Source organism: Centruroides vittatus, unplaced genomic scaffold (genome assembly GCF_030686945.1).
Source record: "Centruroides vittatus isolate TY-2023 unplaced genomic scaffold, ASM3068694v2 contig_5, whole genome shotgun sequence".
Taxonomy (NCBI): domain Eukaryota; kingdom Metazoa; phylum Arthropoda; class Arachnida; order Scorpiones; family Buthidae; genus Centruroides; species Centruroides vittatus.
Genome location: NW_027122286.1, coordinates 282,641 through 426,819, shown reverse-complemented (window position 1 = coordinate 426,819; position 144,179 = coordinate 282,641). Strand labels below are relative to the sequence as shown.

The 144,179-nt window shown below is 30.8% G+C and overlaps 7 protein-coding genes and 1 pseudogene across 9 annotated transcripts in view; 5 read left to right on the top strand and 3 right to left on the bottom strand.

The window, feature by feature from the left end:
* Nucleotides 1-3,582, top strand: part of LOC136978189 (ATP-binding cassette sub-family G member 8-like) — a 5,194-nt gene extending 1,612 nt beyond the window's left edge. The window contains exons 4-9 of the mRNA XM_067273838.1: nt 1-79; nt 143-259; nt 371-554; nt 2,391-2,599; nt 2,673-2,749; nt 2,821-3,582. The exon at nt 1-79 is cut by the window's left edge and continues 74 nt beyond it. Coding sequence (XP_067129939.1) covers nt 1-79; nt 143-259; nt 371-554; nt 2,391-2,599; nt 2,673-2,749; nt 2,821-3,429 — 1,275 coding nt within the window. The 3' untranslated portion in view covers nt 3,430-3,582. The remainder of the gene's footprint in view (nt 80-142; nt 260-370; nt 555-2,390; nt 2,600-2,672; nt 2,750-2,820) is intronic.
* Nucleotides 3,583-3,637: 55 nt separating this feature from the next.
* LOC136978190 (uncharacterized) lies at nt 3,638-16,301 on the bottom strand. Its single transcript, XM_067273839.1, has 2 exons — nt 15,892-16,301; nt 3,638-4,327 (listed from the first exon to the last, which is right to left on the bottom strand). Exons 1-2 carry the CDS (start codon nt 16,207-16,209, stop codon nt 3,893-3,895), a joined length of 753 nt encoding a protein of 250 aa, XP_067129940.1. The 5' UTR covers nt 16,210-16,301; the 3' UTR covers nt 3,638-3,892.
* A 28,969-nt stretch (nt 16,302-45,270) lies between these two features.
* On the top strand, nt 45,271-45,957 carry LOC136978152 (uncharacterized). The gene has a single exon (XM_067273805.1). It carries the CDS (start codon nt 45,271-45,273, stop codon nt 45,955-45,957), a length of 687 nt encoding a protein of 228 aa, XP_067129906.1.
* A 19,298-nt stretch (nt 45,958-65,255) lies between these two features.
* LOC136978151 (BTB/POZ domain-containing protein 2-like) lies at nt 65,256-66,968 on the top strand. Its single transcript, XM_067273804.1, has 2 exons — nt 65,256-65,564; nt 65,894-66,968. The coding sequence occupies exons 1-2, from the start codon at nt 65,362-65,364 to the stop codon at nt 66,966-66,968; spliced, it is 1,278 nt and encodes a 425-aa protein (XP_067129905.1). The 5' UTR covers nt 65,256-65,361.
* A 1,008-nt stretch (nt 66,969-67,976) lies between these two features.
* Atg101 (autophagy-related protein 101) lies at nt 67,977-88,836 on the top strand. The gene is made up of 7 exons (XM_067273837.1): nt 67,977-68,091; nt 73,800-73,877; nt 73,959-74,042; nt 74,174-74,272; nt 88,175-88,289; nt 88,356-88,522; nt 88,603-88,836. The coding sequence occupies exons 1-7, from the start codon at nt 68,062-68,064 to the stop codon at nt 88,684-88,686; spliced, it is 657 nt and encodes a 218-aa protein (XP_067129938.1). The 5' UTR covers nt 67,977-68,061; the 3' UTR covers nt 88,687-88,836.
* A 4,340-nt stretch (nt 88,837-93,176) lies between these two features.
* On the bottom strand, nt 93,177-122,868 carry LOC136978187 (polyamine-modulated factor 1-binding protein 1-like). Of its 3 annotated transcripts, XM_067273835.1 has the most exons (12): nt 122,662-122,868; nt 122,468-122,576; nt 109,204-109,319; nt 99,168-99,220; nt 99,024-99,087; nt 98,868-98,947; nt 95,546-95,602; nt 95,376-95,457; nt 94,988-95,112; nt 94,791-94,851; nt 94,630-94,722; nt 93,177-94,563 (listed from the first exon to the last, which is right to left on the bottom strand). In XM_067273835.1, the coding sequence occupies exons 2-12, from the start codon at nt 122,494-122,496 to the stop codon at nt 94,292-94,294; spliced, it is 1,032 nt and encodes a 343-aa protein (XP_067129936.1). In that variant the 5' UTR covers nt 122,497-122,576; nt 122,662-122,868; the 3' UTR covers nt 93,177-94,291. The 3 variants fall into 3 exon arrangements, with proteins under 3 accessions (XP_067129936.1, XP_067129935.1, XP_067129937.1); XM_067273834.1 differs by having other exon boundaries at nt 122,468-122,868; XM_067273836.1 differs by having other exon boundaries at nt 93,177-94,560; nt 122,468-122,868.
* A 1,927-nt stretch (nt 122,869-124,795) lies between these two features.
* LOC136978141 (uncharacterized) lies at nt 124,796-125,957 on the top strand. Its single transcript, XM_067273796.1, has one exon. The coding sequence runs from the start codon at nt 124,796-124,798 to the stop codon at nt 125,543-125,545; it is 750 nt and encodes a 249-aa protein (XP_067129897.1). The 3' UTR covers nt 125,546-125,957.
* Nucleotides 125,958-132,080: 6,123 nt separating this feature from the next.
* On the bottom strand, nt 132,081-134,360 carry LOC136978140 (nucleosome assembly protein 1-like 1 pseudogene; annotated as a pseudogene).
* Between the last annotated feature and the right edge of the window lie 9,819 nt (nt 134,361-144,179).

The window sequence follows — 144,179 nt, the reverse complement described above, 5'->3', positions numbered from 1 at the left end:
CAATGGGCAGCAAGAGGTCGAATAGTCATCCTCACAATTCATATACCAACTTATGAAATTTTTACAATGATTTCAAGAGGTAAATAAAGTCCGATCTATATTTAAATTTAAATAAAATTGTATTAAAAATAAATTTTTCCAGTTGCCCTAATATCGACTGGAAGAATGTTATATTTTGGAAAGAGGAAAGATATGCTTCCATACTTTGCCTATATAGATTTTCCTTGTCCTGCATTCAAAAATCCATCGGATTATTATTGTGAGTAATTTTTATTGTTTTGTGGAAAAAAAAAGAAAAAATTAGTAGACCATAGCAAAGCCACCATTTAATTATAATTTAATTTTTACACATTATTATGTTTTATTTTAGTGGACTTGGTAACATTAGACAATTTATCCGCTGAGGCATTGCTAGAATCCAGTCAAAGAGTAGAAAACTTGGTAGAAATATTTAGAAGACGTCAAGATGTATTATCTGATCCTGGTCCTCCTGGATTACCTCCTCCAACAGTTAAAAAAGTAAACATTATATCTCAGATACTCGCTTTGTGGATGTAAGTGATTCTTTGGTATTTTATATTTATTTTTAAATAATACAGTAATTCAAGATCTAGCTAAACAAAAGTGCAAAAGATCTAAGTATACATAGCACTGCAAACTTTTAATCAAATTTGATAGAACTCGCTCAACTTAATGGTAAATAATAAAAATATACATACCTGTAGCTTAACATAAAGAATTGTGTGTATACTGTACAATGTCAACTATATAATTTTTTTTTCTATTATGGTTTTCTAGTATATTAAATTTTCCACTATTGCTCTTAGTATAAAGAATTTTTAAGTTTACAAAATTTTAATAACATAGTACGATACATATTGAGACAAATTCCTTAGTAGGAAAATTGTTGCCTTGAAACGCTTTTCCCTTTTTTTTAACATCCCACAAACAATATTTTTTTCGTTTTAACAAAAACAGAGAAAACTCCCATCCTTATATAACGCATGTAAGATTTATTATTGAATCGACATGTAGAAAATTGTTTTCAGTTTTAAAAATTTCTAGGTCGTGTACGTTGGAAAATGCTTGCTTCTGCCTTGAAATACTATAATTCAGTTTTTCTTGTATAAAACAGTGCATTATTCTGTACTAAATATAATTCTGTCTGATTGTTTCTATCATTTCAACAGAATTTAAAGACTGAAATGAGTCATACACACTGGAGGCTTCAGTAACCTTTTACAAGGCTTCTGCACTATTGTTGACCTCTTGATACTAGATTCACTGTTTGGAATATTCATCTGAAAAGTAATGGGACGTAATATTTTGAAACATTGTTCATATTCAGTGTTTTAAAGTACAGGATGCTTGTGCATTTCAAGGTACAAGTACACTTGCAAAGAAAAGCAAATTTGATGTCTGTAATTAATGTTAGAGTAGGATGTAATGTATTCAAGTGTCTATCTACTCTGTGATCTAATACAATTTTTTTCACTCTGACAATATCTGTTCTGAAGAAACTTAAATATCTACAGCAGAATTTGCTAACAATAAAAACACGATCACAATAGCATCTACAAAATACTGGCTACTCGCCTAAAAATGTGATTACACATAACCACTTGTGATAATGTCACCAGATGTTTTCAGTGATTCCCTATAAATGCCAAAAGGAACATTTTCATAATTAATACTTCAAGATACAACAGCTTCTACGATGTACTCTTAGTACCCATAGAGCAGAGTCAAAAAGTACAATGTACTCCAAACAAATTTTAACGAGAAATATTTAAATTGTCGTACCGTACTATTTTATATTTGTTAATTACATATGTCAAGTAGATTTATAAGCTATACGGGAATATTATTGAATACTTGTCTTATCAATAAATTTTCTCAGTACAACATCAACTTAATTTTTCATTGACATATTTACTTGGTTAGGTACGTAGTTCCCAAATAAGCGGAAATAATCATTATGATAAATGAAAGATAAAATGTACCATAATTTCATATTTTGCGTAATACAAGGAAGGAAATAAATGTCGAAATGTGATAAATATTGCACGTTTCTAATTTATAATTTGCTCTAAATGTTGTTCATTTTACTCTAGATAGTTAATAGTCCATTAAAATAGAGAAATTACTATTTAATTTTGTTTAATAAATTAGTTTTATCTATCTGAAAGACTGTCGTTTCCATGATATATATTCAGATAGGTAAAAATAACCCATAAACCGCTAAAGCCATTAATTTGAAAATTCAAAATGTAAATATGCAAGATAAAATTTTCTTCTTTAAGACTTAATACAGTACATTTCTTACATTAACTTGTGTAATAATAAATAAAAATTATTTTATAAGAAGACAATTTTTTCTATTATTTCAGACGAGTGCTAATTTACATGTTTCCATTCAACGTCATTTATTTCTGTCGGGATGTGTTCTTGGCTGCACTTATGTCAGTTTTGATTGGAGCTATTTATTGGAATATAAGAGCTGGTAAAGAACAAGCTGATGTCAGTGATAGATTTGGTTTTTATTATGTCATGATGGCATTATCTATTTGGCCTCTTATTCTTAATTGTACCACAGATAGTACGTATTTATAAACAAATATAAGAATTTTTAATTGTAAATTATACTAATGTTTAATCACTTACTCTTTCAGTATGGGAAGAAAAATTAGCAATAGGGAGAGACATCAAGGAAGGACTTTATGGGAAATTTACTTACGTTTTATGCAAGGTATATTTGTCTACTTTTTAAAATTTGTTTTATGAAAGGCAATCTAAATCATGGTTTTTCTTTTTATTTAGCTCACTTACAGCTTACCAGTAACGGCAATTGTATTCACAGCTTATTGTGTACCAGCATATTCGATGGCAGGCCTTCAGACTACTTCAAGAGTACATGCATTCACTGTTTACATAGCATACATGTTGTTTTACCTATTTACCATTCGTATGCTAGCGATAGCATTAAGTTGGGCTTGTTCTTCTCGCCACATAGCTGTAATTTGGACTGGTATCATCATGATGCCAATATTAACTACTGCAGGTTACACTGTCCATTTTGACGATTTATCAGTGATCGTTTCGTGGTTGCAATGGTTGTCTCCAGCAAGATGGATGATGGAAAATTTATTAAGTTGGGAATTTAACAAAGGTTCCAACAATAACGATTTTGATCCTAAATATATATGCAGTTATAATCCTGTCATTAAACAAAATACAATACTTGCAAGGGCAGAATGCGGTATCGTAACTGATCATCAAGCATTGAGTTTTTATAAATATTTAAGTGATTGGCCACTTTATCAACCCATTATTATAACAGTAGCTTTTCACGTAATATTCCTACTTATAGGATTATTTGCATTTCTTCTAACGAAGCAAACTAGGAAGAAACGATTTCCTGTTATGTAGGAATATCAGCGTGAAGATCGATGTGTGCCAAAGTTTGCTGTAAGACCTTGTTGGACAACATACGTGTAATTAACATCACTACTTTATGAATATCGTTTGTGTATTTTAGTATAAAAAGCTAACTTAATTCTGTAAATAAATCTTTTTTATATACATAAAAAGTTATGCCATTGTGATATGTACTTAACATTGACTTTTATGTACCAAATTTTTAAGACACTGAAAATTTATTTCTTTACGATTTTTATACACACATTACCTAATATAATTGGCGGAATGACTAGGTAAAATTACAGTAAATACTGACTGCCACACTTGTGTGACATCCAAAAGTTGCCTTTTTAATAAACATTCCTTATATTTAAACTCCTTGATAATTCCATCTTTCACAGATGCCAAGGAATTTTAGCGTCAAAGTCTCTCTCAACTCAAGAAAATTAAGACACTCGCATACTAAAAAAAATTATACAAAAATTTCGTGATCCGAATCAGAATGACAACCCTGTAATTGTACACCAGAATCGTACGAATCAATATCATCTAATGTATAAATGTGGTGAACACTTCTACGTCGAGGAGGTGCTCCTTTACTTCCGGTGCGACATCTCATACATACATTGTAATCAGTTTCGGGGTTGGTGTGACGTCGTATACCACCAGGGGTACCAAATGATATCATAGACTGCGACTGACTAGAACACGAAGATAAAGTCGACGTTGGTGACATTGTGTGGTCTGTATCCGAAAGAGATTCCCAACTGGGGCTGTGGCTTGTATCTGGCTCTTCGTTCAAACACGTGATCATCACTGAATTGTGCTTCTCCCTTAGTTCTGCTATCGAATCGTGAAGTGTTAACAGTTGACGAAATAAATCATTATCTTGAGATACCAAAGAAGTCTGAAATATAAAAATATACATATATATAAATTTAGAATTCCAAGTCTATAAATACAGATATTTTTCTTTTAATTTATGGAAATAAAACTTAAATTTATTCTTCGTACTCCATTAATACGCTATTGTTTTAGGACTAAACTAAAATTAAATTTTTCAAACACCTGAAATTTATCAATAATAATTAAAATTTATACATTAAATATAATTAAAACGCTAAAATGTATCAGAACATATTACCTTTACCATCATTTATTAATGCATAGTATTGATAAGAGATGGCGCCACAAAATTATCTAACCGTTATAACACAGCATAATGTTTGCTTGAATTTTAAGAAAAAAATTCTAATATATTCGCCATTATTTTATTTGATGTAAATGTATTTAAAATTTTCTATTTTACAAAAGAACGTTTCCAAAAAATAAATTCGATACTTCTTAAAACTTCGAAAAATATAAAAACTAGAATAAATTTTTATATATAATTTGTTTAAATATTTTACTTACATATATATGTGTGTGTGTATATATATATATATATATATACAAGGGCGTCGCCAGCCAATGGGCCAGGGGGGACAAGATGATATAAATTAATAGAGGATATGAATTGTATGTAGGTAAAATAAAAACGATTCATAAATTTTAAGAAGATTATTTTAATTAAAACATAATCATCTTGGGTTTTTCGCGCGGGAATTATAAATCGGGCAATAAATGACTTAGCATTTAAATAATTTTTTTCGCATGTCTAGGGAGGGGCAACTGCCCCTCTGCCCCCCCTCTGGCGACGCCCTTGTATATATATATACTTTATAAATATCAATTTTAAAATAATAATAATAATGGTAATAAAAATATTTTTTAGAGAAACTTTCCATTCACTAACACCGTTAATGATTTTATGTCACATTAATATCATGAATGATAAATAGATGGCGCCATGCATTTCATAAAGATAATAATAGTTGTTATCTGGCGCCATCTAGCGGAAATACTCTAAATTTATACGAAATTTGTTATTTTCGCACCATAAATTGTAGCTATAATTTAAATAAATTTTCTGAGCTTATACTCTGCTTCATTGAGCTGTAAAAATATCTCAGGGGTGTCAAATTTCCGTGGGTGAGAAGTATATTCTCACGGTTTCCCAAATGTATGGATTTACAGTGAAGGTTCATTAAGCCAAATAGAACTAAAATGAAAACTTCTAACAATTCTATCGACCGTGAAGTAATAGGTGAATAACCGAATGATGATCTTACTACAAACCTCGTGGTTAATATATTTGCAAATACTCTTGTAAGAGTTTCTTTACAACTAATATTAAACTGAAGCTGAAGTTTACAGTTTAATATAACACTAAACTGAAACTGAAAACTAATATAAAGCATTTTTCCAAAATTCTCTGCTTCAAGAAATATATTTCTGTAAAGTTATTATCATTAGCACACCGTGTGATTTGTTAGATACTGTAAAACAATACATCTAGAGCTTGTGATAAGATTGCTGTTTAATTTTATTTAAATTTTATCTTAATAAATTTTTAAATAAGGATTTAAGTAATTAAGAAATAAAAATAATTATAAAGATGTAAGATATAAATAATTATATAAGATGGAAATTCAAGTAGCCTGAAATTATCTGTATATATTTAGCCCATAATTAGTGACAGATTAACATATCTGAAGATCCTAAAGACCAAGTAATTTCAGTTTTCTTGAATTTCCATCCTTATAATTGCTTCTATTTGAAAGTTTTTGAACTCGAGAACACAAAGCAAGGGCTTCTTTTGTGTACAAGATAATAATTTACTGGCTCTAACTCTTTTTCCAAAGTCCCTATAAACTATAGACAAAACTAGCTCTTCTTAATGAGTTTAGGACCCGAGAAAAGCTTAATTTGGTCATGATAATAAGCGAGTATCATATTAAGCTTTTAACAGGAATAGAAAGAATATCTTTGCTTGATATAAAAAGTGTTAATCAATAGAAAAAGTGTCCTCGATTTATCTATATAAAAGCAAGCCATTTAACACGAAAAAAAAGATAAAAGATGTAACTAAAGAGAAGGAAAATACATGAAATTTTAGCCTTTAATTAAGATCATACATTTTTTCATCAGTATTTTAAGACTCACTTAACACAAACGTGAGTAAATCAAACTAATTTTTGCGGATTCTGACACTTTAAGTGCCTCCTCCTCATCTATATAATAAATGCTACATCAATTATATTGTCGAAATACATTAAGTTCAAGTATTCTTTGAGGTAATACAAAGAAGTTCACTAATGACTCTCTCTATTAACGGGTGATGTCATAGGAAGCGAGTGTCGGAGAGAAAAACCAGTCATGTGATTCAGAGGTTAGAGGTCTAAGTCATATCCCGTATCCTGTCAAGGCCTCTTAACAGGAATAGTCTGATAAAACAGATCTATTATTTTGAGAAATTTAATAGATGTGATAGTAATTTTTACGTATTTCCTGTGAGAGAAAGTAGTTTTTTTCCTTCTTTTAAATTATATAGAAGTGGTTTCATTTACGTTTTATATATTATTATAGTTAATGCCTATTATTTTGTATTAATAACTAATGCTTAATAATTCTTAGAAGGCATAATAATTTAAAAAATTCTACGTTTTCCTTATTCTTATTTTGTTACGTAACTCGTTTATGCAAGTCGTAAGACAGGATAAAAGAATTTTAATTAAAAATGTAGAAGTTTTTGTTTAAAAACTTAACAATGTCTGCTCTTCTGGCCAGTTCATTGCTTAAATTTTAAGCATTTATTACTTTATAAACAAGCGTGAACACTTGGACGTACACAGTAAATGCAAAAGTTGTTACTTGATACTTGTTATTTCGTAATAAATGACAAGTACCATTGAGTTTATTATTATATAATATAAGTTGTTTTTATAAATAAATATATGTAAATATATATTTGTTTAAAATAGAAATGTTTACTTCTATACTAACATTTTTTATGTGTCATTCGCGTGTTATAAAGGAAAAATTTAATTATAGAAGGTTAAAAATAGACAAAAATATAACACTAATTACGCTTTTTTTATCATTATTAACACTTAATTAATGAAAAATAATAATAATAAACAATAACTTTTGTATTCACTTTTTACGTCCGTGTTTTTTTTTTCTTTTTTCCTCCCTATTAAATATCTCACAGAGTACTGTAATAGACTTATAATATCGAATCTCCTTCCATTTATACTACCTAAATACCAAATTTTACCTATCTAGACAAGTAAACTCTTAAATTTAACTATTAAATTCAACTGTTTTTTAATAGAAGTTAGCTGAAAATTTAATTTAATTTAAGGCTCTGCAAGTCCTAATATGTAAAAGACCCTTTCGTAATGATATAGTTAGGGCCTCACATCTTTAAATTTATCCTCGTAGGCTGAGGTATTAAGTTGTTACTTGTTTATTTCGTATGTAAATCTCTTCCTGTCAAAATTACTATTAACAGGTTTAATTTCTATATCAAATAGGAATTTAAAACTTAGAAATTAAATTTTCTGTTTAATTATTATATAGAAACTCTCACTAATAGAAAGTATTGAATAGTTAGATGCTAAAATCTGATTACAATTCATTTATCTCCGAATCACTCATCCGAAATTTCTATCTATAAAGATGTTATTAATATAAGAATGTATCATTCGGAGTGCGAGAATCTATTAATAAACCAATTAATAAGAAGCGAGTAACAGGATCCTTGTTAAAACATAATTTGGTCTCCTATTGAGATCTGATCTACCAAGGGTCAAAGACCTTCTCAAAAAGTTGTAATATAAATATAAAAATTGCCATTTATTATACAGAATAAAAAAAAACAATTATATATATATATAAGTTTAGTAAATTTTATTTTATTGAATAATTAATCAATTGTTCAGTTTTAAAGATTAAAAAAGTATCAGATAAATGCAAAAAAGTGAGTTGATAAATTCTAGATTCATCTTTGAAAATTTTATTAAAAATTTGCAATAAAAACATCAAATTATGATTTATTATAAGACGTTAATAAATGCAGTTTTATTTTATTTAAGTATTTAGCTTAAAAGATTAAAACAAAACCAGAAAAATGTATGGAACAGGGCTGCATTTGCACGCTAAACCATATTGTAACTTAGTGCTTCGCGTTATGTCTATAACCCAGGGCATAGGGCCTCACGCAAGTTATCATTATTCAGTAGAGGGGAAGGGCCTGTTTCCTGTTATAGCTCAAGACCACAAGTGTAAGTCCAGGCCTGCAAGGAAGAGTTCATAAATTACACTTTTCTAGATCCTGATTTGAAGATTTTATTTTAAAAATATTTAAATTACAATTAAATTTTTGTAAAATATAACGTACAAGTTCATAAATTCCGTTATATTCTAAAACTTCCGCAACTAAATGCTAGAATTCATTTGAATTCAAATCACGCTTCGTTTAATTGCACGCTTATTCTCTTACTAAAGAAACAAAAAAAACTTTTTGTTTTTTCTTTTTTTGTTTAACTGCTCGTAGAAAGGCTGTAAATTTGTATAAACTTTTTTTTTCTGATTTCCCTATATAAAGTAAAAGATAAAAATTGAAAATTACATATATACATATTTAAAAAGAAAATGTACATTTAAAACAACATCATTTATCCTCAAGGGATAATAACAATGGCCTCGTCGTCTTTAAAGCGTGAAGGTCGACTTCTTGGACCGTCACGTCACGATCCAGTTGACAAAGATTAGTCTCCATCTCGACATCTGCATAGTCACTTATTTACATAGCAAAGGGTTTATTTAGAAAATCGAGAGTTTAAACAATGTTATTCAATCTACTATAAATCATTTCTAAACTGTGCGCGGCATTCTTTTAAGAACTAATTTTGAAGAAGCATCACCTATCATTCCCAGGACCCATGCTGTAGTTAAAATGAGTTCAAATACTCTTTTTCTTTTATTTATAAATTGATGTGTCCTTGGATGATCCCTACCATTATTCTGGTATAGGATGTCACAATAATTTTTCTATTTGTCTGCAGAGGAAATGACAAAATGGCGGAAGTGATGCAAATTGAACACTATTACCCTGTTTCTACGCCCCAGAGAGTAATATGGAGCAAAATATGTATTATGTATTTCACTGATAAAATTCAATTGAAGTTAATTATATCTTCAAACTGTAATTTTCTATGAACTTGTAGCAATCAATCACTCGCTTTTTCCCCCTAAGTTAATGATTGTGGTTCGAGCTAAATAACATACAAATATGCCAAAAATGCAAATTAATTCGACTTCTTATCACTATTTTTAGCTTTCTTTTTGAAAGAATGCTAAAAATAATAAAAATATTTTAATTGCTAGTGGGGACACATTGCTACAAAATAGAGCTTTCAACAATAATAAATCACTTCTTTCAGAGTTCTCGTTCTACCCGTTGAAAATTGCCTTCCTTTTTAATTAATCATGCAATTTCTCAACGCTCTAAAACAGCATTTTTCAATAATAACAAGCTAATTCCTTGATTTTTTATTTAATAACTTTAATAAAATTATATCTAAAATCGAATCTACTTATAATTTATTACTTTTTTATTGAAAATTTTCACGTTTTACCTTTCCAATTTTTATTTCTGTTTCCTTAGCCTATATTATTGCATTTTATTACACTGAAATGAACTAAATCCAATTAATTATATATAACTTATATAATTTTTTCGATCTCATTTTATATATATAATGCCTTCGAATAAGGAAAAATGACGATCCCATAAATCTGACCTTCAGTTTACTTATTTCAAAAATGTTAGTGACTCCTCCCATTTTCACTTCCTCCTAACCTTGATTTCATTTTTAGTTTTCTTCAAATCTCTATTCGCCCTTCATTCGTTAAGAATTTTGATGAGAATAACGGTATCCATTATGTCAGTAACATATAAAAGAATTACGAAATAATTAAACTAGTATGGTAATAACATGCAAGAAAACTCTTTTTTATTTCAAAGAAGAGACTTTTTTCTTTATTATTTTCTTGAAAATTCATCTGTTAAATGCTTCAGAGCAGCAAATTTAACTGTTCATTTGCTCGCGAATGTTTCACAGCAATACACTTAGCTGTTTCTTACTCTTTGGTGGTTCAAGCTGTAACTATTTGTGATATTCTTAGGTGCTTCACTCCAATAAGTTTAGCTGTTCGTGCAGTTATTTTATCGCGAGATAGTTCAACTGTTCATCTCTTAAATACTTCACTGCAACGAGTTCAGCTGCTCATCGTTCAAGTGCTTCGCCGCAATAAATTGAGCTACTTATATATTTCATATCAATAGTTTCATTATTGTGAAGCACGTAAGAGTAATTTGAATAGTTGAATCTAGTAGCTCAAGTTTTCATGACGTTGCTCTGAACAACTTTTTTTTTTTCTTTACTGACAGATTAACTGTTTAAGCCGCACTCGGATCTGATAAAACAGATCCTGAAGAAATGAGTTCCCATTAACGAGGTTCTACTGTAATATATTATAATGCTGCTAGAAAGCGGAACTTCTGTCATGTGCTTTAAGTATGAATACACCTTTGTTATACAAGTTCAAGATGTTCAAGATATATAGAAGTTAAATAATGTTCTTCTTAATATGGCACCAGCTAATGAATATTCTGTGAGTAATATAAATCTCTTTAAAATATAACCCGGATACGTTGATCAATTATTAGCAAACATTTATGACCTTTCACCTTCAATATTACATCAGCTTTTTTTTTCTCTCTAGCATCATTTAACAGTAAAAATATGAGGAAAAATATTCTTTTTAAATGAATATATCTTTGTGTCATTACTCTTGGTTCAATGCTCCTATTTAAACTTTTCACGAACGATATTTAAATTTAAAGCAAGTACAATGCAGTGTCAAGCACATATTTTCTTGTACAAAGATTTGAATAAGCTTTTTTCAAATGCATTCATTTATTTTTGAACCTCAAAAAAAAAAGAAAGAAAACGAAAAAAAAAAACTGGATTTATAACATTCTTTCAATGGTAAATATACAATAATTTAAATTTAATGGTGATTTTTAATAAAATTCCGTATCGTAGCATGAAATTTTGATTCTTTAAAGAGAATTTTGCTAATAGCTTCATGCACTATATTCTAATGATAGAAAATTATAGAGTACAGCTATGTAACATTATCGAAGGCCGATATATCAATTAATATAGTGGCAAAATATATACAAACGTTCGCGGTATTTATTCTATATACATCTTTCATTATTATTATTTTTTTTTTTTTTAATTTTTCAATATTGTAATTGGAAATTTTAAGTACCACTTTACTCATTTGTAACGTTACAAGCTGTTGAATAAATTCCAATATTAAAATAGTTCACTAAATAGGTACGGTTGTAAGTAGATTATTAAGCTTTTCCGAAACATTAATAACGTAATTAGATACAGAAATATTTTAAAAATGCAAATATTATGCAAATTACGGGTTGAGGAGAATGCCAACGGTTGCGGAACACGAGAAATAACCGTTATTTGTAAAGCATTCGTTATAACGATGCGATTCAAAACTTCAAAAAAAATAAAAAAATAAAAAATTCTTTTCTTTTTTAATGTGGACTTCCCAAAATCTCTTGTAAAAACACTTCACGATATTCTATTATAATTTAAATTTTTCGCGAGAAATACTTAATGAGTTATTGTGACCTTTAAAAACCACCCACTTAGACACGCAAATGCCTGAGAAACTAAGTAGAGTAGGCTATCTACTTATCAAATAAATGAACTTAAAAATACATACTCTAGTAAACTAATTATATAAAGAAAGATTTTTGATATTCGAGATGAAGAATCTTCACCGGAAAGACAAAAATGGATGACATTCTTAGACGGGAACAATAAGTAACATCACGCAAATGTGATCATTGTATTCGTCATGCATCAAATGACAAGGTCATCAAGTGTCGAACGATCAAAAAAATAAAATTACAATTGGTCCTGTGCATTGTTTCTAGTCAAAGGGGAACGTTAGTAGTGACCTTGCTTGAAACCTTATACCGAATGTAACCTTCAATTCAATTGAAAGTCTTTTTTTATATTCTTCTAATTAGATCGTAATGTTTTAAAGTTTATTAATTTAAACTGAAAATAAATAATAATACAAGAATATTAGTCGAAGAAACATTACGATAAGAAAAAATAAGTAGCATTTACTTTTAACCTTACCTTTGTAAAGGTAAACTTGTAAAGTCGCCTAGCAGATGGGACGACAGGATGTCATAAATAAAAAAAAGGGAGCCGACAATGATCCATAAAAACACAAATTATGTTGCGTTAAATAAAGCAAAATACTCATTAAGTTCAGGATAACTTTACTGTAGATTAATCAATCAAAGTTTCCATATAAGAATTAAGTTGAATTTTTTCGAATAAAGAATATGATCTAGGTTAATAAATCATAAATTAAAGAGTTAATTAATTTTACTCGTAGGCTAGAATCATATTTTTATGTTCCTTTTCACGGATGCTTAAACAAGTACAGAGTCGATTTGTCCATAACAAGATCATAAACTTTAGGATTGGGCAATGGCATTCAATAACAGACATGTCAATGCACAAGAAGTAATTTCGTAAGTCGTAATTAAAACAATAAGTATTATATTTTTAAGAGGCAGAATTTCTCAATCTGTAAGTAAAATCTGACGATATATAAAAGCCTTAAATAAACAATGGATTCCTCAAAATAAATAAAGAATTTCCTGTTGAACAATAAGAAAAGAAAACAGGACGTTCAACAATTCTTTCCTCAAACTTACTGATGAGGTACATCAACACAATGCTGCATTCTTCGACGTAATAAATCATACAATTCAACTGACACAAAAATTTATTGTGACAATCTTGTTTATCAAGCTTCAGTAGCGGTTATAATTTTTACATTTTTTTTCTATTATTATTATTTTTTTTTATTTCCTTTCACCAAAAATACAATTTTTTAAAAAATTCCTCAAAAGAGAGGAAGAATTTTCAAATTGTTATGATTCATAAAAGCTTCAAATAAATTAAATTTTGTATTGTTTACTTTAAAAAGCACAATAAACAATTCATTTTTATAAAGTAGGTTTTAATTATTTTAACCGTTCCAATTAAATCATCTTCCTTAAAGCATAATCAAACGCTATATTCGTGTTTTTTATGGTCTCTCTTTCATAAATTTCTAAAAATAATGAAATTTTAAATATATTTTATTGCGCTACTTATTAAATTTCATTGAAAATATTCTCTGCAATTATATAAAAATTCACTATAAAATATATTTCTTACAAATACATTTTTCTCTAATATATTCGCAAAAAAAAAAATATGAGTAATGTTTTCTCGAAACAATGAAATAAATATATTTTTTCGTGGTATTTATTATTTTGCACAATCTACTACTACAATTGAACTGGTTCAAAGGTTTTAATGAAATTTATTGATGATAATCTAGCCGATATCATAAAATTACTTGCAAGCCTAAGAGATTTATTTCACGTATATCTAGCAAAAACGAAAACTGCAGAAAGGAGACTTAATTCGATATAAATCTATCCATATGATAAAAGCTTTTATACAGTTCTATACAGTCACTTAAACTATATAATTCACGATTGAACTCGAGCGAAATGTATACTAGATAGAATGGCGATGAGTAGATACGGCATTATGGACGCTTTCAATACAGTTAAAGTATAGAAAAACTATTTTAAATATTTATTTTTCTGGCCAGTTACCGTCTAAGCTTGTAAGAATATTAAAAGAAATTTCCCTTATTTTAGCTATTGTAAGTTGAATTTTCAATTAATGTACGCCTAGGCGCCAGTAAGTTAACAAGAAAAACTATAAATAATTACAAAATAAATATTATCGGATAAAAATGTTATTGTTGTATAACGATCTTGTCGCAGATAACACAGAATAAATAAATGTAAAAATAAATAATAATATTGATGTTAAAGAATCATCGTGTGAAAAATAAATAAGAAAGAAAAAAGTAATCGGTGGCAAGGTTCCTAGAAAGAAAGTACTCCTTAGGATAATAGATCAGTGAAATAGTAAAGTATAAAATTTACTTATGTTTTCCTTTATTTATCAACCAATTAGAGCGTATCTTCAGAATGACCCGAAACTCCTACGCGAACTGGTCGTGTTGTAAATGGACAACGAAAGTAGTTCAATCGTCTTTTTCTATGTAATTTCGTCCCTTCCTTCTTCGTGAAGTATGCCCACATAATCATCGTTACCGTACCAATTACACATTTCGTGTGACGACTACACCCAAGTAAGGGTTTTCCATGTGAAGGACGAACATCATAGAAAATTCTTATCACAGGAAAGAAAAAAAAAATAACGTAATTAGTTTTCCTTCATAATTATGCAGTCATCAACAAAACAAATGGAACGCGTACAAAGTAATGTATGGCACCATTAAAATGGGCTCTCAGGATGTCGCACGACTCTCTGAGAAAATGTTTTCTAACATATTTCAAAAAATCACGTGATGTGTCGAGTTAGAAAGTGTGTCACATAGAAAACCTGTTCAGTCACTGGGGGTGGTCCCCACACCCGAACTACTGACTCTTCCGGTTTTTGTTAGGTTAAAACAAATATCCGGTATGATGTGACCAGGTAAAAACAAATTTCCTGCTGAAATTTGATTAAGTACTGTACATCTTTACAAAATAGAAATATAATAAAAGAGATAACATTACATTCTCCCTACTCCAACGAACGAGAAAACAATTCGAAATGTATAATCTTAAGAATCTTTTTTTTTCCACTCTTCCATTCTTTAAGGACACGGACCATGGTTGACTGTCCATTCTGCTTTTTTAGAAGGTTTTATCAGTTCAATCACCTTGGGACAGACACTTTTGACAATTGTTCGATAGTTTTAACTAGTTAGGAGATATCTGAAGAGTATATTATACACTTAAAATGAAAAAAATGTCCATCATTAGATAGTTGAAAGTAAAATTATACTCGTGTGCATATCAAGAATGACAGTTTATGAAGAACGTGTAAAATGTACTGTGCATTACTCAAAGAGATTTCTATAGAGTCAATTTGAATTAAAACTTTTCACTACAGGAATAAAATTTTTGTCTGAATTTGATTCGTGTTCTACCAAATTAAAACTGGAACAATTAAGAATTTCTCGTAAATAATTGATAAAAATTGAATCGAATCACATTTATTCAAATAATTCCTGAATTCTTTAATAGGTTAACCTATTCACCTTTCTACGCATTTTAACGTGTTTGTGTAGTAATTTAGATTAGAAACAGATCCTGATTTCTACAGAAAATTCAAAGTATCCTTTTAAGGATTCCAGTACACGGCAAGGCCCCAATGCCCTATAATTCAAACCACGAGTTCAGATACCGGTCTAGCAATTTATTTTCATCTGCAATGAATTATAAATAGCGTAGAAATAAAAATTCCAAATGAATATAAGTAATAATATACACGTTTCCCGATTAATTCCTGATATTTATTATTTAAAAATACTTCAGGTAGTACTTACAATTTCTTGTCTAAGACATTTCATAGCTAAATCCAAACTACATCTTTCGTTATAAGAGTCTAAACATTCTTTTCCATCTACGTCTAACTGTTCCACACTTTCGGTGATATCCGGCGTGGAAGATGTCTTCTTAGGTGTAACAATTTTATCATTTTCTTCTACAGTACACATACTCCATCTCCTTTTCATAATTTCCGTTCTTTCTAATCTACGGAGATAAAATTCCCGACAACGTCTAGCAACTGTACATCTTGCAGCATTGTGACGAGTTAAACTAACAGTTTCTTCACCCATTTCTATAGAGTCAGACATATCCATTCATCAGTTCTAGAATATCTACTGAGTGATGCTTTCTTACTTGGCAACAGTAAGTTAGTTGCAACACGTTTTACCACTTCAAACAACAGCTCGCGAGTGACGACTTGTCTAACGTCACTGTACTATCTCCCCTGTATTGACATGCGCACTATCGGGTGTAGAAAGCTTGTTACGGGAACATTTTCCATTCGTATTCGTTTTATTGTCGAATATTAAAAGATAACCCGAATATTTTTTCATATAATTTCATCATTTTCGATAGTTCAATGCCTTCTTGACATCTTTTTTACTTTCTTTATTCACTTAAATGAGAAAAACAAAAGGTAACAGATGGTTATCAACTTCTATTGTAGAAAGCGAATCGCAGTGAATAGGCATTAATGCCTTTGCCTTTATTATTTTCATTATATTATCTTTTATTAAATTATAAACGTAAAATAAGAATTAAAATGAAACCGTTGCGTTAATTAAGAAGGCAATCCTTTGAAAGGAATCCATATCAGTGCATAACTCTATTAAATACTTATAATTCTACGTTTTAGATATGAAAAAAATCGAAGCCAAATGGCGCATATTAACTTTAAAAACTGTTTCCCTGCCATCTGGAACCTTCAAATTGTTCTAAATCATCTTTTTTTAAGGTATAAATGGCTCTAATGGATAGTTTTTTAGAACCATTAGAAAAAAAAATATCATTAGGGGACAGTATAACTTTAGCAGACTTTATCAGCAACTCTATTTAAAATTTCGCCTTTAGCAAAATTTATATCATTATAAAAATATATATTTTTTTAATAAGTATATTAATGAGAAATTAAATTTTGTAATTATAAGTTTAACATACTTCATTATGAAAGTAAATAAAATGTTAAATTATATTTAAGAATTGAGAACAGTAAGGATAATTAAAAAGCAAAATTAAATTAAATAATTGTTTTTTTTTAATTTCAAATTAATGATTACATAATTTTAAAAAATAATAATTAAAGTTATTCAGATATTTTATTTTCATTCTTAAAAAACAGGTAATGCATTCCTGAATTTATTAAATTCGTGATGTATCTACTACTACATAAGATTGATGATTATCAAATAATTTTTTTTAACTAAATGGCATTTAAGATTGTTAAATTTTGGTGATACCAGAAAAAAATATATATATATTTTTACAGTAATAAAATATATTTTTACCATTTAAAAATACAATTAATTAGATATATATATAATTAATTAATTTGCATATATGTGCCAATTTTATTGCATAATTTCAATTACCCGACTTTAAAATACAAAATATATGGTATAATAATACAGAAATAGAAATATCAAATTTATTTTTTAAATTAAAGTTAAAATTTTAAGCATAAGCTACTGAAGCTTTTGTTTAGGACCTCGTACTTTTAGGAGGCTCACATACATGCTCGAAGTTGGTTCCGTATTTAGAATCTAGTAATAATTAGGATCTTGCACAGTATCAAATATGAGTTTTACATTACATAAAATTATATAAAAGGGACCTCTTGAGTCTCTGCTTGCTCAGAACCTCACGCATTTAGAAACCTTGATATTTGATCGATATTCAGAATGTAGTAGGCCTACTAGCTATGTAATTACATCCTGTACAATATCTTGTATGAGTATTGTGTAATATGGAATTTATATTATATAAAAAGGGACTGGTAAAATCCGCACTCAAAAAGCCTCGCACAACTTAAACCCACCATTGTACGTATGTATATAAGAGGTTAAATGCATTAATTTCTGTCCTTATAACCATTAAAAAAAGAATTTCTAGCTTTATATTAACTCATGACTCATTACAAAGTTTAATTACTTCTACATTCAAGAACTACTATAGTAACAATCGCATATCATGCTTGACGTCCTTTACCAGAAAAAAGTCCTGTTTGTAAGAAATTAGTTACTAAAATAGAATATAATAATTGAGTTGTAATTACTTAGCAAAAAAGTTACATGTACAGTATATATATTTGATATCCTTAACTAACATTTTATAAATGAATTATAAATAATACTAATAAATTAAACTTAATCAGTAATTTAGTATATAATGAGATACTCCCATAGCAACTAATGCAGTTAAACTGACAGGCAAGATGACGGTATTTCTATCGTTTTAGTTATAGATAACGATGTTTAACACTTATCAACTGTTATTCGTGTATTTCTCACATTTTAATAAAGTAAAACTAAATATAAAAGTATCAAAATTAAGGAAATGTAAATTAGTCTAGTGCATTTATATAGGCTAAATAATTGTCATTTAACAGATTTAAAATGATATTCACTGCAAACAAAAGTAGTTATAGAAATAAAACTAACATAAATTAATAAAGGATTGAATATATAAAATGTCTTTCACCATTTATTACACATTTTTTAATTGAAAACTTAATTAAATAGCAATTTTAACAAGTTTGTTTAATTTTTAAATTAATTTATCTTTATTTTATTTTATTATTTTTAAATTCAGAGTGGCCAAAAGTCAGTCAAACAAAATATGGACTAATAATTGCCATCTTATTCAAATATTTAATATTTTTATCAGTCGTGTGAAAGAAAAACACGTTGTTATATTTGGTTTACAATTCTTATTCAAACAAAGCATGCTGTTAACTGATTTTTGACTCTCCGTATTTACCATATTTTATTTATTTAAATGATTTTAATTTTAATTTTAGTTAGGAATATCAAACAATTAGACTAATTATATTAACAAATAAAGTTTAAATCTGCAGCGATTCTTATACTCTTCTTTATCTGTGAATTTAAAATATATTTTCCCCTGTAATATAAATTTTATTACATATATATATATTACAAAATAAAATTTTTAACCTTTTCACACTTTTATTCAGGTTTTTACAAATTAGAGATCGCGATCTACCGGTTGAGAACATCGACTCAGTATATAAATGATATTTTCACCGAAAAGAAAAGAAACTGGAAGCAGGTAGAAAAACAAATTTAATTGTTGATAAGTGCACTCGTGTAGTAATGTAGTTTCAATCAAAATTTTTCTTTATTTATATATACAGCAGCATTTTCTACTCTGCATTCATAAGCAAACACGAACAGCTCTTCAACCTCAGTTATTAGATGATAGCGTAACTTATTAAAAATGTATCTATAGAATTTTTAAGATACTTCATTAGATAATTATCATACTTTTTGTAATTTAGTAAATAACAATTTAATAAAAAATTAAATGCCAGCTATTATAAATGCATACGTGACCTTCGAAAAGGTCGCGTATGTTGAATATTTTAGATTTTATCTAATTACTTAGTAATGTAATTGCCGTAATATTAAATATTTAATAACAGAGAATGTAAAGTACATATAAAAATTTAATTTCTTTTGTATAGCTCTTTCCAACTTTAAATTAATTGAAAATTAAAACTCTTCATTCGCCAACTTCCATGTTGTTCTACTCCATGTTACGAAGCACTCAATCTCATTTAAAAAAATAAAAAATAAAATACTTTCTCATTAATAGGACATTTCTAATCCTTTCATTAAATTTATTTACTATGTTTTTTCCCCATTAAAACTTTGTATATTTTTATCAACTTAAAACTTTAATTTAGGCTAATTATCTTAAGATTTTAATTTAGGTTCATTCGATTTTCGTTCCGCTAACAGGGCACGAAGAGGATAACTGATAAAAAATTATGGAAAGTTTATATTAAATATGTTAAAAATAGAGCTTAAAAATATTATTTTTAAATAAAAATTATAGAAAAAGTTAATTAAATATTTCAAACTTAATTGCTGTTAAATTCTCGTGTTATAATTTCTCACATATTTAACAAATTAAAAACATAATACGCCACTTGTATCCAATTTAACACACATTCTGATGTTTTTAAAAAGGAATTTTCAAGGAAAATTTTATTCGATAATTAAAGTATAGTTTAAAAGGATTCATTAAAGAGTACAAACGTTAATAATGTATTTAAAGCAAGGTATAATTAACAGGAAATATTTAAATTTTCATTACACAGTCGAACTTTCAATAACGGCCACCTCCTAACAATGAACACCGCCATTTTTTTCGGAAACTTTTCCTTTTGAATTGCGTGCAAAATAACTTCTAAACAACGGCCATTTCTTACGTTCTCGTCAGTGTCCGTTGTTCAGAGGTTTGACTGTATACAGATTTTTGAAGAGCGACTAAAAAAACTCCTAAGTTAAGAAGCACTCTTTTAAATTTAAGTATTCAAGTAATTATTTGAATATGTAATCAACATATATGTATTTATTCATTAATGAATAACGATCTGTTAGTTAAGAAATATAGGCTACTACAAAATATAACATATATCGGGTACGAACCCACGTTTTAAGAATAGGCTATTAAATTATTGGTCGTATTATTAAGATGTGAGTATCTAATTTTAATTGTTTGTTTTATTTGTTTTCAATGAGACTCTTGATTTTTAAAAGAATAATTTAAAATCGGTTAACTCTTAATTTTAAAAGGATGATTTAGCTTCTAATGCAATTCAACTTTCAATTCAAGAATAAAACGTTAATTAACAATTAGAGCATTTATCAAATAACAAAGTTGAGGGTTCGGTTCCTAAACGAATCCAATTTATGTTTTCGTTTCTTTTATAAATATAGTGTCTGTACTGTACATTAACATTAATATCGTAAATAATATTTAAATAAATAGAAATAGTTGCGTAATGTTTTAATTAATAAAAAAAACACATAATAATAATTATTATTTTAAAATATTTTCATTAAAATATATTAGCATACAATTATAAATCCAGGAGAGAATTCAATTTAAACAGTATTTTATTATCCTAGAATGGCATAACTTAACCCAAACAATATGTGATTTAGTGGGAGGTAAACGGTGACAATGACATCAACAGGACATAATCCTGTTTCTACATTCGATTTCCTGTCTTTCCATCCTGTCATTTTTTATTTATATTTTTTCACCGAAATTAATTCCCCTGAGTCATACGCCTAACTTCTACAATTCAACTGCAGATTATTTATCAAATTTTTCAACGTCATATTACCGTGAATTCAATTCTGAACAGGCTCTTATATGAATATATTATCTATAAATTTGCTGTAAATTTATCCTTATCTTTACATTCGCACGATACTTACCTAAAGATAAAATCGATAACAATTTTATGTATAACTCTATTTTGTTTTCCGTTTATTTAACAGAGGAAGTTCATTCGTTCTTTCAAAATAAATTATTTAAACAAATATTTAATTTAATTTATTATTTTCCTAATTATTTAACCTGTTAAATTATTAAAAGTTTTGTTTATTATCCCAAATTTCTTATATTTATAGCATTGATACACTGTGCTAAATTTTCCTATATAATCATTAAGGAGTATGTTATAGATTTAATATTGTGGAGAAATTTATCTAATTTTTAAAATATAATCAACGAAAACAAAATTAATCTCGTCTCTTGATTAATTCCTAGAATTTATCTATCAATAATATTGATAAGTGAATTCCATCTCAGGGCAGATAAATCAAGAATTAAGAGAAAAAAAATATTTTAAATTGAATTATTAATTTAAAAATGTAGGATATAGTATAATACCCTTATATGCGGTAATATAAAGTGTTAATTATATACACTGTATATTTTATTACTATTTGTTTTACGATACTCAAGACCCTTTCGTATAATATAGAGTACGTATGACACAGTACTGTATAAGGTATATGATCCTGGCTGTGTACCAGATTCAGAGTATTAGACCAAGTCCAACTGTTGACAAGTAGATATGTGCTTAACAAAGTCCCTAAAAGCGCGAGACACTATAAAAACATGACCTTTCAAGGCCGCTTTTATAAGTTTATATAGCGCAAAGTCTATATCACACGATACTAGATATTGTATAAAGTCTAAGATCCTAACTAGTACTAGATTCTAAATAATGAATCATTATTGAGCATATATTTGTATGTATCTGAAGTCTTAAAGGCACATTGTTTAGGTTTGAAAATTGCTACTGTTCTTACAAAACTACAAGTAAATATTTAATAATTTAAAGACTAATTCTAAGCATTAGACTATAGGAATAAGTAGAAAAATATATTTTCCTGGTTTATCTAATGACGAATTGTTTCAAAAGTGGAATTCCTAATGAAAAAGTCGTGAATTTTATAAATGAAATGTTCTTGTTTTGTAGCATTATTATTGTCATTTTCACTTTTTTTGTACGTTAAAAAGTGGTAATCATTTGATGAAAGACATGAATTTAATTTTACTTATATAATAATTATAATTCAATTTTATTTGCTTCATTATTCTCAAAAGTCATTTTAAATTTTCTAATGAACACTTTAAAAAGTCATGAAAAAGTCATGGTAATAAAGAATTAATTATTTAAGGGAGAATGAATTTTTTAATTAATATCAAATTATTTATATTTTTAAACCTAAAACATTAAATTTTTACGATATTGTACAGGAAGATAAATATACATTAACTTCATAATTTGTTGCACTATTTTACAGCAACACTTTAAAAAATTAATTTCTGGGTGTTAATTTGTTTAAGATCACGAAATAATTACTACAGAAATGTAAAATTTTATGATTAATTATAATAAAGTAAAAATTTATAATATATTCAAAACACGCAGAAAGAACGTGCAAATTAAAATGAATTTCGACACGTTTTATTAAAACAAATATTATCAATTTTAAGTGGAAAATATGTTAAAATCATTTAATTTTTTATTTAAAATTATTTTTAAAAATAAAAATAACAATTTCTATTCTAATTTCTATTGTAAAATAAATAAATAAATAAATATTTTCCCTTTATTTTCAAAAGAGGGTTTTTTTTCTTTTCCTTTTACGTGAAATTTAAATCACGGTCTACAACTCGAAATTACCTTTAAACAAATAAATTATCGTTATAAAAATATTAACTTCGATACAATAGAAAGGTGCAATGTTCACGATCTGTCCCCCTTTACAAGAAACTATTAAAATTAGATCTATTAAACAAACGAAAACATGTAGGTCAATGTCTTAAAAGTAGTATTTCAGTTAAAGAGAAAGTAAATTTTATTATTTAAAATAAATTTAATTATTTTTAAAAGTTTAATTTGATTTAAATTGATATATTTTATTGTACTTTAAAGTGGCTTAACAACTGTAGTAAATAGTTTGTAAAGTAATTGTATTGAAGTCTTTTGAAAGCAACCATATTTTACGAAGATTTCAGCACACAACGTTTCAAAACGTTAAAGATTTTGTGAAAAATCAACTGTGCGAAGGACTAATAAGCAACTGTGCGAAAGACTACAAAGCAACTGTGCGAACACTACAAAGCAATTGTGCTAACGACTACAAAGCAACTGTGCGAAAGACTACAAAGCAACTGTGCGAACACTACAAAGCAATTGTTCTAAAGACTAGAAAACAACTGTAAGAGAGACTAAAAAGCAATTGTGATAAAGACTACAAAGCAATTGCATTATTGACTTTGTAAATACAATTATCCTAAAGACTTCATACAGCAACTGTATTCCCAAGCCTGTAAACAACGTAAATAATACAATTTTATAAATAAAATTATATTTTTTACACACTTTTAAAAACTATTTTAATGAAATTGAGTTTTTATCGTATGAAAAAGATGATTAAAGTAGGTAGCAAATGGTCAGTGAACTGGCACTGACCGGAAAAAGTATCTATCAAAACTTGAATTCATTAGTTCGTTATAGAAGAACAAGTCTTAGTTTTTTCTTCTTTTTTAATTTTTTTCCTTTTAATTTTTATTGTGACTTTGAACGTTGAAAGATCAGCAAAATACCTTTTGAAAATGATTTTTGTACTGTTAATAATCTTATTTAATATAGATAATTATTTATTTGATAACATAACGAAACTGCTAACTTTAACGTATTAAATCTTTCTCAAATTATTGGTTTAAACGATAAAATATCTATGTCAATATTAAAAATTTGCGTTAGATTATTTGCATGAAGGTCGCTTTTCTTGTAGCTTTATCTAGCTTTTGCTTTTTATGTAGCTTTTTCTTTGAAATTATTAAAATGGATGAAAGTAGACCATCTTATAGGAACCGAACTCACGCTTTTTACGTATTTTATATCCTCTAACTGATACTGAACTACTAGATGTAATCATTGTAAGTTTTAAAAATCCACAATTTTCAACTAAAAACGTGGATTCGGTTCCCAGATGCCCAGTTATTGGCCTGAATTTATATACCAAAAATGGTGAATTAATAATCACCATTTTTGGTGTATAAATTAGACAAAGAATGTAACCGACGCAGATAATTGTGTTTGGGCAGCTGAGAACTGAACCCACGTCCTTCAATTTTATGTTAAAAGGTGTAGATTACCAAAATTTAGAGTAAATGTATCTTATTATTCTGTTTATAAGAGCTCATATTGGGAACATTAGACAAGCGTGGGTTTAGTTCCTGTATAATATCCTAATTCTTTTTTTCTATTCATTTTTTGTTTAAATTTTTATTAAATTATTCGATTATTTATACATTATCTATATAGTACATACACTTTAATATCATTATATATATATGTGTGTGTGTATAGTTTAAAATTTTTATATAATTTAGTATAAATTTCTGTGTGAAGGTGCTACATTAAGTTTTAGATACAGCATGACCCAAAAGTCATTTGACTGTAATTTGTTTCAGTTGTGAACATGAATCATAACTTTTATAAAAATTGTTTTATAATGATTAAATCACTGTTGTGGTTAACTTATATCAATAAATTTATATCAATAATTTTTTATATTCAATCGTATGCTGATACTATACAATTCATTATCGTAAGTTTAGAAAAATAATTAATTTGTGATATCAATTTTATATAATTCTGATGTCGACAATGTAAAAATGTTTACACTTCTCCATAAAATGGCTTTATAAGATATTTAAAATTCAATTGTTGTATATGTTAAATACCTGTTTTGATAATAAGTAAATATACAATTAATTTATTTTTCAAAGCTATTTTAAAAAAAAAAAACTAAATGATGAAACTTTAAACTGATGCAATCAGGATAATAAAGGTTCTTCTGAATCACATAAATACTTGAATTACACATCTAGATAAACTTGACGTCCTTGTCTATTCGAAAACATTTGTCTGTACGTTTGACCTTAAAATATTTTTCATTTCCAAAACTGGAAATGGAATTATGTAGCTTTATAAATTTTATTTTATTTCTTAAAAAATTTATTTTCAATTTCACAATTTATTATTTATTCTTGTTTATTTATATGAGAATATGTTTATGTATACAGTGAAGCAAACTCATCTTATATATCTGGCCTTATATTTTTACTATAGCTTGTCTGGAGCAAAATAAATATATTCAAATTTTGTTATCTCGGACAAAAAGAGGCTAACAAAATTTATTCTTTTGCATAAAAACGCAATGTATAAGTGATATAAATTAACGTTTCTTTTGATAAATTTGTTTTATTAATTTTATGGCTTTCGGGAGGGGTGAGCTTACATTCGTCACATTTTATTCCTCTCAGACCTTGTTTATATGACCCGTAAATTTATTACAGAAATATTAAAATATAAAATACATAAATTAGAAAAAAATTTATATTCTATCTATTAAATAATGTATAAATATTAATTATTAATCAGTTAAAATATGATTATGTAAGCACTTCGCCTGTTAAGCCATCGTCCATCTTTATTTCCCAGATTTACTTACAGATAATTTTTAATTAAAAATTAAAAATTATCTGTAAGTAAACTACATATTTTATATAAATCCTATTGTAAATTAATGTTTATGGAGTCTTCTTTCTTTTCAAATGATATCAATTTTAATATAAGGTCTTTAATATTTACTGTACAACAATAATTGAGATAGTATAAAAGTATAAACGATGTTCACCAAATTAATTATAAAATAATAAAAATAAAAAGTTTATACAAGAAAATTTAAATGTTATTTATGAAAAAAAGTTAATAAATATCCCGTAAATTCAAGTAAAATTGTACTGTACATCAAAAAGTTTTAAAGATGAAACTACATTTTAACACCAATTTTGGAGCCAAAGTATCTAGTAATTTGCATTGTTTTTAAATTAAGAAAAATTCGGCTATTAATTTACAGCTTAAAAAATTTTACATAAGGGATGGCCGGCCCAAACGTCAGGTAATTCTCACTTTGCAAGCAATTTAATAATTTGAGAAAGTATGTCAAAGAATTGTAACTTGTGCATTGAAAAAGAAAGATCTCATTTTGAACAATTCCTGAAAAGTTTGTAAGCAATAAAGCATTTAAGTAGGACAAAAACTTTATATTTAATTTCTAATTTTTAAATTTAACTGACTTTGTATTTAAGCATTCATTATGAGTATTATAAGTTTTAGTATTCATTCATTAGTACCAGTTTATTTTACTTAAATTTCTTCTGTAAGTCCTTCGATGTTTGGTTTCTTTTCGAGCAATTCACTATTGACACACTATTTAGCTCACAACTTTGTTAATTAAAAATAAAAAGGATTTTAAGATAAATATTTGTAATTATAATTCTAGATATTTATGACATTAAATGTTCGACTTCTTTCCGGTATTATAGCAATTATTCAGTCATGTTTAATAATAAAATAGGAGAGAAACTGGTTTTAGTTGATGGTCACATATCCTACGCAAAAATGTAAATTATTTTATCAAAAATTTATTATAATTAGCTAAATATTATTTAATATAAAAATTATTTATTTATTTCGTATTTAATTTGAGTTTTTAATATCTTGTTAATAAATAAAGATACAAAATATTTATTTATTTTTCTCTAACCTTAATTAATGAACTTCTTGTACAATTAAGTTTATTATAAATAAATTAATGAATGTAAAATAATGACCCGTTTTATTCTTGAAAATTAAAAGTAGGTTTTTAAGGAAAAAAAAGCGAATTAAACGAAAACTATAAACAGGTTTCTTATGATAGAGGAAAGAGGAAATTTTTGTATAAACTCAGATCTTGATATGAAAAATGCCATCTTCTCATTTTCTGGATATAATTAGAAATTATCTGTAAGTAAATTAAATATTTTATATAATTTATATTTATAATTTTTTTTCCTTATAGTGAAATAATATAAAAGTTATTATCAGGCCAGCTGTATGTAGAACAATAATGGGTGTTTAATTGTAGCACAATGCAGTTTCAGATGTAGGCAATCTAGGTTTTTGTCTAGGGTCTCATTCTGTACAAAACTAAGGATGTACTCTACCTTTAGGTTGTCTAAAGGCGAGGCTTTAGACGCCCTAGTATACAGGCTATCTTTATATCCTTGTCGATGCTTGGTCTTGTTTCAGTATTGAGAATCAGTAGGTCTACAAGCTAGGACCCTTGGAACTCGATGAATATCAAATATCTTGTGATAGGAGCTATACATTTATTAACTTATATGAAAGGAGCATTGAAAGCGTACTTATTCCTAGGAGTCGCGCTTTCAGGATTCTCGTGAAGAAAAAAAACAAAAATATGCTTATCAATATTCAGTCTTGATACAGTATTTAGAATAAATATTAGCCAGGACCTTGTACAATATGAAGTATTGTGTGAAACGGAATTTATTTTATATAAACTTCTATAAAAGAAGCCTTGCAAGTTGACACTTGCCTAGAGCCACTCACAACCTTCATTGAGATTTTCACCGAATTAATTATAAAATTTAAGTATTTTCATATAAGATTGTTATTATTTATAAAGAAAAATTCAAAAAGTATATAAAATTTTAATAATTTTTCTATAAAACTAGATATAATTTACTAACATTAAGAGTCAGAATTGCTATCACTTTGAAAGGGAAAAGATTTAGTTTCAAGGAAACATTCAAGGTTAAAATGTTTTATTATACTTAAGTACAATGGAGATAGTGTAACTTTCTAATAATATATTTAATTTTATTATTTATTTAATAAACTTGCTAGACTTTTCTCCTTGATAGGAACACAAAACATAAATAAAAAGTTGACAGTAAAGCGTTTCTAATATAAACAACAAAAATATACAAAGGACAATATATCAAATTATATTTACACACTAATCTTGCAATCTGTTTGGGCGTAAATTTTTATATATGTTAAATGAATATGTTTATATGATAATTAATGAATCTTCATGAATGAATCTTCATAATTCATTCACGAAAAATCTATGAATAATATTTTATATAAGAATTTATTCTTTTGTAAAGAGTTACAAAATAAATTTAAATAATTACATCATTAAGCTTTTATTTTTCGAAGCTTTTTAAACCTATGTATAGCTTTATAAGAGCTACACATATCTCTATATAATGCTTAAGAGGGGTAAAATAGGGGCTAAAACAATCAAGAATAAGAAATCCCAACTCCAAAATCCATAAAAAATATATGAATAAAATTATTAAAAGAAATAGAAACAAACAACTTATCATATTTTATCAATTTATTTTACAAAGTCTAAATTTTGGGGCCTCTCTGTGTCAGTGTCCTGGTCAAATGGTCCTATTAGTATACTTTCTCTTACTATTTATTAGTAAGAATTCTTACTAACAAATAGTATTACTATAATCATGTAAGATTACAGTTCATATCTCATGTAATTCACTATAATAAATTTAATGATCTGTGATCAGAATTCTCCCAAGAAATCATTTAATCTTACCAATACTTTATTTAAAGAATTTCTATATTTATCATCTGATTTAAAAGGAAACATACTGACTTCATTTATAAGTTCCTTTCTTGTACTCTATATAAGTTTCATAAATAAAATTAAAATAATTTTAAGTTAGATATTATGTAAATTAATAAACTTAATTAAATTTTCTTGGTTTATTTAAGTTTTATAGGCTTTATCTTTAATGAGAAGTTTTTTTTAAAATTTAAATTATATCTGTATATTTCTGTATGATTATATAATTATTTTAATATCAATCAATCAATACTTTATTGACGCAGGATATAAAGCTCCTATCTGCGGTACAACAAGGAAAAAGATTAAATAAAATTAAACGATAACGCAGTTTAAATAATTATCAATTAAGTGATTCGATCTGCCACAAAATTAATTCACGTCTACAAAATTTGCTTTACCATAATTTAAGTATACAAAGTAAGTATTGTAACAATTATTTGCAGGAAGACAAATCACCATGGTACACAACAGAATTTGCTTCTTGACAGGTCTCTCGTGTAGTTTGATATAAAGGAATTAATTTATTTTTCTAACGGAAATTAAACTCGTTCAATCCAATTTGAAGCATAATATATACAGCTTCGTAATGTAATTTGAAGTGATATAAATAATTTGAATTATAAAGAATAGATGAGTGAAAAGTCGAATTATCTATTTTCTCCAGGTTTTGCTGTAAACAGTGTTGAATTATAAGTTAATATACGGCTAGTAAAAGTTAATAAGGTGCACATGGGTAAGACTAAATCAGACGACATTACTATTGAAGACAAATCAGAAAACCAATAAAACCGTAATTAGTTTTCTGGATCATCCTTTGAAGAATTTCGAATTTAAAAGACCAGGAACCTAAATTAAATGAATGATAAACTTTTTATAGAGTAATTTTTAAGAGAAATTGCATAACTCAAATCTGGCATAACCAGGGATCGAAGGTCTAATGATTTTATGTTCAAACATAATAACTGGAAAAGACGAAAAATTATATTTAAGTTGCTAGTTTTTAAAGGTGAAAAGAAATAATTCAAATCTCTATTTCCCCGAGTAGCACGAAAAATGACCTGTTTAGTGAGGGATAAATGACATATACTATCAAATAAAATTCCCAAGTATTTATATTGTTCAACTTGTTCATTATTCAGGAACCATGTATCAGATTTTCGACGCAGGATACATTTGTTAATATTAATATGGAGATTACTTTCTAAACAAAGATAAAAAAAGGGATTAATTTTGCTTAGCAAATCGATTTGAGCATTGAATAAAATGACAATATCATCCGCATAGGCCAAATGAGAGATTTCGTAAGCACCAATTTGAATATTAATTAAAGGAAGTCTGTAAATCACTGATGTAGAAAATGAATATATGAGGACTAAGTGGATCACCTTAAGATAGTCCACCAAAGTTTTCAACAGTATAGAAACATTTGATATCCTGTCTAACAGCCATCTTAAACCCTGGAAATAAAGAGTAAATAATTCGAATGAATTTGGATGAAAGGTTAAAGTTGATGAATTTTGTTAACGGAATCAAATGCTCTAGAAAGACCTGCAAACAAATTTAAAAAATCGAGATTTCAATTTTAAAAGAGTATGTTTAATCAAACCAAATAACGAAAAAAATAGAATTAACTGTACTGTAAATTCAAACTTTTGAAAACCTGGCAAATCTCGCTTTACCATTTAGTCCAACAGCCTATTTTTGAGAAAATTCACAGAATATCTCCTTGCAATAATAACGCGACAGGCTTATAATTGTTAGGGTCATCACGAGCCCTTTTTATAAATCATACTATGTAAGATGTTATTTAAACCTCCAGGAATTCACTCTGTGAAAAGTATTATATTAAAACAATTACGTAGTATATATTTAGCTACAGTAGCAGCTAAATATATACTACATAAATTCAGTTATTATATTATCGTGACTTGGAGCTGTATTATTTTCCATTTGAGATAAAGCCTTTAAAGTGAAAGCTGTATCAAACAATTGTTCTCACAATTGTAGTTTAAATGTAAAGGATTAAAGACAGATTCCGACTTTAGCTGCTTTAAAAAAATCTGACAAAACTTCCAAAGGTATTGGGTAATTATTTTAATATTATACTATACTGATACCATTTCATGTTATATTGTTATCTATATAAATTTAATACAAAAAAAATTAATAACTAAAATAATTAATTAATTTTAATATAAAATTTAAATATAAATTATTTATACTTTAATATAAATATTTTTTTATTTAAATTTACTTTTAAAATAGTTACAAAAGTTTACTTTTAAAATAACAAACTTTTGTTTAAAAATTCTTTAAAATAAAAATATTTTTAATATTTTAAAATATTTAATAAAGTCTCATTTTTAAATATTTTTTCAGGTATTTTGTAACAATTTTAAAGGATTTTATTCTTTAGAATTTTTAAACAAAAGTTTGTTTTTAAAATAGTAAAATTTTGTTTAAAAATTCTTATGACTTACAACTTTAAATAATTTTTTTTAAATACAAATATAAAATAAAAAGCTATTTTGAAAAAATTTAAATAATAAAAACTTTAAGTAGAATTTGAAAATAAAAGAAACTTTTTTAAAAAAAATTACATGAACTTTATTTCATGTACATGAAATTGTGTTCATGTAGTTAAACTTTATATTTCATGTAATGAAATATAAAGTTTAAACAGCATGATGTTACATTTTTAAAATAAAATTTTAAAGAAACTATGAAGTTTATACATTAAAAAAGTGATTTATTGATAACAATATCAGATAAAATTATTATTATTAATATATTTTATGTAAATAAATCAATTTTGAAATTTAAAGTGGCTTGTAACGAATTCCTCAGTTATAATAACTAGTAATTTTATTCAGTTAAAACAATATTTTCTACTTTACACAGAAATGATTTATGTATATAATGTAAATGTATTATTATTTTAAATTGTGATAAATAATACTCTAGAATTATATCATTCATTCAATTGTAACGATGGAAATGCCCTATTTAATAAACAAAAATGATATTTAATGATATAATGGCATAATTTTACTTCTTTCCTATTTAAATCTCATAAATATAAATCATTTGAAAACTTGATCTTCTACTGATCTTATTATTTACAAAATTTTAAATATGAGTATCATTTATTACAGGATCTATTGGGTTTAAGTTTAAATATATCACTTGCTTCTTGATTTACAAAAATAAATAAAAACATATCAATTTAAATTTTGAAAATGTGTTTTTTAAAAATATTTCAAAAGAAAACAATTTATTAAGTAATATGTAATGTAAAATTACACTTAGAAAATTGTAAAATAAAACTAAAATTAGAAGTTTTGTAATTAGAATTGTTAGAAATATAAAAAAGCTATGATTAGAAATACTGAAACTAGAAGTAAATTTGTAATTAGAAATACAATAAAATAATTTATAATGTAAAATTTTTCCTTGAAAATTATAAAGTAAAACTCTTATTATAGGGTTTGCTTAACTCGTTTTCATAAACATTATTTCTGTTTAAAAATTGAAAAAAAAAAAACTTTGTTTTCTAATAAAAGATACAGATCAAATGCAATAAGTTTTGTTTCAGATTGCAATATCAGCACTGATTAATAACAATAGCAAAGTCGCAGCTGCTATGTTTTCTTTATCAGTTGTGGTCAGTCTACAGATACTAAGAAATTTTTGAGTGCCAAAGAAAAGAATACAGGCCACACTCAATTGGAGAAGATTGGTTTTAATACAAAGAAATTTAGTGGATATTGTATTCTATATCCATTTAAGTTCCGATTGTTACTAATGAAATTAGATGATCTTCATAAGAGTAAAATCAAATGCAATTTTTCGGTAATCAAGAACGACACAATGGTATTATTGGCCTCAGACACGTTATACATGTGAGAATCGCGACCTGCAATTCTTTTTAGCTTTATATTTTCGTCTACATATTTTATTGTCTTACAAAATATTTTGTATATCCAGTTCTGGTGTTCAATCATAGAATATTTTCAAAAATGTTTTTACATTTTTAAATACAATAAATGAAAATGGTCCGACCGCTCTTTGTGTTTACAGATAAGCACTGGGGGTTTTTTTTTTAAATTTTCTATGTATATAATAATGATGACTTTTAAATATATTAAATAAATTCAATTAATAAAAGTATATGTTTTTCTTATTATAAAAGATACAAATACATATTTACGTTATTGTTTTGCTATAAATGTAGACTGATAGATTATGAAAAAATTAACAGAATTAGAAAGTTGAACACATCATAAAAACAATAAAACCGAAATAATGAGGAAAAATACATTGCTAATATTAGAGATATGTTTAAAAAATAGCTAAATTATCCGAAATGAAAATATGGATTTTTATATAAGAAAATGAATGATGATAATCGACCAATTTGTATGATTTGTAGTGAAACTTTAGCGAACCAAAGCTTAAAACCTGAATAGCTTTTTTAACTTCACCGGATTCAAGCTCTTGAAGACATTTGGAATAAATCATGCAGTATATGTCTGGCCAACTGTCTCAAAAATTGAACCTCTATTTACGAGCTCTCCGATAAAATGCAAGACCATAGAAAATGACTGAATTAAGTAATTTTTTAAAATTATTTTTGTTAGTTATTTTTTAAAAGAAAAGATTAGAAATTGAATGTTAAATAAAAATAAATGTTATCAAATAAATTCTTTTGTATAGTCTATAGGTTCAATGTTAGGGTAGCAAAAATTGTTAATGTTTAATGGAGTCGCTGGTAAAAAGTCTGTGAACTATTGTTCTGGAATATCGCAATACTACTAGAATTTAGCTTTAACATTCTTGAATGTTACAGAGTTGCTTCTACATATTTTATTAATATGAATGTTCTAAAATTTATAGAAGCAATTCTGTACATTTTGTAAATGTTATAGATTCTAAAACGTTATAATTTTTAGAATAAAATAAAACACAATTATAACACTTCTAACTGCAAAATCATTTAAAAATTATGGAAAAACAGTGAAAAATTCTAAAACAATTTTCAAGAGTAATAAAGTCAAACTTTCTTTAAAATGTTACACATTTTAATTGCAAGTTTATTTTAAAATTAAAGAAAAAAATGTTATAAAATTCTAGAAAGGACGACTTTTTCTATAATATTACAACATTTCTAAATGTAGATTACTTCAATGAATCCATAAATAGATTATACGGTGATGCGTAGGAGGATATGGAATATTTTTAGGTTATCGCTCGAGTTAATAAAATTGAAAAGTGGGAAAATGATTTATTATACTTGCAAATTTATAAAAATGAGAGCAATGATCTATTAACAAACAGACAAAACTTGTATTCGAGTACATAAAAGTACCATTTATTAATACTAAATCAGAACGCGAGGAAAGAGATAAGAAAATAATAAAATTATTTCCGTTAAAAAAAAATACTCCACCCACTTAATCTTATAAGTCAAAGATGTAACTTAAAAGTAGAATTGTTTCTATTGGGCATTGGTGTCAAGGATAACAAAATGAGGGTGGTGCATATAAACTGAGTGAGAAGTAATGAGTAAAGATATGACCCATATAAAACCAGAAGCAAATGTATTCCTAGTATAATTCTATTAGTCTAAGTATTTCTAGTGGTCAATTTGATCTAGTATAATTATAATACTCTTACATTTATCCAATAAAAAGTTTTGGATGATTATTTGGATTTAATAATGGAGCAACTTGTATAAATTGATTGTTTTCTGGTGCCGCATTCATAAATGTTTGTATACTTAATCTACAAAATACGTTTAAATAACTGATATTCATAAATCATTCTGAAACCTGTTACCTGTTTTTAAGTGAAGTTTCCGCAATTTTTTGAAATGACTAAACCTATATTTGCTAATGCTGTTAGTTCTAGTTTTTTTTTTACAAGTCGTATAGTAAAAATACACGTGAATTGGGAAATATATTACAATAAAGTACATGATATAACCTAAAACTATTATTATTTTATTGTCTGATATAAAAACTATTGTGCTGGCAACTACAGCATATAAACTGCGAAAATATAAGGAAAAGTATTCATTTCTCATAACACAACTTTCGCCATACTGTTTCTAATACAGTAGCGCATTATGGCTTCTTGAGGCCCGATCAAATTTGAATTAGGAGACTCCATATACCGCGTTGACTTCAGACATTTATCTCCAGAGAAAGTTTTTAGAAGAAATATTTTCTTATAAAAGATTGGTTAGGGACCACCACCAACAGACATTGCTCTTTTTGCCCATAGAATAACGCAATATTATCAGGCTTACGAATGTGTCATTTATGAGATGCAATAAATAGGAAATAAACATCAAATAAAGAAGATAAAATATATTTAAAGTAATTTTAATTGTTTAGAAAATTTTTCTATTATTTTAAAACGGAAAATAAATGAGCGCTACACGAAAATGCAACGAGATGAGACAAAAATGCGGAATAAAAATGATAATAATCTCCTTTACTGGTATTGCATTGTTTTGAAAATTAATACGTCTCCTTCTAAGAGTATAACGAATCTTTTATATTAAAATAGTTATATTTTTCTTTATAATAAACGAATATAGTTGAACGAAACATGATCACGAATATAGTTGAAAGCATATAAAATCGTGTGTTCAGGACAAATCAAAATAAAACCCGTTCTATAGTCTTTTGCGGCAGCTTGTATAAATCGAAATTTTTTACATTAAATTTTCACTAAAAAATATTTTTTCCTTCATGTAATGAAAGAAATAATTACGGAATTCAATATTTAATTATCGTTTCAATGAAGCAATGATGCGAACGACAAGAAAAAAGTTGCCGATCATCATCTAAAGAGAGAAGAATTTAATTTAAAATTTATTTTTTTGTTAATTTTTGTTTTATTTTAGAACTTTTAAATTTGCTCTTAAGGAATTCTATTAAATGGTGAAATGATTTTTCAACAAAGAATTAGTTAAAGAAAATGTAAATCATCATCCGTATAACGTTATCTATATTGAGAAGTTATTCATCTATGTTAGTTACACATCACTTTATTACGGAAGTGCACGGCTCATATGTCCTTTAGTACTATGCAACATCTTTTATTGCACTTTTTTTGACTATTTCAGGATACTGTGACGAAATTTCATACGTCACGAAGATTATCTACGCTCTGTTACAAGCATGAACCTTTAAGGGTTGATGGTTTGTAGTTTGTTACTAATTAAGAAACAATTTTATTACTTCGACCCTATGAAATCAAAATAAATTTTATAATTGTGAGAAAATAAATGTCATTTTTTTGTAAAGCATACTTTAAATTTCTAGTTCAGTATTTTTATGAACGATGAAATTTTGTAATTGAGTTTCATTTATGCATATGATCACGTCATGGGGAGAGTGGTCATTTTTCTTAAAAGAACTTAATTTAAATATTAAAATTTAACATAAATTTCTTATAAATTAAATCAATATTTCTTAATTAGTAAGCTACAATGCAATACCTATAAAAGTTGCGCGTGGCCTTCCACAGAGAAACAGATGAAGGCCCTTGATAAAGGCCCACCCTTTCTTTAACAAGGATAGGTGTGCCCGGGATCGAAATTTGTCGGATTCATTATTCTAATTTTTGAGTTGAGATTGAGAACAATATTTCATTCTACTAATTAGTTTAAAAATTTTGACTTCTAGAAAGATATGAAATTATGTTAAATTAATTCTAAACCCGAATGTATGTTTAGAAATTTCTTAAGTATTTTATAAATTTTGCTATTTATAGTAAGTACTGAATACAATGAAATAAAATAGTATCTAACAAATTTTTTTTTCTGTAAATCTTATAAAATTAAACTGAAATTCTTTGGAAAGACTTTACTTATAACAAGGGTCTTAACAGAGAGGGTCCTCCAATGGCTAAATGGATAAACCATTGGTTTCGCGCCTCACAAGCAGGCTGCCACGAAGAGCTTCCCTGGTTTTATTCATGCGTCTAACATCTAAATAGCAGCCAGTTTTACAGCACTTCTCTTGACAAATCGTCTAAGTGTTGCATGACTATATTCAATTAATCCAATCCAATTCTAGAATCTCTTGAACCCTCCATCAAGTTTAAGGAATTCCATAGAACCTCTAGAGGTTTTATGTCAAGAATTCCTTAAACTTGATAGAAAAAATTATAAGGTATATCTTTATTTTCACTAATTTATAACAAAAATTTAATATTTCCTTCAAAAAATGAACTTAAGTGACTTAATTACAGTACTATTATCAGTACCTGTGTCTATCATTAACAGAAATCATAGATATTTTCATATCGCATTACAGTTATATATTTACAATTGACATTACGTATTACAATGTTAAAAAGTTGGTTTATAATGTTTTGATAATTGTATTTAAATAGGATTCGTTTTCTTTGTAATTCTACGCATTTTATTTTAGGCATTTACAAACGTTATTTTGTAAGAAAGGGTCAAAAGAAAAGATTAATAATGTTTGACTTATAAGGTAAATCTAGTTTAGAAACGAAAGATATCAAATTATCATATGCAGTGCCTGAAGAGGTCAGATGAAGCCCGAGTTAGTCAAAGTATGAGGCCCTACTCCTCCCTGAAAGTCATTAAAATATTTTCACCTGTTTTGTTGCTGTATTTATATATTTAAAATATATAAATACAGCAACAAAACAGGTGAAAAGTGGATATTTTTTACCTCTTATCAAATGAAACTTGAATTTACATTACTTTCATATCGTCTTTTTACCATAAACGATTACTTTTTAAACCATTCTGTGTTTGATCCTGAACTAAATAGCCTTGTTATTGTTCTGGACTCCATTTCACTAGGTTTATATCAGGTAAATTAGTGAAAATTTTAATTTTTTTAAAAAAGAAATTTTAATAATTATTGAAAATCAAACGATTTGCTATATAAAAAAAAATTATCTTAATACTTACTAAAAATTAAAAAAATTACTTTTATTCTAGTATAGAATAAAAGACTAACTTAATAAATAAATGGATCAGAGAACCAGCAGTTGAATAAACATTATCAAATAGCAGCCTTTTAACATGAGTCATATAGAATCATTCATCTGTCAAAAAAGAAAATTCTATGTTAACATCAAAAATTTTATATGAAATATTTCAATTCCACAAATAAAATATTTTGTGTCTTTATCAAAATATAATTCTTGTAAAAATAATTCGGTTTTATCCTGTAAAAATTGCAATTTGGCTCAGAAAAAGGAGAGTCAAAAATGCCATTTGGTCCAAGCCCAGATACAGAAGGTTTCAAAATTTAGTCTTTTGTATGAAAACATAATATTTAAGTAATATAAATTAAAAATTATTTTGGTAAATGAGTTTTAAAATATGTTTTTAATTGCTTTATTGATTTAATTCATTTATTTTTACTACTAGGAAAAGTTGGGTCCGACATTTTTGATTAATCCAGCCCTCATCTCATCTCTCTCAGACTCTGATTAAGTGAAATATTTCCCATAGAAGTTAATGACTCCCTAAACTAGATATTAATCGAAATCATTGCTACCAGACATACTTTATGCAGATGATTCAATGATCCAATTTAAATAATTTGATTTTATTTCAAAGTTTTATATTCCTTTACAATTCTTTTGTTTTTGTGAATTGTTAAACAATTACATTTTGACCCATAAAAATATTTAATAAGGGAATGATTCATTTCAAGCATAAAAAACGAAAAAAGTATGATTGATTATCAGGACAATTCTTTCGTCAGTAAAGAGAAACAAACTTTTTTAAAGTTCAATGTTCTCTTATATAGGATAAGAGCCTATTTTTCTATTTGAATGTCAAGTGAAAGCTCGTTACATTAAGTATTTTTTTATTAAATCAAGAACTGTTTAATCATGTTTTACTAATTTAACTCCAAGGTCGTATTGTGACTTGTGACTCTATGCTGTAACATATAAGAGATCTTTTCTCTTCTACTAAATAATAAATTTAAAAGTGTGAGGCTCTAAGCTGTAGCTTGTTTATCTTACATGTAAGTCCAGCTCTGTTTAATTCATCTATTTATCAAATTATTTTCAAAATCTGTAGTTTTTAATACGTGTATCTTCCTTTATTTACTATTTATTTAATATTATTAATATTTATATAAATATTTTCATTCTAGACCTTTCAGGGTTCAGTAGCTAAAGCTTTCCTCGAAGACCCCAGCTACCGAATCCTGAGGCCCATATATTAAACTACAGACCTAACTTAAAATAAAATAAAATAATTATCTAATAATTTCTTTATCGTGTAAATTTAAAAAGATGATTGTGTTTATACACCTTTAGAATTGCACCTTATTTTCGTGTGATTAACAGCTGCAGACTTATAAAGCAATTATAATTCGTCAAATCTCTATACTTAAAATATCAGCAGGTATTTCATAATTGACAGCTTCATGCAGTTCATATAACCTATTCAATTTTCACACTCGGATTCCTTCTCCTAATTATATGTAGAAAGAAAAACAGCTGATGCGTTTATCAATATCACAGTTTATATAACAGGATTGCCTTGATTATCGGCTTTCTATACTTTCTGTTCTTAAGGATATTTGAAATAGCGATTAAAATTTCTTTGGTTATTGTCATAATATCAAGATTTCAAAAATGAATCAGTAGAATCGGGGAAATTCCCGAGAATCCAGGAAAATTTAATAAAAAATTACATATTTATGAAGTTAGAATATTAAATTACTTTACTATTGTTTATCCCTAAGATATGCAGAAATTATTAATATTTTCAAGGTAATCCAAAGAATAAATCATAATTTGTGGAAAATTTCTGGATATGTATCTGTAAAATAAATTCACATATCAAAGTTATTTTCAATAAATACATGTTGAGAATAAATAACTAAATTCCACGTTTAATTTCCTTAACGTAGTAAATACTGTAGTATTAAATGCAGATAGGACAATAAACTTAGAAATTGATATAAAGTATCAAATAGCCTATACCTGTTTTGTAATAAAAGTGTTGCCATGAATTAATCATAAATAATTAAGTAATTAGAAACAAGACGTATAAGTGTTGTTGACTGAAACTATTTAACATTAATTTAAGATTTACTTTCAGAAATTAATGGTTGAATGCACAGGGTCGCATTAATGCGTAGGCATACCCAGCCATGTCCTGGCTTCTCGCCTTTTTTAAGGTCTTCATCTCGCTGCTTAATACTATTATTTTTGTTTTATATTTATATCAATACAATGTCTCCAAAGAAATTGCGCCGGAGGACCTGAAAAGTACTTAATACGGCCTTGATTAAATAATACTGACATTCGAAATATTCTAGATGTTGTTTTCAGGATGATTTATGCATTATAATTCGATAGAGCCAGGGATTCTACAATTTAATATATACTGATTTCAATACAATATAATGCACTTTTACAATTTTATATATTAACTTAGCTCCTGTTAACATATACTTCAAGCACATGCTATTTTTTACATGTACAGTACAAACTCCCACAAGCTTTTATTACATTCTGTATTCTCAGAGTCGGATTAAAACTTGTGGTCGTAACTTTTAAGATATAGAATAACCGTTTTTCTCCACTAAATAATAATAAATTTTAAAACGTGAAGCCCTAAACTAGTCTTGTATCGTGGGTCCCTAAGCTGTAGTTTGTTTAGCTTACAGGTAAATCCAGCTCTATGCATGCGGGTTTTCAATTACCTGAGAAATTATCAGGTTTCTCGAATAGCAATCTTCCTGTGAAACTACTAATTCAGATCCTGAAACATTAAAAATTAATAATAACAACTTAAAGATTCGAAAACGTATACAAGATTGTTCCACTGAATATTTAATTGAAAAGACTTGTTGCCTGGATTCTGAATGCCACATTACTATAAAAATAATTTATATTTATCTCATTGATTTATTTTTATTGCAGTTTAAATATATATTTTATAATTTAAAACATTTCAATGCCCATTGCTCAACTCCCAAACGTCTTATGTCTCATTTCATCATACAGCATTTCTGTTGCATCATCTTAACTAGTTAAAGCGCTTTCTCTGCCTGACATGTATTTTAAAATATTTTACACGTGGCATTTTTAAAATACAACTCGTTACAAGTCATTGCATTGGTGTATTCTAATGAGAATCCTTGTCTTTCGCCTGACTCATAAGGGATCTAATCATCGAATTCTACTAATCGTAAAGTAATCCTATTATTTTATAAAAGGGTCTGATAAAATTATAATAATTAAATTATTTTTAAAATTTTAACAATTACATTTTAATTCAATTTAATTTACAGAATATTATATCGAGGTTTGATTTTGTTACATAAAACATAAACTCGACATAGCGTTCTCCTAAATTACGCCACTCTTGTAAAAAGCCAGTAAATATTCGTGAATTTACTTTCTGTAAATTTTGAAATGTAAGAAATTGCAAACGATGTTATTCCCATCGCATAACATTCAAAATTATGTGTAGACATAATTACTATATGTAATATTATTGATTAGGTACTTCAATTTAGTCCCATATTCGATGTAGTGCTAAATTCGTAGAGATTAAATCGAAGTTTGACTATATTTCTTTAAAGATAAATTGTATTATTTAATAATCAGAGCCTATTTATAATTTAATGAAGAAAGTTTGTGAAATGAAATCTGAAATCATACTCTTACTTTACTTCAATGTTTTTTAACTTCGTGGTACTTTCTGAATTTACGTAAGTCAAGTATTTGTTATTTCATAAAAACATTTGAACTGTTGAAAGCATCACTCATACAATATTCGTTGCAATGTATTGAGAAAACTAAACTGAGTAGTAAATGATTGTTTCATCCTGTTTGATCATTTATTAAAATATCTAAACGGTTGCAATTCGAATTAAAATAGATGCGATGTAATTACTGAAAGAATTTCACTATAAAATTATTATGCAAAAAAAGGAAATGAAACTAGTGACTCAAATATTGAAAATCAGAAAATAATTGTTTAATTGAAGAAAATTTCAGCCCAAATGCAATGACTATTTATTGTGATATCGTCACAATGCTGGGCTGCAATTTTTAATTTATTTAATTTAAAATATATTCTCGCCACCTCAAATTAGTGGTGGCTTGACCCTGTACATCATACTTTTCCTTTTAACAATAGATTCGTGCGGGTCACCTAACACCTTTCAGGTGAAAATTTTTGAAATGAAATAACATGACTTCCGGTTTGCATCGGAAGTTCATATATAGTTAATTGGGACTCTACCCCTAACGTTTCCATATCTGGTCTCGTCTTTCATCTATCTAACTCCGTTTTCGAGATTAAGAAAAGACAGACAGGCAGACGAAAGGTGGAAATTTATAGGTCTACAATTTTTTATAATTGCAGCCCAATTAATACTTCTAGAGACCATAAACGCTTACTATTTCGGGGCTTATTGAGTTTTCCGTTCTTATATACCTCGTATAACTATTTTTGATTATAAGCCTTTTGAATGTCGAAAGAACCAAACGAAACACTTATTTTGTTTATACACAATCTAATTTACTATTACGTATACGTATAATTGAAAATTTCAGAGAAGATACCAAATAAAAAAAAATTTTCACGTAGAAGAAACTATTTATAAGTGAATTAAATGACCAATTCATAAAACCCGATTGTCTCGGACTTTTCAAATTGTCTGTAAATTTATAACTACACATTTAATCTAGCTAAGTGTTAAATTTCTGTGACCTCGAAATATTTACGAAATGTTTTGTTTATACTGTATTTTCTTATTTTTGATAATAACGTTAATAACGGTAATTATTATTAAGTAAAATGCTCATTCTAAATTAATAAAATGATAAAAATGTTTTTCTTTTTATAAAAGACATTTCGATCAAAAAGACAAAAGGCCTCTACAGCTTTAATTTAAATTTTTTTTTACTTATTTCCATTGATTCTTTCCCTAAGAGCTAAAAGGGAAAGCCAAGTAACTGTTGGGGAAACTCTTTTGGTTGTGCCTAACAAGACTCATCCAGCACTAATTGCAATCTATTTGCATCTTTAAAATACCACCAAATTTTATTCAACAGAAATTAAAATTGTTTACTTTAAAGCAGTATATGGAGAAGTTGACTCCAAGTCATCTGTTACTCCCAAAATCGGTTCTTTATTTATGTTTGTCACAAAAAAGTCGGAGATGACATTTCCAAGGTTCATGCAGATTGGAAGGGTTTGAAAATCACAATCAAGTTGATTATTCAAAACATACACGCTCAGATCGAAGTTGTTCCTAGTATTGCTTCACTCCTCATCAGAATTCTAAAACCTCCCAAAGGAATTTAAACATGAAAATCTTGCTTTCGATGACATCAATTATCATTTCACGAACTGTAAGACCACGTTCTATGTCCACAGATCTTGCTGGAATAGTGAAGAAAACCCTGAGTATTTTGCCAGTATGTTGAGTGCACGACAGACGGAGCCATCCTCATAATCCTATTGAAAAAATCAAAGCCTAAAGGAGCTTAAAGTTAAAAAATCAAGAAGCTTAAAGTTTCAGGAAAAAAGTTGAAATAAATAAATGATATGATAAAATGGCACTAAGAGGGCCTTTTTATAATCATATCCATTATAGAATTGGCCATATTCACAATCGGGCGAAGGGTGGTGAAAAACGGGACCAGACATATCCGATCAATTTATCCAAAAAACTCCTCTGATCTTACGACATAGGTTTGGGTGTAGAAACTTTTTCATTAGTTCTATATGATATGTGCTGCATTGCTTCCAGCGTCTTGCTATGTCACGTAATGTCTTTATTGTCTCGGCTATTCCGAGATCTCCATATACTATTCCGTTTAGAGCCCCGAACCTTTATTTCCCCAATAGTTTTTCATAATTTTTTAAAATGGAATTATCTAAATACTGGTATATCTTAATGTATGGATTTCTCACAATTCATATTATAAGAATCATATATTTAAAAACGAAAAAATATTTTAAATATTTTTTTATAATATTAAATATTTAAATTTCAATACTTTTATTATTTTGAATTTTAAAATTATTCAAAATAATATTAAAATATAAATTTTAATAACAAGTACTATTATTATAACATATCGTAACAGAATAAACTATTATGCTGCCATCTATGAGTAATAAAGTAACTTATGCGTTACTTTTTAATACATTAGAGAGGTTGAGGCCCAAGTACTGTACAACCGTTAAACTTGTATGGAAAGCAAAAGTACACGTTTGACGTTTGAAGTCCAAGTAAAATACGTTGCGGCGCTCTCATGGGATATTGTTGAAAAATGGCGGAAACATTTAACGACGAGGAATGTTACCAGCAAAGGTAAATAAACAAATTAAACTATTTTAAAGTATTTATAGGATGTTTAATAACACTAAATAATTATTTTTAATTAGCGTTGTGTCTCCTACCGTACGATCGGACGATAGGACTACCTCATACTTTTGTCGAGGGAAGTAGTGGCTTATGTAAATCCGAAAGCAGCTCGGGAAATTATTTTTAGAAAATTTACAAACCTATTACGCTGTTGATGGTAGAAGATGCCGTGGAAAAACAAACCTACTTCTACAGAATTATGACAAGCTATTATGAAGGCAAATATAGACTATGTAAATTCTATAGGCACTTCACATCACTTGCAAAAAATTGAATAATTAAATAATTTTTGGATTAGAATCGTCTGTTTCTTTACAATATTATTCACAAATGCTTAAATAATCTTTATTTTAATAAAATACGTCATAATTTTAACCCCAAACAAAAAAGTTTAAACCGATCTTCTACTCGCCATGCTAGATGTAGCGAACTCCATTATCGACCGTATAGAATTGCCAGATGGCGGCGCTCGTCCGTCCGCCGTTCACATTTTGGACTGAATTCGTGCGCCTCAACCTCTCTATTTTATAATAAATAAATACCTGCGTTAGTCAGAAAGAACCGAGTGGGGGATATTTTTGGCGTCTTTTTCCGTGAGTCTGACATAGTTATATGCTCGTGCTAGCAACGAAATAAAGGCTATATCGAGTTGTTCCTGTGCGTATTGTCGAATTTAAAATAATCCCATCCTCGTCGCCAATTAACATTGGCGACGAGGATGGGATTATTTTAAATTTCTGAAACACGTCTAGCCCACAAAGGCCGACGATAATACGATTGTATGCTGGTATAAAATACGTCATAATTTTAACCCCAAACAAAAAAGTTTAAACCGATCTTCTACTCGCCATGCTAGATGTAGCGAACTCTCCTTCCTCATTCACATCTCATCATGGTGACCATCGGCTCAGTACAACCTTTCGATGTCGATCAACCAAGAACTTGGGGCACGTATATAGAACAAATTACCTATTTTTGCGAAGCAAACGACATTGTCGACAATAACAAAAAGAGAGCAACGCTTCTTGCCTCCTATGGTCTTAAGACACTTGAGATTCTATGCTCCCTTACTGCTCCAGATCGGCCTCGACAAAGGACCTATGATCAGTTATTGACTCTTCTCAAGAATTATTTTTTCCCTAAGCCACGAATAATCTACCAACGTTTCCAATTTCAAAAAAGAGTGCAGAAGGTAGATGAGGCTGTAAGTTCTTATTTTGTCGATCTGCGCCGCCTTGCAGATGACTGCAGTTTCGGAGAGATGTTACCCGAACGTCTTCGTGACCAATTTGTTTGCGGTATTCGGGATGAAGCTTTACAAAAGAGATTATTAGCTGAGTCAAACCCAAAATTCGATGACTGTGGTGGCCAGAAACCAAAACAGAGTACCAGAAAATTCTCAAAATCAAGTTCTCAACTAAAACCTAGTAGTGGCTGTGGTGGTGCACACCCGAAAAGTAAGTGCCCACATCTGAACGCCAAATGTCACTACTGCAAGAAAACTGGACATATAGTGCGGTTAAAAAGACACCTGAACCATCAGTATCGCTACAATATGAAAGAAAAAATCGACCACTAAGGACATCTGCCTTCACAAATGAAGTTGGTGTTGCATTATCATACACTGTCAACAACCTTGGTCCAACTACACCAACCATGAAGTGTAAGATCACTGTTCAACTCGACGACCGTCCATGTGAATTAGAAATAAACTCTGGTTCTTACTATACAATCATTAGTGAGGACAAGTTCATAAGTTTGTGACCTACCAAGACTCCCAAGTTACGGCCAGTTTCCTTCGTTCTCCATGATTTTCAGCGTAAATCAACTAACCTTAAAGGATAGTGTACCGTTTCAGTCTCATACAATGGACATGTATGTCAACTACTTGTTGCAACTGATTGTCGTTCTAACCTTCTCGGTATGAACTGGTTTGAACCGTTAGGAATTAAATTGTGAGGTGTCAATTTTGTTTCTTCTGATAGTATCACAAGAGTCATTGAGTACCACAAGTATTCGATGGCAAACTGGGCAAATACAGAGATCCTCTCGTATCTGTGGACTCAACACACCCACCAATCTGAATGTAAGCACATCCAGTTCCACTCGCTCTCCGTCCAAAAATTAAAGAAACAATTGATACTCTATTAAGAGAAGGTGTCTTCGAACCTATTGAAGATCCAACGTGGGCTACACCAGTTGTGCCTGTTATGAAACCATCTGGTGAAATAAGACTTTGTTGTGATTATAAAGTAAGGTACTGTACGTTTCAAAATTATACGGACACGAAAAAATTAAAGTGAAACCCAAATTTGCTGCATTAAGTGGCAAATATTTTATTAAAAGTAACATGGATTTACATGTTTCCACACTGCAAAATAAGAATTTTAATCAAACATTAACACTCAAGGTGCGACAGGAAAAATATTTAGAAGTATTTAGTTTCCAAAGCGTTGGAATTGACATTAATTAAAATAAATTTTCCTTGCCTAAATTTTACCTGCTTAAACGCAAAATGTTGAGAAGAGAAAATCTTTGCCGGTAAAAACGAAATATCGTGTCTACAATTAGTGATAGGGTTGAATCAACCATAGAAAAGAGGCTCAATTAATAGAACATCGTGGTTAGTTCTCCACAAAAATCCAAGAACAGTTGGAAAAATTGATAATTCAATGAAGTGGGATATCCAATTAATAGGACTTCATCTTCCCTAGTTCCTTTGTTTATCTCCTTCCAGAAGTGGGATAATTCTTTCATACGGATCGTCAACAACGCGCGGGAAAAATCCCGAAGGTCTCCATGTTTCCGATAAAAGCACGGTGGTAATTGTGGAATAAGTGTGTGATATATGTCGAATATATATGTAATATATATATACGAATACAATTTTTTAGCTTATAAAAAGTGAATGACATAGCGTATTAACTATAAACGAATAGGGTGTCTTTCTGTGACAATAAGAGTTTGTGAGTTGGTCTCGTCTCGGCTGCATTGGGTGTAGGACGATCGGTTATCGGTCATTGTTATCATCGAGCTCCTTTGGCGAATTCTGGTAAAAAGTTCGATGATAACAATATAAGATAATGAAGACACTGAAAACGATAATAGCAGACACAGTTATCGCTACTATAAATACTAGAGATTGAACGAGAGTTGATGCGTGAGGTTTCGCTCTAGTCGTCTTGATAAGTCGTTCTAAGTTGATTTCCATTTGTTTTGACGATTGCTCTGTCTTTTGAATATTTAAATTAGCTTGAAATTCTTGACGTGAATGTGATTCGTCTTCTTGTGCCAGGAGAGTTTGAATTAGATTTAGTTCCGTTTCATTTATTAAGACTTTTATAGGAGGAATGATAAAATGGTGAATATTCTTTACTTGTACTATACAGTTGATTTGGCTTGAAAATAAGATGTAAGTATCTTACACAGGTTTCCGGAAGATTTATTATGCCTGTGCTGTTTAACTTGTTTATTATAACTGGTGTGTCCTTCTTTCGTTCCGACGTACATTTGGTCGTCAAAATCAAAGGTGTAAGTATGGAGTAAATCCAAATCTCTTGTGTATCGATCCGTCAAAAAATTGGTGAATATTCTGTGGTGAGCCGTTGGAACAAAGTTGATTGATTTCCTTATCGTTGCCAAGATATAAGGCGTATTCGCAGCACTGTGTGGGTGATCTCCAGATGGGAACATCCGGTGAACATATAGCGATAGCTGTTGTTTAATTCATAAAGGATGGATAACATACGATTGTCGATCTCTTGATAATGCAATAATAGAGTAATTTGTATTGTAGTAAACGAATGCTTTTATTTTAGGATAATAAACAGGAAGATTTACTATCTCGTAAATGTCGAAATATCCAGTTGGAGTGACTAAAGGTATCTTTGCAAAAATTCGCAATATCTCGGGCGAGGCGACAGCTTTAATAGTCGTCCACTGATAATATTTGAACATCGTTTCCCTTTTCATAGGTTCCAAGAAGTGCCGTACTGGTGTCATCTGGAAACATCCCACTTAAGAAAGATCTCGAACTGAATCAAGAATATTGGAAGAAACAAATAATTAATTTCATTATATTTTATTTCGTGAAATTCATCTCAGTGCACATTCACATTTTCATACAGATTTATTATCTAAAGTTATATAAAGTTTAACAAAATGGTAGTATTAGTATATTTTAGTTTTATGAAGAAGCGCGGATTATGCAAGTATGTTTCTTTAAAAGAACTGGCCAAGAAATATGAAGTGTTAAATGGTAAATCTCCCACGTTAATGGTTGATATTGCAGGTTTGAACAACAAGAAATACATTAATACGCATGTACAGTACCTTATCCATGGAATTACTATATTCTTGTGAAGAAACTGAAAGGATATGTAAAACAGTTTAGAGATATGCACATCGAACCGTGTTTTTATTTTTGGGGAAAATTAAAAGATGTTTTTTTTCGTCAGATTTACATCTGCCGAAGAAAAACATTTGTAAAAAACGGAGTGGTTTGAAAAAATTGAAACCAATCAGAGATAATCATCACTCGGACCCGTCATATTATGCTGAGAACAGCAAAACGTTGTTACGTTGAACAAAGTTAGCAGTTAGCTTACGTTGTTACTCGTAACCCCTTTGATCCGTCAGGACGTTAGGACCCGCCCACTGGGTCACTGGATGGCGTTTAGGAGGACTATTATTCGAGTGAGGAGGAGTCTTCAGGTAAGTGAAGTTGTATTTCCTTGAGAGTGTTTGTCATTACATTCTTTTGAAAAAATATGAGTTTAGTTGACCTTGCTCTAAGGTTTCGATAGCGTTCCGGATTTCTATGACGAGTGTTCGAAATTTCCTAATGGAAAACTCTATAGATCGTACCACTGATTCAAATGCTAAATTATACTGATGCTGTGCTAGTGTCTCTTCCACATGTGTTTGTTTCCTAATCAAGGAGTAGATTTGTTGACTATTGTTCTTTGTTATTCGTAACGTATCATTTAAGAGTGTAGCTTGAGATTTAGCAAATGGATAAAGTCTTTGTTTGTTTCTGAGATTTGAGATATTTTATCGTTGAGAATTTTCAATATCCCCCGTTGTAGCCGTTCCAAACAAATATTTTAATATCTTCCCTCCTGCATTTATTATTTCTTTTTTCGCTTTTATAGTGTTATTAAGAGTTACTAAGGTTTTGAGTTCGGTATATTCTGCTTCGTATTCTTCTAGAGTTCTTTTTAAAAAGGTTAGTTTGTCAGCAGATAACATTCATCGTAAAGAGGGTTATTCTGTGTTTCCTTTCTTTTGAACTCGTCGTTGTACTAATGTCGTCAACAGTTGAATGTGTTGCTTTAAGAGGTGCAATTGTTCGCCATAAGGGTCGAACGATACAACCAAAACTAGGATCCAATAACTCGTGATCATTAAAAAGTTTCCTTGATGAACAAAAATGGTACCTTTTTGAAAGTTAGGAGTTTCTTCTTTCTTTCTTGAATGCGTGATAAAACAAAATGTAAAGATAAAAAGGCTGATTTTAACGAGGAAGCGTAGCTCCATTTTTCTTCTGATTCTCTCGGAGATGTAGTGAGATAACTGAAAAAAAAGTAGATTGTTATTAGATGCTGCATTTGATAACTTCTCCATGAATGTTAGTAGAGGTTAGTTGATTCATACTTTAATTTAATTAGAGACTTAGAGTTGGAAAAAGGTTCAGTGTGTTTCCTTCTTTTATGTATTTGATTAGGCTACTCCCGACGATAAAGTTTTTAACTACTTTTTTTATCCGACGATTGTTGGTTTGATGTCGGAGATATAAATCTGGGTATTCGGCTCCTACAAGGTGGCGGTATAGCCCAAGGCCCACCAGTGGCCAAGCGGTTCCGTTCCTGACAACTGGATGTTCGGTCGTGGGTTCGCGCCTCGCCAGGATATATATATATCTCATATATACATTATATATAGGGAAAGGTGGTGCAAGATGGGGCCATGGGGTAAGACGAGGACGTCTGTTTATTCGTGGTTAACGTGCTTTCATCTAACTGTTATTTGGGAAACTATCAATAAATGTCAACTTCAAAAGGAATCATGGGACGAGAGAACATCCGAATCGCTCTCTTTATTTGGAAATAAGACAGTTTTTATGTTTTAGCAATACTTCATCTAATTTTACGCCTGCTACAAAGTTTCTACAAAGTAAGTAGCATTGTGAACTTTTACATTACCTTTTAGATAAAGATATGGTATTCGAAGTAACCTTTAAGACTGTAATTGTTTAGTTTTGGAATACATTCAATATATTATATAAATTATATACCAGTATATTAAAGATATTTATACGCTATGTATCTTCTTCTGTAACCGAAAAACTGATCTTTGTAACTACATATAATATATATATAGTTTATGGGTTCAGGGATGAGGGTTAGGATTATTGGTTCGATGTCGGGGGTTGTCTTGACATCGGTGGTGGTCAGGACGTATACGTTCGCGGGAGTTGAACAGAGGTATCTTGAAGGCATGGGGTATTATAGCGTGTCTTCGTTCTGCATAGTTTTTCGTTAGATCCGTTTCTCTTTTAAAAGATTGTTCCAGATGAGCGGGGCAAGCGTATCCTACAGGCAGGATAACAGCTGTAGGCATGGACTGATTTTGTCGTTGCAATTTATCAAAAGATAAAGCTGCTTCCATGGCGACAGCATTAACTTCGGGTGAGGTAGGCGGTGGTGGAGAGGATTCTTGGTTGGGTTGCCGCCAGTCGTTGGTCTCGGTCATCTAGGAAAAATAATTTACTAGGTTAGGTTCTTCAGTTCAGAAGTAGACGCACACTAAATAACCGTCATTAGGATATTTCCTTGGATTTTCAATTAATTTTTTAGGAACGATAATTACTATTACAACGTAGGATTCTTGCAAATTTGAATTTAAAAAATGAATTTGAAATTTTGACGAATGCTAAAAGATTGTAATAAATTTTCAGACTATGCAAGACTAAACAAGAATGGCAGACTAAACAAGGACTATGTAGTGTGTGAGCTGAAGGTTGTAAATAATGGGAGGGTCGGCATGAGCATTAAGGACTGTAGATGTCCATTGAAGGATTTATGTTCCCTTTTTAAATTCAACAGAATAAATGAAATCAAAAGTTTGTTGAAGGATGCTTAAAAGCTATACTCCTATGAAAAAGGAGGGCCCTGAAGTGTGTCGCTTTTTTACAAATGTTAGAAATTTGTGATCATAACATTCTAGTATAATTGCCCAATTACCAAGTGACGGTATCTGTGTCTATTCCCATTAAAAAAGACAGAGGATTGAGTTAATGTGTCAACTTGTAGGTGTGAAATGGAGATATGTGTGCTTATATCACTGGCGTGCGGTGACATTTGATGATAGGGAAGCTGTGCCGACCCTGAATAGGCCTTTCTTCCTGCGACGGTTTGGCGAAAACTGCTCACGTTGTCTGCGGATGGCGTGCTTCTTCTTTGCGCGGGTTCCCGTATTTCGGGATCGACTTGTCAGGTCGAATGGGAGGCTGAGTAGGGTGGTCGATAAAGCGTTTGCGATGCACGAGTAACAAATACCATTAACACTTTTAATGAACGACTAAAATCTAACATAAGGCTACACGAGTACGGATACAAAAGCGAGTAATAAGCCGCGTATACCGGATACAGAGCTTAATCTATCTAACTAAATTCTCCTATGAGGGAGTATGGAGTCGAGAGAGAGTTTACAAAATTATGTGAAACATCCTACCTCTTTCCCTTTTCTTTGATCAAGGAGGAGTACGAGAAGAGCCGGAGAATTTCCTTCTGTGGTTAGATCGGGAAATAATGATTCCAAGGGACGATCGCCTCGAAGTCGGGTGCGTCGTCCTTATATTTTCTTTTGGCCTGGGATGATCAGGTGATGGAGTGTTTTCGGAGACGAAGGTTGATTTTGCAGGTGTTGGGTCATAGGTGGCCCGGGGAGACAAAAAGAAGTCGTCGAAACGTTACATATAGTGTAATCTTTGGTTCGTGAAATGTTATATTCATCCTGTTTATTCGGTTCGATGTTGACATTCTCACCCTTTTAACAATAGATTGTTATACTTGTTTAGCGTTTGTTGATGAGAAGGACGATATTCAATCCTTTATCTGTGCGATGTTTTCTTATCGATCGCGATGGAGAAATATGTTAGGAATTTCTGTAAAATAAAGCAAAATTAGGTCCTTGATCTCACAGAATTATTGGAAGCGTTATACGATATTTTGGTGTGTAGCATCCACGAGCTAAACTGCGTGAGGTTGGTGCTCTGTAAAGCCCATACGCAAATGCTTGTAATCTGGCTGCTTTACACAATTCAAATATTTTGGCCGTGGAAGCTATCCCATATTCGACAAAACAGCGCTTCCATTGGGAATATGCATATACGGATTTATATTCGGATATATAATAGCAATCTTATCATTTTTTTCGTGCGTAGTATAGAAATTTGTAATAAAATATATAATCCGGTTAATATTAATTTTAATTAATTCAAAGTACGCTAAAATATGAAAATAATCGCACAATATGTATTTATATTTTAAAAAATACAAGGGAAGCGTCGCTTCCACATCTTCCATGGACTGATCTATACATAAAAGCTTTATAATTGATACATTAACTAATTTAAACTATGATAATTGGGTAATCGAACTGGTTCAATTTATTCTAAATAATAATTATTTTACTTGTAATAAAAATTTTTTTAGAGAATATGATGGTATCTTTATGGGTTCATGCATAGGCTCTAAACTAGCTGAATTATGTATGATAAAAATAGATCATATTATTATAAACCTCAGAGGCATAATAGAATACAATAGATATGTAGATGACTGCTTCATAATTTATGGCACTATTTTAACCAACCCTCAAACCATCCTTAACAGTGCAAATAATACAGTAAGCAACATAACTTTTGATATAGAACTTGAATATAACAATAATTTACCATTTTTAGACATCACAGTCCAAAGGTCTCATAACAACTTAAGTTTTAAAAAATATATTAAACCATGTAATGTAAGGAAAGTCGTTAACTATCATCCCAGTACACCTATGTATATCGAGAAAAATATTTTTAACACGTATATCACCAAAATTAAAACACGTACGAGCAATTATCTTGAACAAACTAAGGAAATAGCCCATATTTATAAAATATTTCAACTAAACGACTATCCAAATAAAATACTTGAAAACTGGCTTACCAACACCAACCCTACCACAACCCCCAAAAATATAATACCAACTCAAATGACTTATAAAAAAACTTACTTGCATCTCACCATTTTCGAAAAAATTAAAAAACTATTAAAACCACATAACATAACTCTAGCCCCTGTATTTACTAATAATATCAAAAACTTACTAATAACTAAAGAAAATATTATTCAAAATATTAATATAATGCAACAAAATAACGTTATATATAGAATATCTTGCAGCTGCCAACCGAATTACCAATACATAGGTAAAATTGAAAGAACCCTAAAAATCAGACTGAAAGAACATTCACATGCTATTAAATTTAATTACACTAATTATGCCGTAGCCATACATTGCAATACTGTAGGTTGCGAGATTTCACTTAATAATCTAAAAATACTCAGAATAGAAAAAAAATATTATAAAAAAGAAATAATATGAACATCTTGAAATCACGGAAAATAAAAACTTATAAAATGAACTTAATTAAACGACGGTCTAACTATTAGTGACATCTGGAAACTCCTGTCCCCTAACAGGGCCCTTAGTCTCGAGTTTGTCGTGTTGTACTCGAACTGACATCATTGAACTCATTCGTGTTACTACGACTCATAATCGGTAGTCTCGAGTTAGACCATTCGAACGAACTTGAAAGGCGAGCGGAAGTAGGTCATATTCACGTGTTGTGTCATGTTTACGTGTGTCGTTAAGCACGATGGGATTATTTACAATGCATCTGGGTTTGCGACTATAATGATTCGACCAATCAACTTAACTGTAACAAGTTGTAAACGAATCGACGTGAATTGAGCAGCTCACTTGCCAAATCGATTAACTCCACAAAACAAAAAGAATAAAAATTGATAATATAAATTATTTTTTAAAATTCCCTTTAAACTTTCAATTTAAATAAACATTGCAGAATATATTAATATATAATATTAATATATTAATATATATAAATATATATATAATATTAAATATATTATATTAAAGCTATGCTTTAATATAACGATATTAAAATTAATTAACTGCAACTAAATAAACATTGCAGAATAAAAATATATTCTGCAAATGTTTATATTATTTATATATCGTTATATTAAAGCATAGCTTTAATATAACGATATATAAAATTAGTCACGTGAAAAATTTTAAAATAATGACTTTAAAATATTAAGGATTTACAAATGTAGTTAGTCGATTTGTCCTGTAAACGGCTCAATTATTACAAAGAATTGTTTTAGCCCTTGGTTTAATTAAATTAATTAAATACCTACTAATGTGGGGTAGATAATAGGACTTATCACACCAGTGATAATAAGCATAAATATTCAGGTATCAATGTAGTACTATACATTTAATAAAACAAAAGGGATGTACTGTACATTAAAACTCGATTAGATGAAAAATTAATATGATATAATCAAAATGCATTTCGGACTATCGGAATAGTCCCTGTTCAGTTGATATTAATATAAAAAGGTTTATAATACTTAAAATTATACAAACTGCTATAAAGTTTTGATCAGTGAACATTAAATGGATGCAGAGGAGACTCTTAATAATTTATATTACTGTATTAATAATAACAATAATAATAATATAAATTATATTAAATAATTGGTCGAAAAATTCTTTGCCTTCTTATATAACGTCTTTCAGCTCTTTCTAATGCTTCGATTGCGATCAGAACAGCATATTCGTCAGTCATTTTCACTTTCGTGTAGCGATCTCACATGCTCGACTCAACGTGAGTAGCAACTCACATGGTGAGATGGGAAAGCACGGGAGTTATAACTCGAGACTACCGATTTGACGTCAGTGTGTGAGATGGTACCACGTGACACGTTCAACACGTTGGGAGTTGTAACACGAAAAACTCGAGACTAAGGCCCCAGGTAGTATCCACATGTGATTCCATCCCGCCCCACCTCCTCTAGATGGCCCCATCTGGTGAAGCTACCCTGCCCTCCCATATAAATACAACTGCACTCTGCAAATGCAACAGCATACTCAAAGATGATCCGAACTCTGCAGTAACCCTAGTAAACTGATTACCAAGTCAATTGCCCAACATACTCTTTAATGTCAATTGTAACCGACAATCAACCATGTAAGTTATTTTAAAATACTTTTTGTTAAAATATTATATGTATTATTTTGTATAATGTAACCCATATCTATCTCTCTTTTTTTTGTAAAGTCTAAGGAGTGAAGAAGGGTCGTTAAGACCCGAAATGCATTTTCTTTAATAAAAACTACATAAACAACTGTTCCTTGTGATACGTTACTGAAGAAAGAAAGGCATTAGCTTTTAATTCTTTAAATATGTTTTGGTCTTCGTGGATCATTTTAATCGATATGCAGAAGCCATATCTTTATCGAACATAAGCAGTAAAACCATTGCCAAAGCCTTTGTCGCAATATTGTTTTAAGGCATTCGACCTCAATTCAACTCATTACTGAAGGTGCACCGAATTTAATATCTAAAATGTTTAAGGAAGTATGCGAATTGCACTCAGATTGAAAAATTACTTACAACGGCATATCATCCAGCTTGTAAAATGCTAATCGATATTATCTCCCATTATGTAGCCCGAGATCAACGAGATTGGAATGAATGGATCTCCCTATGCTTTATTTGCCTATAATTTGACGATCCGTGTCTCAACAAACGACAGCCCTTTCTTCTTGCTGTATGGCCGAGATCCAACCTATCCTTTTGAGCTCGTTATTAGTCCCACTACGACAAAATATGATATCGGAATAATTTTGTATCTGAGCTAAAATTACAAATGACCACAGCTCAAGAACATGCGGAGAAAGCAGCCAAGGAATGATGAGAACGTCACCAATTGACATATAAAATATCCATATGCATCATATGACAATAAAACATCATACTTATCAATGATGCGCTCGTAAATTTGTACCTCCAAGGCATCTAACAACTAAGTTTTACTACCCGAGAGAGAGAGAGTTTACATTGGGTCGCGTTTGAACGATGTCTTCAATGATGACTATTTCCTTTCAATTCTTCCTAACTTCAGAATTCGCAGTTATTCTTCTTTATTTCCTCCCGGACGATAGTCGAAGGGCGAATTCCATAACTGCTGAATTAGTGGACGAAATAGACAAGTGGACGGCTAGTCTCTCTCTTGAACCAACAGAACTGAACGACCTTAAGGACCTTTTGGAAGTCCTTTTATAATTTTTGGTTCGTTTTCTTGAGTCGGAACACTTCCAAAATTGATAATATCGGATTTAGAGATTGTTAACAACCAATCCGAAATTTTTCTCTTGCTTCTTATGGGTGACAGGAAAGAGCGTTTTCAGAAAGGAAGTGTTATCTTGCTACTTCCTTGACGATTTTTATCCTAAAATCTCGCTATTGTGAACTTTTATTTAACTCTTAAATGAATGAAATTTAACAAAAATTTTTTTTGAATAAATTGTAAAAATTCTCCGGGTCGTTCAGCCCCTATCAATAGTCGAGTTTCCACGAACTGAAACCTGGGATCTCGCATATTTGTACATGTCTAAGGTTCTTAAAAGTTTTGGGACTCTATCAAAAGCCTAAGTTGTTTAAGCCTAAAACTACCACTGATTTTATAGATATTTTTCTTCCGTTGTATATATCATATATGAAAAATGTTAATTTCAATATCAAAAACCCAATTTAAATGTTTAATATTAAAGACTAAATATTAAAACCAAGTTTTAATAAAAATTTTATTATTCAGATATTGTTTGATTAACAGAAAAAATGGACGATATATTATGAATTTTAAATATAAGATTTCTCTTATTTATATTTTTCAATTTTAATAAGATAGTTTCATCTCCAGATTGCGTCTGCTGATTTTTTAAAAAAAACTTTTGTGCTTCAAATCCAAAATCCAAATTAATTTTCTGGAGATTTTAAAAAAATTGCCCCAATTTTATTTTGGATAATTTCTTTTTCCAAAATCTTTGCATTCATCCTTTTTGTCTTCACATCTATCTCTTTCACAAGCTATATCATTGTCCGATTTTCTATCTTGAGAATAGACGTGTTTTTGTGCTTCTTCGCATTCATTTTTGTCATCTGTGGAGATGTTTTCTTCGCAGAAATAATCCGCTGTGGTACTTAAACCACAAAATTCATCACATTTTATATTAATTGGTTTGGGGCATTCTTCGTTTCCACATGACATAAAATGTGCATCCTGCTGTTCTTTACTTTCTGTTTTGTCCTCTTTGCATTCCTGTTTACATTCAGCTTGCTGCGTTTTGCATTCCTCTTCGCGTTCTTTTTTGCATTCTTCCTTTTCTTTACCATTATCTGAATTTTGTGCCATGTTGTTTCCTTCTTTTTCCTGATTTATTGCTTTCCAAAGAAACATTTTACTTGATGCGATGAAAATTTCTGCTGAATGTTACACAAAAAGGACGAATACTGATATTGTTAACAAATAAGGAAATATTTATTGTTGCTAGTATATTTGTTTAAAAGTCGATATTTATAATTAAGTCAATATTATAAAAACTTTTAAATGTTTTTATTACCGTAATAAAAATTTCAATGCCGTAAGCCATATTTCTACATAACTTCAACTACGCACAAAAAAATCTTGTTATAAATAATTTCAATATACTTTTCTACTTTTTTTAATTAAAAATAAAAGATGGATATTAATTTTTTAAACTTAATTTTAATCTTCCCGTAATCTTTAATTGAAAAAATCCAGAGTTGCTTAAGTTTCTCGGTAACATTTAAAACTGCGTATAAGGTATAACACATCCGTTATGATCTTATATTTTAAAAAACTTTTATATTTTTAATTATTATAAAATGGCAAAAAGCTTAATTTTGAGGATAGGGATGAGTTTTATATTAAAAAAAAATTGTAAATGATAATAACGAGTGAAAGTCAAATCTTCATTAAGTCTGACCCTACTGCAGATAAACACGACCCCCATTATCTCCCCACCTCGACGTATAACTACCAAAATTTAATTAATAGCATAAATCCCCCTAATAAACAAACTACCATGCCAAATTTCAGAAATTTTCGACAAAAAATCCCAAGAGTCACTAAGCTTCAAACAGGGCAAACAAAATCGTGCCTCTACATACTAACATCCATACATACAGAAAGTACCCCTAATTTTTTCTTTCTTTCTTTCTTTTTGCATTTCTCGACGTTTCAAGATGTCCTACTGCAATAGGCAATAGGCTTAGCTCATAGCTAAGTCCAAAAATTTTTAAATTTTGGGGGGATCATTTTTTGTCCGATCGCCATACTTTCTCTCTGTTATATAGGCCTGTAACAGCCGGGAAAGTAAAAAGCCGTGTGATATTATTTTAATTCATTATTTTTGAAGATGAAATGTATAAACTAACCTTCGAAATTGCAAAGGTCATTTAGCATTGTGATGACAGACATTATTCTCCACCTCAAATCAGTACTGTAGTGTCTTGCCCTTGTACAGTATGTACATACATCATACTTTTCCTTTAACAATAGAGTCGTGCCAGTCTTCTATTAACTACTTTCAGGGAAAGTTTTGAATTGAAATAACGTAACTTTCAGTCCAAACCGAAAGTTCGTATTTAGTTAATCGGAAATCCTGCCCCTAATGTTTCCATATCTGGTTTAATCTTTCATCTATCTAACTCCGTTCTGGAGATTAAGAAAAGACGGACGGTCGGACGACAAAGGGAATTTATAAGTCTACAATTTTTTTCAAATTGCAGCCCAATAAAGAATAATCGATAGTAATATAAGAGGAATGCAAATTTTAGTTGTCATTATGAAAGTGTGACCGGAGGGTCGACACCTCTTTGATGCCTGGTCAGGACTGACACTACTGTGAGACCGCGGATTTTAGCGAGAAAACTTTGGTAAATGAATGAAAACTTTCATTTTTTTGTTCAAGAATTTTGTAAACACTCACAGATAGAAAAAACTCCTCGCAGAGAAACGGAGCAGAGGTCTCCAGTAACTATCAACAGTTAGGTGGGAAAATTGACACTTAGCTGTCAAGAATTTGCAAGTCATTGTCAAGAACCGACCGCTTCCCACACTAACGCTATAAAAGCTCGCGCCACCGAAAATTTAGCGCGCTCGCATAGGAAGTTGTTCCTACACTTGTGTCTATTCGTTCTCCATGCCCAGGAACGAAGTCCCGTCGGAGAAGACCTACAGCAACTATTCCACATCGTCGGCGACCGCCATACATCGAATTATATCGTCCAATCTCACACCAAGAGGTATTTTGTTAGGACCTTTGTAAACTCTCTCTCCCGCAACGGCAATAGGCTTAGCTCATAGCTACCTGTTTGTTTAGAACTTGTAGAGCTTTATATCTACTTGCATATAACCGCATAGTATCGTAGAATAATTTGTAATCGCCTTGTATGTTATTCTAGTTATTCAATAAATGTTTTATTTGTTAATTTGTCTCCTGTCAATCCAAACCGCCTGTCGACTTACTTACGACCTCCCCACACACTTTTTGCCCTCCTAGCCATCCAACGACAGAGATCGGGTTTTGCCAACCCGTGCAGTGTAAGTGGTCAGCGAGGATAAACCGCTGACCCTCTGCTTATCTCACACTACCGTGTCTCGTTTGACACGGAATCCGAGACGGCGAATTGTTTTGGGTTTAAAATTGTGAGGTTCCAGAACAGGTCGAAACTAAACTTTAATTTAAAAATAATTAAAAGCGCACACGCTATTGTCGGGTTGGATCAAAGATGATGTTAGTTATGTAAGGGAGAAAAGAGAAAAAAACTGTAGCTGTCAAACAAACGTGACACGAAAACGAATGACATGCTAATAAACAGTCCATCTAGGTTAAAAATTTCGGAAAAGGGGAAAGATTTGATGGATAGAAAAACATCGCGTATAATCGTTAAAGTTCAAGTCAACAGAAATCACAAACAACGGGCTAAATTATGAGCGCGTCTCATGGTTCTATCAACAATCTCCGGGCATAGTCGACGAAAAGGTGTCGAATACTGAATCTGGAACCTGGAATCGGACCTTTCTCGTGACCCGATCGGATCTCGGTTTTCACCTGGAAACAAAGGAAATCGGGAAGTGAGAAATGGGACGCGGGGCTAATCAGAAATACGGATAGCGGGAGAAAAACCATAAAAATCGGTAATTTAAGGTCGAAGACGGTCTTCCTCTGGATTAAGCCAAAAGTCGTGCTCATTGAGTTACATTGTGTTCCATCGACCAGATAGGACGCCGCTGCTCTTTCGCCGATCATCCGCATCCGTTCAACGATTCCTTCTCGTCCACCCCGGGGCTACGATCGATAGACCGACAACTTTCGCACTCCGAAGGAACACCAAGATTTGGGAACTGTCTAACATTGATGTAAGCATAAATGCTACAAAATAAACGGCTTTTAACTTTGTAAGACACTTGTCATCATTTGTCTCCTTCGCCACACCCACCTACGAACATCTCTTAGGTTCATCCTTACGCGGGATAAATTGATTCCCCTCTAAAAGTCGGCAAACTTATAAAAGTAGGTCACGTGAGCGGCCGCGTGCGCGAGCGATCGGATTCCGGATGGAGTATGTCGAGATAGCGCGACAAAAGTAGTGCACTCGGACTCTTGGGTTAGCAACAAATAACCCTTTAATAATCACAAAAAAAGGTTACATGATACATAAATCTTAACATAGATTAACCGACCTATCTAACGGAGGTGATCGCGAGAGAGAGAGAGTTTACATTGGATCGTGGGTCCATAAATACCTGAAGTGGATGGTGTCCTATTGTAACGTTCCAACTGCGAAAGTTCATTTTCGGTAGTAGGGTGATCAGACTGGATATGTCGACTCCCGTCCTTCACCACCCGACCGCCCTATTGTGGGCCTGGCCGAACCCATAATGGGCTTGCTAAAAGAGGCCCTCTTAGTACCCACAGGGTGGAAAGAGGTAGAAAAAGGTACGTGATGCTCGAAAGATCAAACTAAAGCTATGAATCATAAAACATACCAATCCATCATTTTGAGTCATAATATTCGATTAAACATTTCTTGATTGAATTTGTTTACTTAAAATACAGTAGAGCACCGATTAACCGACTTATCGGTTAACCGACCGCGTTCTAGTCGGCAAATTCAAATGTCCGTTAGTGATGTGGCACTACAATATTTGGTTATGTCTTGGCTACTTTAATTATTTTTGTTAAATTTTTGCATGTTTTAGCTGGCAGCACTGGCTCGACCATGAAAGGGAGGTTAGTACTTAAACCAGGCCTAATACACTATACTAATAATGTATTTTTTCATACTTTTCGGTTATCCGACTTTTCAGTTAACCGATCAACCCCAGTCTCCAATTAAGTCGGATAATCGATGCTCTACTGTATTTTATCAATGATTCAGATTATATCAATTAGCCTTTAATCCCTTTTTTATATATAATACAATATACTTTTTACAATTATTTACAGGTAGTACATAACTTTATTGAAGAGTTATCAGCTATGCGTACAATGTAAATATTTTATTGGTTAATGGTTTTATCACTTTAATATTATTTTAATGATATTAATTGGTTTATGAGTGTGAGTCTTGTAATATTGTAAAAATTAATCAAATTGAAGACAAGTCTACCCAAGAGGGACCACCATTTATTTTGCGTTTCAGACTAAAACCATACACATATGGCGACAGGCCTTCCTTTTTAGGCTTCATGTCGCCAGTAGTAAAAAAAGTCCTTTAAAGAAAACACAAACATCCAGTTAAAACTAAAAGGAGTCGGTGACATACAGGTGGTCCCTCTTGGGCAGACTTGTCTTCAATTTGATTAATAATAATCTCGCCATCGGACGGAAAAATCAACAAAAAGAAATTTTGTACCGTCGCCAGGGTGCAGCTTCAAAATTTGCATTTTCCAGCGCCTGTTCCAGCAGATAAAAAGCGGAAACACCCATTGGCCGGATGGTTGAAGAGTAAGACGTCTGTATGTCACCTACTCCTTTAGTTTTAACTGGATGTTTGTGTTTTCTTTAAAGGACTTTTTTTACTACTGGCGACATGAAACCTAAAAAGGAAGGCCTGTCGCCATATGTGTGTGTTTTTAGTCTGAAACGCAAAATAAATGGTGGTCCCTCTTGGTCAGACTTGTCTTCAATTTGATTAATAATAATCTCGCCATCGGACGGAAAAATCAAAAAAAAAAAAAAAAAAAAAAAAAATTGTAAAAATTGTTTTTGCCTCACATTAAAAGTATGATTACCTAACTGATTAGGACCAAAATGCATTTTAGGAGGCATATAAGGCAATAATAGTTTTAATTGTGTGATAAATCTTCAATAAAATTATGTAATACGTAATTGTAAAAACTATATTGTAATTTATTGTGCACTTTTATTTTAAAAGTTTTTGTTAATTAAATCGTTAATTTAACGTCTTAATTTATTTAAAAAATAGAAAGGATTCTAGGATTGGTGGGAGAAGGCAACGAAATACATGGGCGATCTGCAAAGGGGATGCCTTCTGGGAAACTTTTTCTACAGAAACTGGCCATCATTGGTAAAGAGAGAACCCATGACCAACTGCCGATATTCAATGGTTTTATCGACTTGGCCACTAGTGAGCACTGTTTAAAAAATTCAGTAACTACTTACTTGATTTTTTTTGCTTTTTTGGGTTCAGAGATTTCAAAAAGTCTTGCAAGACCCCAGAGTCAAATTTGACACAATTACAGTACTTTTCCGTGTTGTGTTATGTACTGTACATAACAGCCGTAAAAGTAAAACTTGACTCTTGGACGAACTTGGCATACCAACAGATTAAAAGCTTTCTAATAATGGTCTATATAGACTTGAATAAATTAATTCGGGTGGTCTATCGCTCATCCTAGTTTTACTCTAGTGTCATCTATGGTTTAGTAATGCAGAATTGTATTTCTTAAGTTACTACTATGATGAAATACCAAATGCACTTCTAATTGTAATCTATGCTCACTACAATTATAACTGAATCGATCAGACTAATGGCGAATTCGGCTGACCGCTGTAAGTCACTTGCCTGTTTTGATTAGTTGGTTACTCTCTTTTGGAGTAATTACGTCATTAATATACTCCCGCTGCTCTGTAGAGCAGCCAGCCGACGGAGTCTTGGCCACGGAGTAATAATCAGCATTTGTTTAAAGCTTCGTCAGCAGTTGTTATAAGCTGAATTGAAATATATTTTTAATAAAAACAACTATTATGATAAATTAATTTAACAATTTGCTGCTTCAAATATTACAGAATTAAAACGTTTTTTTTACAACTCATCTGCCCTGTGAGAATTAGGACAACCTGATAAAGGCCCACTTAATGCTCATAGGCTCGGTAGCCCTATCGTCGTTTCCGCAGGCCGCGCAATGGGAAAACCATGTGCTGAGGAAAGGAGACTGACAATTTTTAGGGACAAGCTACCCAGAAAATTCCCGGAGTTTTTCGCTCCCGGATCACCCAGAGCGATTGGCTGACGTCTTAACCGCCTCAGCCAAATAACATTAAAATAACAAACAATATTCAAAAGACAATCGATTTTGATTTGGAAATATTACTGTAGCGACATTTATCTACATATTTCCGAGTGTGGAGATTGCTATAGTGAAAATGAGTGATTTTAGAATTTTTTCTATCAGCCACACTTCTGTGACGTCATAAAATCTCAATACTTTGATCCAGGAATTCGTGGACTTGTCCATCACTATTAGATAGAACCGATCAGACGTCCTCGGCTTCCCAGGACTGTTTTGCCGGTTTTGCCTGTTTTTAATATTTTATTGTAGAAGCAATCTTTGAATACAGCAATTTTATTAACACGTCAATATAATATAACCAATATATAGATCAAAGTAAATTTTAAAAACTAACCGAAGTTCGATCAGTTTTGAACCAATTTTTTACTGGTTGTTCCCGGTTGGATTTTGAATGACCACTTATATTAAAGGTAAGTTGACCGAGTTTTGAATGCTACAGTGCCTTTTTTTTCTTTCTTTTTTCTTTTTTTTTTTTTTTTTTTTGCACCGTTCCAGCCATCCTGGCTCCACTAGTGGCCAAGCGGTTCCGTTTCCTGAACACTGGGAGTTCGACGTGGGTTCGCGCCAGGCCAGGACAGGTTGGCCACGTCTGTAACGCCTGAATAGGAGCCAGTTACACTTAAAACACCTTCCGGTAGACATTATTCTCCGATCCCCGCGTATAAACAATATATAATTACTGGATACGTGACATCACACGGGACAACTTACCACAAGGCACAATAGCCTAATATAGAAAGACAAGACAAAACAATATACAGTATCCGAAAACATTTTATATCTTCTATAATTTTATATTTTATTAAACGTAAACGATATTCGGAAGATCTTGAGAAAAAAATTCAAATTTAGAAAATGGAGAACATAAGGATAACTTCTACATAGAATGTATAAGGACTTTGTGGACAATTTTGTGTTTATTTTTTATTAAAACATATAAATCAAAATAATTTATTAAAAATACCGATATATTATAGTAAATTGCAGAGATTTTTTGGATGTATATCTGTAAAAATATTGAAATAAAATTATTAAAAATAAAATTATGTAAATTTTTCCTACAATATATTACAAAGAATATAAAATCAATGTAATATAACACGAAATTATTATTCAAATCTATTATTAACAGTTTAACAATTAAGCATTTTAAATATCTGTTAATTACTAATTAGTGATTTTTATTAGATCGAAATTTGCTTATTTTAAGAATGGATTTGAAAAAGTTGTATTGTGATGAAAGTTCGGCAGATGTAATCATAGTCATCCGTACTTCAACCTATAAGAGAATATATACTGCTCATAGCATTGTCCTTTGCAACTGTAGCAGTGTTTTCAAGCAGTTAATGAAAGAGAAAAAGAAAGAAATAGAAATATCTGACGCTCATCCATCTACAGTTGCTCAATTATTAAGGTATTCAGATATTTTATACATTTTTGTTCTATAAACTGTAAATAAGTTATAACTTGCATAAAGTAATTTTTAAATACAAAAAAATAATTGTTTATTGTACGAGTGTTGCAGATTTATATAGTCATCATTAATTGGAATCATTGATAAATAAAAAATATTTTACATGTAATGAAAAGATTCCCTTTCATATATAAATTGAAAATTTAAGAGCAGTGTTCTTTATTAATGAAAAGAAATTACCAATGTTTTGTTTTTAATAAACATTATGAATTGTATACTTTAATATATTTTCAAAGTTTTCTAATAGTCTATATTTTTATATTTTATAGATTTATATACTTGGGCAAAGTGACCATTCATGATTGGAAACAAGCATTGGATTTATTAAACCAAGCTGATAAATTCCATTTGGTGGAGTTAATTGATAAATGCCGATTATTCTTAAAAAAGAATATAAATGTAAATAATGTGCTATATATATTCAATAGTATTTGGAGATTAGGACAGAAAGATTTAGAGACATGTTGCTTAGATCTCATATCTTTCTATGCGATGATTCTAATATATTCCGAAGACTTTGTAAATATAGATATCAATTCAATTATCACTATTGCTTCACAAGATAAATTAAATGTAAGAAGCGAAATAGATTTGTTTTGGGCTGTTTGGCGATGGGGTAAAGAATTGTGTGCCAAAGAAGGAATAACATGCAAAGAAAAAGAGATAATCAATCAAATTAGACCCATTTTATCCCATATAAGATTTAATCAGATGTCCGAAATGGATAAGATTGATTTACCAAAATTTCTTAGTAACATGGTTGATGAATACACGGATATTCATAAAAGTAGAATAACTAAGACAAGTAATCCAAATAAATCTTCTTTGAATCGTTTTGGATTGACAGTTAATTTGGCAACATGTTTCAATTATTGTAAATCATCTGCATTGGGAGACGAAAATAGTTTGATATCGTTTACCACCGATAAAACAGGCTTCATTCTAGGATTTAAGTTAATAATTTGCGGTGAAGATTTTACAAATTCTGAATTTAGACTTCTTTTGGTTTCTACAAAAAGCCGTAGATTATTAATAGACGAGAATTATAATCCTGAAACTGAAGAAGTGGAAGATCTTGGCGATTCTACAAAATCTGTTAAAATGATCATAGCATTGAAAAAACTGGCCTATCTTAATGCGAGTGAACCTTATGAAATTATTTTGAGAAACGGAAGCGGAAGAAATTGGTTACCAATAGCACAAAACATTCATAAATCCATAAATGTAGATGGTTGTGTTGAATTTTCAATACTCAGTAATATTATTGGAATCAGCATTATGTATTTTGCAGAAGTAGACGATAGTCGTCTTGTATTTTCTTTCCATTCAAGTAAAAAATTATAAAAAAATTGTGTTAGAAATAGTTTTTATTTTTCACTGTTTACTCCCTATGGGCACCAAGAGATCCTTTTTTTATATTCATTGTAGGTTCGGCCAGGTCCATAATAAGGATACCAGGTGGTGAGGTGTGGGGACACATCTCCGGGACACACACAGTCTTTATTGACAAATCCTATGCCGTAAAGCAATAATGGGATAGAGTACAAAGAAGTAAATACAGTATACTACTATAAGTTACATAAATAGACCCGACAATATAATAAAGATATTGTTAAAATGCCGCGATTAAAAACAGTGTACGCGACACACACAGTACCATTACAACATGAAGCAAATGACAAAGACGACAATTAATAATGACACAGAATCATGAGGAACAGTTTCTGGCTAAAGTTGGCACAGCATACCTCATAATCCGACAGAATTAATTAATGAGTATTAGTTCTTGCAAAAATAGGTTCTTATTAAAGAGATTGCTACCGACGTTTTCATCGCGAAAACGTGAACGTTGGACGTTCAGCGCCGCTTTCCTGTAAGCTTAGAAGTTTGACAATGGTGTTTGGAAAGTCAGTGGAATCATGCTCGACATTCCAAACGCCATTGTCAAACTTCTAGGCTTACAGGAAAGCGGCGCTGAACGTCCGACGTACACGTTTTCGCGTTTAAAACTTCGGCCTCAGCCTCGCTATTACGTTACTGTAGTCGGTAATTTAGGATACTGAAGAGTAGGCCTATATATTGCTGTATACAGTATTGTCATGGGATTTTTTAACAATAAATTTAACAATAGGATACACCAGGAATTGGAAGAATTTTGCTGCGATCAATGCTTACAAAACTCGTAACGTTTAAAATATTTCGTTGGTTTTATTTAAAATAACGAAATATTTCTAATTATCTATACATAAGTTACTATTTTTTAAAAATATTAATAATTATCAACAATAACAATATTATTAATCTATTAAATTAAAATTTTTATTTTTATTCTGATGTTTCTGTAATTATCACCACCAGAGGACTCTTGACAGCATCGTTAGTTTCAGTGCGTACGAAAGTTTGCTGGATTTGAATTCTGTTTGAAAATAAAGCGAAAATGAACGCAAGATCACAGATGTTTGAATTGGTAAGATTATATATAAATGTTATTTTTTGATTAATTTCCTGTGTCTGCATCCTACTGGTAAATGCTTTCAGTTTTTACATTGCTTTTTATATTATTAATTTTGAAATTCACGAAAGATTACATATTTTGTTGGCAAAATGCTAATATTTCAGAGACAAAAAGACATTTCTCTACATTATTTAAAAGAAAATGTATGATTTGGAGTATATGACTATCGTCGACGTCACTCTTTTCGTCTCTAACCTTCGGATTATCATTTTTAAGCTACTTTATACTGTACACTAGACTTTTCTGTTAGATTTGCACCAGCCACAGCTTTCTACATAATGTTGACGTTAGTGAGACTCGTTTAGAACAGAGGTACCCAACCCACTTTACATTGAAACCGAAAATAAAACTACAATTAAAAATGAAATCAAAATAGTTCCCACTGTTTATAAAGTTGTAAATAACCTTAGTGCATGTATGGTCTCGGATGGAGTCCTCGAATTGTATTACGAGGACTATTTGAGACTGTGACAATTATGCCTCGATCTTAATCTGCATTTGCACATTCCTACGCTGCTAGACTTGACGGATTTTATTGGCGGAACCCTAGGCTTCTGTGGAATGCCAGGACCGTACCCTGGCCTAGAGTAGGCCGACCATAAGATTTGCCATTCGACAGTGGATTCATTTCAGAATCGGTGAAAATGGGATCTAAAACTTATTGAACGTTTGTTATTTTTTAAAATTTATTTATTTATTGTTCTATAAATTGGTGATACTATATTGGCATGTTAATGAAAGTACTCTATTCAAGATTTATTTTACAATCAAATATTAAAAACATGTAAAACTGGAACACAGTCTTCAGAAATTAGGGATTTCTGGTTGCCCTATCTAGAGAGACTAGGTGCATTTCCTAGTAAAATTGCTTTACTTAAGCTGCTGAAGGGTTGCGTAAGCAATTTCTGCTTTTGTAGGAAATGCTTCTATGCCTCTGTTACTCGGCATTGTTGTTTAGCTTTTTTATATGTTGTTTTGTATGAATAAAAATGTTTAGTCAGAAATGACACATAATTGTCATTGAGACTATAAAATATTAGAGGCAGCCAATCAAGAAAATGTCAAAATTGTAAAAATGCAATCAATAACCTACTTGATAAACAAGAACAGTAGAAAGTGTGCATTTGCCATCTTCTGTTATGTTGGAATAGAAGATTATGTGGAAAATTGCATTTCTAATTTTTTCCACTAACCAGTTTAAAATAGATTTTTGTATGTCACAATTTTTATTTGAAGTACAGTACATATGTGTATAATTTATGGTTGCAGCCATCTTAATTTCTAGTACTTGTGAACCTTGCTGCACTAATGCTACAGTGGCTAACTTAAAGTGGAATGAGCTAATATTATTCTGACATTTTTACAATGCTGGGCTGCAATTTTTAATTTATTTATATTGTACAAAAATTCACTACCATTATATTCACCCAGCTGATTTTTCTGAAAAAATGAATATTTTCAGTCTACTTCTAGACCTGCTTCAGGTGAAAAATTTTTAAACAGATGGAACTTTTAATGTTCCATCTATTTAAAAATTTGTCTGCCCAGTTTCTAGAGAAGTTATATTTTAATTTAAAATATATGCTCTTGATTTTAGTAGTACCTTACCCCTGTATATCATGCTTTTCCTGATAACAACAGAGTCAAACAGTCTCAACAGTACTACTGGTATTATATAGATAAATAATAACTACATACAAACACTAATAAACTAGCAAAAAAATGAATAAATTAAAACCAAAAACAAATGTTTTCTTCCATTTTAAACAGTTATCTTCAGGTTAGAAGAACATAAATGTTCTAATCCGAACAAGTGCATGTTCTAAAAATAGAACATCATATAAATTTAAAGACTGGAATTGTCTTGAAATGCACATGTGTCCATTATTACTGTGTCTTCAATCCAGATATAATGACACATAACAATTTTAAAAATAAAAGATTTTACAAAATACTAAATAAAACATATATGTCTTAATACAAGACCTTTAGGAGGTCATAGAGCACCCTCCACACAGTCGAAAGAGAGTCCATTTCCTTATACCCATTTTGAAAGTCTTGAATATTTCAATTTGTTCATGATACTTTAGGCTGGCTGGGTCACCACAGTGGTGTAAGATACAGGTGTTGTCAAATATAACCTGAATGTCATTATCATCGGCAAAAGCAGTCAGTGAGGAGTTGTAGCTCCTTCTGAATTGTATATTTATGTTCCTTAATCCTTGTTAACAGTATTAACAGTATAATGGACATGTAAGCATTTCAAGATGATTCCAGTTTTTAAATTTATATGATTATTTTTAGAACATGCATTTGTTTATTTGTACAAGGTGTGGCTAGAAAATAATGAGACTGAAGCTGGAACTTTAAATCTTGGGTAGTATGGAAGCAGAATGATCATATATTGAAGGAGAACACAACTAAAGTGACTCACTTTAGTTGTGTTTTCCTTCAATGTATGATCATTCTGCTTCCACACAGCGCTGCATTTGCAATTTCCACTGATCATAACAGTGCTGCAGGTCATCATCTGTAAGGCTATGCAGAAGCTCCATCATTGTTTTCTTGACAGCAGAAACTAAATCAAAATGGTGTCCCTTCAGAGCAGACTCGATTTTAGGGAAAAGGTAAAAGTCACACTGAGCTAGGTTAGACAAGTACAATGGGTGTTCAAGTAGTGAGACTCCCTTCTCGGCCAAAAACTGCTTCACTGACAGAGTGGAATGGGCTGATACATTGTCCTGATGGAGGATGAAACCATTTTGTCCTAAGTGTCTCCACTTTCTTCTGACCCTTTCCTACAAAGATTCCAGAACTTCTTTGCAGTAGTAGTATTGGTTCACTATTTGTTTCACTTTTTGCACGTTTTCCTCGGTTTTTGATGTGCTGGGCCGTTCATTGTCTTTCACATCATCTCAACCCTCAAGATCTCCTGTGCCAATTGAACATGTGCACGAGAAACATGTGTCCATCTCACAAAGTCACGGTTAACTCTACTTGGTATAACACTGAGGAACCTACTAAAGTGCTATAAAGCATCACAATTAACAACTGCCCTTATTCCCCCTCTTCATAGCCTCCAGCAAATACAAAGATACTGTACTATTAAGCCTATACAAGGAATTGAGGCTGTTACAAAGTAACTATACACTGTAAAAATTCTTGTTGGCTGACTCGTGTCTTATCTCCTACAGTATGGTTCAGTATGAGAAGTCTTGCATTTTCCACATGAAAAATACTGGAATATTTTGTTTTCTCTTAAAACATTTCTTGGATATACAGGCGTAAAAAATATGTGATGGTGAAAAATACACACACAAATACAGTTATATATACCTTATTTCTGTGTGTTTTCACCATCACATTTAAATGTACTAATTAAAGAATAAAAATTAGAGACTGAGAATTTGTAAATATTTTATTTTTTAATAATTTTAACTGTATTAAAAATAAGAATTTAGTTTTAATTTTGAATTTTTTTCTTTGTTGGTTGATCTTCAATTTTGATATGTTTCATCATTGTCCAAATATCTTGTGTTTAAATTTTTCATTTTAAATTCTGAAAACCCAAATCTTCTAAAATATTAATTATGTAGCTTATTGTTCATTACTCTACAATATTATTTGGACAGCTGTTTTTCTCAGGATTTTCGCACTCTTCCTTTTTTACTTCACACTTTTCTTTTTCGCAAGAATTGCCAACGTTCAATTTTTCACTTTGGGCGCACACATTTTCTTGTGATTCTTTCTTACTCAGAATTATGCGCTCTCCACAGAAATATTCATTCGAATAATCTGAATTACAACATTCATCAGACTTTGCTGTGGATGATTTGGGACATTCTTCCTTTTCACATGCCATAAGATGATCATCTTTCAGATTTTTACATTCTGTTTTTTCTGTTTTGCATTCTTTTTGTTTCTTGTCACATTCCTGATTTTTTGTAGTGTGACATTCATCATTATCCTGATTGTGAAACATGTTTAAATAACTTCTGAAGAGTGAAATGTAAACAAAAAGAATTTACAATACTGTTTAAATGAACAATGTTTATTGTTGTTGGTTCAATTATTTAAATAGCATAATTGTTGCATTTATATTCAAAATTATTTTGAATTTATTATATCAAATTTAAAATAAATGTTATTTAAATGGTTTATTTTAACATTTTAAATAAATAAATTTTTTATAAAATTAATTTAAGTATATGAACATTTCCAAAACATTGCCGTCATCATTTTTTTCAATTTATTAAGACTATATCAAATGATTCAAAAATATTTCTGCACTGAATAAATTTATAGTATTCATCATATATTTGTAGATGTGTTTTTATTATTTAAAACATTTGATTTTAATAGTTTATGATTATTTGTATATAGAATAGCCTAAAAGTCAAGTTAATGGAGATCTATTTTAAGCAGCAATGTAATAGTCGGTGCAATTGTTCTGGATTGTGCTGACTAGAATCTGAAAATTTTCAGTATATTAGTACATCTTATACTGTTCTAGTACAATTTAGGAGTTAATAATAATAATCTCACAATAATATCTAGATGATTAAAAATGATTACAGTTGTCCCTTGATAATCCAACGTTTTGTAATCCGACATGCTCAGTAGTCTGACGCACCTCCCGTCAAGGTCACTGTAGTCCCCGTCTTCAAAGTGTGAGCACAGTATGTACATATTTACATATGTACATAATTAATCTACCATTTAGTTGTGATGTTTATAAATTATTGTATGTACTGTATTATTTACGCCTATACACACTGTATGTACATTTATTGAATAGTGATTTATCTAATGCAGGTATGCACAATGTTTTTAAGATTGCTGTCTAGCCAGTGAGAATTTCAGGAAAAAGTTATCATTTAATTAATTTAAACATTTATCAATATGAAAAGTAAAATCTTTTTTATTCATCTGTCTTTCAAAACTTTATTACAAAGAAATTCAATTTTGTTAAATAGGGATACTTTGAAACAAAAAAAAATATATTTTTCAATGTTTTATTAAAAGAAAAAACCTTTTTTGAAAAGAAAGAAAACTTTTATTGAAATTCACAATGTAGAACTTTATAATATAGAAGTCTGAATGCGGTTGAACTGATTCATACCAGTTGAAAAATAGACAAGCATTTAGTAGAAGATATAAGATGGTATATATTGTTACTATATTATACATCTTCCACTGAGTAGAACTTGGAAATGTGCCTTTTCTTCACAGAAATAATGTATATTCTCTGGTTTTGTGTTTGTCAATCTAAAGAATTAGTTCTTTCATTTCAAATAACTGAAATTCACTTTCAATTTTATAGAAATGATTTCTTGTTTTCTTTTTTCTATTGCCAATTTTAAAAAATTGAAAAAATATATTATAAAGAAATTATATAAGCCTACCCTCTGCTAAATTTATTACTGTAGTACTCAAAATAGGATATTGCAAATTAAGTGTTGTAAAGGCCTATTATATTTAAAAAAAATAATAATTAAGGTAATTCATTTACAATGTTATTGCTAAATTTATTGTTTAAATGTATCTATTTGATAAAACCTTTTATTTAATATTATATGAAATAATATTTCCATAGAAAATAAAACATTTTTTTATATTCTGTTCAAATTTGGATAATATAAATTTATTTTATTGAACAGTCTGTAGAAGGAAGACAGGTTCAAGAAGTTGTTTCTGCTATTTTCCACACACTATTGTTTCATCGAACATTAGGAAAAGTAAGTGTAAATTATGCTGTTTCTAAACCTAAATTACTTAAATTCTTTGTTATTTTAATTAACTTGCTGCAAATTTCTTAGTTTGATTATAAACAAGAAGGAAGTTATTCAGTTGGTACTATTGGTTTTGAAGATGTGCCATGTGATTTTGTAGATTTTACATATGTGAGTAATTTGAAATTTTAATTACTTCATAACTGAATTTCTATTAAATGAGTAATACTATGTTAAATAAACCTTTTACATTATATAAAATTTTAGTTTATTCTGTTAAGCATATTAGATATTTATTACAGGTAAGATGTGCATCTGATGAATTAGATCAAACTTTAATGAAAGAAATTCAAAACTTTAGTGAAACTTTAAGAAGTACAGATGGACCCCAGAGTGGACAAGTAAATTTATTTTATTTTTTTAATTAAGTTTAATATTTTTGAGGAAATAATGAAAATTTAAAATTAATGATACTTGATTAATGGAATTAATTTGTTCATTATATTTTATTTGTACAGAAAGTATACAAATAGAGAAAATGTTGTAAAATTTCTGTGTGTTTTAATTTCTTTCTTTAGATAGTTTCTGATATTTTTTATGCTATAGTTTATATTTCAGTTATTGACTTGACTTACTTTGTACACAAATAACCACTTGGCTTTTATATAATTCAAATGTAGATAGATGGATATACTCATCATTGTTGGTCGCTTATTATTGCAATTTTTTCATAACACCCAAATTAGTCTTTTCTTTTCGTTCTTATGTGTCTAAACCTAATTTTTTTTCCATCCTTCTGTAATTCTGTATGAAGTCTTTCTCTTAGACTTCTTAAAAGCTCTTGCTCTTCTTTTTATTTCAAACATTACTTTAGAAAAACTGCATTCATTCATTTTTCCACATGTCCAACTTCTTCATTCTCTGAGTCATTACACTGTTTTTTACTTTGTGTTTCTTTTATAACTTCATTTCTAGTTCAAGCTCCTCTTGTTTTTCTTAATAATTTGAGGAATTTATCTTCAAAGTAGGATTTAGATGATTTAATCATCATCTAAATTTTCTTTATTGTGCTTACATTTATGAGAAATTCAGTAGAAAGAAACTATTATTCTTTTTGCACAAATTTGGAAAAATATACTCTAAGAGGAAATAAAATATTATAACAGTTTATTTTCTAAAGTTAAAATTTTAGTCGAATTTTGGAAAACAATCAGAAGATTCCTACAGAAATTATAAATTGTCAAGATAACACTTAAATTAATGAAATCAACTGTGATGATAAAATTTATTCAGAAAGAGGTTCTATTTGTACTGTTATCTTGATTACAATAAAAAAAATGAATGGATCTGCCAACAAATGAACTGTGAGTACCTTTGATCTGGTTCTGACATATTGTTCATATGAATAAACAAGCAGAATTAGTATCTTGCAAGTAAAACAGTTATATCATTGTCATTGGTATACATACAGTAATAATAATAATAATAATAATACTTTTATAGTCACATATTGTACACATTATAGACATGATATGAATTATTCCTGAAGTAGAGAAAAAGATTTATTTCCACAGTGTAAAAAGACATCTCCAATCTAGTAATGCATAAAATATTGGCATTTATCCTAAAGTTACTTCAAAGAAGTTTTTAATATATACAAATTCACATATGCAATCAAGTTGACATAAAATTTACCTTGAAAAACTTACGTAAAACAAAATTATCAATGTTATAACCTGTCTATCTGAAATCTCAAGAAGATGAGAAAGAAAACCTGAGATAAACAGGTTTCAAGTTATAGAGGTTCCTACACAGTAAATAATAATAGGTTTGATTGGAGGTATAATATTTTATTAATACAATAGCAAGTACTAAATCAACCTATACAAAAGCCTAGAATCCAGCAAAAATTTCACTTGTGTGAACGTTTTCATCCACATTTCTTTGGACATCAAGTGAAGTTTTTTCTGGATTCTTGGCTTTTGTGTAGATTGATTTAGTACAATTTAACCAGCATTCAGTTGTCATCGATTACAATGGTAAGTACAGTACACATCTGTATTAGGTATAAATAAAACATTTTTGACCTTGACCAATAAGATGCAAATCAAACTTGTAGCCAATTAGAGAAAAGCAGCATTAATTGCAACTATATACTGTATTACAAGAGATGTTTCTCAACTACAGTTTATGCTATCAAAATGTGATCACTAAGCTTTGAATCTGTAATCAACACTTCAGTCCATAATTTGAGATATAGAGGTTTTGGGAGAAAATTATTTGAGGTAAACATGGAAAATATATTGAATTTAGGCTGAAAATGTAGGGGAAGAAATACATTTTGAGGTAAAGAGATTTTCAATATAAATATGTTTGAGATAGACTGGTTCAACTGAACTGTGTGTGTGTAATTTATTTTTTTTTTTTCAATTTTTATATATATATGCAATGGGTAGAAATAGGAACTGTGGAAAAGAGTTGGAGGCAAAACTTTTGCAGCTCAAGATCAGGCCATAACAACAAATGTCATTAAAACGAACATACAGAAAGTAATAAATGATGCAAGATGCAGGCTTTTGTAAAGATAAGAATGAAACCATTTAGGGGCTGTCCATAAATTACATAAGGTATTTTGGGGTGGGTGGGGTCAAGGATTTCTTACGATTTCTTACTCAGGTAGGGGGTAATAGATCTCGTCTTACGTAATATTCTTATTTCTATTTTTTGATCTTGTTGAGTGGTGGAGTTTTGAATTTGGCTTCAATTTGGCAGTTTCTATTAAGAATGCTCATTGTACTAATGCCATCTCGTGTTACCTCATAGAACAATAATGCTAGCAGACTCATTTTTTATCATGGGAGAAACGCCATGTGGTGGTTTCTCAGTCTTTTTATTTATTAGAATAAGTGCACCACTCCTATGGGTGTATAATACTAAGAATACATAAACCAAAATACATGATACAAAGTAAACATAAAATTAGTATTCAGCTTTTAGTGAAAACTAAAATGTAAACCTAGAAATTAGAAATTATAAATGGTCTTTTCTTCCATATATTTTGAACATAATTGTAAAAAGCATCGAACAGTGGCTTTTGAACAAGCTTATCCAGTGGACATCGCCACCTGAAACCAAGCATAAAGATTTCTAATTTCAGAATAAGTCTATCTTTATCATAAATTGGACAAGAGCAGTTTTTGCTTGGTTATTGTAAAAGCAAGAGGCAGTTTCTGCCCAGTTATACATTGCCAGGTAGCTTTTAAAATTATCATTCTCAGTAAGTAGTCGAGCATAGCAAATGTTAAATCTCTAAGTGGTGAGGAGAACCTGCATTCAACACTAGGAAAATAAAATCTTGTTATTCTACTAGTTTTACTTCTCAACCACTGTTGATTTCACTTTGCATAGCATTGTCATGAATATAATTTTTAAGGCTGCTACATGAGAGAGGGATGTGAGTAATCCAAGTCAGTGTCCTGTGCAACTGACTTAGCCTCAAAGTCGGCTTTTTCATTTCCCGGTATGCCAGTATGGCCAGGAACAAATATAAAAGTTATCTTATTTACAAGATTTTTAATATGGTCCTGGATATATATGATTTTATTGCTATTGCAATTGGGATTTAATAGAGCTCTTAGGACAGACTGAGAATCACTGTAAATGTTGATAGACAGTTTTGCTTGGTAGATAGCATCTTCAGCTTGATAGATGGAGGTATATAGGAGGTATCTGTACCTTCTAACATGTTTTGGGCAAAATATGCCAGTTTGGAGGAAGATGGATACTTGAGCCAACATGAAGGGGGCTTTTGTCTAGATATTAATGTCTGCATGGTTATCCATGGAGGAAGCAGATGAAACCAAATTTACCCTGGGGATAACCTTGTTTACAGGGTGATGATCAGAAATAGGGTAATTGTAATGTTGTAGCATATGAACAGCTGTAGATAGGAGTAGAGACTGTTGTTGATCTTTGATGTTTGTAATTCTGATGTAGTAGTCTAGAACCTTTTCTACAATATATAGTGGCAAAGTAATTACCTCTGCTAGAATCAGAGGCATTAGTAGAAACAGTTCTGCAGCACTTTGAAATTCTGATGGCAAACTGTCTTTGAAGAGAGAGTAATTTTCTTGCTACTGAATTTTTACTAGTTACATGACTCCAGCTAGAGGCCACATAAAGTAGCATTGGTTGTATAGCCCATTGTATAGAGTTTTACAAGCTTTATGATTTAGTCCCCAGGTGCACCTAGCACATTTTAGCAGCATATAGTTTATTTTCTTGGCTTAGCCAAGATGTAATCAATATGGCAACAGAATATGGTTTCTCTTTATTCTCTCTCTGTTTTATTTTGTATGATGTTTCTGTTTACACATGCACTTAGCTAGTGCATTTGACAGAGCTAGTCGATCTGTCAAAGTGTTTTGCATCCTTTTGTAAAAATTAAAATTAATATAAAAATGAATATTATGACATTGATTAATGATGATAATAATAAAAAGATTGTTAATAATTAAAAAATAAATTGTTCATTCAAATTCATTAAATTTTTATATTTTTAAATTTGTTTACATAGTCTTTTATAAATAATAGTACATATTAATTAGTTAATTAATAATTATATATTTTGGATCTAAGGTTTTTAGGGTTTTATAAAAAGAAATTTTTTTGTTAAAATTTTTCTATAAAATCATGTCTAAATATTACATAAGATAAGGAAGGGGTATCAAAGAAAATATTATGGTTTATTACACGGGTGGGTGGGGATCTAGAATAGCCGAAATCACCCTTATATAATTTATGGACGGCCCCTTATGTGACAGTGGATGTAGCAAAATCACACAAACTAAATACAGAAAGAGGCACAATAAAATTGCCCAAATAATACACTAGTCACTTTGCAAAAAGTACATCAAAGTAGTGAGATACTGGTATGAACACAACACAGAGAAATTGATTGAAAATGAACAAGTCAAGATACTTTGGGATTTTAGACTACAAACTGACAAACATGAGGATCATAATACACCTGACATCACAGTAGCTGAAAAAGAAAAAGTTTATTTAATTGACATTACAATCCCAGGAGATCCAAAAATTGTTGAAAAAGAGCAAGAAAAACTGAATAAATACAGAGATTTAGCAATTGAGATAACACGACTGTGGGACAAAAGCATTAAAGTTGCACCAATTATAATATCCCCTACACTGACAAAATATCTAGAGGAACTTAACATAATGGACTTAGCAGTTTTTTGTAAATCAAACATTGAAATCTTTGGAACTTGCCTACTATGAAAATATCTGAGGGATGCCTAAGACCTAAGATGGGGTTTATGTTACTTCAGTCAGTACCAGTGTATGGCAGATGATAGCCTTACTAGTCACATAATAGATTGTCTTCCAGCTTTGGATTTATTATGTGTATACATATACATATATATATAGCAGGGATATGATAAAAATGTGGGGATTTGGTAAAATCCCCAAGAGAGATGATCAATTTATGAAGATGTTAAAATGACAATTCTATAGTCATTTCCCTAAAAAAAATAAATGATTTGATCAAATCTCTAAACTGGTTTTGTGAAATGACAAAAAACAAATTAACAAAGTAAGAAGTACTTTTATATGAAAAGATAGAGATAACGCCAAGTTTATTTATTTTTATTGAAACATGTTGTAGATTTGTGGCACCTGGAGTTACAGAAGGACGTTATTTTTTTAAAGGCACATCTGTTTGTTTTGCATTGTACCTTGGCTTTTTCACAGGAACATTTCTTAAACTCATGACCTCCGAATAATGATAATTTTCCAGCAATTTATCGCAAACTTAGCTTTATCAGTGGGACAGTTTCAGTAAATGTGGTTGTAGTTATTTGAAGAGCATTTCTAGGAAGCCAATCTTTTATAATGCCAGCTGAAGTACCAATTTGGTATAATATCTAATACTATCCCCATAACATTATTTCCATCTAATGGACCTCTATCTACCTTAGGTACATCGACCAAAACTGTGGAATTCACTAACAAGTTCTTAAATTTCTTCAATGAAAAATGTTCCATTTTTTTCAGCTGATATTTTTAGGTATTTTACAGCATGTTCCCTTTGATCTATAATTTCCTTTTCTTTTTGGCATAAGTAGCATAAAATTTTTGATCCATATCCTTCTTTTCTTATGCTATTTCCACATATTGCATGTACTGGATTTTTACAATGTCACATGAATGAGCTTCAGTAGATTCTGTTCCACAAACAACACAATGAAGTTTTACTTTGCTGTTGCTGCTTCTGTTTTTGATTCTATTAACAGTACAGACTGGTGGTACAGGTGTTGTAGAGTTGTAAACTGGTTCGAACTGTGTTATTGATTTAGTTGCTAGTAGATCCTCGAAATTTGAAGTTGAAGCATTGTAGTTAATTAATTAATTTAGTTCTGGATTAACTTCTGAAGTTGAAGCATCATCGTTGTTCATTAATTGAGTTGCTGGTAAATTTTTTGTTGTGAAAGTGTTGTCACTATGTTGCTGTTTAAGAAGCTGATCCAAGTCCTCTTCAGTAACAAGCTTCTCAAGCAACTCCTTTGAAATATGAGTAGATTGGAGTCCTGTTTTTGGTTCTGTTCCAAATAAGGCTTTGTAAGGTGATCGTTGAATGGTACAATGAAAGGAGGAATTCTTCTGAAACTGAACAAAGTAACAACCTGTAGCCCAATCATTTGTGTCATTTTGTCAATAAGCCAAGCACATAACATAGCTTCGACATCTTGATTTGATCGCTCAACAGATTCTTGGCTTGCTGGATGTCTAGACCCATGTTACAATTTTACATGTTGGCCACAGGGATGTCAATTCTTGTATGACAGCAGCCATAAACTCACAGCCGTTGTCACTTTGCAATGTATGAGGATACCTACTTCCAGAAAGATTTTTAATAGCTTCATTGCTACTTCAGCTGCTCTTTTTGAATTCAACAGTCGCAGAAAGCTGAATTTTGTTGCGTGATCCAGGTAATGTAATAGCCATTTGTAATTTCTGTCTGGGGTTGACTGCAAGTCATCTAAATCCACTTGGCCATGATGGTTGAAGTCGCAAGACACAATTGGGTGAACGACGATTCCTTTTCTTGGAAATGTTTTTTAGACTGATGTAAGCAGAGTTTAAAATCTGCTATTCATTAGCACCCCTCCCCATTAACTCCACATCTGCGATGGTCGAGAATTTGGAGAACTGAGGGGTCACGAAGGGGAAGGAAGAGTTTGGACAGGGGAGAGAGGAGAGAAAGGTCACCACTTTTTAGACTGGACATGGGTGTAACGGATGTTGAAGTCATCTGTGCTTGTGATCACCTTACTTTTTAGTTTAATTGTTGTATTATTAAAATTTGTAATATTACAAATTGGCACAGTTGACAGGATTTCAGTACACAGCTGTATTTATATAGTCTTGAAGTAGAATCATGCTTTTCAAATTCTTGGTTCAGAAGACAGAAGACTCCTACATTATCTCCCGATATCAACTAGAAGGGGAAGACGAATGGATGGAAATCGACCAAGAATTTCAAGGAATCGAAAATCATCCCGCAATTTCGACCTCGTCGGTTTTTCAAATTGCTATCCAGACTATGACGAATTATTGAACACTATCTATTTCATTATCGGAGACAGAAGGTGAGCTCTATCTTAACAAAACTTTAATACGACAGGTCACCTCAGACAGTTCTCCTACGGATAGTTTGTCTGACCCGAAGTCGGATGTGTTGGTGCAAATGGTTCAGTTGCAAAAGCTGTACATGAACAAACGAGCTGAAACATTAAAGATTATGAACTCTTTTCGGCAAACCATGGACAAAAAGTCATTAAACTCGTAACGATGGTGGACTTCACGCCGATCTCTGAATAAGCAAGAAACGAGAAAATTAACATCCAGGCGTTAAGTGTTTACGAATATCGCTATAATCACTAGCGCTTTCGACAAAACTATTTTCGTCTTCCTCAGGTGGATAAAAACGGTTAAAATCCTTCGAATCAAAAAATTTTCGAAATGCAAAAACCACTTTAGAGCTTTGGAACGAAATCAACGATGGAACAGAGCGAGAAGAAATTTAAATGTGCGCGCGTGGTGACGTAGCGCATGCGCTATAAATTACTGAGATGTGGAGCTAGAGGTGTTGTTTTAATCTGTTATATAAGTTGATTGACCCACATAACAGGCAAATTAAGCGTGGGAGTGTTGCACGGATTTAGTGCAGCGGTAAGGATTTAGTGCTACCTCCGTACTAGAGAGGTCTGGAGTTTACTCCATCCCATTGGAAAATACTGCATCCGGTATTCGCACCCACTACGTTGGTGCGACAACCAGAATGTTGGCTTGTCGTATTTCCGAACACCAACTTTCCATCAGGGCAGGCAAAGGAGACACCGAACTAGCAAGAATGGTGTTACAGCACCTGTACACCCCACTATGGGACCAGGTGATGATGCTCAGGCATTGTAATAACAGGAGCATCGTGTTTATTTGGGAGGCCTTCCTTACCGCTGCACTAAATCCGTGCAACACTCCCACACTTGATTTGCCTGTTATGTGGGTCAACTTATATAACAGATTAAAACAACACCTCTAGCTCCACATCTCAGTAATTTATAGCGCATGCGCTACGTCACCACGTGTGCACATTTTAATTTTTTCTCGCTCTGTTCCATCGTTGATTTCGTTCCAAAGCTCTAAAGTGGTTTTTGCATTTCGAAAATTTTTTGATTTGAAAAAGGATTTTAACCGTTTTTATCCATCTGAGGAAGACGAAAATAGTTTCGTCGAAAGCGCTAGTGATTATAGCGATATTCGTAAACACTTAATGCCTGGATGTTAATTTTCTCGTTCATTAAACTCATCTCGCGATATGATCGACATAGGAAAATATGATGGAAAATCGGAGGAAGCACGTGTTTGGATAATTTCATACGAACACGCATGTGCATCTCGCAATTGGATTACAGACGAACAAAAGATCCGTAACCTTCAAAATTATTTGGGAGGAATTGCCGTGAAATGGTACAATTCTCGAGTATTAGATAAGGTACAATGTCTGAGAACCTTTGTCATCAATATTGGGATCACAGCTCCATCTTTCTAAGTATCTGTCTACTACTCTTTACATACCTTGGCCGAGAGGCTGCTAAGGGAGGTTTCTATCTGTAGTTATAAGTTGATCTGTTTTATTTGTTCGGGTTGTCTTTGTATTTGGGCAGGCCCTAGGGGTGGCCTTTTGCGTTGTTTTCATCTGGGGCCCACTGTTTGTTTACCCATCAGGTCTAAGTTTAGGTCGTCATATGGGCCCAAGGTTTCCCACCTATCTTTTGTACATATGCGTTTACTTGTTTTACGGGTTTGTTTGTGTTGACAGTTCCAGGTAGCATAGTGCTTGCCCCTCCGGGTTGCTGTCATCTGCAGGCCCACTGTTAGTAACCCATTGGGCCTAAGTGCTGTTCATGGGTCCTAGGTTGAGAAGTGCTCAACCACTTGTCTTTGTATCATTTTCTTTTGTTTATTATTATTTTCATGTAAATTTTGTTTCAAGTTTGTTTGTTTCTTGGCAGCCCCATTATCACCACCAGTTGTTTGGCCATTGGTGTTGCTGCTATTTGTATATCACTGTACCTGCTTCACCAGAGGCAGCCTCTTGGGTGTCCGTACCTTTCTGTAATTCCTTTATATTCACTATTTGCTTATGGGCTATGCCCCATATTTTGTACATTTGTTATTTTCAATTATTAGAACTGACTGGGCGTTCTGAGGTCTCATGTTTCACACTTTCCTATTAGTCTTTTCTTTTCTTCCTTCTTCTCATTTCCTCTAAAATTCTTCATCCTTCCTTTTCAAAGGCTATGCTGTAAGTTTGGCCTTCTACTCCTTTCCAGTAAAGTATTAGATAAGGTCTGTGATAATTGGGAGGAATGGAAAAACTCTTTTCTTAGTGTGTTCAGACAGAATTGGATCCAACTTTCCATATTAGTGGATATGTGGGAATATTGTGGTGGTTTACTATTAGAATATTATTTTGAAAAACAATGGCGTATCCAACTTGCATATCCAGATATTGGGAAACAAAGCACCACCATGGTAATACATGGTGGTGCTTTGTTCCCCAATGGTAATACATGTATCACCATGGTAATACATGGACTAGCAGTGGATATGCAAGCTATTCTTCTTCAACACAATTTAAATGACAAAGAAAACTTATGTGTCGGATTGAGCAAATTGGTACCTACAAAAAACTCGGTACCGAGGAAAATCGAAAGAAGGAATAATATTCATGGTAACCGAAGTTTTACCTCCATGAATGAAATTGATAATGGTCCAAAAAACGAGTAAGGAAGGATTTACCAATCCCTCTGACAAAATTGGATCATTGTCTAGTCACAGATCATAATGATCCCTGAATATTCTCAATGGAAGTGAATAACGTGTATTGCTCAGTTTATCTAGATCCAGGATCCACGGTCAACCTTATTAGTCCAAAATTGGTAGATAAATGCAAACTAGAATTCCATCCTATACATACAGTCTTAAAATCATTTAATGGAGCACTTACTGTATATAGGGAGAGTGTTTTGGCTACTATAAAGTTTAGAGACCGAACCCAACTCATAGAAGCAATTATCGTTAAGGAAATGGACTACGATCTTTTGTTAGGGATTCACACATTGGGTAAGCAGGAAGTTTTATTAGTTAAAACCGACAGAATTATATTACAGAAAGAAGACGTTTTGCGGCATTTTCCGGGCTTCGATCAACCCAATTATACCAGACCCCCTAAGTTCACTGTCGATTTTAATATAACAGATACGAAAGTGATCAAATGTAAACCCTATCAGTTGTCTTGTGACAAAAATCAGTGGTTAAGGACCAAAATAAAAGACTTGTTAGCACAAGGCATAATAGAAGAAACATCATCTCCTTACGCTTCGCCTTGTGTTGTTCTTCCCAAAGGGAATGGCGATTACAGATTGGCTCACAATTATATGAAAATTAACGAAGTGACTGAATTGGATCCCTATCCCTTTCCCTTAATAGACGATATCATCAATGGATTCGGAGGATGCAAATATTTTACAAAATTGGACTTAAAAGATGGATTTTGGCAGATTGGAAATAGTGAGGAGACTCGAAAGTATACGGCATTTGTCACCCCATTTGGACATTATCAGTATACTTGTTTGCCTCAAGGTTGGAAAAATTCTCCGGCATTATTTCAAAAAGTTATGAATAAGGTGCTGGGGGATCTCTTGAAAAATGAAAAAGTCCAGAATTATATTGACGATATAAGCATGGGCTGACAATGAAATAAGTAATGTGGAGCTCACTTATCAAGCATTAGAGAGGTTAACTACAGCACAACTGAAGAGGAATGCTTAGCCGTTATTAAGGCAATTAAATATTTTCAAAGTTTCTTGGAGGGAAGAAAATTCACCGTGCATACCGATCACCAAGCACTTACCTTTTTAATGGGATTAAAAGAACCGAAAGGAAAGTTAGGCCGATGGCAAGTCTTTTTACAAACCTAAGATATGAAAATTAACCATCACACTGGAAAAGACATCTGCATCTGTTAATTTATCTCCAGATTGTGTCCCCGCGTGAAATCGATGCCAGTCCACCAAATCAACAAACACAAGTGGCAAAAGACCAAGAATGGCTGGTTGATTGTCCCGAAAAATATTCAAAACAGCGTTATGAAGCGGTATCATGATGATCCAGACAGTGGGGGGGGTCATGATGGGTTTTAGAGGACTTATTACAAGTTAAGGGCACGGTTCTGGTGGCCTAACATGAGACAAAGTATCCAACATTACGTGCAGACCTGTCCAATATGTCAATCCGTCAGGTTTAAATACCGACCCCATCAAGACCAACTCTATTTGCCCCCACAATCGAAAATACCCTTCAATACGGTACACATTGATTTTGCAGAGCTTCAGAAACACAGTGAAGGGCTAAGAATGACTAAATCATTTCTAGTGGTCATAGACGAAGCTACACAGATAACTTATGCTAAAGCTATGAAGGAGGATGTGCATAGTGTCATCCGTTTATTGAATAATGATAAATTATCCACATATGTAACTACTATCATCAGCGATTGCGGATCTTCCTTTAAATCGGACAGTTTCAAGCAATGGGCCAGAGACAGGAATATCACATTAAAAAACCACATCATCTTATCATGCTGCCGGGAACGGAGTGTGTGAGAGAAAGATACAGGATCTCAAGAAATTCCTTAATTGCTATCCAGATTTCAAAGGCGGGTGGAAAAATTGCTTGGATGCTGCAGTTCGCCACGAAAACTGAAGCTACAACTCTTATTTAGGTTGCACTCCATTATTCAAATGGCAACATACAGTTGTTAAGCTGGAGGCTGACAGCGAATTCAGAATTATAGATTTACAATTGTATGAAAAGGAGCATACTGAAGAACAATGAAGGAAATATAGAGAATCCATCAAAAAATATTATGATAGGAAGCATGCAGGACCTTTGGTAAACATTAAAGTTGGATCCTGGATTTTAGTTCAGAGTGGTATGAGGGGAAAACATCCGAATATTAAAGGACCATATCATGTCGATAATAATATACTACGACAGCATGCCTAAAAATGTGATGTATAGAATGGAAAGTGGAACTAAAAAGATAGCTCACCTTACCAATATAAAGTTGTATCATCACGGGTGATGACAAGGCTAAGAAGGGGGGTGTAAACAGAGTTTAATATCTGCTATTCATTAGCACCCCTCCCCATTAACTACACATCTGTGATGGTCGAGAATTCGGAGAACTGAGGGGTCACGAAGGGGAAGGAAGAGTTTGGACAGGGGAGAGAGGAGAGAAAGGTCACCACTTTTTAGGCTGGACATGGGTGTAACGGATGTTGAAGTCATCTGTGCTTGTGATCGCCTTACTTTTTAGTTTAATTGTTGTATTATTAAAATTTTTAATATTACAACTGACATACTGTGCACAGTTTCAAACACTCCAGAACAATCAAAGTGGGTATAAAGTATTGCAAATTCAAACTATACAGGATTTTATCTCTGCTCCATAGCAAGTTGACTGATGAGTTTCCTGAAGTATGTGATAAAATTCTTCTGCAGACACTATTTTCACAACTGGATTGGAGTCAGACTTTCTCTTGAAAATCAAAGACTTTTTAGTATCTACTTCCATTAGATCGTATTTTTTTCCATAGCAATACTGTTTATTTGTCTGTTGAAACTTAAGTACTGGTGCTAATTTAAATTGTTCAATGGCTGTGATAGCTGCTTCTGTTCTTTTGCGAGTCCACAACGGTTTTTCTTTATCATGCCGCTCACTCAAACAGGTCCTGATAGTTTCATTGAACTGTTCTTCACACACAAATTCGGTTTGAGTCTGATTTTGTCTCGTATTCAAAGCCATTATTTTGATAATCGTACAAATTGCAAGGAAAATAAAATATAAATGTGCACGACTATCGTGACATAATGATTTGTGCAACTGCATGCACTAGAGATCACCAGCAACTAGCCTGTTGAAGGGACGAGGGAGTGGGTAACTAGCGCAAGCAATGCTATGCAAGTCCTGACTTGTTTAGTGAAAAGATAAAATAAAATAGTACAAGGATTTGATCAAATCACTTATTTTTTTTAGGGAAATGACTCTATAGAATTGTCATTTTAACATCTTCAGTAAATTGATCATCTCCTTTAGGGATTTGACCAAATTCCCACTTTTATCATATCCCTGCGACATATGTAACAGACACTTAACGTACATTTTAATGTTTATAAATTATTATAAATAATAAGGAAATTATCTGTAATTTAATAAATTTTTTATGGAAGTCGATTCAAAGAAATGATACAATTGTATTTCTAGGAAAGATTCTCTAAAACAGTGATTCTCAACCTTTTTTTTTTTCGTCACGGTGCACTTTTAATAATTTAAGAATTTGGCAGCACACACGGTTACTTCGGTAAGTACCGCAGGACAACCGGTGACGTCATAATAGTGATTTTTTTAAACGCAGTTGGTTATTTAGGTACATTTTCTAAACGCCTTGGTAACTACTGGCAGTTACCGATAACACCGGTTACAAGGTAGAACCGAATGAACTACTCGTCTGACGTCGCTTATGTATGGGTATTCGCAGTGGCGGCACACTTCAAAAATCTCGCGGCACACTAAAGTGCCGTGTCACAGTGGTTGAGAATCACTGCTCTAAAAATTGATGCATTTTTTGTAATATTCTATAAATTTTAATTAGATTTCTTTAGAATTCTACCAGAAGAAACGCTTACACTGGCCTTTTGCTCCAGAAAGTATTCCTTGGGAAGTATGGACTGTAAAAATCAATATTATTTCGTTACCTAATGAACATGGTAAATATTAAATGAAATATTAGTTTTAAAATTCAAAATGTATTAACTTTTATTTTATTTTTTCAGAGAGGCAAATATATAGAGAGAAAGTTGGCGATATGCTTGGTGAAAAAGTAATTGCCATTGCTTCAGCGATGAATCGTAACGAATATGTTCCAAAAATGCCCAATCAGTCAGAACTTGATTTAATTTTCGACACTAGTTACTCGGATGTTCAACCTTATCTCTTCAAGGTAAATTTAGATATTTTCTTTTACAAAAGAACATTTCGATGGTTATAAAATTTTATAAATATTTTTCTTTGTTTTTTTAGATCACCTATCATACATCAAGCCCTACAAATTCATCAGTTGTTAGTACGGCAGTGAGGAAATTATTGAAAGATACATTGGGATAAAATGAAGATATATTCAGTTACCACGTGGTGGAATTTAATTTATTTTCAATGCATTAATAAAGAAAATTTTTACAAACAATACTTTGCTGTAGATAAAGCTTTTGATGCTTAATACATAAATATTGGATATATCCAATATTAAAAAACTGATTATAATATTTATTTATATCTGTTGCATTTTTATATTTACATTATATAATTTGTTATATAGTTGAGAAAAAATAAACTTTCTTAAACATTATTGTGTAAATTTTAACCTTTTCTATTTAAGGATTTGAAAATATACATTAGCAATATCACATTCTTTAAGAATATTTATTATTTAATAGATGATCAGGAAAGGTGTATTCATTGTTCCCTGGAGAAAAGTGTAGCTGTCCAAATGCGACTAAATTTTCTATGCAATGTGTTAGGACTTGTAGAAGTGATTTCCAAAACATTATAATATAAGCCTTGTTGCATTGCAAATGGCAAAAAGCATAATGTATGCATAATACATACATGCTGTGTGTGATTTCTGGGTATAAAACTGTTCACAGACATGATCTGCCATAATATGAATGGCATTCCGTCTATGATGGTCTTGACTTTGCAGAAACATACTTTTCTTGTGAATGTCTTGAACATCAACACATTTCTTAGTGTTTCATTTGGTCTTTTGTGCAGCTTAAATTGTTGCATGTGTTTTGCCATTCACAGTATCAAAGTCCCTTAGCAGAGAGTTTTGGAATTAAATTTTCCTTCAGGAATGTCCTGAAATGTCGGTGCACAAAATTTGGGTTGCATTTTGACTTCTATATATTCTTTAAACATTTAATATGAATACTTGAATATATGGGGTGATCATAATTAAAGTCTTATACAAGAAAATATCAGACTGCAGTTGAGTCAATTATAATATAATAAAGCTAGTTAGATTATAGTTGTTCAGTATTGGGAAAAAAGGTAAATAAAGATACTTCGGTATGAACTGTTACAATAAAGATTCTAAAGGGTCTCTGAAGCAAGATTTCTATCTCTAATTATAATTATAGCTATCATCTTTTGTCCATCTCAGGATAGAGGTTTACATAAGGAATTCATTTACTTTGGACAGAATTTTCATTTAAAATTTCAAACTGATATGTATAAGCTAAATGAACAAGTTAAAGTGTCTCCATACTATAAGGAAACAATAGACAGAGAACAACTCTAATTTGGTCAATATGGCTTTGCTTTTACAGTAACAAGTTTTCAGTTGTAACCTTACACATGGAATATCCTTTTCTTCTCTTATTTCATAAAATATGGCTGTTTTCACAATTACAAGATTGGGCTACGAGTAGCAGATTGAGATATTTGTATGGCTCTAGGCTACTAGATTTAGATGACTTACTACTTTTTGGGATCACTAAAAATAATTTGGGTGACATTTTGAGGAATTCTACTTTACTTTTTATAAAACCTATCTGGCAAACTGGGAGGTTCTAACTGGATGCCTGCTGTTTGCTATTTTCGTTAATTAATTAATAAGTTACCTTATCCTGTTTGCTTAATAAATTACTAAAGTTACATGGCATTTGGCATATATAGAAATATGTAAATCTCAGATAATTTGAAATTTGATAATTCAAAATCACAATTATTTCATCCCCTAAATTTGAAACTAACAAGGATTTCTATATATATATAATTTTAATCAGTATATACAATAAAACCTCTGTGAACACTTCTGTTCATGACAAATTTGGTCTTTTGTAGAATTAATTTCAAAGGAAATGCATCTGTTTTAGCCATTTTTGAGTAATGTGACCAGTCATTAAAAAAAAAAAAAAAAATAAAGGTGACCAAGACCACTTCCAACTTAGTTTGGGATTCCCTAATGGTTAAAGTACAGTTAAGTCAACCAATCAACAATTATCTGTTTTTAAAGTATACAATCCTATTGTAAATAACAAACTAAAAGTACAGATAAATGAGCAATTGATCTCATTATTCTTAAAATATGATTTCTCCTGTCCTCTGTAAAAGATAAAAATCTCTGGAGTGGAAGATTATTATTATAGAGAAATTTTATTTTAATCCTTATTTTGACTTTTATCTTTCCAATTATAAATAAAAGATAACTTTTTCTAGATTTTTTTTAATTGTTGTTTTCAAATAAACTTCATTTGCATGAATAAATTTGTCTGTATTATTGTTTAAACAATCAGGAAAAAAATAATAAGCATTATTAAGAAAAGATTGGTCGACATTCTATTTGTATCGGTTGTCTATTAATCTACTATTGTTTACTTAAAGAAAGTAATAATGATTTTTACATTAGTTGCCTTGTCTATCCAGTTGTTCCTAGTTAGAATATTATGAAGTGTTTGTTACAATAAAATTATTTTTAATCTTTATTTTGAATAAAAACTTTACTATAAATTCAGTGTGTGTCTTGTTTATAAATTTTGTTATTGGCCAAAGTTTATTTTTATTACTTTTTATAAACATGTATATTAAAGAATTCTAGTACTTTGGACAAAGCATATTTGTCATCCTCAAGTGAAAGCAAAAGAAATCAGGCAGCTAAGCGTGGGCCAGTTACAGATATTATTAGTTACGATGTATAATGACACTCAAATAAACAAGATGTTCCAATTGAGGTAGGCTGGTCTTTGTCCAACTATACTGGCACAAAACTACGTTCTAATACTCTACTAGCTAGTTCTGTAGTATGTTTACCATGCAAGATACTGTCATGGTGCTTGGCTAACCTACTTGCAAGCATTCTGGATGTAGCCCACAATATGCAAATCTAGACACTAACAGACCATGTTTTAAAAAATTTTGTAGACTGAACACTTGTACGGAATATTGATCTCTACAATAAAGGTTGTGGTTTGATAGATAGAATATACCCATAAATTTTATGAACTGTATCCTCAGCAAAAAGGACTACAAGAGTTTTGTGATAACCATTCAAACATTAACTTTTGAATAATCTCTTACCCACTCCAGAATTTGAAGTAGATGTTTGTCAGCCCAAATTCTACAATTGTGCCTGTTTAAATGTCCATTTGCGTGAAAAATCATCACAATGCTGTATAAAATGTTATTCATGAGATCTTGTTTCTTGGCTTCTAAAAGATCCATACTCATTGCCACATGAGTAGTGCTTTTTCAATGTGAAATATGTTTTCTAAACTGTATACATAACACAAGCTCTGCTTAGCATCTGTGTTGAAGTACAAGGTCTATGATTGATATATTCTGGTGAAAGCAGAAGTTACAACTAGAACATTTCTCATCATGAACAGTCTATCCCCCAATATTTTTCAGCAGAGATCCGATTGCTACCTTTGTTGCAGGTGGTTTCTGGACTTTACAAATGAACCCTTTGAAGGTCAAACCTTGTAGACATGTCTCAACTACTATTATTTTCTTTAGTCATTAGCATGTTTCACAAAACCTAGAAAAGAAATTGATCAGTTAGTATTTTCTTTGGATATCAATTGTTTCTTGACTAGTTTGACTAACTTTTTCACTGCCTTCCTGTTGGTTGCATTATTTATGACTGTTATTGCTTCTATAACAATTTGATCTTAAAGCATTCAATAGAAAAATAATAAAACAGATCATTGCAACAAACTAAAAGAGAGAGACAACTGCAAATTGTAATTAATAGGATTATTCCAGCTTTTCATTGGTTTAAGTTCTGGGGGTGCAATTGTATGCATCGGTTAATGATGACTGATTTTTTGTTTCAAAATTCGTATTTTTAAATTCTCCTGTATACTTGAGTTAGTTAACCATTGGTATGAAATTAGCTACTCTATAGTAGCCAGAGTGGGAGAGACTATTTTACAGACTAATTACATCATTCATCAAATTGTTTTTTACATTTTATAGTAATGTTTTGTTTAAAATGATGAAATTTAAATCGATATTTGGTAATCTAATAAATATTCTACATCTTAACAGACAGAAGAATTCCATTTTTATGTACTTGAAAACTTTTCCAAGGTAAATCTGTTATATGCATTTTTTATTCTTGCCATAATTTTAGTACTTTTTACAGAGAAATTTTAGATAAAAATATTCAGATATCCAGTGGTGTCTCTTATAAAAAGGTATCATAGTTGACATTTTAATAAAAGAAAAAGTTGCAATTGGACTATTTGTTTACCAAATTTGCCACAATAGTTCTAAGCACATGCTGACAAAAGTACTTGATTTTAATGTTTTGTGTATCATTAAAAAATAATTTTTCTTACTTTATCTCATTAATAATTGTCAGACAAAAATGAATTATCTATCGTAGCTTATTTAGTATATATTTTTATGCAAACAGAAAATAAAAGGCATCAGGCACAATATGCTAATAGCTAATAAATCTGAAGTTAAAAACATTTGGGCCTTAAAAGACCTTACTACAGATACCAATGTTGAGTTAATTGCAGAAGCTTGCATACAATAATCTAATCATTATTAATTAATGCAATTATGGATATTACAAAAAGTACTACTTCAGAAATATAAATTTAATTTATTCCATTTATCATTACATTCATCATTACAATTATGGGCAAATTCAATTGGAAGTCAAAAAGTGAAATTTGATTTTTTCACATTTCAATTTAAATGAATGCACAGTGCAGATTAATTTGAATTCAATTTATTTTTCATATAATTTCCATAATTCCAGTAAATAATATTTCTAAGCATTTTTCACTACAAATAATCACTGCTTACATCATTTGCATCCAATTCGCGAAACATTGTATCACAGTGGCAGTGTTTAATGCCTTACAATTTAATTAACAAATGGAAACGTTTCAAAGCAAAAAGGGGAGAAGGAAAAAAAGAGATGAGAATATGTACCATTCCAAAATTACATAATGTAAGAGAAAACAACGAAAATTATAAAATGTAAATATAATGAGTAGGATAAATTTATACTACATACATACATACATACATACCAAATTCACTTTATAACATAAATAATGGTATTTCACAACCATTTAATTTTTTTTGTTCGCAGAAGACAATACTTTTGTTAATAATGGAATTGGCAATACTTGATTTTGATGTTGAAAAAATAAAAATAATTTGCAACATCCCTAATCTAATTAAAAAATCTGGAACATTTGAAACAAATTTCACAACTGATGAGAACTTCCCGAATACTGTCATTACTTTTTAAGCAATTATGATATCTACACGATAATACCATACTCTAAATGGATAAACTACAATATGTAGAAAAAATCAAAAATACATAATTAAATAAATTGGTGTCTTTATATATAATTTATTAAATTCTTTTTTCTTTTGTACTGTTTGTACTTAATGCACTTTGTAACAGCTAATGTTAGCGTTACTAATGTTAAAATTACATTAAATGATTTTAATTCTTATGCAAATGGAAGAAATCTTTTGAGTCTGCATTTAAAATATTCAATAGTATCAATTAAGTATACATATATATATTTATATATGTATATATAAATTTTTCAAGTATTTCCAAGTATATTTTGTTTTCTTTTATGTGATCAAACTATTTTAAATAATAGTCAGAGCAACCTTTGATAAAGGTGAGTTCTTTGACAGGATTTCCTGTACTTAGCGTAGATGATGATCAGATTTTTGCTGCACCCATGGCTTCTGAAATGCTCTCTTCGTAATTATTGCTGGTGTCCCACCGTATGTCTGTGTTCCAAGGGTACAAGCTAGAAGAATTTCTCTCTTGTTGTGGAGGTGGAGAGGGACAAGTGGGTTGTTCCACTGTGGGCCCAATTGCCCTCTGCCTCTGGATGACTGCTGCTTGACTACTGTATCGATTATCCTCTTCATATGGATTTCCAGTCAGAGGATGATAGTGTTCAGGAGTATAAGGTGGAGGTGGATCTTCTGGAAGAATAAAATATTATAAAAATGTCCATTTTAATTACTAAATGAAAGAGTAAATAGATTTACCTAAACTGGTAGCTACAAGTCTGTAATTTAGTTGTTGATATTGTTGTACCTTATCACGCGCTTTAACTACGGCATGTTTAGTCATTCCCGTACCTAAAGCAAATTACACTTGAAATAAACGACAATAAAAAGTACTCAAATAACTAAAACAACATAATAACCTGTATATTTGATTTCATGTAAATCTCTTCCATGTACATCAGGTAACTGATGAGAAATTTCCTGCAAGAATAAACAAACAATAAATAACCTTTTTTCCATATTTATTTTGAGATTATTATCTGACTTATTAAATTACAAATGTAAGATTTAAATTATTATTATTTTGTATTTGGATATAAATTAATAAATTACTCACTCGTTGGGCCTCAAAGATAATTGCACTTTTATTAGCCAATTCTATGTAAGCATCTGACAGTTTCAACAGACCATCCTTCAATCTGATGAGTTTAATAGCTTCATTTTCATATACTCGTTCCACCACTAATAACCAGTTTCAAAATTAAACATATTAAAATATATAAATAAAATTTACTGAAACTACAAAATTTTCGTGTTCCATCATTACAAACACCAGTGACTTCCAAAAACTGTTTTGTTTCCATAACTGAAAATTGTTTGGTGTTTGTAATGACAGAACACAAAGACAATTTTGTAGCTTCAGTAAATTTTATTTATATATTTTAATGTAAATATCATTTTTAAAAATATTAACATATATCATGCAAAATTGGTAAGAATTTTACCTTCTAACTGGGCTAAATCTTTTGCTCTTTCTGCCTGTGACAGTTTTATTTCCAAATTATTTATTTCATCATCTGTGGCTTTCTATAAATTTTAAAAGTAAGTTTTACAGGTATCAACAGATTATCAACAGGTAAACAATTTAAATCATTGAGTATTATTTCTTTTTTACCTTTGCTGCTCTTTTCAGTTCTTTCCTGATTTTCAGTTCTCTTTGTTCACAAGCCAACTATAAGAAAACTATAATGTTAACTATTTATTTATCTAAAACAAATCCTTTATCTGTATCAAGAATATATTTTAATTTGTTATTGATAAATTAATATAAAAATATGTATATGTGTCACTATATTATTGTAATTCTAAGATAACAAAAAGATTTAATACCTTGTTTAAACTACATATAATTTTCGCAGATATTTCTCAAATCAGTTTGAACATAAACAAAACACATATTGCACACAATTTATTGAGTCAAGTGTTGTTAAAGTTATATATATTGTGTAAGTTCATTTCCTGCTACAATAATTTGTATAATTATAAACAATTGGCAGAAATTGTTTATAATTTGTAAAATTATAAACAATTTCTGCCAATCTCTAAGATATGTTTTCTTTGTATATCACTTCTACTGCTTGATAATCTAGTGTATTAAAAACAATAATACATTTATACAGTAAAATCTGTTTACTATAATGAGATGTTATTAGTTATTTAATGTTATGTGTTTTGAGATTTGCTAAATATAAGTTAAAATATACTATAAAAGCTTTGTTTATAGTTATCGTTATCATTGGATAAATAGCTATTTTTAAGCTATCTTTTTGTGATATCAGCCTCAACAGACGATTAATGTTTAAAGCACAAGTTAAGACTTCTGCTCACTGTACAGTAGTTTGACAGCAAATTGTTGGCCACTTCAATTATACATTTCTTGTTAAATACTGTAAAAATCAATAGGCAAAATGCACCAGATGAATTATTAATTACTAAATCTTTAGTTATACATTTTTTAATTGTTTTACAATGTTCTTTTAATCTTCAAGTTGATGAAACTAGGACTTCCACTAATTGTAGTATTATTTACTTACCTGATTTAATATTATCAGTTAATTACTATTAACATCATATAAACAATGCAGAAACTGGATAACAATGTAGAAGGAAAATAAATAAATAATAAGTTTTAATTTTTTCAATGTAGTATTTATTGCTGGACTTCAAATAGAGATCTCCATGCTAGAGGGAGGGTGTTTCTATCTTTGAAATTTATGGCCTTTTTTTCATAAAAGCCCTATATATCTCTAGATTCTCAAGGTGTATGAGAGAGAATTGTGTTCTGATTGGATGTAATAGTCAAGCTCAGTCTGTGTGTTTGGTTTTAGCTTATTACACATAACATCATGATGTCTTTTCCTTTAAATTATGACATTCAATTCATCTACATTCTTTTTCAAACATATTTAATGTGATGATGATAGCTAAAGTTATAAAAAAGTTTGTTTCTCATTAAATAATTTTTATTTTTCTTTTATTATTAGCAGTACAGGGAAGTTCCAAAGTGACTTTTCAAATACAGTATAATCTGCTAATGTATATAAAAATCATTTTAATCCGAATCAGTTGATTTTTCTCACAACCACTCCAAGCTAGTTGATTCAAGACTTTATTGTGGCATATTTTTAAACAGATTATACATCATATGCATTTTGGGCTATTGTGACTTTATAGTCCCTCTTCAGTGATGTATTAGAAAGAGAAAGAACATACTTTAAACCTCCGTTACACGTTCAATGTTTTCCATATAAATACAATTCTAAAACTTTATACTTATTACAACCAGTTTAAGTTACTGTAATTTTAGCTTTTATGCACAGGCTGCAAAGGTGATGGCTACTACAAATTGGCTTGCTCGCACAATTGGAGTAAATATTTACATTGTAACACCTAATCATATAGGTTCACAAGTATATTAAACGTTTTTTGTAATGTTCACACAAGTACGTATACAAAAACGGATTACCCAAAGGTAATCCTTTTTTTGATATGTTTCTCAAAAGCTATAAAGCATATACTTTGTATCTCTTTCAAGAAACTAAAATAAATTTATCTTATTTAATGTTTTAAATTAGATTCAAACAAGTTTTTAAAAATATTTGTACTGCTTTCTTTTATTTATTAAAGAATTTAAGAGTTTAATACTAAAATCAGCTAATATTGATACTGGATCATTACAATGGTTTAATTTTGGTAAATAAGTTAATTATAATTTACTAATAATTACTAAAAGCATTTTTTTCATATGGAACATTTATTTTCAAAAGGACATTTTTATTATATTAATATTAATAAATTCTACACTATCAAACAGGTTTTTTTCAATTTAGTAAGAAAAATATTGCTCAATTCATAAGAATCTAAAGATATGGCAAATATATCTAACTTTTATTATTAAAAATCCATTAATTAAATAAAATATCCCTGAAAATTTAAATGAGTTCAGTATCTTAATATTTTAAAAATAAATTGTTAATTGTTTTGACCTTTAAAAAAAAGGATAAAACAATTAACTAATCAATTTAAGAATTCTAAAGTCTGTAACTTGTGTACAAGTATTTTTCAAGTTTACATTTTAGTTTTCTAGCCAAAGAAAATGATGTTGACCTTGATTACAATTACTGTGTGGAACTAAATGGAACCTAGAATGAAAAAAGACTCAAACTATTAAGATTCTTTTACATAATAAAATGGTTAATTATAATGGCTCTGTGACAGAAATTTTTAAAATAAAAACATCTGAAATATTTATATATTGATATAAAATTTACAATTCTCATTTCTCTCATTTTTGGCACTTTTATTTAAATAATTATTATTATATGATTTTATGTTTAATTTTTTGATAATTAATAACTTTCCTTCTATTTTTTATAGTTGTTATTCTTGTGAAAAAATTCATTAATGTTTAATAATGCTATTTATTTCATTTATACTATTATATAATACTGATAGCTATAATGCAGTTTTCAAAAACAAGCTAAATATTTACATTAAAGAATAATTTTGAATCTAATTTGATAATCAGCTAAATCATCAGATGATTTAGCTGATTATGATTATGATAGCTCTAATGATCAAAAAGATAAAGGAAAATGTTTTTAAAATTCTTTAATTAAATACTATAAAGGTACAGTACAGTACATAGAACCAACTTGGCACAATATTCATTAAAACAAAATATTACTTAATTCAGGCAACCAATAATTTTATGAAAAGAGATATTTTATCCAAACATCTGATCATCCTCAGTTTACAACTCAATTAACAGATTTGTAGATCTTTTAACTGCTTAGTTCATGAACTAAGCAGTTATTTTGTTTATTAATTTTTAAAATGTTAAAATAAGAAATTTCCAAATTATATAAATTAATGTTCATAATAACTATTTATTAATTTGAATTATCAACATTACAAAACAAATTTATTAAACTTACCAAATGATTTCGGGCTTGATCAATTTGTCTTTCTCCTTCAAGAATCATCTCAAACTGATGCTTGAATAGTTTTATTTGTTCTAGAAAATGGTATAACAGCAAAAATTAAGTTAATCATAACGTACATTATAAATTTTCTACTATAATATAGCCTACCTATAAAATCTCTTTGAACATCTGTCCATAAAATATTCAGTTCAGCTAACTGACTCATAATGTCCTAAAAATTTAGTAGTAAAAATTAATTAAATGACTGTCAATAGCATTAATTGTACAAGATGTTATAGTCTTAGAACATACTTGAATTGCCCTGTTTTCATCAGCCGTAGCCCATTTTACCATATCTTGAGCAGCTATAATACAACATTTATTTTAATACTGTACTTTGTGTCTTGCCTTAAAACTATAACTGAAAATTTAGAATCAGTCTGTAAATTAAACTTGTTAAAACATAAGATTATAACCTCTCAAAAAGCAATGGGCTATATTTCATTTTAAATGAACATTCTAACATTTATGAAAAAAAATCTAATTATATTATTTATTTTAAATACAGTTAATTAATATCATATTCATTTATTTTAATAAAAAAAAAAAGAGTAAACATTCAATAACTATCAAATCAAACACTAAATGTTTGTTGAATTATGCCAAGTTAATGTCACATATTTGTACAACCAAGAATACCTATCCTGGAAAAATTTCTGAGATCAATATTCAAAGTATAAAGATTTTGATTCATGATAACTAATCATTATTTTCTTATGCTGTGTCTAAAAACTAAAATAGTTATACTGCATAGTTCTCTTTAACTTAATAAAAATTAATAATTACCCTTTACACACAAAATATAATTCTAACAGTGTTATATAATTATTTTATATATCATTTTAGAAGAATAAATTTACAAATTAGTGAGAGCGCTCAAAAAATTCAATAGCTGAAATAAATACATAAAAAAATTAAATTAAACTGTTTTAATGAAAATAGAATTCAACACAACTTAAAAAATGCCTAAGCATTTTTAATCTATAATGCTCATCATAAGAACGTGAGCATCCCTCATGATAAATATCATTATTACTATAAAGCATGTGAAAATTTTCCAAATTTTTGTTAAATAATTTTATTAAAACAGTTTTGAGTTTATTTGAAAAATTAGAGTGCATAATTTCCAAAATTACTGTACAGTTGTGTATTTTAAAGAGAAGTACGATAACATTGGCTTCTGAAATTACTATGAACTAGTCTGAGATGCACGAGTTGTAAAATAAAAAATATTAATATTTAGAATTGAATAAGGTTAATAGTAATATAACTTAAGATACTTGTTTCTATGACTGTTTTCTTACTGTATTCCATATTTCACATGATCAATATTTGTGTTATGTATTGCCAGTATGAAGAGAAGAGTTTACATAAACTTAGTTGGCAGTTATATGTAAGTAATATGCAATGAAGCAGATTTTATATACTTGAATAATTATTTTCAGGTTCTTAAATTTGTATTTTGAAAGTTTTGAACATTTTTCTGTGTTTTTAGATTAAACTAAAAATTAAAGTGATTAAACAACATTTAATTTTTTTTAAGGTTTATATAAAATTTTTTTAAAATAAAAATGCATATATAAACTTTATCAAGTTCAAAAATATACAATATTTAAATGGAAGTAAATGAGATCTATCATTTCTGTTTATTCTTCAATAAATTAGAAATATAATTCAAATTAATATTGTTAATAAAAAAACTAACATAATATACAAATACATTAGTTACTTATATTAATGTTAAGATTATTATTATATTTGATTTATATATCAAATATATTAATAATCAATATTAAATATTGGCAAATCACAAACATTATTTGGATGAATTGTTACTACAAGATCAATATCATAAAATGGTTATTGGTTTATTGATTGTTAGAATTTGTTAATTTAAGTAACAATAATTAAAAATGGAAATTAATTATTGCTTTTTAATTAATATTTAATCAACTTATTGAAATAAATATTTAATTATTTTAGAGAAGATATTATACAGAGCTAATATTATAAAAAGTATGCAAATATTTTTTTTTAAATACTAACTAATTCTTTCTTTTTATTCTTCTAACTAAAACAGCTGCTGCACATGTTAAAAATAGCTTTACATGTAACTGGGATAACCTTGAAACTTTTTCATTTCATTCTGTAGCAAATGAGCATTTAATTTCATTTAAATCAAAATTTGGTATTATTTTGTGTAAGGATATTCAATATTATTACATTCATTACATTCAGTTTAAATGTTAAAGATACAATACGAAAACCATGAGAATATAAAATAGCTTTTCTTAACTGATATAAAACTGAAATGTTCGTAAAATTATTTATACAATAAATACATGAATGCAAATAAAGCATTTCTAACTATATCAGTTTTGCTTATTTTAATCATTGTTAAGTATTGTTTAATATTTTACTGTATATAATTTTAACCAAGGCATTTGTTATCTGAGTAAGATTTGTGTTTGCACAAGACAATATCTTGTAAACTTGTATTTAATATTTTTTACTGCACTTTAATTTTGTAATTTCACACTGTTCTGACTAAAAATCAAAACTTTAATAGGATTGAAATTTATAAAAATATTTCTTAATACACTTCTAAGTAATACAACAAGAATATTAATACTTCAAAAATTATAAACTTCACTTCAAGATTTAAATAAGACAAATAACAAATATATTCAAACAGGTATAATGATATCAGAATCACCTTTATACAGGCATACCTCATTTTAAGGTGCTTTGATTTATAGCATATCATTAAACAATGCTTTTCAATTTTATTTGGTTATTCTTGCTCTGCTTTCAGGGCATTTTCAGGTTTTGTTTTTTGTTTTTTTTGATCATTTTTTAAACCTAATGTGCACATAATAAATAATAGTATAATTATGATTTTAGTGTTTTATATTCACTAACAAGTAAAAAAACTATGTTTTACTTTATGGCAATACTTATTTTATAACAGTAGTCTGAAACCACATTATTAGTGAGGTATGCACATAATATTATATATAACACATCACTCAATAAGTCTCTGATCTGACACATATATGGCAACACTGTTGACAGACCCATATGATTTCTGAATAGTACCAACCTTTAAATGATACATGTCAAAATTTCATGACATTCTGACAATTAGTTTACAGGTTACAGTGGTTTTAGTGACCCAAGTTTTGCAATTTTTAAAACAATGGATAAAAAAAAATTTCATGTGTTGATTAAACATCATTTTTTGATGGGGAAAAATTACTGTTGAAGCCAAACAGTGGCTTGATAAGCGTTATGGAGACTCTCCACCAGGGAAATCAACTATTATTGACTGGTATGCTGAATTTAAACGTGGTTGCTGAATGCTCTGGTCGCCCAAAATCGGCAGTTGTTCCAGAAAACATAAAAAAAGTCCACAAAATAGTTTTGGAAGACTGTAAAGTGAAGTTGCATGAGATAGCTGACACCTTAAACATATCAGAAGGTAGTGTGTTTACAATTTTACACAAAAATTTGAGCATGCGCAAGTTGCTTTCGAAGTGGGTGCTGCATTTGCTCACACCAGACCAAAAACAACAATGCACTGACGATTCAGGAGTGCTGTTTGGAGCTGTTCAAGCAAGATAAGAAGGATTTCTTGTGTCGGTATGTGACAATGGATGAAACATGGATCCATTACTACACAACTAAATCAAAAAGATTGTCAGATGAGTGGACAGCAGCCGGTGAAAGTTGTCCAAAGTGATCAAAAACTCAAAAGTCAGCTGGCAAGGTTATGGCATCCGTATTTTGAGATGCGCATAGTATTTTGTTCATCAACTATCTTGAGAAAGGTAAAACTATCAATAGAAAATATTACATAGCACTATTGGATTGAGTGAGTGTAAAAATCAAGAAAAAATGCCCTCATATGCAAAAGAAAAAAGTGCCGTTCCACCAAGACAATGCCCCGTGTCACAAGTCGATGAAAACGATGGTTAAATTGAATGAATTACGCTTCAAATTGCTTCCTCAACCACCGTACTCTCCAGATCTGGCCCCCAGAGACTACTGGCTTTTTGCAGACATCAAAAAGATGTTCCAGGGAAAGAAATTTGGCTCAAATGAAGAAGTGATTGCCGAAACTGAGGCCTATTTTAAGAGCAAAGACAAAATCGTTCTACAAAAAAAAAAAAAAAAAGGCATCAAAAAGTTAAAGGATCATTGGAATGAATGTATCACTCTTAAAGGAGAGTATGTTGATGAATAAAATTGAATTTCTAAAAAAAAAAATTGTTTTTCTCGGTTAGACTGGAAACTTATTGAGTGATGTGTTAGATATTACTTTCATAATATCACTCACCAAATAAACCATCACCAGTTCCTAACCAAACAGAAAAAAAAGGAAAGTTTTTTTCCTGTTTGGTTATGAACTGGTGATGGTTTATTTGGTGAGTGGTCTATAAATAACTATCCAGTTTTTTAAAATTTACTCATAATATCATAGTTACTTGATTATGGTAACTATTTAATACATAATTTTTTTATATATTAGGGAATATTACTCATATTTTACAGTAAATATTAAATAAAATGTAAAAGAAATCTGTGATACTTCTTTTAATGATTCAAATTTAAAAAAGAAATTCAATATATTAATAATATTAAGTAACCAATTCTGATGTTACATGTATACAAAAACATTAAACTTCAACATATTTGTATTACATTACAAATATGTAAAAATTCTGCATTGACAACTGAAAATATGACATATTTTGTTAAAATAATTTGGTTTTTGCTATTTTAAATTAATGCCAACACAAAAATAAAAAATAATAATTTAATCGTTTTAGATGATAATGAATAAAGCAAAGCATACTTATAAATAGATGAAAATATGTAATGTTAATTATATAAACATATCAAACCTAACAATATCTTAAATATTTATAAGACATCCAAATAAAAAAGCAATAAAATGAACCAAATAATTTACATATTTTTATCTACAATAAAGATGAATATAAAAAGTTTTCAAAACAACACCCACTGTTTTACTGAATTCAAGATTATTTTTAGACCTGATCCTCAAGAGCCATTGATGGCACGAACAGTTTTATAAATATTGCATTTGGCAAACTATCACATAGCAGTTAACTGACTGCATATGCCAAGAAATTGTTTAAATAATTGCACACTTTTTCACATTTTGCTTCTAGTAAATAAGAATTTACTTCAAGGAGTATATGTTTTGAAATTGTCTATGCTTTAAAGAATTTACACAGGAACAAGTCTGAAAACAACTTCTAACTCAATAAAGTAATGCCATCTCAACAAAATTTTTTATATAAGAAATTACAATGGCTGTCTTTTTATAAAGGAAAAATATAAAAATTTTTGAGAACATTTCAGATATTTTTTATTAATCTACCATTTAAATTATAAGAAAATTTATAACTAAAATCTTATTTATATAAAAAACTGTATATAGAATATAGAGAAACTACATATATACAGTGAAAACTGTTTAGGCAACCACCTGCATTCGACAGGCACCTGTCAAAATGGGAAAAATTTCTGGCATGAAATAGTTTATACATAGTCTTCATATAAGTTATATGAAGACTATGTATAAACTATTAAACAACCACCTGTGTAACATGACTGTGGGCATCAAGTTTTGGTCTGAAACAACATACAACAACTGTAATAAGCAACCACTTCTGTGAATATATCCGGTCTAAACTATTGTTTGAACCCATCGCAACGTTTCTCCCTCCTAATATAATAAATTAGTCTAAACTCTTGTTCGAACCCACCTCAGGTACTTCTCCCACCCTTGAAATTAGGTGCAGGTGTTAATGAATTAGTCTAGCAACAAAAGAAATTCATTTCAGTTTGTTTGAAATTGTCCAAAAATGAAAGAAATGCAAAGTGTTGTCGTTAGAAGATCATGTTAAAGTTATCAGAGAATGTGAAAATGGTTTATCACAACAGCAATTAGCAGCAAAGTTTAACTGTCAGGCAACCTTCCTTTTTTGATTCCACGATTGCTAATTGCGGAATATAATGAAATCATATTATGAGAAAAAATAATAAAATTGTTTTATTATTAATTAATAATTTTTCTTATTATACTTAAGAAAATATTAAATATTAAAAAAATACAGTATTTTTAATGTTAAAATAAGATTAAACTAACGAAAACCAAAACCAAAGTGATGGAGAGATACAACACACTTGTATAATTCATGTAACTTAGTAGTAGTGTTGCCACCCGTCTGGTTTTCACCTGGACAGTCTGGTTTTTAATTCATTGTCCGGGATTTTGTAGCAACCTGTCAACCTTTTTTTTTTTTGCTTCTCAGCTCTAAATCTAAGTTATTTCATTTCTTAATTTAAGTTCCTACACAAGTCCCTAACTGGTTTAGAACTGGTGTGCACTTTATTCTTCGCATGGTAAAATAACATTGCACATGCATCAGGGACTTCTGTTCGAATAAACCTGATCTGCCATCTGGGTCAGCAATTTTGAAAAGGCAACACTACTGAGGAGCAAATGAAAAGAATCAAGTTGAATTAATTAAGTCGAAAAAAAGAAAGTGTGCATTATAATTGAGAAAATGAGAGTATTGTATTAAACTTTAAAATATTGGTATTAAATCAGTCTTATAAAATCATGACAACTCTTGTAAATCAAGTTATCTGATAAGAATAAAATACAATACCAATATAGCTCTATCATTGAAAAAAATTCACTTATTTTTGCTCACCTTGAGTTTTGCTTAGTAGAAATGGCTAAAAAGTGCACAAAATATGTACAGAAATACGGTATTACAGCACCACCTGTATTGGATGACCACCTGTCTAAAAGACCACTTTTTAAAGGGACCGTGGGTGGTCACCATAGACAGGCTGTACTGTGTATACAGGGTGGGCCAGCGAAAACGAAACGGCAGAGTGTTCGTGTTCGTCCAAGCAAATCGCTCGAACAGGTCGATTTTACTCTCGAGGGAACATCTTATGCAATAAAGTTTTTGAGAATCTGAATATTAACTAAACAAACATTTTTTTCGAAATAAATGTTTGTTTAGTTAATACAAAATAAATGAGTTTTTAAAATTTTTTGTTGTCTGTTGTATTCAGAATCACAAAAACTTTACTGCAAAAGATGTCCCCTCGAGAATAAAATCGACCCATTCGAGCGATTTGCTTGGACGAACACGAAGACTCTGCCGTTTCGTTTTCGCTGGCCCACCCCGTATATATATACACACACACAGTAAAACCTGTCTATGGCTATATATATGTTGTATGTATTTTCCTGCCAACTCCCCATCCCTGACTAAGAAAATCAAATTATACAGTGATTATGAGAAGTCACTCAACAACATTGATTCTTGTTGATTAATGCAAAAATGCATTATTGCTATAATGCTTTATTGAGATTTAGAACAAGCTCATATTTTACAAAAAGAGAACAATGAGAAAGATTAAAATAATTAATGAAATTATAAAAAAAATAAAATGAAGATGAATACTCTGAAAATTTTAGTTTTCAAATTGACTGTATTATTAACATCATAAATTTTTTACAGACTATCAAATTTTAATCATTTGATGTAATGCAAATTATGAAGATGAATATTGTAACATAGTCAAAGAGTGAGACAACAATATAAATATTGTTACTGCTAATCTCTGAAAGTAATGGAGTCATTGTTGATAATCCATACAGCTCTTCAACCAAATGTTAAAAATGTAAATATTTACTTTTAATACCAGAAAAAAAAAATTATTGTTTATTTGCATTATTTACGTAAAAAAGATGATAGATATGTTAGTTTAGGAAATATTTAATAATTAATAGGTTTGCTATTTTACAAAGTTTTGCTTACATGAGAAGTCTTAGAACATATTAGTCACATTTGGAAGGCAATGAAAGTTTCAAATTCTTAAGTTTACATGAGATGTTTACATGTATATGTAAACATCTCATGTAAGCTTAAGAATTTTGAAACTTTATTTGTAAATCAATAACATTAAACAAATGCTATATATAATATAATACACTCATGTTTGCGAAAATTGCAACACCATGAAGGAATTGTCAGAAATTAATGAAATTTATTCCACTTATTACTGATAGTGGTACAAATAAATGATCAAATTTACAAGACAAAAAAACAAGAAGATCATCAGAAATCAGTACTTTGTGTGTCCGCCACGCTGAGTGATGAGAGCCTGTACATGTCGTGGCATTGAATCATAGAGGTTCTGAATGTAATCCTGGGGAATGGCATTCCAGATGGCTTCGACTTGACGCCAAAGTTCAGTCTTATTGTGTGCCCCACCAGCTGTACGAGCGAGTTGCCGACCAATGAAATCCCAGATATGCTCGATGGGCGACATATCTGGGGAATAAGCAGGCCATGGAAGAAGCAAAACCTGTTGTGCACTGAAGAAGGCTTGTGCAGTCTGAGAAACATGTGCACAGGCATTATCCTGCTGAAATACAGCACCCGGAATGCATTGAAGAAGGGGGAGGACCTCTGGCTCCACAATTTCCCCTATGTAGCAATCACTGTTGAGGTTGCCCGCAATGTGCACTAGATGGAATCGACAATTATACCCAATAGCTTCCCACACCATGATGCCAGGCGTTTGTGCGATATGATGCTGGATAACACACTGTGGGAGCAGACGTTCCCCTCTGTAACGTCTGACGTGTACTCTTCCACCACTGTACTGCAGATTGTAGCGAGATTCATCAGAAAAAACAACTTGTTGCCACTGGGCATGCCACACACTGTGTTACTGAGCCCATTGAAGTCGAAGGTGTCTGTGAATCAGTGAGAGGGGAATCCTGCATGGAGGAACCCTTGCACACAGTTCATGCTGCAGCAGACGGCGACGAACTGTGGAGCTAGACAACAAAACACCTGTAATTCTTATTAAATTTTCTATGATAGCTGTATTCTATGTTGATCTAGTAATAGTCTCTAATCCGAAAAATTGACGGTAGACTGCCTCACAGCTTAACAGGTTCAAAACTCCTTTATTGCCTTTTTACAAATGCATTTCAGGTCAGTATTATTTTCCCTGACCCCTCTTCAGTGCTATAAAACAAAATTTGTATATGTAACAAAAACTAACGCGAGAAGAAAAAAAAACAAGAAACACTTTAAAAAACCGTTTTTCCAATACCTTAAGTTCTTCATACACTCCTTTTACACCTATACAGTACTTTCGGGTTTTGTTTACATTGTCTTAAAAAATATGGTTTTTTTCCCCTGCAACAGTGCACTACAGCAATACTACATAAATAATTACAAAAGTATAAAAACTAATTAACGTTCTAGCCTATTTTTAATATAAATTTCAAAAGTTTTAAACAATCAATTATACATACGTACATACTACTGTATAGGTGTAAAAGGAGTGTATGAAGAACTTAAGGTATTGGAAAAATGGTTTTTTAAAGTGTTTCTTGTTTTTTTTTCTTCTTGCGTTAGTTTTTGTTACATATACAAATTTTGTTTATGGCACTGAAGAGGGGTCAGGGAAAATAATACTGACCCGAAATGCATTTGTAAAAAGGCAATAAAGGAGTTTTGAACCTGTTAAGCTGTGAGGTAGTCTACTGCCAATTTTTCGGATTAAAGAGACTATTACTAAATCAAAACACTTGTAGCCGTGCTCCAAAGTTGTGCTAACAGACGAGAGGATGCTGTATGGTTCATCACAGCCATGCAGATGAGGTGTCTGTCGTCCCATGCCGTTGTGCTATTGCTTGCCCCACTGCCAGATTTTTGCCTTATTTGGTTCTCCTCTGTCCATTTCTTCCAAACACGCATCACTGTTGTGGCATTACACTGCATGCGGGTTGCAATTTCTCAATACGAAAATCCACTCTCTCGCATACCAACGATGCGGCCTCGTACGAACTCCGTTAGTTGTTGGCATGGCTTCCTCTGCTTTTGACGAGGCATATTGACCACCAATGAAACGTTTACCGCAGACAGAGGAAGATAAATGGATTTCAATGCATCTTTACAGTCCTTTATATACCTAGTGGCTGATAAGGAGCCGTTTCTCGTTCCATGCATGCACAATCGCTTTGTAATTCTAATCATTTGCATGTCTTACCTCACTTTACATTTCCTATAAGTTTGGTTCAATTTGCACAATTCCTTCATGGTGTTACAATTTTCATAAACATGAGTGTAGTTACACTATGTACAGTATATCCTATTAATCTTGTGAAATAAAAACTTACTTATTATAAGTTTCATTCAGAAAATCATACCTGAATTTTGAGCAGCCATAAAAGCTTTGGCAGCTTGTCTCATATCTTTTAGTTCAGAAATAACCATATTTAAATCAGCATGTCCTCCTCCAATAGACTTTAGACGTACACCACTCCTAAATAATTATAGATTTTATAATAAATTATAAAAATTCTTTATTATTATTATTATAAAATTAAATATAAAGCAATGAAACTTCTGAAGACAATTACTCCCTTTCAGGAGACTATCTCCAATATATGAATTTTTTTCTCCACAATTGGCTTTTTTGGCCTAAATAATAAATATAATTTATGCCATTTTGAAAAAACCACCTCTTCACTGGTTCAATGACTATCCTCTTATAATAATGCAAAACATGCAGTTTTAAATGACTGCATTGCAAACATGGTCTAAAAGCTGTATGTATAAAATACTGTGTGTTATACTTTGTAAATGCAACAGTACCTTTTAAACATAATGTTAAAATCATGTGCACTGTAATCAAGATGTCAAATGTCAGATAAACAAAAGAAAGGCTTTATTTCTTTACCTTAAAGGAAAGGAAAGGATTATGTAATTGAACAAAGTGAAACTGGAAAATTGCTATGACAATTGGTAAAGGAATTTTAAGTGTGGAAAGACCGAAATCCAAGCAGCTGGTGTCAATATTTCTTTCAGAAAACATTCTCTGAAGAAGTATTTTTGTTATATGAAGTAGTGACAAATGCAATTGATCAGTCAATTTATATGTATATATACACGAAGAAACGATAATCCTTTGTGTTTTTATAAAATGCATTTTATATGAGGAGCTATTTTTCAATCTCCCGAGGAACTACTCTCCCAGACTTCCCCTGAAAAAACTTCTGTTCCTGCTAATAATAAACTTTGTGTCAGTGAATGGGAAGGAAACACAAATGAGAATACCAAAAAAGATGTGCTCAATCATCTGAAGATGTTAACAAACAATTCTGGAGTGATTCAATTGAAGTGGGGCCAAAAGGCTTGCCTGTCTCAAGACCAATACTGCAAGAATTGGCCTTAAAATTTGTCACAAAAGTCTTTCATGCCAGTAGCAGATGGCTTCATACATTTAATCTGTGCCAAAACGTGTTTTAAGCAGTTTGTGGCAAAATTGTAGAAGTAAACGAAGATATTTTCAATGGATGGAAGTTAAGTATTCTGACTATTATCCATAGCTATGCTGATCATGACATCTACAATATGGATATGATGAGATAGTTTTACAAAGCAATTACAGACAATGCATTAATAAACAGTAAGCAGTGCAGACTGAAACTAGTAAATTAAACACTAACTGTTGCCTTGTATGCTAATCTCTACAGAGTAATGGAGTCACTGTTGATAATCCATACAGCTCTTCAACCAAGGGTCTACAAAAATGTTAATGTTTCATAATTTGATGTTCCAGTGATAAGCAAATAAGAAGACATAAATGTTATGTCAGATTTCTGTTCATGGTTCAATAGGTTGAATGATTAAATATGTTGACAAAAGAAAAAAAACTTCTTTTGTTTGTCAGTATTGCCCCTTGTCATTGCTACAAGAAACTTTCAACTGTGGAGACAAAATTCTTCCCATCAAAGATATCATCATGTTCACAGCTACTAAGCCAAAATATCATAAATGCATTTAAAATCCATCATGAAAAGATAATTTGTGACCACTCATTGCCAAGATAAACAAAACATCATAATTGCTTGAGCTAGCAAGAGTTATCACATGCTCTCATAAGTCTTGCTAAACATAAACCTTAAGCTTGTAAACTTTGAAATCAAATCCTTGTTTGTATGCTAGTTGAAGTTCAAAAACAATAAAAAAGCAAGATTTTTCAAACATGAATTATGAAAATAGTACAAGTAACAAATTCTGAATTGCATTAATTAAAATGCTTAAAATTGTAAGTGATGAAAAGTCCAAAATCCATCCAATAAGTATGTTTTTGGACTTACAAGCTGATTTTTGTATAGTTGTTGAATGATGATAACTTAAAAAATGTTTTATTTGATGCTACAGACAAAGCCGAGAACATGCACTTCCTATAAATGTCAATTTTGTGGAACAAAAGTTACATAATGCAATGTTTAATTATTGGATTTTGGACTTATACCATTTACAATCTATACTAATATATAAAGAGGTAACTAAGTTTGGTTGTAACAGGTAATCTCCGAAACTACTCATCCGATTTCAAAAATTCTTTCACCAATATTTAGAATGGACCTTCAGGGTGGACATTGTTTAACGGAATAATATATAGCCTTTCATATAAATTAAAAGATAACATCTAGAATTAAGGCTTTTATGTCCAACAGATGGCGCTAACTTCGACGACCTAAGTTTGCTTTTCTATGAGGCATTCTGCTTTTCTGTGAGGATGGACTAAAGCAGATCATTTTCTATCTATCTATATAAATAAAATATAACGTTCGTTTGTTCCTACCGATTCCTTTGAAATTTTGACACAACGTTGCATTCGAATACGCACGTGTTTTTATATAATATACATGTCGAAATTCCCCCTACTGGGGGAGATGGACAGGATTAAGGCTTACTGTGAAGAACTCAGCTTCTATTATACTATTTTACATGCAGTTTTTTGCGTTTTTGATTGCGTTTTAATAGGTTACATCAACAGAATATACACTAAAAAGGGATTTTTCGATATTTCCTTGCGAGGGAGAGGGACGAGGATTAAGGCTTACTGTGAAGAACTCTGCTTTTATTATACTATTTTAGATGCATTTTTGATTGCATTTTAATAGGGTACGTCAAGAGAATGTACTATACACTAAGAAAAGATTTTTTGAAATTCACCCCACGGGGGAAACGTTATACATTTATAATAGATACATTTTGAGCCACAACAACGCGTGGCCGGGTCAGCTAGTATGAAATAAAATGTTTAAAATCTTGCACACTTCTGTGAATGTAGATATTGTACAGTTCAGAATTTATAATTCATATTTTTTTCACACTATTATATAATTGCCAGCAAAGTCAATAAATGCATTTATTTTTGCAGCACACTTTTCATATGTTTATGCCACTTCAATATTGTATACTGCCAGAAAAGCATATTTTCTTTAGCAGCCTATCTCTCAAGACAATCACTTTTGCATGCAATTCTGAATAGTTGTCTGAGAGAAGTTTCACTATATTAAAAATGTTTGTATCATATAAAATTTACAAATTATAATATTTCATATATAATAAGTACATTTTTATTTTGTGAGGTTTCTTAATAATAGTTCAAAATAAATAAATCAAATAAATTTTATTCTTTTTATTAAAATGAAATTTATTTGATTTACAGTTAATTAAATAAAATATCTATTAAGAAAAATTTGTGATAAAGTTTATATTTTATTGTAGGTAAAACACAAAATATATGATAGTTTGGTAGTGTGATAGATACAGCAACAAAGTGTGTCTATGGTGAAATTGTTTATACTTCTATTTAATATTCTTACATAAATCTGAATTGACTTCAAAGGGCAAAAAAAATCCAATAAAATACAGTATACAGATATTCTTTCCAGAAGAGAGTAATGATTAATAATTAAATCAATATATCAGAATAAATTTTATAGACTCATAAATTTGAATAATTATATATTTTTAAAATTTTCAAGTATGTATTAAAACTACATCAAATCTTTATGAAATAAATATTATAAAAGTTAATGAACGAATAAAGAATAATATGTAATAATGAAAAGTTATAAAGAATAATTTTTATCCTAAAAATCTTCAATTACTAGATATTCATAATATCTAAAAAACAATTTTACTGATACATTTTTCTATATATATATGCACACAATGACATCTTTCATACTTATTTCAGCAACTTTATTCAGAAAACATTCGTTATTTCTGAATAAAGTTGCTGTAATAAGTATGAAAGATGTCATTGTGTGTGTGTATACAGTATATACCATATTTACTCACATATAAGACGAGGTTTTTATTCATTTTTCACTGCTTCAAAAACCTAGGTTGTCCTATACACGTAAGTGAAGGATTCTTTGCGTTTTGCAATAATTTTTGTAAACCATGCATTTGCATTTTTTACTGGATGCCCTCTGGTGTTTAAAAACAAAAGTCTTTCATCTGGGTTGTTTGAATCATTCTTGTATATTGTCAAGACTAAAGATGAATAGCAATAAGAAAAGCAAAGCTTTTGAATTGAATTCCAATTTGAAATTCCAAAATCACAGAGAGCCCAATATAAGTTTAAATTTATCCCCAGGTGAAAACAGATGATTATTCGGAAATCAGAATTTGGAGAAACTCATAAATGTAATCGATGGAGAGTGGATTTAACTGTTAAGAATAGGAAAAAAAGGTTCTGGATCGTCCAGCTTTACACGAATAAGTTATGTCGATTTTACAAGATTTTTCTTTAAAGTTTAAAATGCCAGTAATTTTTGTGGGACAATGTGTTCATTTACATGCATTTGATATAAAATTAGAATTGTATTAATAAATCTAATTTTCTTTATTTTGATTTTTAAAGTCGCACCTCGTCCTATATACAAGATCATCTTATACGTCAGTAAATACAATATTAAAGAGTTCCAGTTTAGTAGATAACTTACATTCTTCTAATTCTTGATTTTCAAAATGCTAATACTAAAATTATTGAATTATCATGTATTTTAATTGGGCTGCCTTTCTTAATAGTTATAATTTATTATTACTAGATAGGACATGTTATCATCTATTAACAGATCTATTAAATAAATAAATTTAAATTGGATTTATGTGGTGTGTGGAACACAGCAGCAATTCCCTTCTGGGGATTTTTCCCCAGTAAAGCCAAGTATCACAGGTAGTAAAAATTCTGTAAGACATATTGTTTACTTTCTGCACTTCCTCCAAAGATTTCTGAATCCACTACTAATATATACTCCTTCCAGGTTATATAAATATAGAACTTTACATGTAATCTTAATGGCAATTTATTTCTAGTAACTTATTGAATAAATAATAAAACAATACAAATATTAATTATTCAATTAAATTATAATGATTAAATTTAATACAAGAAGACACCTAACATCTCTAGTGACAAATTAATCAGTACTTCAAAATTATCATCACTGATATTTTGCCCCATGTTATACAGCAGTTGGTGTGGCTTTGTTATTATATATCAGGTTTCATGGGATATTTATATTTAATATGAACTTAAGGTAAATAGTTATGAGAATATGTTAAGAAATTTACTGATTAAACATATTTGGTAGTCAATAACTCAATTAATCAAAACTATTACTTGAGTGAACACTATCCAAAAATGCAATACAGTGAAAATTGTTTAAGCCAGACTCTCAGTAAGACAGAAATCTACTTATGAATTTTTTTTCTTATTTCCATATCATGTAATATATTACAAGTTAATGTAATAATTTTGTCTGTATAAGTCAGACACTGCTTAACTTGAACGTGGAAATCAATTTTAAGTTCAAAAAAGATAAAACAATCTTCGTAAGACAAAAGCAAGGTTAAGTAACACACAAAAACCACATGCCTGATAACACCAGCTGTGTTTTCTGTTTTTAGTCTTACCATTAGCTTAAACAAAAAATCATCATCATGTAGTGCAACTTTACAGTATCAATTGTTATTGAAGAAAACAAATAAAATAAGCTGCTTTGGCAACACTTTCATAAAATTTACCACATTAGAAAAATATGCACAATGAACAGAATACACTCCTGGAACAATGGACACTAATAGAAAAGGCACTAGAGTTAAGAAAGACTCACAAAACAATTAATTATTATTTTCAGTAAACAGTTAATACATTTTTAAGTAATTATTGAGTAACTTTATATATTTATTACTTATAATGCATTAAAATCAAAAACATAAGTTCAACACACATATTATGTTTTATGATTACTTTTAACTTGAAATAAAAACAGATTCTGTTTTATAGAGTTTTGTTTTCTGTCATATACAAAGTCACTGTAGATGGTAGAAAACTGTTCAAGTTGGAATGATATTTTGGACCTACTTGAGCGGACTACTAATTTAGAAAGATTTGACTGTAATTAAAAAATTATGTAGTAATGTATTAGAATGCTATAAAATGTTTATTAAACATGGAGTACTTCATTTGAAATAGTCTTTTAACTTTGACAATAGAAACTATAATTAAACTATTTTACTTTAAAGCAGTTAAATGATTTCTGGACCATCAATTATACTGTAACTTTATTTTGATATTATCACTATTTCACTTGGTATAATTTTAACTGGATATTTTGAAAAGTCTACAATTATTGTATTTTATAATGAAGAGAATTTGAGAGAGAAAAATTAATTCCTAGTTAAAATGTCACTAGATAAAAAATATAGCATACAGACAGCAATAAACTTATAATTACATGAATAAAAGAAATGGAAACATTGAATGTACAATCTCAGATTTTTTAAAGTTAATTCTACAAAATCTATAAAAATGTTTGCTTATTTATCTAGAATCAAAATTTATTAAATTTAATAACAGAATTAAATATAAAAGAAATGATTTCTCTAAGAATTCTAAACAAAAGTCTAAAGAGAATTCTTCAATTCAGAAGAAAATGTTTCATAAAATTAAATTTGAAAAATAATTTTAAATTGTAAATTACTTAAAAACAAAATTTTAAGCAATTTGAATAGAATCAAATAATCAGAATGCATGAAATATTTCATAATTAAATTCTAATGCATGTGAAATTGTTAATAATTAAAATGTTCACAAATGTAAATGAATTCATGCATTCTAAACATCTAATTCTATTTGAATCACATACTTTTAATCAGATAATCATATTCAAATATTTCATTAGCTAAAACACGTTTAATAACAGCTATTTTTTATGATAAATTTAGGTAACAGGAAATGGCATCACTTTTATTTAATTACATTTTCTTGAAAATTATTACAAGTTCCTTTGAAAAAGTACTTGTAGGCTTTCTGCTTTAAATTTTTTTAAGAATTACATCTTAAACTTTTGTAATATATTTTTTGAATATCATGTGTATAAAAATAGGATGGTATAACTGTTGTATATTAATTTATAAATCTAAATAAAAATAAAAATAAAAACAACCCAAATATAAGATCAAAAATGTAAATGTAGTAGTTTTATAGCTCAAAAATCCATGTTTCTAGAATTTATCCTATCTTGTATTTAGAAAAAGTTAAAAAGTTATACAAAAACAAATCATTCAAAATCTATATAATATTTTTAAAAAATAAGACTTCTTTTAAAATTATTTTAAACACTTTATATTACATATGAAAATTTTACATATTTTAAAAAAATTCTCAGTCAATAGTTGCAAAGGAATGTACTGTACATATTACTAAAGCATATCATGAACCAATTTTATTATTTTGTAAAAATAACTAACAGTGATAAAAGTAATGATCTGTATATTGGATGTAGTACATTCATTACATTTAAATAATTAAAAATAAAATTTTTGACAACCATTTAAGATAAAATTTAAAATTAATTTTAGAAAGCTCAACATACATTTTAAATCAAATGTGATTTCTATCAAGAAAGCTTTAAACTTCCATATATTTGAAGGTTATATTTAGAATAATATTTATATTATTTCTGATGTTAATAATTAAAGTTTAATTGTCAAAAGTTATTTGTTTTAAAATTTAGCTTTTGTTTAAGAAATTGTACTTCATAATTCATTTTAACTAAACAATTAACATTTATATATTTACTTTTGCAACTGAAAAATGTCTTTGTCTTTATAAACTTGTATCTTATCAGAAAGAAGTCACATGATAGATTTACTTAACTTTATGTCTATGACTAATTTGATTATAGGTCTCTACTATTGACTCATAATTAAGAAACTCTTAAACAATATGCAGTTGAATCATATTAGTTTACAAATGATAGTGAGCAATCAGAAAAGTAGATAGTGTAAAAATAAACTGCAATACATAGCAATCAATTCATGAAACTTTAATTGAATTCATTACTTTGATACACTATATAATGCTTTCTGTGGAAAGACATCTTCATATCTACATGATTTTTACTTGCATCTATAAATTTTACTTAAATTTAATAAAGTTAAAATTACATTTTATGTCATATTTAAAAACAACAAATACTCATGCATGAATAATTTCAATATAAATTAATACTGTAATTAATACATGAGGTATACTAGAAATAATAATAATCCAACTGAATTTAATCTCAAGTTTCACAGTGGTAGCCTAATGCTGTAATCATCTCATCCAACAATAATTGAAATTAAGACAGCTCTCTTTCTCTTTTATATAAAAAAAATAAATTTTTTTAATTATAAGTTCTATGATATTATCATCATTACATTTAATTGGATTAATTTCTAGTATACAGGATAAAAATGTATAAATTAGCACTTCCAATAAGTAACCTATGACCTGGTACCAGTCTGTGGAGAATTTGAAAATTAGAATATGTAATAATAATAATATATTACATTTCTGACAAAAAATAAATTTGATGTTTCTAAAACTTTTATTATTATTATTATTTAAACAAAATATTACATAATACTGCACAATTATCATAAACTTAGTAAAATGCTAATTATGATAGAAATATTCATAAATGCATGACGTACAGATCAGTTGCAATAAGGCAAGTTTTCTGAGATTCCAGATGAATTCCACAGACAATAATATAAATTTACTCCAATAAACTCAACATTACTATATAAACTGATATATACTTATCATGTCTCAACATCCCTATATAAATTCTTTTTTATACCATGACAATCTATTGATTTATATGAAATTAGAATTTAATAAAAAATTATGATTTAACAATCACTGTGGTATAAATTAAAAACTTCTATTTTTTTTTTTTTTTTACAAAAACCTATGTCAGTTTAGACGGGCTTTTCTATGGTTAATAAAAATAAATATTTGGTGTCTTAAGTATTGAGAGAATGTTTTTTTCAAAAATTCAAAACTCTACATACATATGTACATACATACATACAAGAAAGTGTTCACTTGTTTATAATCGATCAGCGCAAATCGCAACCGTCAATCTCGTAACGGTCAAATCGTAACGGTCAACTCTTTGATAACAGGTGCGTGTCTGGGAATTGTAACGGAATATGTAACGGCTGCGCTGATCGATTATAAACAAGTGAAAACTCTACATACATATGTACATACATACATACAAGAAAGACATCAGCCATACACAAAGTGTTTAGCTGGCAGAAACGAGGGGAGGGAAAGGAGAAATAAACTCTACATATAGTAAAACTTGTGTAAACTGGACTTGAATGTTACTGACTATTTTTTCCAGTTTGGCAAGTTTGTTTTGAACAGGTTTTTTTTAACACTGAAAATCACTGCATTTTGAAGAATTCTTCCTGTTTAGACAGGTTTCTGTTTTATTAAGGTTCTGTTTTGAACAGGTTTTACTGTATATACAGACTTTAGAAACCCAGTCAATTCTTTACAAAATATGAAAAAAATATATAAAATAATGGCAAAGAAATCACTCCACATCTGGTGCCTGACAAATGATGAGTGGGATAAAACTTTTAAGTCAGTATTATCACAGTGATAGATGACTTGGAAATAGGATATTTATTTCATTATCTTATTATTACTAAAACAGTTAAGTGTTTGTTGCATTTGTATTTAGTATTACTCTACTTAATTGCATTCTATTAAGTTAAAATATACAACTCAGCAAATGCTAGAATATTTTTTAATTGTGAGCCCTGGATTATGTGCTATATTTGTCCATCCTAGCCTAAACTTTTATTCATCTCTCCTCTAAACCACTAATTCTTTGGAAAGAATGTTTCTCTGGTGATGGTCACATTGCTTGAATAGTTAGTGGCCACAAAAATAACTACAGTAAAATTCCATTAAAGGGTATATTGGCATGTTAAGCTTATCTTTGGCAGGTTATCAGTGCACTGACTAGGTCCAGATTAAGATTTTAATATAAAAACACTCAAAATGTGCAGTTCTTGGAAAAGTATGGTGTGCTTTTAGAGATGACAAATGTCAAGATGACATGATGCTGTGCTAGGTGAAACAAATTAGTTCATACATGATTTTTCTTAAGAAATTAGAGCATGGGTTTAATATGAGAAGCAGAAATATTTAGTACACTTGGAATCAATAATTACACATAAACAGCTATAATATACTACTGTTCATGTACTTTGATAATTAAAGTTTATTTGTACTTATACATAATAAAAGTACATAAAGCACAAAGAATATAGTATTTTTGTTTCAAACTAATAAAGGTAGGAACAGCCTGGAAAAATTAAAATGGTATGTTAAACAATCATAAAAGACAGATTTTTACAGTTTTACATGCAAAAATATGTAAAATTGTGTCCAGGAGATTAAAAAAAAACAGAAAAACTTCCACCATCCAATAAGGCAGTATATTCAATAACCAGCACTATATCTGTCCCGACAATGCCAAGTTAATGGAATGTCACATTTTATAACACTAGCAAATATATTTTTAAAAATTCAAAAAATTAAAATGTTATAGAAGACATTGATTATGGACAAGAAAGATATCCAGGAGATCAAGCAAAATATGAATTTCACTCTAAGACTTGTTAGAGGGTTAAGGTTTTGAGAATTAGTTTTAGTAAATACAATAGACCCCCCTAAAACACAGTAGATACACTCCGTGTTATAGGGGGTCTACTGTATACAATTTGATCAACATTTCTCTATAATTGACAGTTTTATATATGAAATAAATAATATACTTACATATGTATAATGTTTGTTTTGACATCTATATTTTCTCACTTCTTTCACAAATAACTTGAATAATTCTGAACTAACAATTTTCTCATTCTCTTTGATGTGCTGTTGTTCATACTTTCTACCATTATAACACAAATCAAGAAGCAATAAGCCAATGACATGCTTTCTTACTGGTTGTGTTACAACTGAATATTGAAGAGAAATGAAAAAGTTCAATAATTTCAACTTCATGTTCAGTCAACTTTCTGCCCAACTAGATAGCATAAAAACTGGAATAAAAATTCCTTTTTATAAAATAAAGTCTACAATACTAACCAACAGTGTTGCTGTACAATAAGTTTTCCATAGAAATTCTGTGCTTACTTCCAAAGAACTAAATAGAGAACAAGAAACAATCAAGTATTAAAAACTGGAAGTTGAGCATTTTCAGTTTTATATTTCAGGTGTATTTTCTGGTAGTATGGAATCCAGGATTTAAAATACTTGCCTTTTCAATTAACATCTGGATTTGGTTATTGTCATCTTTTAATGTCTAGTTTGTTCATACAGGTTAATAGTTAATTATTTATTTCTAAATTGTATTGACAAAACCTTATAAATTATTTCTAATAAATTCTTTTATAACACAGTTTTTTTTACATTAAATTCATAAATTATTTTTGCTGAAAATAATCATACAATTATCTCTCCAGAACATTTCATAAACACTTTTGGCTCACTTTAATCACTTACAACACACTCTTTAAAGTGATTTAATCAATCAAAAATTGTTCCACCCAGTATAGTAAAACATTCTTTTAAACAGAATTTTACCAACAAATAAATGTTAAAACCATTACATCAGAAATTGACATAAAACTTAAAATCAAGTTTTATGATAATTACATTGATGTATGATCAGTATATTTAATATTAAATATATAAAATTATAATAGAAATAAAAGACAAAGATTAACTACATAAAAAATTTTCTAGAATTTGGAATTTAGCCAAGTTTGGATGAGTTATAATCCTATATATATTCCAATTAATAAAATTTTTTTTCACAGAAAACCCTTAGTCATGATCAAAATATACTACAGCTAGATATCTTTACTTACTCATATCAAATTTCTAGAAATTAGCTTCAGATTATATTCTATTGTTTGTTTATATCTGTCTTATACAGTCAACAAGTCAATAATATTTATTAATAGTTTTTTATAAGTTGGTGTGTAATAGTTTTTTGTTTACTTGTGAAATATTTCTGTAAATATAAAAATATTCTATTGATAAAATAGTGGTATTTTATTTAAATGTGTGTTTTCAGATTCTGTCTTGTAACTTTTATAGTAAAATATCAAAACTCTAGATTAAACTGAGAGCACACAAAATTTTATTTTAAGAAAAGAAAAAATGAAATTTCTTTTTCATTAAAAATGATAGATGTTTCTTGACTATAAGGTCAAGAGACATCTATCATTTTAAATAAAAAAGTTAAGAAAAACTTCAATGTTTAAAACCATCTGTATAAATGTATATTGAATGTTTCTAAAAAATAAAAGTAAGTCATAACAGTAAATTTTAACAATAGTAACATTAAGTACAGAAATTTTTTAGAATCACTTGTATATAAAATCAAAGATGGAAATAACAATAACAGTGACCTTTTATTTTCATAAAAAATATTTTTACAAAAACAAAAGCTTACACTGTTAAGAAAAAACTGGCAGATAATCCAAATTATCAATGTTAGTAACGCTTAAATTTATTAAGATAACAGTATCATAAACAAAGATATCAAAATCACTTGTAAATAATATTTTTAATATTAGTCACTGTCCTTATATTTGTTAAACAATAATTAAATAAAGAACTGAAAATTTTTGTAATTACTACAGTTTCTAATTTCTATTACCAATTGACATACAAACATTGTTTGTCATAGTGTTTTATTAAATTAATTTACTTCTAATAAAACTTAATGGCAGTATATTACATAAAATTTCATCATCTTTCAAGTTAAAACAGAACATAGAAGAAAGATTATGGAAAATCTGGTACATTTTTTACGAGTTCCATATAAAGTTCTTAGCATACACAAAATTCGACTTCAAAATATTTGCTTTCTATAACAAATTTACATTCGTATAACTATTATAAAAATATCTTCTTAAAGAGTTCACTTGTATTATCTGGACCTTGACTGCAACTATAAATAATAAATCTATAACTTTCCATCAATTCACAAACAGAACCTTTCAAGAAAGCTAATAATAGATATATTGTGTATTATATAAACCATGTGTTACCTCTTGTGTAAATGTATTATAACCAATGTATTAAATTCATAAATTAACAATAATTTAATAGAAAATAGATTAAATAACATGAAAATATCAATAAATATAATCAAGAATTCATGTTTTGTAGATTAAAGAATTTATTGATATTTAAGATTGAAAAAAAAGGGAATAAAAACTTACCTTCTGATAGCTTTACTTGCTCTATCCATTTATTTATCCTTATTGAATATAAACAGAAATGGTGACTCCTAAGTAAAATAATGAATAGACCAAATGACGTTCATCTGATCTGGAACATTTGGAAATTGTTAATTGACAAAATAGAAAAAAATGAATTCAACTGATGACTTCATACTGTGTAATTTTTCACTAAGTTTAACATTAAGCCTAACGTCTGATAAAGTCTTTCGCAAAGTAAAACACGTAATCCACTATGTCACTTATTATCTTACATTCTTTAACCATTACATTATATTACTTTTCCCCCTTTATAACCAAATGTATCGGTTTTGATTAGAAAAATAAACTTATCTCCTATTTGATTGTTTCCAATTATCATCTACCTCTTTCGTATCACTGAACCTTTAATTCAATGTTGCCAGATAGTCAATTTATATATATTATTTTTTTTCTTTTTATAAATCGATGTCATTGATTTCAATTTTTATACATATTTTAATTCGTAAGAATGTTTTTAAGTTATTTTTATGCTATATTTTAATTTATTTTCCGTAATTTATGTATCGTATCATCGGGTGACTTGCGGACATAAAATTTTCTGAATCGTCTCGTTAATTTTGACTTTTAAGTTTATTTTTTAGATGAATTTTCTTTCGCGAGTTTTATTATGCAAAAATTGTAAGCTTATTAACTCCATTGTGAATTGATAGAATATTGTATACCATCTATTCAACTTTACACAATATTCCATTGTATTCCATTTAATATACAGTATAATATTGTGTCATCAAACCAAATCAAATCTGTAAAAATTAATTATTTAATTAATTGTATGGAATTATTTAATTATTATTTTCTTAGAATCCTAACAATTTTGTTATATGTAAAATTACAGTATAAAAATTATTTGATTGAAAATAAACAGATTTTTTTTTTTTTAATTAAAATAGTTCATTGAATAATTGAAAATTTTATTCCGTTCAATTCGTAATACTGTACTTTTCTTTTTACGTATGTACTAAAAACGCTTTTCATGATATAGAATAAAATCTACTCTGAAAATGGCTCCTTCTGATGAAAGAATGACTCAGTTTCATTAGACCACTTGAAAGTCAATACTACCGAGGTTGAGGCCGCAGTTTTAAACGCTAAAAGGTATACGTCGGATGTCCAGCGCCGCTTTTTTGTAAGCCTAGAAGTTTGAAAATGGCGTTTGGAATGTCGAGCATGATTCCACTGACTTTCCAAACACCATTGTCAAACTTCTAGACTTACAGGAAAGCGGTGCTGAACGTCCGACGTACACGTTTTCGCGTTTAAAACTTCGGCCCAACTTTCGCTAGTATGAGAGAAAAAGGCCGGATGTCCAAGCGGTCAAGGTTAGCAGCCTGCCGCCCTGGGGACCGGGGATCGAATACGGACGGGTCGAAAAATCCCCAGGAATTTTTCGGGGGGTGGTCCGTTCGGATATGTCGGTCCCCGTCCCTCACCACCTGGGCGTTCCATTGTGGGCCTGGCCGAACCCATAATGGGCTTGCTATAAGAGGCCCTCTTAGTGCCCACAGGGCGGAAAGAGGTACAAAAAAAAAAGTATGAGAGAAAAGAATTGTGTAAAATATTAATTACAAAAAAGATTTTTATAATTAATTCAGTTTTAACTGAATTAGTATTTCCATATAATCTTCACAGAATTGTGAAGATTATATGGAAATACTAATTAAATAATTCCATTAAATTAATTAATTAATCAATTTATGGACTAAGGCAATGCAACTAATTCCAAGAACGATCTGTTTCGCATAGAAAGTACTCTCACAGGACTTTCTATATGGAACTGGTCTCTATTTACGTTAGATGCAAGACGTGTGAAGAAAACTTGGAAAACGTCAACTTAGCCCATTAATCGAGCAGGAACCAAGCAAACAGCGGCATTCCTGAACTAGCCGCCCCGGCGTCCACAGGTAGTTAGCTACGCTCCCCAAGTTCTTCACGTATTTACCGCACCAAAGTCGTACACTATTCGTGATTGTTGTCGGACGTATCAACTGTATTTTTTAACCGGTGAATAAAGACTATATTTTTTATGGATACAGACGTGGTAATTGCTAGTAATACCAAACCGTTGGGAACGACCCAACATTGGTGACCCGAACAAAGACTCGAACACGTGCAAGGATAAGGAACATTGACCGAGCAACCTCAATCTGCCAGCATCGGCAAATATCTCACGCCGATTTCTCAGAAGAGACAGCCATATTCTCGTTTGGACATTATATTAAATAGTAAGTAAGAACATTTTTGTTTTCTCGACCGTCCCCTGAAGTAGAGATGCAGTCATCGCAAACGGAGACGATCGCCAAGGTTTCGGTGAAGCCACCCCCTTTTTGGAGAGCGAACCCAGAAATTTGGTTCAGGCAAATGGAGTCACAATTCTCGTTAGCAGGAGTCACGGTGGAAATAACGAAGTTCCACCACGTGGTTTCTGCACTCCAACCCGAGGAGCTAGCGGTCGTGGCGGACATCATTCTAAACCCCCCAGTAGATAAGCCGTACGAGGCTCTTAAAGCCCGTCTGTGCCGGCAATACGCCGACAGCGAGGCACAGAGACTAAAAGACCTAATATCGGGGATGCAGTTAGGAGACAAGAAGCCGTCCAGGCTACTATTAGAAATGCGCAGCAAGGCGTCAGCTCATATAGGCGACGACCTACTTAAGTCGCTGTTCTTACAACGTTTACCGTCCAACGTTCAACAGATCTTAGCCATTTCAAATGACTGCCTCGACAAGCTGGCAGAGATGGCGGACGGGATAGTAGCTGCAGCCGACAACGCCGTTTCGGTGCAGGCAGTCACCCACGGAGACCAGGGGATACAAACACTACTATTAGACATCTCCTCCCGCCTTGAACGCCTGGAAGGTAGGGATAGATCCCGGGGCAGAGATCGGTTCACGAACCGCCGGAGACGTTCAAAGAGCCGTAATGGGGCTCAGATCGAAGGGCAATGCTGGTACCACCAGCGATTCAAAGAGAAAGCGGTAAAGTGCGTAAAACCCTGCAGTTTCCAACAGGGAAACTAGAAGGGCCGTCACTCAATGGTGCGGGTGGCGGCACACTGGAGGTTCACCGCCTATATCTTTACGACCAGTCAACGTGCAAACGTTTTCTAGTAGACACAGGGGCAGATGTGTCTGTAGTCCCTGTGCCACATAACCAGGCAAACCGATCACCCGAGAAACTGCAACTTTTCGCAGCTAATGGGACCACAATAAATACGTATGGCCAAAAGCTGTTTAAATTAGATCTAGGTCTCCGGAGAGTTTTTCACTGGCCTTTCATCCTCGCAGCAGTCTCTCAACCTATTATTGGAGCTGATTTTTTGCGCCACTTTGGATTATTGGTAGACATCCGCCGCAGCTGCCTTGTCGATCCACTGACACGGATGAATTCAAGAGGGGAGATTACGGTTGGCCCCCCAACCGCCGTTAGATCAGTCGGAGAGGATACGCCATTTCATCAGATCTTGGCAGAGTTTCCCAATCTGACGGAAGTTTCCATGACACCCCACCCTGTCCAACACGACGTTCAACACCATATCGAAACTAAGGGACCCCCAGTTTTTTCCAGGCCTCGACGTTTACCGCCTGACAAGTTGAAAGCAGCGAAGCAGGAGTTTGAGTTTCTAGTTGCACGAGGCATATGCCGCCCTTCAAAAAGCAGTTGGGCTAGCCCATTGCACATGGTGCCGAAGAGCAATGGGGACTGGCGCCCATGTGGCGACTTTCGTAGGCTAAACGCAGCTACCATTCCAGACCGATACCCCGTGCCGCATATTCAGGACTGTGTACAAATGTTGGAAGGAAAGCAGATATACTCCACCTTAGACCTAGCAAAGGCGTATCACCAGATTCCTGTAAAAACAGAAGACGTTCCAAAGACGGCAGTTACTACTCCATTCGGATTGTTTGAATACCTTTTTATGCCTTTCGGTCTCTCCAACGCAGCTGCTACCTTCCAGCGCTTCATGAATCAGGTGCTGCAGGGATTAGAGTTTTGCGTCCCATACTTTGATGACGTACTCATAGCTTCAGCTGATGTAGCAGAACACTTACAACACCTCCGTATGGTATTCGAGCGTTTCACTCGATACGGGGTAAAGCTAAATGCCTCAAAATGCATCTTAGGCAAACCATCTATTCCTTTCTTGGGCCATTTAATATCCCCAGCAGGCATCACACCATTACCAAGCAAAGTAGCGGCAATAAAGGAATACCCTAAACCTACGACCGTCAGAGAGCTCCGTCGTTTTTTAGCAATGGTCAACTTTTATAGGAGGTTTATTCCCCATGCAGCCTACACACAGGCAAGGTTACACGCCTACCTAAAAGGGACGGTTAAAGGAGATAAACGAAGCATTGAGCTGTCACAAGCAGAGACAGAGGCGTTTGAGAGGTGCAAGGCTGACTTAGTAGAAGCTGCCACGCTGGCTCATCCGTCACTCAAAGCACCACTGGCAATTGTCGTTGACGCATCTGACACAGCAATGGGAGCTGCACTTCAACAGCAGGTGTCAAACCACTGGCAGCCGTTAGCATTTTTTAGTAGGAAGTTCTCGCCAGCACAGCAAAAGTATAGTGCCTATGATCGGGAGCTGTTGGCTGCGTATACTGCCATCAGGTACTTTCGGCATATGGTTGAAGGTCGACCGTTCATATTATTCACGGACCATAAGCCGCTTACTTATGCTTTTCGACAAAAAACCGACAAATGTTCTCCTAGGCAACTTAGACACTTGGATTTCATCGGTCAATTTACTACAGACATTCGTTTCGTAAGAGGAGAGGACAACGTAGTAGCAGATGCCCTCTCACGCATCACCATCTCCACCATAGAGACACCGTCACTTATCAACTTTCAAGAAATGGCCGTTGCACAACAAGGAGACACAGAACTAAAAAATTTCTTAGTAGGTGATACTCCTAGCTCCCTTAAGTTACAGTCACTGCCAGTCGGAGAACCAGCTATCACCCTATATTGTGACACTTCCACCGGCCGGATACGACCTTTTGTACCTAAGGACTTTCGTCGGCAGGTCTTTAATCACCTGCACGGACTTTCTCACCCGGGCGTCAGAGCTTCAATTAAACTTGTCCAAGAACGATACGTTTGGCCGTCAATGAGAGCCAACGTGTCAGCGTGGACCCGTGCATGCATCCCATGCCAACAGGCAAAGGTCTCTCGTCACACCCGAAGCCAGTTGGGCATCTTCATTCCCCCAAATGCTAGATTCGAGCACGTCCACATTGACTTGGTAGGACCCTTGCCTCCATCAGACAATTACAGATATTGCCTCACCTGTGTGGACCGCTTCTCCAGGTGGCCGGAGGCGTTTCCGTTAGTAGAAAGCACTGCACAAGTAGTAGCGGAGACGTTCTACTCCGGATGGGTAGCCCGTTTTGGTCTACCACTGCGCCTGACGACAGACCAGGGAGTTCAGTTCGAATCTTCGCTTTTCTCAGCCCTCACCTCTTGGTTGGGGACGGAGAGAATTCGCACGACTCCCTACCACCCAGCTGCAAATGGCCAAGTTGAGCGGTTCCATCGCCAGCTAAAATCAGCGATAATGGCACATTCCACCAGCCGTTGGACCGCGGCACTCCCGACAGTGCTCTTGGGTTTTAGAGCTGTTTGGAAGGACGACATCCAGGCAACAACAGCGGAGATGCTCTACGGAGCTCCCCTGCGTGTACCAGGTGAGTTTCTCTCTCCCATAAAGGACCATCCCGACCCGGCTACCTTCGTCGGCAGGCTGAGAGAAGAAATGCAGAAAATCAGACCTGCTCCACGCCGTATCAAGAATGCAACAGTGTTCGTGCACAAAGATCTTTCTTCCTGCTCACATGTCTTCCTGAGAACTGACGCAGTTCGAAAAGGACTACAACCACCTTACGAAGGGCCATACCGTGTATTGAAGCGAGGAACCAAAAACTTTAAGTTAGTAGTGAGAAATCGGCATATCACCGTCAATATCGATAGACTTAAGCCAGCATACATATGTGCGGACGACTTAGAGAACCTCCCGCCCACAACAACAACAACAGAGACTTCAGCAGAAGCATCAACAACAGCAGAGAGGGCAACAGTTTCGCCGCAGCAACAGGATACCGTCACACGCTCAGGTCGTCGGGTAAAGTTCAACCCCAGATATTTGTAATATCCCGCTATCGCTGGCGGGGGACTACTGTTGCGTCGCGAACTTATTCTTGTAAAAACGGTCGCGGATTAATTACTGTAAGGTGGTAAAAAGGCCAGAGGGAGCGTAGGAGGACAGTAAGACAAAAGAAAACGGCATTCCTGAACTAGCCGCCCCGGCGTCCACAGGTAGTTAGCTACGCTCCCCAAGTTCTTCACGTATTTACCGCACCAAAGTCGTACACTATTCGTGATTGTTGTCGGACGTATCAACTGTATTTTTTAACCGGTGAATAAAGACTATATTTTTTATGGATACAGACGTGGTAATTGCTAGTAATACCAAACGTTGGGAACGACTGTTTCGCAAGAAAGTACTCTCACAGGACTTTCTATATGGAACTGGTCTCTATTTACGTTAGATGCAAGACGTGTGAAGAAAACTTGGAAAACGTCAACTTAGCCCATTAATCGAGCAGGAACCAACGTCCAATATTCAGTGGTTTCATCTACTTGGCCGCTATCTAATGAGCACTTTCATAACAGTATTGAAAAATAACCATAAATCAAAACACAATCAAACTGACACAACCGTAACATGTCACAAAATACTACACAATCAAAACCGTATGGACACAATCAAAATCGTAACATGTCACAAATAACATAACTTACAATCGCAAACAAAATTCAAAATACTAAATATTTTAAATTCTTAAGAGGCTTTTGTTTAAAAAAACGTTTATAAACATAATAACATAACAGCTGGACGGCTGACGTGTCTAAGACAACCTACGAATCTGGAGAGCCAAAATCGAATCCGGACGAACAACCCAGGAATTTCCGTGGGCGTTCTATTCCAAATATGTCGGGTTATGTCTCTCACCACTCGGTTTCCTCCATTTTGGGTCTGGTCTATGCACGATACGGCTTCCTGCCCTAGCCTGGAAAAACGCTCTCTTAGTGCCCATAGGGAAGAGAGTTAAAATAAAAAGTGTGTAATTGAATGTCATAATTTCCATAATAAAAACGAAAACATTAGAGAGATACAGAATACAGCACAAACATTATGAAAAATTGGTCGTGGTGGATTGGCTAAATCTTTGGTATTATATAGTTTTGGTGGTCCTGATCAAAAGTATTGTGAGATCCAGGGCTACAATTTTGTAAAACTCGTTGTTTAGATCCAAAAAATTATTTTAATAAATTTTAACAAAAGAGAAATTTTTGGAAAAGTGACGAGGAAGTGGCAAGTTTTTGTCAATGATAATATATCCCTTTCAACGGCATCTCTTTCTGAGATGGTTACTCACCCGAAAAAGAAAAACAGAAAATTTGGCATTGGATAACAATAGAGTTTCATCCAATATTGCCTTTTTCGGAGACACATCGACATAGGAAGAGAACCAAACCTTATAAAAAGACAAGAAAAAGTAAAGAATGTCGTCTAGTTCAGCGCTTCGGTGGAGACTAACCTTCTCAACCACTTCAGTCCGGACGGTCAAGGTGGGGGGCCCAGCTTGACAGCTCGGTTCCTGCTCTGGGGGACCGAGAATCGAATCCTGATGGGTCAAAAAATCCCCAGGAATTTTTCAGGGAGTGATCTGACCGGATATGTCGGCCTCCATTCCTCACCACCCGGCCGCCCTCTTGTGGGTCTGGCCAAACCCATAATAGGCTTGCTAAAAGAGGCCCTCTTAGTGCCACAGGACGGAGAGCAGAGAAAAAACCACTTCAGTCGTCTCAACCATCTTTACTCCAGTTCAAGTAGTTCGCCGATCCAGTCTAGCTCGGCGAATGCCTATCCCAGTTCCAATTCTGGCAATCGCCAAGTCTATTCCCTCGTTTTCTTCGCCAGTTTAAATCCCGATTGCTGCCGTTTCCATTCCAATCCTTGTCTACAGTCAAATAATTATCATCATTGAAGACGGAAATCAGCATCATGACATATTTATCAGCTTGCGATCGAATGTAACTCTCTAGCGCGCGCGATTAGGTGGAAATATTCAATAGTTCACAAGAAAGTCTCGAAACCTTAAGAGAATAGTTGATAGAAGTAATTTAATAAGCGCGCCATTGAGAAATATTTAGATTTTATGTTATGCCGTTATAAGTTTTTATGTAATCTAGAATTTTATATGTGATCCTATTAATAAATCTAGTTTTGTTTTAGTCATTATTGTAGTTGAGTGCGTTGCTTCTGAGATTCCTTGTCTCTCTTATTTTCCCTCCTTCATCCGTTACTAGCAAATCGTACACACACGGCACCGCTCGCGTTTGAAAATGAGAGTACAAACTGTTCCTGTGAGCCAAAAGTCACAGGTTATGTCAGATCTGACTTCAAGGAGCGCTTCACAGTATCTTTAAGCACAAAGTCAAATGTTGGACAATTTTTGAGTTATCGAGCGTCAAAGGTGCAAAAACAACATAATTCGCACACGTGTTTTGAAGACCTACATCTTTTTCATCTCAAAATTTAAAATTGTATGTCCCAACAGAGTTCCTTTTTGACCATTATCAAATATCACTGGAGTGACTCTTTTCAGAGAAGGGCGCTTTATATACTAGTTTTAAAAAATAGTGTGTGGTATGAACCCAAAATGCACAAGAATCGAATTCACATATATCATTTAATGAATGATTTATGCACAGAGAAATTTAACTAATGTTTCAAAGTCAATAACGTTTTAAAATATATTTTATATTTTGAAACGAGCAATCTAACAATGTTAGAAGCAATACGAAATCCTCAAACATGTAGTTAGATACGTATACATACAGTTAGAGATCTCTAACTACGTGTTTGACGATTTCAAAATAAATTTTTCGAGTAATAAACTTTAAAATCAAGTTTTATTGAAATCTTACCAATATATTTATTATTTTTAATAATACCATAAAAGTTTATATTGTTTTTAAGTGATAATATATTGATATATTCGTCAATCAACAAACTGATAGATATATCAATAATAATGACACGTAATTGATATATCATGGCGAGATAAAAGATATATCATGGAGATTGATTACGTAAAATCAAAAATATACATCAAACAGTTTAACAATAATTGTTATTATTTGAATGTCATAGAAAATATTTTCTTCTAGGATATTTATGTAGAATCATATAAGGGAGATTTTCATTAGTTCGAAATTCAGGGGAGGAAATAATCGCGACTTCGAATTATCGAGTTTCGAATTATCTGAGATTTACGTACAGTACAGTGTCAAATTTCGTTTTTTAATATGTTTAAAACAAAGAAACGGAAATTTATATAAAATTAAATGCAATCAAACTTCTAGTAAAGTTATTACGTCTCTATACAAATAATTTTATAAACGTATAATTTATTTAACTTAAAACCAAAATTGTTTAACATCTTAAAACAAATTAAATGTTTTAATGTTCTTCATTCAAAAAAAAAAAAAAGAAAAAATTACTAATGAAATACATCAAATATACTATATATTTTTTCACATTAATGTAGTAAAAATATTGAACTTAGAACAAGAAATTTTGAATAATGAGTTCTATTAAAGTAAACAATTAAAATGATTTCTCCGAAAAAGTTGAATCCTGGTCTGAATCGTCAGGCTCTTCCATTTCTTTGGTGTAATAAAATGCAGTACGAGGAATGATTTTCTCTTTAATATATTTGCCAATCTCCAAGTCATTTTTTAACATATTTCTTCTCTCCTCCGAGTTGTTTTCCTGCTTCAACGAATTGAAAAATCCAAAGAAGGAATTTTTATGAACAGTCTCGGATGTTTTTTCGGTTTCATTATTCTTTTTAACTGGGGATAGTGATATTCTTTCCTTCTTTCCAGTCGATATCGCATCCTTCGCATTCCACGATTTCGGGTCCAACGAAATGGAAAGGTTCTTCCGGATCTACTTCGCATTTCATGCAATATTCTTTCGTCAGTACGGAATTACTAAAATATTCGTTAGGTTCGAAGTGGAATTCTAAGACGAAATCCATCCGATTATCCAAAACGTACTTGATGGTTACGTCTTTGAGGTGTTTCAAAACGAGTTCGTCCTGCTTGTTTATCATGGGAGACAAGACACTAGAATTCCGAAACACCGTCAACCAAAAATCCAAAATTCCCAGGGTTTCTTGACGTTCGTCCCCTTTATTTTTGTTCGATTCTATATCTAACTTTTCTTCTTCCATTTCTTCTTTGATGTCCAAAGACGGTTGTCCGTTGATAATTTCCAACCTGATTTCGAATAATGGTTTATAAATATTAGGGTTTCTCATTTCCCGGTCTTTTGCTTGTCCCGGAATCCCGGGACAAAAGTGAACTGTTTCCCGGGATCCCGAAACAAAATTAATTATTTTTAAGATATACAAAATATCATGAAATCAAATGATATAATTATTTTTGTTTTTTAAAGTAATTTAATACGTTCCGCAACCTCCAAAATCATATTACTAATGCTGTGTAAGATATATATTAAAAAATTACCTTTCAATTACGTAGAAATTTTCACAAATAGAAAAAATTTATTAAAGTTTGCTGGAAACTGCATACAACAACAAAAAAAAGACTTTGAATTGAGTTGAAAATTTAAAGAAAAATGAAATTAGATCAAACTTCTAACTTAGAAGGTAATTTTTTATTTTTTAAATAAAATATAATACAAAATATTGTAAATTTTTATAAGATTTTAAAAAGCAAAGATGGTCAATACTCCGATCACTCAATCTAATTCTTATTTTAGTAATGAAAAGTCTTGCTACCGAGAATGCCTTTTCCGATTCAATTGATGTGATTGGAATCGTGTTTAATGCATTTAAGAGAAGACAAATATTATCTGTTTTTCACCTGTATCCTGCAAGATTTCTAGTTCGTTTTTGAGATTGTAGTACTTCTTTTGTTCCCTAGTATTCTTGATTTGTCTACCTCGCTATTTTAATAGAAACATCATAGCCCAATAATTCGGCAGTTCATTTGTCTTTAATAATCAAATTATGAAGAAAAACTTCATACTCGCTGACTTCGTACTCGTTTGTTTCCTGGCCCAATTTGCACAACTTGGCGTTACGCAGTCATTGAAGCTACTGGGCACGGTTAAAAATTAAGACAGCATAAGCACAATTATTCCAGATATTACTAGTAAAAAATTTTGAGAGTCCTGCCACAAATAAGCTACGTATCGATTATTGACCATTTGTGACGTGCCATAACGAGCAAAAATTAAAAAAAAACTAATAAATAGGTTTAAAATTAATAAATACAAATATATTCTGACAGTTTATGAGTTAATTATACTTTCTATTTGCAAAATTTTCTCAACCTTAACGTAAAATAAGAAAAAAGTGAATTTTTAAGAAATTTGCGGGATTTCCCGGGATAAGAAAAATCTCCCGGGTTAAAAAAACAACCGGGATTCCGGGATCCCGGAATCCCGTTTGAGAAACCCTAATAAATATCTGCGTATTTCATCTCCAACTGGTGAAGCTTCTTATAATAATTCACTTTACTATTGAAGTATCGCACTTGCAGATTTTTTAGTTTCAGGATTCGATTCTATACGTCGGGTGTTGCATCTCGAAGAACGTTGGAGAAATAATCGCCAAAGCTTTTATCCTTTACCTTCTTATCCGATGCTTCTACATTAATGGCATCCAGTTCCATTTCCTTGATAACCGTCGAAATATCGTCGACACAAGTAGAATTTTCCTCGCTCATCGTTGGCTTGTAAATTTCTTCTACGCTTCTTTCAACTACGAAAAGAATTGTCGTTTGAAATTTAATGGGTTGCAGGGTTGAGATTATATTTGTAGTAATTTTATTTCTCTGTCATTGAAATCTAAGTTCAGTTTCAAATCTATTAGACTTTTTCGGACAGCATCTTTAAGTAATGAAAATCTTTCCAGCATGTTTGGTAAGCTATTCCACCTGGTTCTACAATCTAAAATTAAAGAAAGTTCTTTTTCAATAATTTCTTTGACATATTTTTGTAGTAATGTATTTTTGGTTGGCGATTTTCTAGAGTCTTACTATCGTATTTTTGTAATTAAAAAATTTAATTCTGCATTTTGTAGAGTAAGTTCGGTACAGCCAGTAGTTTCTTGGTTTATTTCAACGTTATCGTATTCAATGTCCGAATTATCAGAATCAGAATCAGAATGTGTAGTAAGTAGTAAATTAGCATTATATTCATCATCATCCTGTACATCTGATGTGCTTATATTGTAAAGAACTTTTATGATTGCAATTTGCAATCCATGTACAAGACATAACTAATGGTTTTTATTGAGTAATTTCATCGTTTTCTTCATGGCGGCAGTTCCGTCCGATGTTATGCAGACAATATTTTTCAAAGAAATTTGAAATTCTTTTAATTTATTGTTTATTAATTCTGCGCATACCTCAGCAGGCGCGGGTCCATAAATTCGACTAAATCCAAGATTACCCAAAAAAATAATACATATTTTGCACAATCTTAAGGCATAACATTAGAATCTAGTAATAAACATTTGTATTTAATTATTTTAAACAGTTGTTAGAAGTAAAAAATTTTAATGTTAGGCCTACTTTACAATAATATTGCATTAATGTCCTGTCATAATGTGGTGTATTCAAAATTGCTATTAATTTAAAAAATACGTGAAATATTTACGTATTATTATTTTTAAATATTAAAAAAGGAAATATTTACTTATTCTTTAAGAAAAGCGTTGATTGTAGAGATATTAAACCTTTAAAAATCTCAAAAACTGCAGAGCAAAAATCACATATGAGAACTAGCGCTTTCTGTACGATTTACAGCGCCTCTCAAACCCAAGAAAGTTTGAATTAAAATTAAACAAAAAATATCTCACATAAAATTAATAATTAGGTATATTGTTGCTTACACATACCTGTTTTTTTATTTTCAATGTCCCTTTGGCCCTTTCAAATATCTATAAACACAATATTTTCCACATAAAAAGTTCTAGTATAAATTTTTCATTACGAATTACGGTAAGTTTACATGATTTTTTGTCGATTTATCGGCTAACCGGTATACAATCCCTACAAGAAACACATTCACGATTTCGTAAATCTCTACTTTCTCTTAAAAAGTATTTCGTCATGCTTATCAAGGGAAATTGTATATATATATATATTCAGTACAGCAAGAAGAAAAAATACACCTTAAACATAAAGTTACTGTATATATATGTTTAAAGCTTGTACGTTTAAATTATATTTTAAGCTCTATAAATGAATTATAATTTATTATTTTTATAGTAATTTTTATTTACCATTGAAAACTATAATACTATTAGAGAATGACTTTAGATAATTTTTGTGAAAAAGCCGATTTAATGATTCATTCAGAAGCTTTCATTCAAAACATTTAATTTATTAAATACATCTTTTTAACATTAAAACATCACATTTATTATTCAGTTAAAGATTCAGGAAGCAACTGTACAAAATACACCGAACAAATGTCGATAAAATTCACAAATTTTTCTCAATGTAATTATTTTGGTTTGTAAGGCCCAATAATCTTGCGAAGTTCATCCAATTCGGGAATTCGCTCCCATTTTTGATTGATTGTAATCAGCTGGAAAATATATGTATATGTGCTTAATAAAATTTATATTTAAATTTCACTCAGAATTTATTTTTTAGATAGTTTCAAAAAGTCATTTTGTTCATAATATCTGTTGAATAATAATACAATTAACACATTTTTAATTTAAGTGTGTCTACACTTTTTTCATTCGTATTATTTTTTCAAGAGGAAAATTATTGATCTTACATACTTCTAATTATCGCTTTAATCTAATTTATACTTTGAAAGTGGTATTTGAAAAAAAGATTTTGTAATAAAAAATTGATATTAAATATAAAGTAGTTATTATACAGGAAACGTCGAAGGAAAAATGCAGAACGGTCAACTTTTAGATTAATTTCAACATTTAAATAGTGAAAAATCCGGAAAGAGCCTATTTTTGTTCTATTTTTAAAAAGTAGATTATTTCTATAACAGAACTTTTCTAAATAAACTGCATTTCGTATAGTTAATAAATCAAACTTTTTAATACGAATAAAAATCCATATTAAAATCCTACCTTCTGTGGTTTCTCGGGATCCACCAATTCCCATCTCGGACAGCCTCCTTTTACAAATCTGCAATTTTATATTAGAATAAATTTGTTATTTAATTTATAATTTTATACATTTCTAATTAAAAATATCAAAAGTAAATATGAAATGAGACATAAAAAAAAACATTTTTAGTGTAATAAACGTTTTGTGTATTAAAAGACAAACGTTCAATTCATTTAAAGTAAAAATATGTTCAGAGAAATTTTACATTTTATGAAACGTTACGTACCTTGCATCCAAGTTGTAAAATAAATGATACATAACAGAAGAGACCATTCCTGTCGTAGCGGCTGCTGTAATTAAAACTAATGGAACAAGCTGTAAAAAATCAAAAAAGTCATTCACGTTTCCTTTTATTTATGACATTTATTATAAATTTTTCAATAATAAATCATACAGAAATGAATGAAAATTTACAGCACTAACGAGTTACTACGATACGATTTAAAATTTAATTGTTTTTTACCAGTTTGTATTATAAAAATAAAAAATATTAACGTCGGTTATTTATTTAAAAAAATCCCAAATACAATTCATCGATGACTTCTAAAATTACTAAAATTATTTCTATGACTGCATTGTGAAAACAACAGATTAATATACTCAATAAATACATATTTATATGCTCGTCATAATTTAACGATATTTTACATATAACTTTCATACATTCTGACTAAAGTAAAAAAGTATTCATTTTTTAATTTACTCGTTTTCTTTTTACTTCGATCATTTAAAAGAGGTTTAGGAATAAGTCTAGAATATCGAGTTTAATAACTATTTTAAGTTGTAGCTAGTAACATTTTTCGGGATTTCAATTATCTTATAAATAAACTAAAATACATACCTCCGGATGTGTTCTCATTGTGCGCAAAGAAAATAACTTTCTGAAACTGTCCATTAAGGGATCCCGTCCAGGACAGGTACCACGAAACTTTTCAAAACCCATTTTAACTTTATTCTATAATTTAAAAGTGTGTTGAAAATTAACTTATCGTCAACAAAACATTTCTTATTTAAATTGCTTATGTCTGATATATTTCAATTACCTACATGAATTTTAAAATTAAACTTTTTCTTACGTATAAAACCTACCGCGCACTAAATTCAACGTTTATTTACGAATCCGAACTACGTAAACTGTTGCTATTCAAAGGGTAAGTACAGGAAAGTCTGTTGTCAAAAACACTTTAATTTCGAGTTGGCTAGGTACTGTTCACAACAGTTATGATTCGCGATCCACGTTACAAATCGTACTGCAGCAAAAAACGTGAAACTCAGATTCAGAAACTAATTCAGAAACTCGCCATGCCTTAGCCTACCTTAAAACAGAGAAAACAGATATAAGAGATATATAGAAGAAACAAAGTGAATTGATACCTCTTGTCTCAAAATGGCGAGTCTTCGTTGGCGATCTTCTCGTCGAACGTAGTCCTACACACGAATAGTTTTCAACAAGTGGCTCGTATTTACCGGTCCACCGGTATATATCCTTCTGTCCAGCTTCCCCCCGCTGGATTTATTGTCCCTCTAGGCAACATATCGTCAATACAAAAGCCATTAGGGAAGACACGAAAGAGTACCACAGAACATTCTAAAAATGTATATGAACAATGAACAATGGTGGCGTTAACTAAAAAAGCCTCTTTGTTAAAAGACGGTTAAGCTATTTCGCTTTAAGTTCAGTTAGCAGCTGTAGCGCTAAATGGTTAGCAGGGAGGTTCACAAGCGCCGAAGACAAGTTTAGATGGCTGCCACCGTAAATTATACGCATATTACGTACTATGTGTCAAATGTAGCTTGTCACATACGAAATTCCATTTTAAACTGGTTAACGGAAAAATTAGAAACGCAGTTTTTCACATAATCGGGCATTAATATAATCCGATTTGTTAGTAAAGGCGCGTGTTCTATCGTTGTTGTTTACAGTTTTACGCAATATCGTATTTTCGTGATCGACTGACTGCCTACGATATTTTACAGTCTGGGCGACAATTATGCATCGTTTCTGACTAAATATTTTTACTCGTTTAAACAACGTATAGAAAGAGCCCAACAACAATAACCAGTAACTGAAAAGTTCAAGTGTTTCCCACTAAAAGCGGAAATTGCTTATAGCGCCTCCGGCGGCTTAACTAAAGTAGCTTTACGCTCCATTAACTTTAAAATCGAAAACAAAAGATTTCATTAATCATTCAATATGCCACTTTGAATTCTGAGTGAAGACTGAAATGTCGTTGTTATAATTTTTTAAATAAATAAATATTTATAAAAACACTATAGAATAGTTTGAAAACATTTTAAATTATATTATAATTGAAAATATTTTTAAATAACTATTATTATTATTAATGCTAAAATTCCCGAAAATATCTGCCAATATTAGAACATCGCTTTTAACGTATAAAACAGAATATTCGCGTTTTTCATGAACTATAGAGGGCGCTGAATTTTTACAAAATGGCTACTTTATCTGGGTCGCTTGTAACTAGTAATGTAAAATTAATCATATATTACTGCCCGACATAATGATATATGCTGCTTGTAGCTGTTTATCGAGAAATTTTATAGTAGCAGAACAATTATTGCTAGCGGGATACGTCATTATGTGGTATCGAAGCAAGTGAGCGAGATCGTTCTATGCATATTTGTGCCCTTTGTGTTAAAAACATCAGCTTTGACATTGTCCTATCAGGGTTAAATTTACAAGTAAAAAGCTATGTAAATTGTCGCTTAGGCTTCGACTATCAAGGAGCCTCAAACATTTGTACAAACAAAAAAAAAAATAAAAAAAATTAAAGTCGAATTTTGTAATAAACATTTTTTTACAAACCAACAAAACATACTTTACTTTTTATTTTGTGTAGTATTTCGTTAATTTTTTTCTAAGAATTAACGTAAGGTCTTTTTTTTAAAAAAATGATAAAACCAATTTTAAAAAAGATTTTTAAAGGAATGGGTATAAAAATTTAATTAAATTCAGTTATAAAACAGAAGACTAGTGAAACCTCACATCTTTTTCTTCCAATAACCGTATTGAATCAGAGAGATAGTCTGATTTAATTTTTTTCTTTTTATGATTGACTTCTAAAATTGTGAAGGGTTGGTAAGGGGACTTACATTCAGCTTAAGGCTTCGAAATGCTTAAATCCGACCCTGTGTCACACACAAAATAACTGGCATTTTAACTTTAAGAAAATATCTTTTAAAATTGACAGCATAACTTGTTCGTGTAAAATTGGACAATCGGGAAACTGCCAATTCTTAAGTCTAATTCACTCTTTCACAATTCGGAGAAGCTCATAAATATAACCGACCGATTTCCGAATAATCATCTGTTTTTCGTGTGAGAATAGACGAAAACTTATATTAGGCTCCCGTAAATATTTGAAATTGCAATTTGGAACGCAACAGAAACCTTTGCTTTTTCTATTGTTATTCATATTTACTGCTGATAATACACAAGAATTAATCAAACGACCCAGATAGAATAGTTATGTTTTTAAACACCAGAGGGCGAGCATCCGGTGAAAAATGCGAATAACTCATGTTTCTGAATTTATCCCATTTCGACATTCATGGTCGTGATCCTTATCTCAGCGGCGCACTCAATATTTCATCCTGGTGAGTCGAGTTCAACGGACAAAATATTCTTTAATGCGAATTCAATAAAATTATCAACTTACTTGACAGCCAATTAATACTTAATATAGAAATTGAACACACGACACAATATAAATAAATAATAAAAAATTTAATAAGGAAATGACATTCTTATTAAATTTTCTATGGTAGCTGTATTCTATGTTAATCTAGTAATAGTCTCTTTAATCCGAAAAATTGACGGTAGACTGCCTCACAGCTTAACAGGTTCAAAACTTCTTTATCGCCTTTTTACAAATGCATTTCTGGTCAGTATTATTTTCTCTGACCCCTCTTCAGTGCTTAAGTTCTTCATACACTCCTTTTACACCTATACAGTACTTTCGGGTTTTGTTCACATTGCGTTAAAAAATACGGCTTTTTTTCATTGCAACAGTGCACTACAGGAATAATACATACGCACAGGCCTTCCATAAAAATGTTCTAAAACCTTACACAATTCTTTAAAAAACCACTACATATGTTATACACATTTGAAATAATTTAATCGGTACAGTTTTCTCCCGTCCACGACAATGATTCCATTAATATCAAACCGAATCTTTTTAATTCGAAAATTAATAACAATTTTTCGGATTAAAGAGACTATTACTAGATCACGGAAATGACATCTGGAAAATTCACTAGTGTTTCTTTTCCTTTTACTTTGTAAATTTGCCAGGGTCCCATCGCCCACCCCCTGCTGCGCCACAGGATTACTCATGCTGAAGTTATTTCTACGAATCAATTCGTCTTATCGATTCCAATTCTTTTCGAATTTTTCTTTGAGATTAAGTATTGTAATTGTAAATCCTGACTTAAACGGCTGTCTTCAGCTGTACTTAATTAAACCGACAATAAATGTTGCTTTAAGACGCTTCTAAAAGAAACATGGCGGAGGACATCACAAAAGTAGCGTGCCGTGACATTTGATGATAGGGAAGCTGTGTTTCTGTAAGAAGCCGACTTACAGGGGCAATCAATTAATTGCGCCAGGGCCCGTTCGTATTCGTTTGTTCGATAAGCTAGTAAAAACCGTATACTTCTTTAAATGTATTTTTAATAGATTATCTGACGTACTTAATAAAGTTCAATATAATTACCTCCCTTATTAGATTCAATAAATTTCCTATGCCCTCTAAATGCCAATTCTTGCTTTGAGAGAAAACATATAACATCTATTAATCGTAATTATCTTGTTATAATCTTCAATATTTATTTTATATTGTCTACCAATGTTAAATTCTATTCTATTTTGATTTCTAAATTGCTTCAATTTTACGAAAGAATCGTCATTCGTCATAAATTTTATCGTCAAAATGTCGAAAATTTTTTGTTTACGTATTTATATTTAATTTAGGCATCGGTCTTTCTCTTTTAATAATGTTTTCTTTTTCATTACATGGTCTTGAGCCAAAACTTTTTAAAATAAATTTTTGAATCACTAGCCACGATATAAGGGCTAAAATTAAAATTATAAAAAAAAACTTACTTGGTAAAACAAAATGTGTGACGAATATACATACCTAGTACAAAAAATTCTTCAATTGTACGAATATACTTTTAAAGAAACTTATAATTAAATATAACTTTGCGAAGAAACGTACATAAAAATAACAAAATATTCTTTACTTTTTAAATCTTAAAACAATCCACTTAGTGAAATAGCTCCCTACGAGTGGCTAATGAATGGAATCAGAGACGGTCCAGGTAGGTGTGTGCGTGCCAAATCCCGAGGGTGCCGATACCGGTCAATGTCAAATGCCTCTTTTGTCGCATCACTAGTATATATCAAAGGACGCGACAGGGTGTTGTAGATTTTAAACGTTTCTCACCATAGCTGTAAAAATCTAAATATGTTAAACTTAACAGATTGTCCGTCGTTCGTTTTCTAACTAATTCGTTTTAGGACCAAGTGTTCACGGAAATTTCCAAAATTTACAACTTTTCGGTCACTCTCATTGAACTGGAAAAATTTCTGTCTTTATTACATCTAATATTATGAAGAGAACAGACCCCACTGTACTCGGCAAGAGATTGGTTCGGTTAAGCTTCTGTTTAAGTAAAATTTCGGCTCTTTCAGCAGGGTTTTATTTATATTTCTAATTCCCTAATCGCTTAATTATTTAACTACTTCTTAAGTAGAAATAAGTTGAAACCGGTTACTTTGTACTCGAATATCTGTAGTCTTGGGAAAGACAGTGGAAAGACAATTTTTATGACAACGGATACATAAATCGTAAATTTAAGGAAAATAAATTCTAGAGCTTTTTTTGTACCATTGTACGTCTCATTCATTAAATTTGGTTGTAAACGATGCTGCCAAAGTAACAGTTAATTTTTTAACACTACTAGAATTGTACACGTTTTTTCTGCATCCCCTTACAGATGGGACATACTAAATCGTAATATCACCGGTTTAACATTGAAATCCGTAAGTAATATAAGATGGGAGAGCGGAATAAACGCGGAATAAATGTATCAAATATTTTAATGGATTTTTTTAAAACTCCCGTCAACTATACAGAACTATCATAAAAACATGCCAGTAAATTCCTATCGGTTGGGTTAAGTTATAAATCTAGTCTAGGGTGGGCAACCTTTTTTATAACATGGGCCAGAATAAATTTTACGTTATTTCCGCGGGCCGTAGTAGTTAATTGACGCCTTCTTGTGACTCGTAATCTTTTTAGTCTGCAAATATGAAATAAATAAATAAAAAGTTAATTACTACATTTATTTCACTTATCGTTTTCGAAAATTACAAAGAATTGGAAAAATAAGTAATTTTCCAATTTAATAATCTATTAAAGATCTTGCGGGCCGGATAGGAACTTTTCGCGAGCCGTAGCTGGCCCACGGGCCGGGGGTTGTCCGCCGTTGATCTAGTCTGCTCGTGATTCGCATAATCGGGCGAGGGCGGCCGAATAGCTAGCAGGCAGGCAGCTAACAGCTCAGAACCGGTCCGGGATATAAAATTAGATGCTTTACGCGTGTGTTGCTTCTACCAGCTAAACCGGGTGAGGTTGGTGCTCTGTAAACCGCATGTGTCAATGCCTATATAATCTGGCTGATTGGAAATGACCCGGTTTCGACATTCCTTCCGCCACCGAATTATTCGAATATATAATAGCAGTCTTATCGTGTTTTTCACATGTAGTATAGAAATTTGTAAAAGATACATAATACGATTATAATAAAATATTAATTTTAATTAATGCAAAGTACGTTAAAATATGAAAATTTATATTTTATAAAATACGAGGGAAGGTCATTGGAAGGTGGAATCGGCGCTTCCATCGCTTCCAATGACGGCACGCCACTGATATGCAAGGAATGATCCGCGATAATCCGTCTCTTCAGCGACAGAGAGGCGGAAAAATCACGAAATTCGGTCAAAAATCCAAACGTTGTACATTAAATTTCGAGGCGATGAAACAATAAAACTCTGACGATTTGTTGCGAGCGGTTGTTTATTGTTGATGAGAGCGGTCGAATTTTCAGTGAGCGAGATTTAAAGTCATTGATTTCAAGCGTTTTTCTGAGTTTTGAATCACTTGCAGTTATTGTATTGGTAAGTTCAGACTACGAACTTTCTAAATTTAAATATTTTTGAAGCCGAATATCACAATTATTGGCTATGATTTTCCGACAAAGATCCACTTAGATAACAATTGATCGGTTTCGTCACAGAGACGACGAATGGATCTTTTCACTTATTTTAGGAGATACTTTTAACCCTCTTTATTATTAATATTCGTT

Coding starts and splice junctions, on each gene's coding strand:
- LOC136978190 (XM_067273839.1), bottom strand. CDS start 16,209: ATGGATATGTCTGACTCTATAGAAATGGGTGAAGAAACTGTTAGTTTA. Junction 4,328..15,891: donor AATGTCTTAGACAAGAAATT/GTAAGTACTACC, acceptor TTTATATTTCAG/ACTTCTTTGGTATCTCAAGA.
- LOC136978152 (XM_067273805.1), top strand. CDS start 45,271: ATGGTGACCATCGGCTCAGTACAACCTTTCGATGTCGATCAACCAAGA.
- LOC136978151 (XM_067273804.1), top strand. CDS start 65,362: ATGGATTTGAAAAAGTTGTATTGTGATGAAAGTTCGGCAGATGTAATC. Junction 65,565..65,893: donor ACAGTTGCTCAATTATTAAG/GTATTCAGATAT, acceptor TATATTTTATAG/ATTTATATACTTGGGCAAAG.
- Atg101 (XM_067273837.1), top strand. CDS start 68,062: ATGAACGCAAGATCACAGATGTTTGAATTG. Junction 73,878..73,958: donor TTCATCGAACATTAGGAAAA/GTAAGTGTAAAT, acceptor CAAATTTCTTAG/TTTGATTATAAACAAGAAGG. Junction 88,523..88,602: donor TTCAACCTTATCTCTTCAAG/GTAAATTTAGAT, acceptor TTGTTTTTTTAG/ATCACCTATCATACATCAAG.
- LOC136978187 (XM_067273834.1), bottom strand. CDS start 122,496: ATGGATAGAGCAAGTAAAGCTATCAGAAG. Junction 109,320..122,467: donor GCAAGTAAAGCTATCAGAAG/GTAAGTTTTTAT, acceptor ATAATTATTTAG/GAGTGGTGTACGTCTAAAGT. Junction 98,948..99,023: donor TGTTCAAAGAGATTTTATAG/GTAGGCTATATT, acceptor ACCATTTTCTAG/AACAAATAAAACTATTCAAG.
- LOC136978141 (XM_067273796.1), top strand. CDS start 124,796: ATGCAGTCATCGCAAACGGAGACGATCGCCAAGGTTTCGGTGAAGCCA.